Genomic DNA, 144179 nt, shown 5'->3' on the forward strand with positions numbered 1-144179 from the left:
CCTAGGACATATTTTAGATCTATGAGAAACTCATCCTTATACTCTGCTGAAGCACTATTGTGCAATGTGCCCTTAGAGAGCTTTGCAGGGGCCCATGGGCATTACAACCAGTCTTAACACAGGAAAAATAATCAGAGTGTCTACTGGAGCATTGGGAAGATAAAAGTGAAATTCCATTCTTTTTCTTTTTAAAGTTTATTTATTTTGAAAGAGAGAGAGAGAGCAAGCAAGCACAAGTGGGGTAGGGGCAGAGAGAGAGACAGAGAGAGAGAGGGAGGGAGAGAGAATCCCAGGCAGGCTCTGCACTGTCAGTGCAGAGCCCAATGTAGGGCTCGAAATCATGAACGGTGAGATCACGACCTGAACCAAAATCAAGAGTTGGATGTTTAACCGACTGAACCACCCAGGCACCCCAGATGCATAGATTCTTGAATTTAGGGTAAAGTTTTGTATCTGTTTTAGGGGATGGATGGTTTTCTGGTTTCTTGATCTCTGGATTCTACGGCTGTACCTGATGTAAAGGTCCAGGTCTAACTTCCTTGTATCCCTGGTTCTAGTCCAGTGCTTGGACAAAGAAAGGTGCTTAATATTAATGAAGAAATTGCTGTTTGAAGCAAACTTCTTTCCTCTGCCTAACTCTCTAGTAACTGAACTGAGTTACTTGTAGTATGTAGTAAAAGTGGCTTGAGCAACCTGGGTTAGTGAACATTACATTTCCAATTCATTTTCTTTAATGTATAGGATTATATTGATAGTCTTGTTCACTTATCATTTTCTATTAGACAGAAGGGAAAAAGTAATCTATGTGGCTAAGCAGAAGTCATTAAGCTATTGTCTATTGAAGATTTCAAGGTCATTTCCATTTTTATGTTCCCCAGTTATTATACCAATCCAGCAGGCACTCATCTCCTTTGCCTCTTCAGGTATGAAATGGCAGCTGCTATACAGACACAGCTTGGTCACTGTTCACACAGTGGAGCAGAAGTTAATCACCCTTTGAAAACAATTGGCTGACATTAGACCAGAGAGTTAATTAAAGGGAAGCTGTTGAGACAAGAATTATGCTTCTTTTTAAAAAGTTTGCCTGTATGACTAACAGGCAAAATCATTAAGAATAAGAACAGAAATTTAGATTCCTAAATTCTAATAAGTTCTATTTACCTAAATTTTAGATTGGCTTAATCTAAATTTACTTTGTTCCCCTCTGTTTTTAATGTACTCTGCTTGGAAAATGATATTACACTGTTCAATGTCATCTGTCTTTTCACAGTTGTAAGAGCACTTTTTTTTTTTTTTTAAGTTTTGGCTTCTCATGCCTCTTTAGAATGAATTTTGTCTTTCTCTCAAGGCCCACTATCCAAAGTCACTGGATAAAAGACGCTATAAAATCTTCTTTTCTCTGGGTTTTAAGTCTTTGTAATTTTAAATCCATTGACTAATTTAGTGTCATTGAGTTTTCAATCTTCAGAGGGACTTCTTTTCATTTAATGGTCTTGCTTTCATTGAGATAAAGATATCTATTTTTAAAACACCTTTAATGCCAAGTGAAATTGAAATTATTAATTGAATTGTTCTGTATTTCCCCGTACAAAGGATTTTCTGATCCTATACCCTGTTATTTGCGTGCATAGAAAGAACCAGAAAGGAGGTTAGTGGGAATGATCTACATTTTGGAATTAATGTATTCTTTTTGGAAACATAGCATCTATAATTTCAAGGTCAGCTTAGGGAGAAATAATACTTTAAGAACAGTACTCTTCCTGTGCACAAAGCTTCATATTTTCTCTTTACTGTTATATTACATTCGATTTTGGAGAGAACAGACTGGTGTAACATAATGTAACAGAACTTCATCTCTAGGACTTGACTTCCTGGATTCAAATCTCAACACCATACTTTACAGCCAAGTGGTTTTGCGTGAATTACTTAGTTCCAAGATACCTCTTTCCACATAGCTAACATGATAGTAGTAATAATTCCTATCTCATCAGATGTTGTGAGGTTGCAGTAAATTGTTTCAAATAATTAAGTATATTTCTTAGAAAAAGGCCTTGTCCAGAGTTAGAAATATTAATCATCATCATCATCATCATTCAAGAATCTAGATGGAAATACGACCACAATTATACTCCTGAACCTCTATTCCCTACAGATTTGGAATACATACTGTTGGTTGGTAACTCCAACATCAATGCCCCTTCTTTTCTAACAGAATGCTGCTAGCAAAGGACCCAGTCATGGGTATAAATCATGAGGCATAAGCCAGTTATGGCTTTTGCAGTTTTAGCCAATGAGAGGTAAGAACAAATTTGCTGGGGATTTTCTGGATTTTTCTGGGATTTTTTTTCCCCGTTAAGCAAAACTGCCCATTTATATGCTTCGTTTCTTTTCCTGCTTTAGGTACTATAATGACATGATGGCTCGTGGTGTGGCAGCCATCTTGTGACAATGAGGATACAAACTTGAGGCAAAATCCTGGACTTTGAGAGTGACAGAACAGGAGGAGAAGAGGAAACTTGGTCTTTGATGGCATTTTTGAAAATGGGATCACTTTAGGCTTGTTAACAATAAATATTCTTTTTTTAAAAATGATTTTAAGTAATCTGTATACCCAGCACGGTGCTCAAACTCACAACCCCGAGATTAAGAGTCCACACTCCACTGACAAAGCCAACCAGGTACTACTGTTAACAACACATATTCTTAAAGTTTAAGATACCACCCGTAACTTTTCTTTACTTGCAGATGAAAGTATCTTAACTAATAGTTCAGCCATGAATTCTTTTGGATGCAAGTGGCAGAAACCCAGCTCAAACCAGGGAACTTACTTAGGCAGTTTATGAAGTCAAATGAATTGCTGCAAGAACGATGGTTGTTCTAAGGAACTCAGAGATGGAAACTAGGGTCTTGAACAACCTTGTATACTTCCCTCTCCATTTCTCCTCTTTGCTTCCTTCTCTGTCAAGCTCATTGTTCCTCCTGCAGATGAACTTTTTTTTTTTGGTGGCATGGGTTTCTTTCTGGTCCATCTGTAAAAACAAAACAATAAAAACAGAGTCATCTCTCTCAGCTAGGAAAAGAATGGAAAAAAGCTAGGAAAGAATGCTAATTTCGTTCTTGGACCAATTGCTACAGCCAGGGAGGAAGGTTTTTATCAGCTCATTGCTTCGATTACGTCGTGAAGTCTTTCTGCTAGACTAATTGGGATAATGCACATATGACAGAGAATTACTGTGGCAAAGGCAGCCATCCTTTTATTTTCTAGTGTAAAAATTTCGTAGTTGTGAAAAATACTTTCCCCGAGGTCATTTGGGTCATGGTTTGAATTAGTTTTGATGTGTTTTTTTTTTTTTTTTTTTACTAGGGTCATTTCTAATTTCCCACTCATTTGACCTTCTGTGTATGTGACCAAAGAGAAACTTACAACCCAGAGGATTGTGGGAGAATGCTCCTGTGAAATTTGCTAATGTGTCTTACATTCTCATTTCACAGAGGCTACTGCATGGCGGGCTGTACTGCACGGGGATTTGAAAGGTACTACAGGGTCTATTGGGATTCCAAATGGGGTAACAGATTATGTATCGAAACTACTTGGACTTTTGCCTGAGACTTCTAATGTCAGTCCTAAGCCTCCTGTGAAGACCTCTCCCTCTTTATCTCAAGTGTTTTTAGGAGGTCTCTCATAAATGCTCATTGGAAACCACATGGCAGGAGCACGTGGGTGGCTCGGTCACGTACGTGACCGACTCTCGATTTTGGCTCAGGTCATGATCTCGTGGTTGTGAGATCACGCTCCACATTGGGCTCTGTGCTGAGCATGGAGCCTGCTTAAGATTCTCTCTCCCTCTGCCTCTGCCCCCTCCCCTGCTCGTGCTTATGTGCTCTCTCTCTCTCTCCCTCTCTCTCAAAAGGAAAGAAAAAAAGAAAAGAAAACCACGTGGTATTCCCTGAGCTCGGCTCCACAGAGGACGTGGCTGCTGGGCTCCACAGTGCCTGCTAAGTGTCATTGTCGTGGCTGGGCACTGCTGTCACACCTCAGATCTGCTGTTTCTCAGGTACTGCTGATCCCTGATCTGGGCTTGGCTGCCCTATTGGGCAGAGCACAGTGGTTTCTCCCTGCTCGCGGCAGCCCCTTGTTTGTCTGCCACCAAGCTGCCACTGCCACAGGTATGAGGAAGGCTCTGAGGTGGCCGAGCTACCCAGTGGCACATGGAAAAGTGTGGGGGATGCCTCTGCCCCTTTGTGTGCTACACTGTTAAAGGTGTTTCCAAACGTCAATATCTTACAGAGGTTTTAGTAAGCACCTGGCTCTTCTTCTTTTCGTGACCCCTCCCCTTTCCCTTTACTCTCATAACCGTGCTGCACAGCACCTAGAATTGCCTGAAGCTGTATCAGAGCCAGGCGTGTGATGTGCACCAGAATCATCGCCCCCCTTTCCTGGAAGAGGCCTCTGCTGTTTAGCCTAGCTTGTCCTCTTGACGTTTCTTTTTTCGTTTCTATTGTGGTGTTGTCTCCTGGGAGGTTATTCAGTTTGGAATGAAAATAGATTTCTGGCAGGCTTATTATCCACCCACCATTTCACCCTGAATGTGCAAACTTATCTAATCTGAGAAGTGGGTATCACTAGATTCTGTGGTTTTTAGAACTTTTGGTTTAAAAGATCAGCAAAATTTCAGAAAAAAATGGACTTATATAGGTGTTGCAGCTCTATTTTGCTTAGTATGGAATTAAAAAAGGTAATCCAAAATACCCTCACTACTACTATTTATCCATTATTTCATAAATGAAGGATAAAACTTACGAATGATAAAAAATGACAGTTTTAGAAAAACATAATTTGTTTCAAAAATATACAATTGAAAATACACCTACAGACACAAATACCCAGCAGTACCTAAACCTGACTGCACTTCACAATGTACGTATATTTACAGAGTTTTGGACTTAATCTCTAGAGATGTTGATTCAAGACTGGTGATCTATATATTTAAAAAGCTCCCCAGCTAGCCTGACCAGTACGTACGCTATTTTTCTCTTCTTTTCTCCCCCCCCCCCCCCCCCCCCCCCATGAAGTGGTGAAGAATCAACTGCAGATCAGCAGTGTCTATAGACTGGTTGTCGGGACACAGCTGGCTCAAATAAAATCTGGAGCCCTGGTTATCTGAGATTTCTCTGAGATAGCCATGTGCTTTCTTTCGTCACTGAAAGGAGAAGTACTAAATGGTGAAATGTTGCAGATAGGAAAATTATGTGACTTGATCCAGGTCAAGCCTGACAAGTGAGTGTCAAGTGATAATGAAGCACCCATCAGTCGGCACTGACTGCTAGAATGTCATGCTGGAAAGTGGCTAAGGATCAGCTCAAGCTCAGAAGAAATGACTGTCATGATTGATTAGCAGCGTCTCTTGTAGGGTAGGAGTATCGTAGCATACCTGACATGTACTTGCCATGTTTCGTCTGCCTCCTGGTAGATCTATTCATAATGTTGAGAAAATATTAGTGGTTTTAAGTGTTCTAGCATTCTATTCATTATAGTACAATAATAGTCTATTTGGAACCATACTAAATAATGCCTGAATGTCATCTCAAAAGTCTTTGTACATTAAGAAGTCATTTAATCCAGAATTGAATTACAATTATTGCATTTAAATTGAGGCCATACTGTTGTGTTACATCTGGATGGCTGCTAAGGCACCTTACTGTTTACTGAATGAACATTTATTGGCTGTTTGCTACATATCAATTCTAGGCAGTGAGTTAGGGGGAAAGTATGGAGAGAGTTCTTACTTGCAGGGACTTTATCTATAGGGGAAAGCAGATCTATAAGCAAATGATAACAATATAAAATATGTACAAGGGGTACCTGAGTGGCTCAGTTGGTTAAGAGTCTGATTTTGGCCCATGCCATGATCTCACAGTTCATGAGTTTAAGGCCTGCATCAGGCTCTATGCTGATAGCTTGGAGCCTGGAGCCTGCTTCAGATTGTGTGTCTCCCTCTCTTGAACTCTGTCTCTCTCTGTCTCTCAAAAATGAATAAACGTTAAAAAAAATTAAAAATAAATAAAAAATATGTACAAAACACTCCATAAACAGGTAAAGGAAAGATTAGCTAAATTTTATTTATTATTATTTTAAAAGTGTTTATTTATTTTGAGAGAGAGAGAGAGAGAGAGAGAGCTAGCACAAGCAGGGAAGGGGAAGAAAGAGAAGGAGAAAGAGAATCCCAAGCAGGCTTCATGCTATCAGTGCAGAGCCTGATGTGGGGCTCGATCCCACAAGCCATGAGATGATGACCTGAGCCAAAATCAAGAGTTGGACACTTAACCAAATGAGTCACCCAGATGCCCCAAGATTGCTAAATTTTAATTTAATTTAATTTAATTTAATTTAATTTAATTTAATTTTATTTATTTCTTTTTAAAAGTTTACTTTGAGAGACACAGAGATAGCACAAGCAGTGGAGGGGCAGAGAGAGGGAGAGAGAGAGAATCTTCGGTATAAGCTCAGCACGATCAGCACAGAGCCAGATGCAGAGCTTGAACTCATGACCTGTGAGATCATGACATCAGCCGAAACCAAGAGTCCGATGCTTAACCAACTGAAACATCCAGGTGCCCCAAGATCAGCTAAATTTTAAAATGAATAAAGAGAAATAGCATATTTCAATTAGTGGAAGAAGTTAGCAGAGTAACTTGTTTCAAACACTATGCTGTGGTAAGACCTAGAATGTGTTGCTGAGTCTGGTAATTGTGTCTTCGGGCTATAGATTTTTACAGCATCAGCTAGACATTATATTTACTTTGAAAAAAACATCAAATTTCATTTATAGTGTTTCATGGTATTTATCTTACATTTTACTAGCATATTTATCTAGAACCTTCCTCCCTCAGTAGATCGTAAGCTGATCTATACAAATAGGACATCTATAAAAATAAGAGGTTGAAGAATGGAGTGAATGTCCTGACAGTAATCCCGTATTTGTTAACTGTGTGACCTTGGGCAAGGAAGTTAAAAAAAATTCTTCATAGCTTCTCGTCTGCAAAATGAAAATAATAATAACTGTCACTGAGGTTGTTGTGAACATTAAACAAGGAAATATATAAAAGTTCTTAGCACAGTGCTTGGCACTTAGTAAGTGCTCAATAAATGTGAACTATTGCTATTATTATTATTATATGTCCTTGAGCTCTAAATCAATGCCTGTGTCACAGTGAGCACTTAGTAATTGTTTGTTGTTTGTGTTGAATTAAGGACCCTTCCTTTTCTGAGTTTCTTCTTCATCCTTCCATCCGTCCGTCCATCCATCCATCCATCCATCCATCCATCATCTCTCCATGCATTGAGATTATCTGCTATGTGTGCCTGACATCACCCAGGGCTCACTCCTGTTCCCTCCAAAGTGCTTACAGTCTTGTCTTCTGTGTCTATCATTTTGATAACTTTTTAATTTTTCTAACTCTCTAGTGTATTTCAGAGTTGAGTAAAAGCTTTACTAGAATAGCTTAATCCTGTTTCAATCAGTAGGAATGGGTGATGATGGTAAATTTACTGGAGAGACAAATGGCACACACAATGTCAATATAATATGAAGCGAGGTATCTCTGAAAAGGACAATGTGCTCTGTCACATCATACTATACTTTTCTTTATGACACTGAAGACAGTCTCAAGTTACTTTGCTTTGTAGTTTATTTCTTATCTAAACTTCTACTCTTGGGACTCCTGGGTGGCTCAGTCAGGTAAGCATTCGACTTCGGCTCAGGTCATGATCTCACAATATGTGAGTTCGAGCCCATGTGGGGCTCTGTGCTGACAGCTCAGAACCTGGAGCCTGCTTTGGATTCTGTGTCTCCCTCTCTCTCTGCACCTCCCCTGCTTGTGCTAGCCCTCCCCCCGCCACGCTCTCTCAAAAATTTTAAATCTCTATTCTTAAAAGAGAAAGTAACATTGTATCTGTAACATCTAGCTGAGTGATTTCTACCTAGTAAGTACTCAATATACTTTTGCTAAAGGAAAGCATAAGTAAACAAGTTGTGGAATTGACATGACTTTGTATTGTAGAGAGGGGTATGATTGGTCTGAAGTAATATGAAACAATGTTCCAGTTTAGACCTTTGCCTTTTGGTTTCTTTTAAGGCAAGAGTGTGTAGGCATTATTCAGTGTGTGTGTGTGTGTGTGTGTGTGTGTGTGTGTGTGTGATAAGATGGGGTGCAACTGTAACCTGGTGATCACTTCCCATTGAATGACTCTGGTATTCTGGAGAGGATGCACTTTTACAACTGGTAATATGGCTAGGTCAAATCTCATTTAAAAACTCTCAGTGTTTCTACAATATAATTCTGAGTTAAGTGAAAGTACCACATAAAGCATCAAGCTAAATCAAATTAATACCGTGTGTTCTTGGAGTCCTACATCTTATCCAGATGCATATGCCAATGATTTCAGCATTTGGTACACCTTATTGCCATATACTTTTAGTGCTGTTTGACTTCATTTACATTAATGTGTTAGATAAAACTTAAATAAAGGAGAAATGAAGAAGAATGCATTTTTCATATCAGACATTGTAGCACCACTATTTTTTACCCAGTCTTGGGAGTAAAAATTCTTACAGGAAAGATATCTAAGCTTTTCAAATTGTATCTATAAACAGAACTGGAGTCTCAAACAGCATTCATCTCTAAAGTCTGAGTTATAGCTTGCTTCATTGCTCCCTAAACACCAAATTTTCCACTATAGATGTAGGACATATGCTCTTTCAGCTTAGTATGCTGTAGAGCCCAAGTGTGGCACATTTTCGCTGGCAGCTCCTTGGGAAGAAAAAAATAGCATGGGGAACACGGAAATCTTACAGTGGGGGAGGTTCAAAATACAAATGTTGAAGTGCTAAGCTCTCAGAAACTAATAATTCCACTGATTTTTATTAGAAAGAGGATATATGAGCGTAGCAATGAATGGTAAATCAGCATTTCTGCCTCTTTACCAGCTTTTATGATCGGCATTAATGGTGGCAACTGTCACAGAGATTATGGCTGCTTTATTTCAAGGGAGTCTAAGAGGCAGAACGTAGTATGAGTATTTTATAAACATGTATTTTTAAAGTCAGCCATTTGGGTTTGCAGGGATGACAAACGATTCCTAGGAGGGCTTAAACAGGGAGAGGGATGGAGTGGAGGAGGGAAGAAGTGGGGAAAATAGTATCATTTATTTGATGTAGAAATTTGGATGTTAGTTATAGTACACATTTCTGTTAGCCATTTTATTCTAGCCTAAGTGGTGCCAAAATTATTTTATTGATCAGCTATCTTGGGATTGAAAAAGCCACATTCTGACCAGGGCCATGTGACTTTTACTTCCCATTACAAATCAGTATGGGCCTCTAGAGTGTAGTTGGTTTAACTACATTTGTGATTATTTTGTTGAAGATAAAATCCCCTATCTGTCACTTCCCAGACCTTCAAGCCCTTATGTGAGGTTTACAAAGTCATAGGGAGGAGATAATCTCTACCATCTTTCTTCTAGTGTGTTCTGTATGTTTGATAAAGGGAGCTAATGTATACGGCTATGGTACAAAACGTACCAAAAGCAAATTGTTCCTATTGAATAGCAATAGTACCATTTGCTAGAAAGGAAGCTTTCATTCAGTTTCTGACTTAAAAACATTTTGTAGATGGATCAGTTATATATATATATATATATATATATATATATATATATATATATATATGTATGTATATAGTCCAGCTCTATTCTCATTGCTTTGTTAGAACTGCAGCTACTGAAGCCATTATGATAATGTCTGGAAGTTTTAGTAAACTTGTTGCTACAGAGATGGGGGAAACACCCACTTAGAGGACCTGATTCTCAGGTTATATAGCTGTCTTTTATAGTAAACTCTTGATATTTCAAACTTCTTTTTTCCCCTTTACTCCCAAGTTGTTAAAATATTTCTCTTGCTCATTTATTCATTCATCAGCAAGTATTTATGTATCTTTTAATATGTGCCAGGGATTCTACTAGGTTTTGAGTATACAGTGATAAATGAGATGGAAATGTTTCTGTATCCAGAGAACTCAAATGTTGTTGACATAGGAGACAAGGAAGCTAATTGCTAGAGAAGCATATGACAGTGTCCCCTGATTCAGTCTATTGAGGTTAGAGAGGGCTTTCCAGATGAAGCAGCTTTTAAACTGACTGAAGGATGAGTAGGAGTTAAATCCCATGTCAAATGGTTTCATAAGACAATGTATATGAAACAACTTATAAGTTATGAAGTACTATGTGGAAATTATATTTTATTATTGGTCTTCTTGTGATCAGGTAATCTTAAAATATCAGGTACTTTAAAAATCTCAACACATTTTGATATATTATGGCAGCAGTATTGTTATTGGTGGTAGGAAGCATCTTGTATATAGTTGTTGTTTTCCAAATCCTGGTAAAATACATCATTTTCTAGAAGTATAACAACCATTAAAATACTTTGCCTACTTAAATTTAGGGACTTAGGCCTTTCCCATTGGGAGGGGCTGGAAGGATTAACAGCTTCTATCCCAGAGTGTACCCAAGTAGTTTTGACCACTACTTGGCTAATCCATGGGTAGATGGTTTTAGTGTGATAGGGATTCAGAAAAGCTGAGTTCTTATTCTTATGTAGGCAAATATTCTTAAATAGGCAAATAACCCAAGACAAAATGTAATTTCATTTGGTCTCCTTTCCTCATCTGTAAAATGATTACTTCTAAGAGATAATCTATGATAAACTTGCCACTGCGGTTTCTTTTTTTTAACATTTGTTTGTTTATTTGTTTGTTTATTTATTTATTTATTTATTTATTTATTTATTTATTTATTTATTTTACATCCAATTTAGTCAGCATATAGTGCAATAATGATTTCAGGAGTAGATTCCAGTGATTCATCCTCTATGTATAACACCCAGTGCTCATCCCAACAAGTGTCTTCCTTAATGCCCTTTACCCATGTAGCCCAACCCCCCACCCACAACCCCTCCAGCAAGCCTCAGTTTGTTCTCTGTATTTAAGAGTCTCTTATGTTTTGTCCCCCTCCTTGTTTTTAAATTTACTTAACTTCCCTTATGTTCATCTGTTTTGTATTTTAAATTCCTCATATAAGTGAAGTCATATGATATTTGTCTTTCTCTGACAGACTAATTTCACTTAGGATAATACCCTCTAGTTTCATCCACCTTGTTGGAAATGGCAAGATTTCATTCTTTTTGATTGCCAAGTAATACTCCATTGTATATGTATACCACATCTTCTTTATCCATTCATCCATCGATGGACATTTGGGATCTTTGCATACTTTGGATATTGTTGATAGCTGCTATAAACATTGGGGTGCATGTGTCCCTTTGAAACAGCACACCTGTATCCCTTGGATAAATGCCTAGTAGTGCAATTTCTGGGTTGTAGGGTAGTTCTATTTTTAATTTTTTGAGGAATCTCCATACTGTTTCCCAGAGTGGCTATACCAGTTTGCATTCCCACCAGCAGTGCAAAAGAGATCCTCTTTCTCCGCATCCTTGCCAACATCTGTTGTTGCCTGAGTTGTTAATTTTAGCCACTCTGAGTGGTTTGAGGTGGTTTGAGGTGGTTTGAGGTGGTGTGAGATGGTGGTCTCATTGTGATTTTAATTTGTATTTCCCTGATGATGTGTAATGTTGAACATTTCTTCATGTGTCTCTTAGCCATCTGGAGGTCTTTTTTGCAAAAGTGTCTGTTCACATCTTTTGCCCATTTCTTCTCTGGATTATTTGTTTTTTGGGTGTTGAGTTTGATAAGTTCTCTATAGATTTTGGATACTAACCCTTTATCTGATGTGTCATTTGCAAATATCTTCTCCCATTCTGTCAGTTGCCTTTTAGTTTTGCTGATTGTTTTCTTTGCTGTGCAGAAACTTTTTGTTTTGATGAGGTCCCAGTAGTTCATTTTTGCTTGTTTCCTTTGCCTCTGGAGACGTGTTGAGTAAGAAGTTGCTGCATCCAAGGTCAAAAAGATTTTTGCCTGAATTCTCCTCTAGGATTTTGATGGCTTCCTGTCTTACATTTAGGTCTTTCATCTTTTTTGAATTTATTTTTGTGTATGGTGTAAGAAAGTGGTCCAGGTTCATTTTTCTGCATGTCGCTGTCCAGTTTTCCCAGCGCCATTTGCCAAAAAGACTGTCTTTATTCCATTGGTTATTCTTTCCTAATTTGTCAAAAATTAGTTGGCCATACATTTGTGGGTCCATTTCTGGGTTCTGTATTCTGTTCCATTGATCTGAGTGTCTGTTTTTGTGTCTGTTTTGACAGAACTATACTGTCTTGATGATTATGGCTTTGTATACATCTTGAAGCCTGGGATTGTGATGTGTCCAGCTTGGTTTTCTTTTGTAGGATTACTTTGGCTATTTGGGGTCTTTTCTGGTTCCATACAAATTTTAGGATTGTTTGTTCTATCTCTGTTAAGAATTCTGGTGTTATTTTGGTAGGGATTGCATTGAATATGTAGATTGCTTTGGGTTGTATCAACATTTTAACAATATTTGTTCTTCCAATCCATGGGCATGGAATATTTTTCATATTGTTTGGTACGTCTCCTTCAATTTCTTTCATAAACTTTCTATAGTTTTCAGTGTATAGATTTTTCACCTCTTTGGTTAGATTTAGTCCTAGGTATTTTACAGTTTTTGGTGCAATTGTAGATGGGATTGATTCCTTGATTTCTCTTTCTGTTGCTTCATTATTGGTGGATAGGAATGCAACCAATTTGTGTGTATTGATTTTATATCCTACAACTTTGCTGAATTCATGGATCATTTCTAGAAGGTTTTTGGTGAAATCTTTTGGGTTTTCCATATAGAATATCATGTCATCTGTGAAGAGTGAAAGTTTGACTTCCTCCTTGCTGATTTAGATGCCTTTCATTTCTTTGTGTTGTCTGGTTGCTGAGGCTAGGACTTCCAATACTATGTTGAATAACAGTGGTGAGAATGGACATCCCTGTCGTGTTCCTGACCTTAGGGGGAAAGCTCTCAGTTTTTCTCCATTGAGGATGATATTAGCATTGGGTCATTCATATATGGCTTTTATGATCTCGAGGTATGTTCCTTCTATCCCTACTTTCTTGAGGGTTTTTATCAAGAAAGGATGTTGTATTTTGTCAAATGTTTTCTCTGTATCTATTGAGAGGATCATATGGTTCTTGTCCTTTCTTTTATTGATATGATGTATCATATTGATTGTTTTGTAAATATTGAACCAGCCCTGCATCCCAGGTATCAATCCCACTTAGTAGCAGTGAATAATTCTTTTAATGCATTGTTGGATCCAGTTAGCTAGTATATTGTTGAAGATTTTTGTATCCATGTTCATTAAGGATATTGGTCTGTAGTTCTCCTTTTTAGTGGGGTCTTTGTCTGGTTTCGGAATCAAGGAAATACTGGCTTTATGGAATGAGTTTGGAAGTTTCCTTCCATTTCTATTTTTTGGATCAGCTTCAAAAGAATAGGTGTCAACTCTTCTTTAAATGTTTGGTAGAATTCCCCTGGAAAGCCATCCAGCCCTGGACTCTTGTTTGTTGGGAGATTTTTGATTACTAATTCTATTTCATTACTGGTTCTGGGTCTGTTCAAACTTTCTATTTCTTCTTGTTTCAGTTTTAGTAGTTTATATGTTTCTAGAAATTTGTCCAATTCTTCCTGATTGCCCAATTTATAGGTGTATAATTGCTCATAATATTCTCTTATTATTGTTTGTATTTTTGCAGGGTTGGTTGTGATCTCTCCTTTTTCATTCTTGATTTTATTTATTTGGGTACTTTCCTTTTTCTTTTTGATCAAACTGGCTAGTGGCTTATCAATTTTGTTAATTCTTTCAAAGAACCAGCTCCTGGTTTCAATGATCTATTCTACTATTTTTTTCATTTCAATAACATTAATTTCTGCTGTAATCTTTATTATTTCCTGTCTTCTGCTGGTTTTGGGTTTTATTTGCTGTTCTTTTTCCAGTTCTTTAAGATGTAAGGTTAGGTTGTATATCTGAGACCTTTCTTCCTTCTTTAGGAAGGCCTGAATTGCTATATACTTCCCTCTTAAGACCACCTTTGCTGTTCCTAGAGATTTTGGGCTGTGGTATTAACATTTTCATTGGCTTCCATGTACTTTTTAATTTCCTCTTTAACTTCTTGGTTAGCCCATTCATTTTTCAGTATAATGTTCTTTAGTCTCCAAGTATTTGTTGTCTTTCCAAATTTTTTCTTGTGGTTGATTTTGAGTTTCATAACATTGTGGTCTGAAAATATACACGGTATAATCTTGATCTTTTTGTACTTGTTGAGGGCTGATTTGTGTCCCAGTATGTGGTCTGCTCTGGAGAATGTTCCATGTGCACTCAAGAAGAATGTGTATTCTGCCTCTTGGAATGAAATGTTCTGAATATATCTGTTAAGTCCATCCACTCCAGTGTGTCATTCAAAGCCATCATTTCCTTGTTGATTTTCTGTTTAGATCATGTCCATTGCTCTATGTGGGATGTTGAAGTCCCCTACTCTTATGGTATTATTATCAATGAATTTCTGTATGTTTATGATTAATTGATTTTTATATTTGGGTTTTTCATGTTTGGAGCAATGTTTACAATTGTTAGATCTTCTTGGTGGATAGACACCTCAGTTATGATATAATGCCCTTCTTCATGTCTTGTTACAGTCTTTATTTTAAAATCTAAATTATCTGCTGTAAGTATGGCTACTCTGGCTTTCTTTTGGCGACCACTAGCATAACAGATGTTCTCCATCCCCTTTCAATCTGATGGTGTCTTTAGGTCTAAAGTGCGTCTCGTGTAAACAGCATATAGGTGGATCTTGTTTTCTTACCCATTCTGTTACCCTATGTCTTTTGATTGAGTACTGAAAGATATGAATTTATTGCCATTGTGTTGCCTGTAAAGTTGGAGTTTCTTATGTGTTCTCTGGTCCTTTCTAGTCTTTGCTGCTTTTGGTCTTTTTGGGTTTTCATCTTTTCTTCCGTCATGGTCCCTCTTAAAATTTCTTGTGGGGCTGGTTTAGTGGTCATGAACTCTTTTAGTTTTTTTTTTTTTTTTTTCCTGGGAAGCCCTTTCTCTCTCCTTCTGTTTTGAATGACACCCTTGCTGGATAAAGAATTCATGGCTGCGTATTTTTCAGATTCAGCACATTGAGTACATACTGCCACTCCTTTCTGGCCTGGCAAGTGTCTGTGGATAGGTCTGCTGTGAACCTGATCTGTCTTCCCTTGTAGGTTAAGGACTTTTTTCCCTTGCTGCTTTCATGATTCTTTCCTTGCCTGAGTATTCTGTAATTTTGACTATAATATGCCTTGTTGATGGTCGGTTTTTGTTGAATCTAATGGGAGTTCTCTGTGCTTCCTGGATTTTGATGCCTGTGTCTTTCCCCAGGTTAGGAAAGTTTTCCACTATGATTTGTTCACATAAACCTTCTACCCCTTTTTCTCTCTCTTCATCTTCTGGGACCCCTATGATTCAGATGTTATCCCTTTTTAATGAGTCACTGAGTTCTCTAATTCTTATATAATGTTCTTTTGCCTTTGTTTCCCTCTTTTTTTTTGGCTTCATTATTCTCCATGTTTGTCCTCTGCATCACCAATTCACTGCTCTGCTTCATCCATCCTTACCACTGTGGCATCAATTCAAGATTGCATCTTAGTTATAGCATTTTTAATTTCATCCTGATTAGATTTTACTTCTTTTATCTCTGCAGAAAGGGATTCTAATCTGTTTTCAACCTCAGCTATTATTCTTATTATTGTGATTCTGAAATCTGGTTCAGACATCTTGCTTGTATCTGTGTTGAATAAGTCCTTGGCTGTCATTTCTTCTTGTTCTTTCTTTTAGGGTAAATTCCTTCATTTGATCATTTGGAAGGAAGAAAAAGAATTAATAAAATTAAAAAAAAAACAAAAAGTAAAAAAAAATTAAAAAGAACACAAAAAAATTAAATAAAGGATGCTAGATCCTAGGTGTGGTTTGGTCTGGTTCTTGAAAAAGGCTTGATAAAATAGAGAAAAAAGGGAAAGAAGAAAAAAAAGGGAAAAAAAGGGAAATGTTTGAAAGTTAAAAAGGGAATATAATAAAATAGAATAAAATGAAATTATGAAAGTAAAATATAATTTTAAAAGTTTACAAGAAAGTAAAGAATATAGTAGAAAAAGTAAAGAAAAATTGTTCTTATAGAAACAGAAAATAAAAATTAGTTTTTTTTCTCTTTTTGTATTCAAGAATAAGAAAAGAGAAGAAAAAGAAAAAAAATGAATACATGGACCAGCTAAGAGAATGAAATTGATTAAAAATACATCCATTTTTCCCTAGAAGTCAAACTATGAAACACTTTATAGTCCATAAACTAAGCAGGTGGAGACTGTGGTGTTCTTCTAGAGCGAAGTTGGATGGGGCTTGGTGTAGCAATTCTGTTCTCCACTAGATGGCGCTGCTTAGTTGACTGGAATGGATCTTTGTGGCATGTGTATGCATGTATGTGCATGTGCAGGAGGGGTCAAAATGGTGTCATCCACTTACACAGTCTCCAGTATCAGAACTCTGTACTCTTGCTGACTGGCAATCCAACACCGCTCTTTGTCTCTGGCTTCCATCCACTACCTGTGTCTACCCTGTCTGTGACCAAGCTGTCAGCCTGCCAGGCAGCACCTCCCTCCTGAGTTTTATCTCAGATGGGGCTGTGTTTCCAAACCCCTCACTTCTGAGGGCCGTGTAGCTCTGAGCACTCAGACCCTCTAGGGGAGGATCTCCCTGAGCAATGGCCGGGTACTGACTTGCCCCCAGGAATGTTCATGACACCATGCTGCTGCAGATGCCCAGAACTCTGGCCAGGCACCAGTCTGCTCCAGAAAAAGTTTGCATGATCATCTAGCAGCAGCATTTCAAGGATTATGGAAAATCACAACACACATCTGGTGACAGGCTTCCCCTTTAATGTTCTTGTTCCAACACCAGCAAATGTGGCTGTTCTCCAGGGTCCACTGGGACATTTGCCTGTGGGGAGGACACACAGCCTCTACAAAATGTCCTCCCAACAAGGGAACCGCCTCTTCCCATGTGGCCTGAGGGCCCCTCGGACCTCACTGTCTGCTCCTGGGGATTTGCCCTTCCCACAAGAGCTGAAGAGTTTCAGATGATGTGCTCCTGTTTATAGAGTCTTAATGGAGTTTAAGCCATCTCCTTTCTCCTTTCTCCCTTTCTTGTTCAGTCCTTTTTAAGTGTTTCCACTCTTTCTCTTTCTCTCCAGCTGCTTTCAGGGGGAATACTTTTCCTGTACTCTTTCCCTGCCTCTGTCCTCTCTCCACAAGCAAAAATAGCTCCCTGCCCTCTGCGGCTTCTCTCTCCCCTAGTTCACTTCTCTGTGCCACATACCTGCCAAATTCTGTGGTTCAAGTTGTGCAGATTGTTGTGTTTATCCTCAGATCAGTTTTCTAGGTGCTCAAGATGCTTTGGTCTGATCAAGCTGCATTTCAAGGACGAGAGATGCAAAAAAACCCTTCCATGCTGCTCCACCTTCTTGGCCCTTCTCCTAAGGTTTTTCAAAAAAAAAAAAAATCTTTTCAAAGAACCAGCTCAGTTTCATTGATCTTTTATATTGCCTTTTTAGTGTTAATTCTATTTCTGCTCTGATCTTTATTTCTTCTACTAACTTTGGTCTTCATTTGTTCTTCTTTTTCTAGTTCTTTTAGGTGTACAGTTAGATTGTTTATTTGAAAATGTTCTTGTTCTTTGAGGTAGACCTCTATTGCTATAATATTCCCTCTTAGAACTGCTTTTGCTGTACCCCATAGATTTTGGTATGTTGTATTTTCATTTCTATTTTTCTCAAGGTGTATTTTGATTTTTCCTTTGATTTTTTCATTGATCCATTAGTTGTTCAGTACATGTTGTTTAATCTCCACATATTTGTGGCTTTTCATTTCTTCTTGTAATTTCTAATTTCACACTATTGTAGTTGGAAAAGATGCTTGATATAATTTCAGTCTTCTTGAATTTAAGACTCATTTTTTGGCCTAACATGTGATCTATCCTGGACAGTATTCTATGTGCAAATGAGAAGAATGTGTATTCTGCTAGTTTTGGATAAAATGTTCTGTATATATCTACTAAGTCCATCTTTTAATGTGTTGTTTAAGGCAAATGTTTCCTTATTGATTTTCTGTTTGGATGATCTATTCATTGATGTAAATAGGTTTTTAATGTCTCCTACTATTATTGCTGTCAATTAGATCTGTTAATATTTATTTTATATTTTTAGGTGTTGCTATGCTGGGTGTGCAAATATTTACAAATGTTATATCTTCTTGTCTAATTCCCCTTATTATTATTAATTAATGCCCATCTTTGTCTTTTATTAGTGTCATTGTTTTAAAGTATTTTGTCTAGGTAAAGTTACCCCAGCTTTCTTTTGGTTTCCATTTGCCTGAAATATCTTTTTCCTTCCCTTCACTTTTAGTCACTTTGTGGTCTTCCAGCTTAAGTGAATCTCTTATAGGCAGATATAGGTGGGTTTTGTTTATTTAATCCATTCAGTCACTCTGTCTTCTGAATGGATCATTTAATCCATTTACATTTAAAGTAATTATTGATAGCTTCATACTTATTACTATTTTGTTAATTGTTTTCTGTAGATCCTCTCTGTTCCTTTCTTTTTCTCTTGATATCTTTGCTGTGGTTTGGTGACTTTCTATAGTGTTATGTTTAGATTTCTTTTGTGTTATCTTTTGTGTATCTGGTATAGGTTTTTGCTTTGTGGTTACCATGAGGGTCACAGATAAAAGCCTATATATAAGAGTCTATTTTAAGTTGATAATCTGAATTTGAAAACATTCTAAGACTCTGCATTTTTACCCCCCCCACCCCTGCAATGTTTTGTTTATGTCACATTTTATTTATTTTTTGACTACATTAATAAAAGAAAGGATGAGAACCATATGATCCTTTTAATAGATGCAGAAACAACATTTGACAAAGTAAAACTTCCATTCATGATAAAAACCCTCACTAAAGTAGGGTTAAGGGAACATACCTCAACAAAATAAAGGCTGTATACAAAAAACCCAGAACTAATATCATCCTCAGTGGGGAACAACTGAGAGCTTTTCCTCTACAGTCACGAACAAGAGAAGGATGTCCACTGTCACCACTGTTATTTAACATAGCGCTATAAGTCCTAGCCATAGTAGTCGGACGACAAACAGAAATAAAAGGCATCCAAATTGGTAAGGACAAAGTCAAACTTTCACTATTTGCAGATGACATTATACTCTATGTAGAAAACCTGACAGACTCCCCAAAAAAATGCTAGAGTGGTGCACGAATTCAGTAAAGTTGCAGGGTACAAAATCAACATACAGAAATCTGTTGCATTTGTGTACACCAATAATGAAGCAGCAGAAAGAGAAATCAAGGCATTGATCCCATTATAATTGCACCAAAACCCATAAGATACCTAGGAATAAACCTACCCAAAGAGGTAAATACTTGTATTCTGAGGTCACATTTTAAATCTTTTTATTTTGTGTATCCTTAGCTAATTATTATGGTTATATTTTATTTTTACTACTTTTGTCTTTTAACCTTCATACTAGCTTTATATGTGATTAGTCCACTACTTTTACTATACATATATATACATATATGTATATATATATATATATATATATATATATATATATATATATATACACACACACACACACACACATATGCATATATATGCACACACACCTTTATATATAGTATAAATAGTATAGTATATACCATACACACACACACACACACACACACACACACACGCACACACACCTTAATCAGCAAGGTTTTTCCTTCCATATGTTTTCTTTTTCTTTTTTTAATTAAAAAAATTTTTTTTAAACGTTTATTCATCTTTGAGAGACAGAGACAGAGCATGAGCGGGGAAGGGGCAGAGAGATGGAGACACAGACTTGAAAGCAGGCTCCAGGCTCCCAGCTGTCAGCACAGAGCCAGACGCGGGGCTTGAGCTCATGAACTGCGAGATCATGACCTGAGCCGAAGTTGGACGCTCAACCAACTGAGCCACCCAGGCATCCCCCATATGTTTTCTTATACTTCAACTTAAAGAAATCTCTTTAACATTTCTTGTAAGGCTAGTGGTGACAAACTCCTTTAGCTTTTACTTTTCTGTAAAACTCTTTATCTGTCCTTAAATTTTGAATAATAACCTTGGTTGTGTATTCATGGTTGAGTTTTTTCCTTTTCATACTTTGAATATATTATGGCACTCACTTCTGGACTGCAAAGTTTATGCTGAGAATTCTGCTCTTAGTCTTATGAGGGAGATCTCTTATATGTAACAAGTCGTTTTTCTCTTGCTGCTTTTAAGATTCTCTCTTTTATCTTTAACTTTAAAGATAACTTTAAAGTCTGGGTGGCTCAGTCAATTAAGCATGCTACTCTTGACTTCAGCTCAGGTAGTTATCCCAGGATTGTGGGATGGAGCCTGGCATTGGGTTCTCATAGCACGGAGCCTGCTTGGCATTCTCTCTCTTCCTCTCTCTCTGCCCCTTCCCTGTTCTCTCTCTCTCTCTCTCCTTTTCTCAAAATAAATAAATAAACATTAAAAAAAACCACCCATGCTGCATAGATAATAATAGATAGTTCTATTTATCTGCTTAATGGGATAAAAGCAAACACTTAAGGTCTTCAGCTCCAATCTTTTGCTCATTTCTTAAATCTTTTTTTTTTTAAGTTTATTTATTTGAGAGAGGGAGAGAGAGAGTATGAGTGGTGGAGGGCAAGATAGAGAATCCTAAGCAGGCTTCAGTGCTGCCAGCACAGAGCCTCATGTGGGGCTCTCTCTCAGGAACCATGAGATTATGACCTTAGCCAAAGTCAAGACTCCCATGCTTAACCAACTGAGCCACCCAGGTGCCACTCATTTCTTATTACAGGGATTTCATATTGATTTTTTCTTGTTGGATGACTAAACCTGATCATGGTAGCAATGGTAAGCCGCATTTACTCATCCCCACTGTGCTCAGCCTTGGAAGCTGATGAAATCTCAGCTGGTGGATCCACTGCTTTTGTCTCTTTGCCATCTTGTGGTTTAGAGTTTTCTGGGCATCTGCCTCTGTAATTGAAGTTGCTGTGGTACCCAGGTTGAGGTGGCTGGTGATTTTGGGTCTCATTTCTTTGATTTTTCCTTATCTTCTTCATTGTTGTCCTCTCTGGACTGTCTTTAAAATTTTTTTTTTGTTAATATTTATTTTTTGAGAGAAAGACAGAGCACGAGTGGGGGAGAGGCAGAGAGAGAGGGAGACACAGAATCCTAAGCAGGCTCCAGGCTCTGAGCTTCAGCACAGAGCCCGATATGGCGGTTCACACCCATGGGCTGTGAAATCATAACTTGAGCCGAAGTGGGATGCCCAACTGACTGATCCGCCCAGGTGCCCCTAGGCTGTCTTTGGCAGGGAGGACCCCTTGTGGAATCATGATCTATAGCCCCAGTAATATTCTGTCTCACTTTTTTTATCTTGTTCTGTTGCAGCCTGCTTGGATAGGGAGGTTGAGAATACTGTGGTCCATGCCCATAGGGCCTCTGCACAAGTGGAATCCAACCCACCATCTGTGGTAGGGCCTATGCTATGTGGCCTGGCCTTTGGGAGCACTCTCCAATCCCTTCTTCTTTTCCTACTCTCACTATTTTGGTAATTCTGTGGGTAACTGCATGAAGGACCCCTGTGACACGGATAGCGCCTATAATGGTTATGGTATGCTGCATTCTTAACTGCCTTGCAGTGGAACTCCACTGAGGCCTGTCACATTAGCTGCTTCTGAACCCTTTTCTCCTTTGACAACATCAAACTCCAGCGTCTCTGTCTCCTGCACTAGGAAGGTACTTCCTGGGTTCTTCTTTATGGTAAGCTGGTGTACATTGTCCTCTGTGTCATTCCAGTTGACGAAACCATATCTGTTTCTTCCATATCCGTTGAACCATTTTACTGTTCCCAAACCTTCCATTGCAGTGATCTTGGGGCTGCTGGCTAGTGTCCCCAATGAGGCCACTGCCCATCATACCGGGCTTGGTGTCAGCAGTGCTGAGGGCAAGGACTGCGGTTGGCTACTGGGTCTCAGCCTCCATGCTTACAGCTATGGTGATGGTGACTGGGGCCAGATTAGGTAGCTGGGCTCCTCCTGGGGTGTGATGATAACTAGGCCTGTGGAGGCAGTGGGACTGCTCAGGGCTCTCTGGGGTTCACTCTCTGTTCCTAGTTCTGATGGAACTCCATTTTAAATTAATTTTTGTGAGTGGTGTGAATTAGGGGTCCAATTTCATTGTTCTGCATGTGGTTCTCTAGTTCGCCCAGCAGTATGTATTGAAAAGACTATCTTTTCCTTATTGGGTGTTTTTGGCTTCCTTGGCAAATATTAGTTGGCAGTATATACTGGTATTTAATTCTGGGGTTTCTACTCTGTTCCATAGGTTGTGTCTATTTTTGTGCCAGTACTGTTTTGTTTTTGTTTTTGTTTTTGTTTTACCATGGCTTTGTAGTATAGCTTGAAATCCAGAAACATGGTACCTCTGTCTTCGCTCTTTTTTCTCAAAATTATTTTGCCTATTTTGGGTCTTTTGTGGATCCACACAAATTTTAGTGTTCTCTCTTCTGTTTCTGTGAAGAATGCTATTGGTATTTTGGTTGGGGTTATGCTGAATGTTGAAGGCTTTTGGTATTATGCCCATCTTAACAATATTAAGTCTTTTGATCCATGAACACAGGATATTTTTCCACTTTTTGTGTTGATTTCTTTTAGCTAAATTTTGTAGTTTTTGTTGTATATATCTTTTACTTCCTTGTGTTAAATTTATTCCTAAGAACTTTATTGTTTTTGATGGTGTTGTGAATGGGATGGTTGTATTTATTTGTTTTCAGATTCTTTATCATTAGTGTAAAAAAATGCAATTGATGTCTATATGTTGATTTTGTATCCTGGGATTTCAGTGAAATTGTTGGTGGATATTTTTATTGTTGCTAGTAATTAATTTTATAAATAATTTCACAATAAATAAATTTTGTATGTCATTTCATACTTTTCCAGTGTATATTTGGGATAAATCCCTAGAGGTAGAAATGTCAAGGGTAAAATCATGTTTTTGGGTAAATATGTTAACAGACTTTAAGTTTTAGAATGGTTTTATATTCACAACAATATTGAACAGAAGGTACAGAGATTTCTCCTAAACCCCCTGCCTCCACACATCCACAATTTGCCCTTTTATCAAAATCCCTGACCAGAGTGGTGCATTTGTTGCCAGTGACGAACCTACATTGGTACATTATTGTGACCCAAAGTCCATAGTTTACATTAGGGTACAGTCTAATTGGTGTTGTGCATTCTGTGGATTTGGACAAATGTATAATGACATGTATCCATAATTATAGTATACAGGGCATTTTCCCTGTCCTAATAATCTTCTGTGCTTTGCCTATTCATCCCATGCCCCCAGGCCCCTAGCGACCACTGATCTTTTTATTGTATCCATAGTTTTGCCTTTTCCAGAATGTCATATTATTGGAATCATATAATAGTACTTCTTTTACCTAGTAATATACACTTAATTTTATTTCATGTCTTTTCATGGCTTAACAGATCTTTCTTTTTAGTGCTAAATATTAATCCACTGTCTGGATGTATCACAGTTTATCCATTCACCTATTGAAGAACATCTTGATTGCCTCAAAGTTTTGGCAATCATTAATAAAGCTGCTACACACATTTTTAATGTAGATTTTTTGTGTAGACATACATTTCCAGCTCCTTTGAGTAAATATCAAAGAGTGAGATTGATGAGTTGTATGGTAAGAGTATGTTTACTTTAATAAGAAACTGCCAAAGTATCCTCCAAAGTGGCTGTAGCATTTTGCATTCCCACCAACAATGAATGAGAGTTCCTGTTGCTCCTCACCCTTGCCAACATTTGGTATTGTCAGTTTTTTCATTGTTAGATCAACTGATTTTGATAATTTCTACTAAGTGTGTAGTGGTATCTCAATTGTTTTAATTTGCATTTCCCCAATGACATCTGATGTGAAACTCTTTTTCATATGTTCATTTGCCATCTGTATATCTCACTTGGTGAGATGCCTGTTGAGGTCTTTGGCCCATTTTTTAATTGGGCTGTTTGTTTTCATATTGTTGAGTTTTAAGTATTCTTCGTATAGTTTGGGTAACAGTCCTTTATCATGTGTTTTCTGCAAATATTTTCTCTCAATTTGTGGCTTGTCTTTGCTTTCTTTTGATAGTATATTTCGCAGAGCAGAAAGTTAAAAATTTTTTTTTAAGTTTATTTATTTTGAGAGAGAGACAGAGAGAGAGAGAGTGAGAGAGAGAGAGAGACAGCAAGAACAGGGGAGGGGCAGAGAGAGAGAGAAAATCCCAAGTAGGCGCTAAGCTGTTAGTGCAGATCCCCACATGGGGCTCTATCTGATGAACCGTGAGATCATGACCTGAGCCGAAATCAAGAGTCAGACGCTTAGCCAACTGAGCCACCCAAGCGCCCCAGAAAGTTTTAATTTTAAGGAATTGCAACTTATTAATTATTTCTTTCATGGATCATGCCTTCACTGTTGTATTTAAAAAGTAATTACAGACATAAGGTCATCTAGATTTTCTCCAATGTGATTTTTTAGGAGTTTTGTAGTTTTGTGTTTTACATTCAGCTCTGTGATCCTTTTTGGGTTGATTTCTACAAGCGTGCAAAGTCTGTGTGTAGCTATTTCTTTTCCTTCTCCTTCTTCTTTTTGGTTTGGATATCCAGTTGTTCCAGCACCACTTATTTAAAAGACCATCTTTTCTTCATTGTATTGCCTTTGCTCCTTTGTCAAAGATCAGCTGGCTGTATTTATGGGGTCTATTTCTCAGCTCTCTATTCTGTTTCATTGATCTATTTGTCCGTTCTTTCACCAATACCACATAGTCTTATAGTAATCATGAAGTCACATAGTGTCAACCCTTTGACTTTGTTCTTTGCCTTTAATACTGTGTTGGCTATTCTGAGTCTTTTGCCTCTCCATTTAAACTTTAGAATCAGTTTGTTGATATCTACACAATAACTTGATGGAATTTAGGATTGTACTGAATCTGTAGTTGGAGTTGGGAAGAACTGACATTTTGACAATATTTGAATCTTTCTATTCATGAACATGAAATATGGTGTCCATTTATTTAGTTTTTTAATTTCATTCATCAGAGCTTTGCAGTTTTTCTCATATAGATCTTGTACATAATTTTGTTAGATTTATACCTAAGTATTTCAGTTTTTTGAAGGTGCTAATATAAATGACAATGCGTTTGTAATTTCAAATTCAACTTGTTTATAGTTCGTTGACCTTTTAGCTTTCTATTCTGAAAGCTTGCTATAATCACTTATTAATTCCCTATTTTTTCTATATATTGCCAAACTGTTATCTTAATGGCTGTTCCAGTTTGCATTTCCACTAGAAATTGAGAAACATTCCCATTCCTAACATTTTCCCTGACAGATTTATTGTCAAACTTAAATATTGCCAATCTGATAGGCAAGCAATATTTTGTCACAATAGTGGTATTTAGAATTTTTCTTACACCCAATGTGGGGCTTGAACCCACCACCCCCAAATCATTGCACGTTCCACTAACTGAGCCATCCAGGTGCCCTGTAAAATTTTAATTTATTTTTTACTTTAAATATATGATCCTTTTGAAATTTATCTTAGCGCATGGTGTGAGGTGCAGATCTAATTTTGTCTTTAGCCAAGAGGCTTTCCAGTTGTTCTAAAGCCAATTAAAAAGTTTGCCCGGTGGTGAAGTCTTTTTAATTTTCCCCCATACATTTAATTCCAAGTTTGGCAATTCATAGTTTTCTGGAGAGTAAAATTTTCTTTCTTGTTAAAGAAAAATAAAGTTGACAATTGATTTGTCAAAATACAAATCGTAATTCTCTATGTATTCCATTAAAGACTTTTCAATAAATGAAGATCAAATATAAAGTGGCTAATTTATTTTATATTTTTTTTACTTTTTATTTTTCTTAAGTTTATTTATTTTTGAGAGAGAGAGAGAGAGAGAGAGCAAGCAAGTGGGGGAGGGACAGAGAGAGGGAGAGAGAAAATCTCAAGCAGGCTCTGCAAGATCAGTGCTGATCCAGTTGTGGGAGTTGAACCCACAAACTGCGAGATCATGACCTGAGCCAAAGTCAGATACTTAACTGACTGAGCCACTCAGGTGTCCCTAAAGTAACAAGTTTTTAATAAGCAATTGGACATATTTCAAGCTAAAAAATTCCCCCAGAAAAAACCCAAGTTTTTTTTAAAATAACAATTTAATCCAGATATAATGTTGTTACTGATTATAGAGTCTCACAATGTGGTTTAAAGCAAAACTGTTTTCATCTACCCACTCTGAAAATCAGCATGACTACAGGAGATTAGAATCAAATAGATAGTCTGTATTTTCTGAGGGTACAATTATTGCCCGTATTGATGCTCTCCAGCTAAAGACTACTAGGAACACACCTGTCGTTGGACAATTTAGATTTCTGCTGTCCTTCACATGATGTCAACTTAGATGTCAATTTAGATGTCAACTGTCCTTCAGTTGAAGGAGGCCACACAACTGGTGCTGGGAAATCACAGGGCATCTCAGTAAGTGTTGGAAAGGACTTTTAAAATAGGATTTCAGTGTTGGTTAGGTGATTTGGGGGAAGATATAAGGAATTTTAAGTCTTTGTTCTGAGGCTTTTTTTTTCTGGATTGCATGCTGTCAGGAAGCAGGGCTTCTCCTGATTGGGTATTTAGAATATCTGACTTAGAAGGAGGGGAGACTAGAGGGAAGCTAAAATGAGCAGTATTCATTCATGTTACTCGAGATAGGGAGATGTTGAATTGAATTGTTTGGACAACATTTACATTTTTCTCTGTCTTCACACATGATTACAGAGTGGTCTGGTTTCTGTCTTTATGTTTGTAAATTTGAGTATGGTTGACACACAATGTTACATTAGTTTCATGCGTAGAGCATAGTGATTCACCATCTCTGTAGGTTACGCTGTGCTCACCACAAGTGTAACCACCATCCGTCACTACTGAGTACCATTGACTGTGTTCCCTATGCTGTACCTTTGATTCCCCTGACTTATTCATTCCATGGCTTGTTTCTTTCTTGATATCATAGTCAGAGAATGCTTTGTCCGATGTTGGTGTTCTGTGAGAAAGTGTTCAGGATAGTTTCCAGGTGTCAGGAGCTGCTTTTTTTTTTCTTATATGCTCCAAATAATGCAGAATTTTCCTTTTTAGTTCAATTTGTACACAATAACATATACCTGTATTAGTCAGGGTAACTAGTTCCAGCTGCTGTAGCAGATAATCCTCAAATCTCTGTTGCGTCATATTGGGCCAATCTTCAGGCTTCATCCATCTTGTGCACCACATGTAGCTATCCTCCACATATGGCTTCCAAATATGCCACAGGAGGAGAAGACAAAGTGGAGAGAGCACACCAGGTAATTAGATACCTCACTGCAGAAGTGACACGCTTCACTTATCCATTGGCCAGGATTAGTCAATCACTCCACATAGATTTAAGGGGTATAGTAGTTAGGGTTCTCCAGAGAAACAAAACAGCTGAGGGTGTGTGTGTGTGTGTGTGTGTGTGTGTGTGTGTGTAGAGACAGAGAATGAGAAAAAGAGAGAGAGAGAAAGAACAAACTTTATTTTAAGGAATTGGCTCACATTATAATAGAGGCTGGCAGGTCCAAAATCAACAGGGTAAGTCCAACAGGCAGGACAGCCAGGGAAGAGCTGAGGTTGCACTTGAAGTCTACAGGCTGTCTGCTGGCAGAATTCCTTCCTGTTCTGGGGAGGGCCGTCTTTTTTCTATTCAGGACTTCAGTTGATTGGATGAGGCCCACCCACACTACAGAGGGCAATCTGCTTAACTGTAAAGTCCAGTGATACAAATGTTAATCTCATCCAAAAAACACTTTCATAAAAACATCTAGAAAAAATGTTTGACCAAATATCTAGACACCAGGACCCAGCCAAACTGACACATAAAGTTAATCATCATAGGGAGGTATGTGATTTCCATCTGGATTTTCTGCCAAGCCACTTGGAATTGGCAATTTGTAGCATGAGTCTTTGGTTCCCAGCCAGTTTTCTTGCCAAACAGCCCTTTTACTAATATATATGTTTTCAATAAAAATGCATATTTTATAAACATATGTTTATTAACTCAAGGCATTTTCATCAATGCACAAACCTTACATTTATCTAGCACTTTACAATTTTATATTCTGTGTGATAGGTAGGATGTGTATTGTTATTCCCATTTGACAGATAAAAATCATGAAACTAAGGTGACTTATGCAAGGCTGCATCGTAAGGAAGTGAAAGGCCCAAGACCAGAAGTCCAATCCTCATTCTTTTTATCTGCCACAGACACATACATAATGAAACATACCAAGATAAAACAAATCAGTCTTGGAACTTTGGATTTATATCATCTGCTAGTAGGGAAAAATGTCTGTAACCTTGCATAGTTTTAAGAAATAAAAATAATTGACCTAATTTCAGTTTTTTAAAAAAATTGTTTAAAATTTTTAATGTTTATACATTTTTGAGAAACAGAGAGAGATTGAGCAGGGGAGGGTAGAGAGAGAGGAATCCGAAGCAGCCTCCAGGCTCTGAGCTGTCAGCACAGAGCCTGATGCGGGGGCTCGAACTCACAAACTGCGAGATCATGACCTGAGCCGAAGTGGGACGCTTAACTGACAGAGCCACCCAGGCGCCCCGACATAATTTCAGTTCTTATAGTGTAATGGCCATATCACGAAGGAGCAGGCTTTCTGTAGTATGTCACTGTGAGGAATGGTTAGTCCAAAAGGTGACAAGGTGGCATGGTGTTGTGTGTTAATTATATTTCGGTCTTTTAATAATAATTGAGCTCACTAGCACGAGATTTCTAAGAGGTGCACAGTTGTGAGCAAACTCAGTGGACCTGCCAGACTTTCTAAAATAAGTACTAGCCGATTGCCCACTTCTGAGTTTAAGAGCCAGTGGCAGAATTATGCGGATGATTCCTGTGTTGCTTCTAGGAGACTGCCAAGAATCATGCAGCCTGCAAAAATTAGTTTCAGGAAAACCACAGTCTTCATAGCAGTTTCAAGAATACGTATTATATACACGTTAAATACAACACAGTCTGAATTCATGGTGATCACCCTTTTTAATTCCTTTAAAGATGGCATATCCCTGGCATACAGGAAGGTAATGCCAGTGAATCAGAAACATGCCAGCAGGAGAGGATTTGGTTCAAAATAAGCCCCTGGGGAATTTTGGAGAAAATCACATTTAATCACGATGACAGCGATTTAAAATAGCCTCTTTTCATCGTACCAATCTTCTACCTCATATCCACCTTTTACTAACAAGTCCAAGGAGTAGGTCATTGACAAGAGACTTCTGTGACTTTAGTAGGAAACAGATGTGGAAGTACTAACCCTACTTTTTCTGGCACCCGAACGGACAGTCTACGGGAGGGAAGTGACATGGAGAAGCCATGGGGCTGACTATAAGAGTGAGCAGGTGCCAGCCGGGCAGAGCTGAGGGGAACGCCAGGCTCACTGGATGACTGCATGGGTATGAACTATAATACATCACAGAAATTCCCTAAATTGTTCTCTCTCTCCCCAGCCTTTTCTATTGATTCATGTTTGTTCTGTATTTATTTCTGCTGTTAAGAATGACACAGAAAAAAGGGGACTGTGGGTAGAATCAGTACTTGGGACTTAAAAAAAAACCTTAGCATTATTTTCTTGGCTGTCACGTTTCACTGATTCAGAACAACTGGTGATTTCTCTCTCTATAGCTTTAATTATGTTTGCTGTCAGAGACCTAAGCCGTAGGAAAGGACAGGACAGCAACTTTATTTTAAGCTGGATTGAGTATCACTAAATCTCCCCAGTTCCTATCAGCTTGAGAATTATAGTTCTTTTCTCTAGGAAATATTATATACTTAAGTTTTTTGAAGTTTAACTTTTGTGTTGTAAAGTAACCATTTTACTCTTAAAACATTAGTCAGAGTGGGGATAGAACTATAATAACTAGGTAATATTTTATAAATATATACCAAGAGGGTTTACTGTTATGGTAGTAAATCCCCAGATTAAAAACTTTTGAGCATCTGTAAGGAGTAAAATATATGTGTTAAACACTCTATTTACATGTAATATGCAACAGACTTTAAGCAACTTCTATTTAATACTCACAAGGGAATCCTTTCCTTATATATGGAAATCCATTGGACTTCAAAGTATCTACCCAAATAGATAATGTGTGATAAATACGTATTTAAAATGTCTAATTTCCTTCTCTGATGTAAGATTGAGATGAATATTCATATTTTCTTTTTTTAGGGATTTTAATACTAGTATTAGTATCTTTTTTTCTTTTTTTAAAGATTGAGATATAATTGACATACGACATTACATTAGTTTCAGGTATATGACATAATGATTTGAGGGCTTGATAAAATAGTTTCTCTTGTGGACAGGCCTCACTGAGATGAACAGAATACTTTGGGCCTATTACTTTTCCCCTCATCTGCCGGAGGTGAAGCACATTTTCTCCAGTTTTCAGTGTGAGATTCTGGTGGGGATCCTGGACAAAGGTTTACGGTATTTCATTCAAACTGAGGATGGCTTCCCACCCAGCACTCTGTCACAGCATTTATGGGGAGTGTGTCACTGGTTTTCCAAGTAGGGCCATAGGCACCTCCTTGAGCCCACTAACGAATACACTAGCTGTCTCTGCATAAGCCAGGACTCAAGTCTACAAATACACAAGGCCTTGAATACCTTTTTTATTTTTTTAATTTTTATTTATTTTTTAGAAAGAGAGAGAGAGAGGCACAGTGTGAGTGGGGGAGGGGCAGAGAGAGAGAGGGAGACACAGAATCCGAAGCAGGCTCCAGGCTTCCAGCTGTCAGCACAGAGCGCAATGGGGGCTCAGACTCAGGGACTGTGAGATCATGACCTGAGCCCAAGTTGGCTGCTTAACTGACTGAGCCACCCAGGCGCCCCAAGGCCCTGCGTACCTTACCTGAAATAAGAGCCCAAGACCCTATCCAGTTTATGCTGAGAGCCCCGCCTCCTTGTTTTAAGATAACCTCCTGAATTTTGCTTTTTTCTGATGGTAAGTTTGCACCCCAAAGTGAAAGTAGGATGTATGTTGCATATATGGTTGCTCAATGTGTATGTTCTGTTTTTCCTGTTGAACTCATGAATAGTCATATATTCCTGACCTTTTCATCAATTTGTATGTAATGTCAATCTCTATGATTATAAAAAATCTAGAAGGCAGATTTGGGAATGCTCTCCAGCCTTCTCATTAGGCTTCCCTTCTGATAATAAAACTTTTTGCTTCAAAACCAAACAGAAACCATAATGATTTGATATTTGTATATAATGCAAAATGATTACCACAAAATATGTAGCTAACATTCATCACCATACACAGTTACAGAATTTTTTCTCATAATGAGAACTTTTAAGATCTATTCTCTTAGCAACTTTTAAATATGTAATACTTTGAAATATGCAATACAGTATTATTAATTGTAGTCACCGTGCAGTGCATTACATTGCCATGATTTATTTATTTTATAACTGAAAGTTTGCACCTTTTGACTTCCTTTACCCATTTCACCTCCCAGCCCACCCTTCACCTCTGGCTATCACCATTTTGTTTTTTTATGTTCTCTGTATCTACGAGCTTGGTGTTTTTGTTTTTGTTTTTAGATTCCACATATAAGTGAGATTATATGGTATTTTCTTTTTCTGTCTGACTTATTTCACTTAGCATAATGTCTTCAAAGTGCATTAATGTCACAAATGGCAAGATTCCATTCTTCTTTATGGCTGAATAATATTCTAGTGTGTGTGTGTGTGTGTGTGTGTGTGTGTGTGTGTATCTCACATTTTCTTTATTCATCTGTCAGTGGATACTTAGTTCGTTTCCATGTCTTGGCTATTATAATGCTGCAGTGGACATAAGATACATGTATCTTTTCAAGTTAGTGTTTTCTTTGAATAAATACCCAGAATTGGGATTCCTGGATCATACGGTGGTTCTGTTTTCAGGTTTTTTGAGGAAGCTGTTGACTATCTGTATGTTTTTTTGGAAAAATGTCTGTTCAGGTCCTCTGCCCATTTTTTAAATGAGATTGTGGTTTGTTGTTGTTGTTGTTGTTTTTTGCTATTGAGTTGTATGAGTTTCTTTATATAATTTGGATAGTCACCCTTTCTCAGATATATGATTCATAAATATTTTATCTTATTTAGTAGGTTGACTTTTCATTTTGTTGATTGTTTCCTTTGTTGTGCAGATTTATGGATTTATTTATGTATTAATTAATTAATTCATTTATTTTTAGTTTGATGTAATCCCACTTGTTTATTTTTGCTTTTGGAATCAGCTACAAAAACTCATTGCCAAGACCAATATCTTCTGAAAAACAACTTCTGTGATCCAATTGGATGCCAGTGGGTATGCAGAATTGTGCATTCAATGTTGTTTTATAGCATTTTTCCTCTTTGGTGATTTTGTTTATTTGTAGGAGATTCTCATTCATTTTTCTATCATCTAATAAGAGGACTTATCACTCTTTTATGTACTACTTATGCCTGAAGAAGTGTTACTTGATGTTGTTGTTCAAAGAGAGTATCATACAAAAGAATTCTATAGCACATGACTTCACACAAAAGCGCTGTGGTATTTAGTTTGTAAAACATAAATCCCATTTTGTTAATGCAAAGGCTATGTTCAAAGAGGAGCAAGAAGCCAGTGTGGCTTGAATAGAAGTGGGAGAGGTTGAAATATATAAGGCATTTAGGTCATGATTAGGAGTTTGAATTTTCTTTTGCATAAGTTGAGAAGAAGAAAGACGTTGGCAGATTTTAAGCAAAGGAGTGAAACTATCTGATTTTTATTTTAAAATGTTCACTTTGGCTACTGTGTAGAAAATTGCCTGAAGCACAACAAAAGTGGAAGCAAGGAGAAGCAATAAGAGGTTCCTGGAATAGCCTGAGTTATGAAGGTGGCTCTGTGGTGATATGTGCTGTACTTGTGATATTTTTTAAAGGTTGAACTCTCAGGACTTACTGATGGATTAGATGTGGGTGCATAGGCATGAGAACAAACAAGATGACTCCTAGGTTTTGAGCTTGAGGAAATATATGGAGTGTGGTACTAATTATCAATTATAAAACTAGACTAAAAACTTAATTGACTTAAATTTATTAAAACATGCAAAATATCACATTAGTCATTCAGTACCATTACCTTTAAAAGTCAGAAAGGTATATAATGTATGCAACTAATTATCCCGCATTGACATGGAAAAGTATATCGTTAGAAATTTGAAGATAAAATATCTCATGGAGTTCTAAAAGACCGCCATGCTTTCTTATAACACTTCTGTTTGTGACACAGTTGTAGTAGATTCCTGGGTAGATGGCAATAGGATTGAGTCAAATTACATTACAGACTCTATTTCTATCCTCCACTAGCTTTATTTTCTTCTTTGTGGGATTTTTACATAATAAGGCAGGTAGGTTTCAAATAGGATTCTGTTAGGTTGAATCTTCCAGAAAGAGTCATAAAATGCTAAGTGAAGGCAACTTTCTATTGCATTTCAGTATTTCCTATCTGATATTGAACTTGACCAGAGATGGAAACAAATTTAGAGGCATTGTCAGGGTCCTTTGCCCCGTATTCTTAGATAGATCTTATATTCAAAGAACTGAAATAGAAGCGTATAGGTCTCTAATGTTTAGTTGCAGAATGAAGTAGATTTCTGCTCCGCTGAATTGGTAAATTTTTGTTTATGTCTTCCAATTTTACTTTTTATTGGAAGAAAGGTGGCACATAATATGGTTGGCACTATGTGTTCTCTTCTGGGCTTTCCCCAGATAATGAAGAACAACAAATAGTTTATCTGATTTTACATTGTGATAAAGATGATACGCATTGCCTTGTAGTCTAAACATTGATGTTCAGAGCTGTAATCACATCTGACTGGTAGGCAGACCAGTTGTCTTTGTCTTCAATCTCTCCTGTTGTATTGCTGTGAAGTGCTGTCACAATGACTGATAGGGGGATTGAAGCTGTAAATTCAGGAGAGTGATTCTGTTATACAAACAGAAATGGTATCTTTCTTGTAGAGCAATCCTTATGCGTAAGTAGAGCGGAAACCACCCACATGTGATTGGTTTCAGCTCTAAGGGGAGACGGCTTCAGTGTATTCCAAAAGCTCTCTCTTATTCCCTTGATGATGCCCAAAATGACAAAGATGAAACTATAGTCTTTAATTCAAGCTTAAGTAGGGATGTGGATAACTTAAATAGGTATTGTGTTAAGATCAAATGGCTGCCATGCGTTTTGAGATCATGGAGAAGAATACAAATTCATCAAACACTTGGAGCTGGGGAAATGGAATTGTTATCAGAGCAAAAGGAAAAAGGCATTGAAGAAGAAAAATTGCCTATATCACAATTTTGTCTTGGATTGACCCTATAATTTTTCTCCAAGTAGTAGGTTGCCCTATGAGTTTAGCTGTCTATATGCATCTGTGATTTTCTGTCATTGCTTTCTTTTAATTGTAACAAGTATCCAACAGAAAAACCATTAGAAATCTTTCCTGTCTCTTCAACTTAGTTGATTACTACTAATTTATCTGTTTCTGACATATTCTCTATTAAGGAGGAGTCTTTCTAAACATGTAAACTGTTACACCTTTGACAAAATATTTGATAAAATTGCTACCTGGCTAGTTCTGGCCATGTTTGCAAAGTTCTTGAACATTTCCATGGCAGAGTAAAAACACAGGATCACAGGATTTTAGAAAGTATATGAAATTCATTGAACTCTTTCTCCAGACTTACTCTACCACAGAGGCAGCTTGAACTGTTGAGACCAGTTGGTTGGGGGACATGTATTCTATTTTTTGCTATACAATTTCCATTTCTACATTTAACCTGTTTCATCTTATTTGAAAAATGGGAATAATATCAGCTACTCCTCAACTCAAAGCAAAGTTATAATCAAGTAGATTTTTAAAGTTTATGCAAAGGGGGCAGGGACTTTTAGAATGGCAGAATATGGATCTTGGTAGACTCTCTTCTTAAGAAACAACAATTTATTGATGAAAATGATAAAAAATTATGGCTTTAACTCCCTCTAGCTCCCAGTCTAGGGTTAAAGTTTCACTTCTGGAGGGACAGGTTGCCATTTCTCATCCCTCCCAGACAGAATTGGATGTCCCTTTTTCTACCTAGCCACTGCTCAAAGGGCAAGAGCTCCACTCCAATCTGATCCTAATAATCTTATGGAAATATAAGAGAACCTGAATAGCCAAAACAATTTTGAAAAGGAGTATGGGAGAATTCACAGTTGGTGATTTAAAAGCTTACCACAAGCCTATAGTATTCAAGACAGTGTGGTACTGGTATATGGACAGACATATAGATCAATGGTATAGCATTGAGAGTCCAGAAAGAAACTCGCATTTACAATCACTTGATTTTTGACCGGGGTGCTAAGACAGTCAGTCAAGAAAGAATAATGTTTCAGCAAATAGTACTGGGAAAATGAATATCCAAATCAGAAGAATGAAGTTAGATCCCTACCTCATACTATGTCCAAAAATAGTACAAAATGGATTATAAACTTAAATGTAAGAATTAATGCTTTAAAACTCTTAGAAGAAAAAAATCTTCATGATTTTGCTTTAGGCAATGTTTTCTTATATACAACAGCAAGAATATAAGCTACAAAAGAAAAAAAAAACAGGTAAATTGGATACATCAAAATTTAAAACTTTTCTGCTGAAATCGATGTATCAAAGAAGTGAAAAGATAATACACAAAATGAGAGAAAATTTTTGCACATCATATATCTGATAAAGCACTTGTATTTTATCTATCTATCTATATTATAATTCAATGATAAAAACACTCAATAACTCAATTTAAGAAAAATGACATAGAATTTGAATAGTCATTTCTTCAAAGAAGATTCATAACCAGTAAGCACTTGAAATGATGCTCAGCATCATTGATCATTACAGACCTGCAAATCAAAACTCCAGTGAGGTAATAATTCATATTCAATAGATAGATCTAATAAAAAAAGACAATTGCAAATATTAATAAGAACATGAGAAACTGGAAGTCTTTTATGTTGCTAGTTGGAATTTAAAAAGCTTGGCATTTCCTCAAAATATTAAGCACAGAGTTTTCATATGACCTAGCAGTTCTACTTTTAAGTATCTACCCAAGATAGATAAAAACATATATCTACACACACACACACACACACACACCTGTACACAAAAGCTCAGAACAACATTACTCAAAATAGCCAAAAGTAGAAATAAGCCAAATGTGCAGTCACCGGTGAATGGCAAAAGAAAATGTGGTAGAACCATGTAATGGAATATTACTCAGTAATAAAAAGAAATGAGGTACTGATCATGCTACAGAATAGATAAAACTTGAAAACATGCTAAGTGAAAAAGCCAGTCGCAAAGACCTCATGTTGTATGATCCTATTTATATAAACTGTCCACCACTGGTAAATCTACAGGGACTGAAAATGGGTAAGTGGTTGCCGAAGGCTGGGATGGAGTGGGGAGGAGGGGAATAAGGGCAAAGACATTTTTTGTTTTGTTTTTGAAGGAGACAAACTTGATCTAAAATTAGATTGTGATGTGGCTGCATAACCCTGTGACTACTGTAGTAAATAAATATCAAATGGTATACTTACAATGGACAAATTGTATGTTAATTATATCTCAAGAAAGCTTTTCAAACAAGTAAAAAGGTGAGCATTTAAAAACATTTATGTAAAAACACTTAAGCTTTTGAAATTGATGTACTTTTTGATAATTATGTTTTTCTTACAAGAAAAAAAGGCAAAGCCTTTGACTCCAAGAAATAATTTAAAGTCATTATACTATTTAACTTAAAGAAGTTAATTAGAACCTAACATGTTTCCTCCTTTGGCATATTTCATATTTTAATGAGAAAGTAAGTTCGTGGTAAATGTATGGAAGAAAATAAATCCATTTTTATTGTATACGAATTTTTATTTATTTAGTTAATTTATTATTATTTTTAATAGTTTATTTATTTTGAGAGAGAGACAGAGATAAAGCATGAGTTGGGAGGAGCAGAGAGAGAGAGAGAGAGAGAGAGAGAGAGAGAAAGAGAGGGAGAGGGAGAGAGAGAATCCCAAACAGGCTCTGCACTGTTAGATGTGGGATTTGAACCCATGACCCATAAGATCATGACCTGAGCCAAAGTCAGATGCTTAACTGAGCCACTCAGGCACCCCTGTATAGGAATTTTTAAAGATGCATCTACATCTGTGCAACTTGGTAGAAAACAGATTTTTCTCTTTACCTAAGACATTTCAGTGAAAAGATTTCATAAGAAAAATTTTTTTTGAGCAAGCGAGTAACTTTCATCCTATAAACAGCTTTATAATTTTCAGTACCAAGGCTATGTTTTTACAAAAGCTGAAATCGACTCAATGTTAAAAATGAAAATATAAATTATAATTCTTATATAATATGATGCTTGCTATTATTGAAATATGTTGGATTTGTAATTTTTTTAAATCTTACCCATCATTTCCATTCCAAGATCATTTGACCTATGGTTTTGTGTCAGCCACTGCGGCCAGGTAAAAGTGTCTTGAATATGAACTCAAGAGCAGGTTCTTTGCCAAGAAAGACCAAACGAAGACTTGAAAAGAGTGTATGATCTAGTTGAATACATTTTTAATAAAATCAAATAATTAAAGTAGTAGATATTAAAAATAAGAGAAAATATCACTTGAAGAAAGATGATCTGAAATAAACTCTTTAATCTGCAAATGTTTTTTTAAATAAATTTTAAAAAATTTTACTTTAAGTAGGCTCCACACTCAATGTGGGGCTCAAACTCACAACCCTGAGTCAGGCAACTCTACCAACTGAGCCAGCCAGGTGGCCCTCTGTAAATGCTTTTAATAACCACCAATTAACTCATTCTAACTTTGATGGCTTCTCAATCTGATGAGAACTCAGATTGAAATTTTGGCTATTGAAAGAAGAGTTAGTTTTAGGCCTGCTCAGACTTTCTTGTTTCCTAATTCTTTTGTGTTCTGCTGGTCAAAGTAGCCTTCAGAGTAACAGTTGGCAAACTTTTTTCTATAAAGGATCAGGTAGTTTTTTTTTTTTTCCTCTCTATTCTAAATTGCTCTTTGCTAGAAACTTAGATGTGTCTATTAGGGAGAAAGTTGATTCCTTTGAATATGAGACAGGAAGTTGGCCTCATGATGATGTTCATCCAGTCAGGAAAACTACCATCACTATATAAAAACAAACTGTTTTTTGGTGTTCACCAAGAGTAAGGGGAACTCTTCTATCAGGGTATTTCCTTTAGAATGTTTGTCACCCTGTTCTTCATTTTAGGTTATTAAGTGAACTTTAAAAACTTTAGCAATTATAATTTCTTACTTTTGCCCAGAATGTTTGTATTTTGTATTTATCTTTCAGGTCTTTAACAATTGATTTATACCTGGGTTGCCATATTTAGCAAATAGCAATATAGGATTATCAGTTAAATTTAAATTTTAGGTAAACAACAAATAATTTTTTGGGGTATTTTAAAGTTATTTATTTTTATTTGTTACATTAGTTTCAGGTGTAAAACTTAGTGATTTGGTGGGTTTATACATTATGCTATGCTCACCACAAGTATAACTATCATCTGTCCCATTACATTGTTATTACAATATGATTGACTGTATTCCTTATGCCCTGATTTTTATTTCTGTGACTTATTCATTTCATAACTGGAGGCCTGTATTTTCCTCTCCCTTTCACCTGTTTTGCCCAACCCCTTACCATCCTCCCCTCTGGCAACCATCACTTCTCTGTTTTATAGTTCTGATTCTGCTTTTTGTTTGTTTATTTTTTTAGATTCCATTTATGAGTGGAATCATATGGTATTTGTCTTTCTCAGTCTGACTTATTTTACTTAGTACAATACCCTCTAGGTCCAATCCATGTTGTCTGAAATGGCATAGTCTCAGCCTTTTTTATGACTGTGTAATATTCCATTGTATATATCTACCACATTTTCCTTATCCATTTGTCTATTGATGGACACTTAGGTTGCTCCCATATCTTGACTATTGTAAATAATGCTGCAATAAACATAAGGATACATATATCTTTCAGAGTTAGTGTTTTCATTTGCCCTGGGTAAATATCCAGTAGTAGAATTACTAGATCATGTGGTATTTCCATTTGTAATTTTTTTGAGAAATTTCCATATTGTTTTCCATAGTAGCTGTACTGATTTACATTTCCACCATCAGTGCATGAGGGTTTCTTTTTCTCTACTTCCTTGACAACACTTGTTGTTTCTTGTTTTCTTGATTTTAACCATTCTGACAGATGTGAGATGGTCTCATTGTGGTTTTTGACTTGCATTTCCCTGATGGTTAGTGATGTTGAGCATCTTTTCATGTGTCTGTTGGCCATTTGTGTGTCTTCTTTGGAAAAATGTTGACTCAGGTCCTCTGCCCATTTTTTAATCAGATTTCTTTTTTTGTTTTGTTTTTTGATGTCAAGTTGTATGTATTATCTATTTAGGATATTAACTCCTTATCAGATATATCATTTGCAAGTATCTTCTCCCATTCAGTAGATTGTCTTTTTGTTTTGTTGATGTTTTTGTTTGCTGTGCAAAAGCTTTTTATTTAGATGTAGTCCTAATAGTTTATTTTTGCCTTAGGGGCAAAATAGTTTTCCTTGCCTTAGGGGGTGTATCTAGAAAAACGTTGCTATGGCTGATGTCAGAGATTACCATCTGTATTCTCTCCTAAGATTTTTGTGGATTCAGGTGTCAAATTTAGTTCTTCAATCTACTCTCAGTTTATTTTTGTATATGGTGTTGAAAAGCACTTCAGTTTCATTCTTTTTTACATATAATTGTCCAGTTTTTACAGCACCATTTATTAAAAAGACTAATTTTCCCCATTGTATATTATCATCTCCTTTGTCAGAGATTAATTCGACATATATTTGTGGGTATATTTCCATGATCTCTACCCTGTTCTGTTGGTCCACGTGTCTATTTTTGTGCCATCATACTGTTTTGATAACTACAACTATACTACAACTGTATAGTATGTCTTGAAATACGGAATTGTTATACTTCCAGCTTTGTTCTTTTTTCTCAGGGTTTCTTTGACTATTTGGGATCTTCTCTGGTTCCATGCAAATTTTAGTATTTGTTCTAGTTTTGCAAAAAATGCTGTTGGTATATTGATAGCAATTGCATTGAATCTATAGATTGCTTTAGTTAATATGAATATTTTGATAATATTAATTCTTCCAATCTGTAAACATGGGACATCTTTTTATTTGTTTGAGTCATCTTCAATTTATTTCATCAGTGTTTTATAGTTTTCAGAGTAAAAGTCTTTCGCCTCTTTTGTTAAGTTTATTCTTAGGTATTTTATTACTTTTAGTGCAATTGTAAATGGTGTTTTTTAAATTTCTCTTTTTGTGACTTAGTTGTTAGCATGTAGAAACAGTACTGATTTCTGAGTTAATTTTGTATCCTGCCACTTTACTGAATTTGTTTGTTAGTTTTTTTTTTGTTGAATCTTTAGGATTTTCCTTGCATAGTGTCATGTCATCTACAAATAGTGACGGTTTAACTTCTTTACCAATATTGATACTTCTTGTTTCTTTTTCTTGTCTAATTGCTGTGGCTAACTAAGTTCATGCAGTGTTTGGGACATCAAGATAGAAGTCTGTTGCTCATCTGAAATTAAAATTTAACTGGGCATTCTACATTTTATATTGCAATGGTAGTTTATCTTCCATCCCAACACTTTCAAAACATTCAGAAAATAAGTTTTCAGTTACCATTATAGGGGTTTCATCATCATTATTAAAGTTTGCTCTAAATGTCCTTTCAACTACTTTTCATATATTTTACTAATGTAAAATATATCTCTTTTCATAATATATTTATTTTTCAAAATATATTTGATTTCATATTAGTTTCAGACTACTTACTGTAAACAAAGCAAATTATACATATTATTTACTGTCAAGGAGTTTAGCAACAATTTCTATGTAGATGTTTATTTTGTTTCTTGTTTCCTAGTTTTCCAAACTACCCAATCAACCAACCAAATGCTCTCTTACTTTATATGCACCAATGTGCTACAATCTCCTTTTTATCAACTTATTTACTTTTTTTCTAGTATTTTATTTTTTCCTACCTAGGCAATGATTTGCCCCTCATACCACCTGTATCTAGACAAAAGCAAGACACATAGTTTTAAAATTTTATTACCACTTAAAAAATTTTATCAAAATAGTACCTGTACATTATTTAACAAGTAAACCTAGTAGGCTAATATTTTTTAAAAAAAATTTAACATTTATTTATTTTTGAGAGACAGAGAGACAGAGCACAAGCAGAGGATGGGCAGAGAGAGAGAGAGAGAGAGGGAGACACAGAATCTGAAGCAGGCTCCAGGCTCCAACTGCTCAGCATAGAGCCTGATGCTGGGCTTGAACTCATGGACTGTGAAATCATGACCTGAGTCAAAGTTGGACACTTAACCGACTAAGCCACCCAGGCACTCCGAGAAGACTAGTATTTAATAATGGTCATGTGCCTTATTCTCTTCTCTCCTGGTTTCTACTACCTTTTGATAGCCATGCTCACATCTGTTTAGTTAATTATTCTGAGAAATGCCCTCTGTTTATATTGATATTTCTTGATTATTCGGTTTTACATATTATTTATTAGCCTTCTATTTCTCTCATTTATTCAATATAGTTACGTTACAATATTTGCTTATATCAACATTCAGTATTTACATTTTTATAATAACATAACCATTATTTACTGATGACTCAAAAAGTATTCTATAATTATATTTCTTGTTAATTTTTTGCTTTTCCTGGAGTTACTTTCTAATGTTGGAATTTATCTCATTTTCTATGTATTCTTTGGTAATTAATCTGCACTTTATTTATAAAGCCTTCTTCTACAGTTCTTTAAACACAGTTCATATTTTACCAGTTTCATTTTCATCTTGGAGACCTTTCCTTCTGCCTCTGTCTTCCCATTTCAGTTGGGTAGGCTGACCTCTGTTTGTTGCACAGATTCATCTTATGCACTTCCTTACCATCAACCTGAAAATTCCTTATGACTTAATGTGCTCTATTTTTTGTTTCTTGGATCATTTTGGTTTATTCCAGAAGTTTAATCTGTTTAGGTTGTATATGATATTCCTATGAGACACCTGCATGGAGCTGTGTAGTAAGCAGTTAGAGGGGGCTTAGGAGTGAGGTCTGTTCTCTAGGTAAGTATTTGTTAACCATTAACATATAATCTATGTAGATAGTAGAGGTCATTAATGTATAATGTGACCACCCAGAAAGAGTGTGTGGATTAAGAAATTTTGCATTCAGAATGAAATCTACATGTATATTGACAATTAAAGAACTGGAAGTAGAAGATGATTTTGTAAACTGGGCTGAGATAACACAGGCAGAAATATTAAAGGAAAATCAAGAAAGTGTGGGACAATTGAAGCCAAGAAAAAAAGTGGTCACCTGTATAAAAATACTGTTGGATGATGAAGTTTGTTGCATTTAACAGCACTCAAGACATGGATGAAAGTAATTTAGGTGGAATTATAAGAGATAATTTTAGTGGTTAGGTAATTATAAAGTAGGAAAGAATTGTGATCATAGTTAAATGCTAAGGAGGAGTTAGAAAAGGGAGAGTTTGGAGATACAAGGAGGAGGAGAGAAAAGCAACAGAGTAAATGACAAAGAAAAGGATGACTGATTATTAATGCTTATACTTTGTAGGTTTTTTGTTTGGGAACATGGTGGGGGTTCTTTTCTTATCATTTGTATGATAAAAATAAGAAAGGGTCAAGTTGAGATTTCAGGAGAATGGTGAACTTTCGTGAAGAATGAAAGAGTGAGTTAAAAAGAACATTAATATTTCTAAGCAGTAAAGGAGGATCCAGTTGATGTTGGTTTGTGATGTTTGTTGAGCACAAATTTATACTTGAATCAGTTTATCCAGTTATAGATATTTTCTAAGGTGAAGATACAGAGAAGACAGACATTTTTGTTAATTCAATGTAAAGTGTTTTGGGGTGGGGGCATAAGGAAGGAAAGGAAAACAAAGAAAGGACACTGAGAATATTTGCAAAATTATAAAAATTAGAATTACTAAGGACAAAAAAAAGCCCATAGGGTCAATAGTCACTATGATAAATAGATAAAAGATAAAAGATAAAGGTCAGTATCTTAGGAGTGCTGATGAGATTAAAGAATTGGTATCATAGGAAATGATTAAGTGAATGAACTTGGAGGGTAAGAGGCTGTGTTTAGAAAGTGAGATAAATGAATCCATTATCAGTGGAAACCCTGATCCAGGTGATGAAAATATGTGTGTACACTTATGGAATGTGAGGATGAAATGGTATTGAGATCACTGAAGTGGGACAGTGAAACAACTCATTGGATAAATTGGTGAATTGATGATACATATGAACACTGAAAGCATCCAGGTTGAATATAGGTCATGTAAGAGATGAAATTCCAGGGCTTGTGTCATCAAATGGCATGATTCTCAAATGAGTATGGTATATGAGGAGGAGGGAGGGGATGATAGATTTGGGATCTCAATTCTGAGGCATTTATGGATACATAAATGAACACACTGCTCATGAGAGAACTCAATAAGAGATGTTTTTATTCAAGAGTGTATTAGTCAGGATAGGCTAGGTTATGCTGCTGAAACACACAACATCTAGGTCTTAGGTTTTACATAACAAGAGTTTAGCACAGAAAACTCACTGTCAGGTTGAGTGACTCTCTAGGACAGCTGTGCTTCATGGGGTGGCTCAGTATTCCTGCATGTTTTCATGTTATGTAACCTGAACATCAAGATAAGCTTCCACAAATACCACACTAAAAGAAGAGAATAGAGAGAGTCACATACTGGCTTTTAAATGCTCATCCAAAGAAATGCAATGTCTCTTTGATTCACATTTCACTGGACCGCAAAAATTACATGGTCTATACCTAACTTCAAGGGGGTGCCCATACATAAACATTCAGGGAGGAGAAGAAAATAGGAAATGTTGATGATCATTAGTAATGTCTACTTCAAGTGGTAAACAAAGGTTTCAGTTAAAACCATGTAATAAAAGGAAAATTCATTCAAGGGGTGAAAGATTTTAGGAAGTTTGTTAATCATGGAATGCAAGTTCCGGGGTACATAGTAGATGGGATTGGAGAGGGGTAGTAAAAGACTGTTACAGAAGATAAGTACCCAGCAGAATCTGGATGAATGTATAGTGAATATAAATGGCTGGATGGGCTTATATTAGGGTATTGACTTAGGAATATAGTAATTATATAAGTAAGGAAGGATCAGCTGGCCATCACTTTGCCAAAGATCAAATGTTATGGCTTCTCAAATTTGTGCACTGAGGTTGGTTTGGGGACTTCAAGGGATGGACAGATCCATTCGAATATAATACACAGGGGTAAGGTGGGAAGTTTTCAATGTGGTTCACAAGAGTGATACAATTCGTAGCTCAGTAGTACTTTGTTCTCAGGATTTCCTCCATGCTTGTATTTCTATTCTGTATTTTATTTTTTTTTTATGTTTATTTTTGAGAGGGAGAGAGAGAGAGAGACAGAGTGTGAACGGGAAAGGGGTAGAGAGAGAGGGAGACACAGAATCCAAAGCAGGCTCCAGGTTCTGAGCTGTCAGCACAGAGCCTGATGTGGGGCTCAAACTCACAAACTGTGAGATCATGACCTGAGCTGAAGTAGGATGCTCAACTGACTGAGCCACCCAGGCGCCCCTATTCTGTATTTTCTAATTCTTTTCTTCATATATATATATATATATATATATATATATATATATATATATAAACTGGGGTGCCTGAGTGGCTCAGTTGGTTAAGCATCTGACTCTTGATTTTGGCTCAGATCATGATCCCAGGGTCATGGGATCAAGCCCCATGTAGGGCTCTGCACTGAGTGTGGAGCATGCTTGGGGTTCTCTCTCTCTCTTCCTCTGCCCCTCTCCCCATTTCAGATTAAAAAACATACTAATGTTCACTTATTTTAATTTATTATTTTCAAATTCAATCTTTTTCATCATTCTTATTCCTTAAATTCTATCATTCTCTATTTTAGTCTTTCCTTTATTGAGTTTCCTTGTATCATTTGGTCTTGCTTTCTAGAACTTATTTTCTCCCCTTCTCAGTGACCCTAGGGAAGTTTCATTTCTTGAATTCATGAAGAGTGAAATATTTTTGAAGTTTCACTTTGAGGAGATAAACAGACATGTGAAAATAAAAACTTGAAACCTATAGGTTGGCTAAACACTAGAGAATTAGAATCTAGTATTTAACTTTCTTTAATCAATGTGGCCTCAATTGTAAGCTTTTGGTTTGAAAATACATTCATAAGAAGTTTACACTTTAAGAAAAACATTTTGAGAAAAGAACAGTTATATGGGTCATGTGATCACTATATTGTCATCAAAGTCCTTGAGAACCAATATTGCCCTGAAATTCCAAAGATAATTGTATGTGGCCTACCCCACACTTAATTTAGTATCTCAGAATTTCTAAAGTGGTTTTCAACTGTGACAATGTGCCATTTTTAGACTGTCACATTGTTAAATGTTAAAATATAGAGTATATGAAAATCAAGTGGCTTCTAAACTGCACACATTTTCAATATGCTTTGATAAGAAATAATTTCATTGTTTTAAAATCCATTAGAATAATGGATGCAAATGACTTGTGACACTAATTTTTTTTCTATATCCACTTTAGTTCACTCTGTAACCCAGTTCAGTCACCCTAATGGTTTAACACATTACAAAGACTTGCTGATTGGGGAGAACACTGTGGTTAGCAGTAAACAGCAAAGCTGAAAGGGTCGCAAGACACATCTGTGAAGCACCTCGTGGAAGTAAAGAGCTGTTTCTAACTCAAGAGAACTGAAGTCTGTGAATTCAGAAAGTTTCCTGAATTATAAGGGAAAATGGTGGAAATTAAAGAGACAGAAATAGTTCAGTTGTTTTTTATATTTGAAACCAACTCAGTATAACTGTCTAATGGAAACAATTAGACTTGATATTTGATGTCTTGCCCTCTGATACCACATCAGATTGGTGGGAGGCTCTTGGAAAGGGTTAGATGGTGTGTAATACATAAACTTTCACCTTAGTGTCTCAAAGCATTTAGGAACTTGGATACTTGGAATTTAGGTCTAGCTCTGCCATTGACCAGTTCGGGGACCTTTTGGATCTTCACATAGCTCATATAATTCACCAGGGAACTATGTGATAATAGCTACAGTTTTCCCACCAATACTCTTTGAGCCATACCCCATGTGAAATGCACACAGAGCTGACCTTTCAGCTGGTCAGACTGATCTGAAAACATTTCTGGTCATTTTTCTTTCCTTTTCCCTTCCCTATTCTTCTTTCTTACTTTCTGCTTCCTTATCCTTTTATTCCTTTTCTCTTATACAAACACTTATGGAAGAGGTACTCTGTGGTAGGCATTGTGCTAGCCTGTAAATACTACATTGTTTCTGAAGAAAGACATACCATTGAACACTTATAACACTAGTTACTTTTACTTGAAAGGACTTTATAAGGTGGATGGAAGCCCCATTTCTCTTTCTGTCTTTTCCTCATATGCATGTGTCAGTGCACACTCACATGCACACACAAAAAGAGAATTAAAGGCCCAGCTATGCTGTTCCTACCATGCAATCCCATGTGATTTATGGGAGTATATGGTAATGAGAGAGTATTGCTCTCTCTGCAAGGTAACAGGATTTATGTAGGATTGGCTTCATATTTGGCACTTAAAAAAATGAGAATGGGAGGATCCTGGGAAGATGGTGGCGTAGGAGGACAATGGGTTCACCGCGCGTCCTACTGATCACTTAGATTCCACCTACACCTGCCTAAATAATCCAGAAAACCGCCAGAAGACTAGCAGAACAGAGTCTCCGGAGCCAAGCACAGACTAGAGGCCCATGGAAGAGGATAGGAAGGGCAGCGAGGCAGTAAGCGCTACACGGACTGGCGAGAGGGAGCCAGGGTGGAGGGGCAGCCCGCCAGCCAAGCAGAGCCCCCGAGTCTGGCTGGCAAAAGCAGAGGGGCCGGACAGAGTGTGTTCCGACAGCAAGCAGGACTTAGCATCTGGGAGGATCATAAGTTAACAGCTCTGCTCAGAGAGCAGGAAGGCTTGAGGACAAAGGGAGGGAGAGTTGTTGAGCCCCTGAAGACAGAGCTCAGCTTGGTGGGGAACAAAGGCGCTTTCCAGCGCCATCTCCCTCACCCATTCCCCAGCCAAAATCCCAAAGGGAACCACTTCCTGCCAGGGAACTTGCTTGCACCTCGCAAACACCCAACACTGTGCTTCTGCGGATCCATCCCTCCGGCGGGTCTGACTCCCTCCTGGTGCTGCAGGGCACCTCCCGAAGCCGATCTCTGAAGGAAAAGTGAGCTGAGCCTGCCCCTCCCACCCCTGTGCATGCTGCCAATCCACCCCAGCTAATACGCCAGATCCCCAGCACCACAAGCCTGGCAGTGTGCAAGCCACGCCACCCCGCAGTGAATCCCACCCCTAGGAGAGGGGAAGAGAAGGCACACACCAGTCTGACTGTGGCCCCAGCGGTGGGCTGGGGGCAGACATCAGGTCTGACTGTGGCCCCGCCCACCAACGCAAGTTGTTCAAGACAGCACAGGGGAAGTGCCCCACAGTTCCGCACCACTCCAGGGACTATCCAAAATGACGAAACGGAGGAATTCCCCTCAGAAAAACGTCCAGGAAATAACAACAGCTAACGAACTGATCAAAAATGATTTAAACAATATAACAGAAAGTGAATTTAGAATAATAGTCATAAAATGAATCGCTGGGCTTGAAGACAGTATAAAGAAAAGCAGAGAATCTCTTGCTACAGAGATCAAGGGACTAAGGAACAGCCAAGAGGAGCTAAAAAAGGCTATCAATGAGCTGCAAAATAAAATGGAGACAACTACGGCTCGGATTGAAGAGGCAGAGGAGAGAATCGGTGAACTAGAAGATAAAATTATGGAAAAAGAAGAAGCTGAGAAAAAGAGAGATAAAAAAATCCAGGAGCATGAGGGGAAAATTAGAGAACTAAGTGATGCACTAAAGAGAAATAATATACGCATAATTGGTATTTCAGAGGAGGAAGAGAGAGGGAAAGGTGCTGAAGGTGTACTTGAAGAAATAATAGCTGAGAACTTCCTGGATCTGGGGAAGGAAAAAGGCATTGAAATCCAAGAGGCACAGAGAACTCCCTTCAGACGTAACTTGAATCGATCTTCTGCACGACGTATAGTGAAACTGGCAAGATACAAGGATAAAGAGAAAATTCTGAAAGCAGCTAGAGATAAACGTGCTCTAACATATAAAGGGAGACCTATAAGACTCGTGACCGATCTCTCTTCTGAAACTTGGCAGGCCAGAAAGGAATGGCAAGAGATCTTCAATGTGATGAACAGAAAAAAATATGCAGCCGAGAATCCTTTATCCAGCGTCTGTCATTTAGAATAGAAGGAGAGATAAAGGTCTTCCCAAACAAACAAAAACTGAAGGAATTAGTCACCACTAAACCAGCCCTACAAAGATCCTAAGGGGGATCCTGTGAGACAAAGTACCAGAGACATCGCTACAAACATGAAACCTACGGACATTGCAATGACTCTAAACCCATATCTTTCTATAATAACACTGAATGTAAATGGGCTAAATGCGCCAACCAAAAGACATAGGGTATCAGAATGGGTAAAAAAACAAGACCCATCTATTTGCTGTCTACAGGAGACTCATTTGAAACCTGAGGACACCTTCAGATTGAGAGTGAGGGGATGGAGAACTATTTATCATGCCACTGGAAGTCAAAAGAAAGCTGGAGTAGCCATACTTCTATCAGACAAACTAGACTTTAAATTAAAGGCTGTAACAAGAGATGAAGAAGGGCATTATATAATAATCACAGGGTCTATCCATCAGGAAGAGCTAACAATTATAAATGTCTATGCGCCGAATACGGGAGCCCCCAAATATATAAAACAATTACTCACAAACATAAGCAGCCTTATTGATAAGAATGTGGTAATTGCAGGGGACTTTAAAACTCCACTTACAGAAATGGGTAGATCATCTAGACATATGGTCAATAAAGAAACAAGGGCCCTGAATGATACATTGGATCAGATGGACTTGACAGATATATTTAGAACTCTGCATCCCAAAGCAACAGAATAGACTTTCTTCTCGAGTGCACATGGAACATTCTCCAAGATAGATCACATACTGGGTCACAAAACAGCCCTTCATAAGTATACAAGAATTGAAATCATACCATGCATACTTTCAGAGCACAATGCTATGAAGCTTGAAATCAACCATAGGAAAAAGTCTGGAAAACCTCCAAAAGCATGGAGGTTAAAGAACACCCTACTAAAGAATGAATGGGTCAACCAGGCAATTAGAGAAGAAATTAAAAAATATATGGAAACAAACGAAAATGAAAATACAACAATCCAAACGCTTTGGGATGCAGCGAAGGCAGTCCTGAGAGGAAAATACATTGCAATCCAGGCCTATCTCCAGAAACAAGAAAAATCCCAAATACAAAATCTAACAGCACACCTAAAGGAAATAGAAGCAGAACAGGAAAGACAACCTAAATCCAGCAGAAGAAGAGAAATCATAAAGATCAGAGCAGAAATAAACAATATAGAATCTAAAAAAACTGTAGAGCAGATCAACGAAACCAAGAGTTGGTTTTTTGAAAAAATAAACAAAATTGACAAACCTCTAGCCAGGCTTCTCAAAAAGAAAAGGGAGATGACCCAAATAGATAAAATCATGAATGAAAATGGAATTATTACAACCAATCCCTCAGAGATACAAGCAATTATCAGGGAATACTATGAAAAATTATATGGCAACAACCTGGACAACCTGGAAGAAATGGACAAATTCCTAAACACCCACACCCTTCCAAAACTCAATCAGGAGGAAATAGAAAGCTTGAACAGACCCATAACCAGCAAAGAAATTGAATCAGTCATCAAAAATCTCCCAACAAATAAGAGTCCAGGAGCAGATGGCTTCCCGGAGGAGTTCTACCAGACGTTTAAAGCAGAGATAATACCTATCCTTCTCAAGCTATTCCAAGAAATAGAAAGGGAAGGAAAACTTCCAGACTCATTCTATGAAGCCAGTATTACTTTGATTCCTAAACCAGACAGAGACCCAGTAAAAAAAGAGAACTACAGGCCAATATCCCTGATGAATATGGATGCAAAAATCCTCAATAAGATACTAGCAAATCGAATTCAACAGCATATAAAAAGAATTATTCACCATGATCAAGTGGGATTCATTCCTGGGATGCAGGGCTGGTTCAACATTTGCAAATCAATCAATGTGATACATCACATTAATAAAAAAAAAAAAAAAGTAAGAACCATATGATCCTGTCAATCGATGCAGGAAAGGCTTTTGACAAAATTCAGCACCCTTTCTTAATAAACCCCTTGAGAAAGTTGGGATAGAGGGAATATACTTAAAGATCATAAAAGCCATTTATGAAAAGCCCACAGCTAACATCATACTCAATGAGGAAAAACGGAGAGTTTTTTCCCTGAGATCAGGAACATGACAGGGATGTCCACTCTCACCGCTGTTGTTTAACATACTGTTGGAAGTTCTAGCATCGACAATCAGACAACAAAAGGAAATCAAAGGCATCAAAATTGGCAAAGATGAAGTTAAGCTTTCACTTTTTGTAGATGACATGATATTATACATGGAAAATCCCATAGACTCCACCAGAAGTCTGCTAGAACTGATACATGAATTCAGCAAAGTTGCAGGATACAAAATCAATGTACAGAAATCAGTTGCATTCTTATACACTAATAATGAAGCAACAGAAAGACAAATAAAGAAACTGATCCCATTCACAATTACACCAAGAAGCATAAAATACCTAGGAATAAATCTAACCAAAGATGTAAAAGATCTGTACGCTGAAAACTATAGAAAGCTTATGAAGGAAATTGAAGAAGATATAAAGAAATGGAAAAACATTCCATGCTCATGGATTGGAAGAATAAATATTGTCAAACTGTCAATACTACCCAAAGCTATCTACACATTCAATGCAATCCCAATCAAAATTGCACCAGCATTCTTCTCAAAACTAGAACAAGCAATCCTAAAATTCATATGGAACCACAAAAGGCCCCGAATAGCCAAAGTAATTTTGAAGAAGACCAAAGCAGGAGGCATCACAATCCCAGACTTTAACCTCTACTACAAAGCTGTCATCATCAAGACAGCATGGTATTGGCACAAAAACAGACACATAGACCAATGGAATAGAATAGAAACCCCAGAACTAGACCCACAAACGTATGGCCAACTCATCTTTGACAAAGCAGGAAAGAACATCCAATGGAAAAAAGACAGTCTCTTTAACAAATGGTGCTGGGAGAACTGGACAGCAACATGCAGAAGATTGAAACTAGACCACTTTCTCACACCATTCACAAAAATAAACTCAAAATGGATAAAGGACCTGAATGTGAGACAGGAAACCATCAAAACCTTAGAGGAGAAAGCGGGAAAAGACCTCTCTGACCTCAGCCGTAGCAATCTCTTACTTGAGACATCCCCAAAGGCAAGGGAATTAAAAGCAAAAATGAACTACGGGGACCTTATGAAGATAAAAAGCTTCTGCACAGCAAAGGAAACAACCAACAAAACTAAAAGGCAACGAACGGAATGGGAAAAGATATTTGCAAATGACATATCGGACAAAGGGCTAGTATCCAAAATCTATAAAGAGCTCACCAAACTTCACACCCGAAAAACAAATAACCCAGTGAAGAAATGGGCAGAAAACATGAATAGACACTTCTCTAAAGAAGACATCTGGATGGCCAACAGGCACAAAAAATGCTCAACATCGATCCTCATCAGGGAAATACAAATCAAAACCACACTCAGATATCACCTCACGCCAGTCAGAGTGGCCAAAATGAACAAATCAGGAGACTATAGATGCTGGAGAGGATGTGGAGAAACGGGAACCCTCTTGCACTGTTGGTGGGAATGCAAATTGGTGCAGCCACTCTGGAAAACAGTGTGGAGGTTCCTCAGAAAATTAAAAATAGACCTACCCTATGACCCAGCAATAGCACTGCTAGGAATTTACCCAAGGGATAGAGGAGTACTGATGCATAGGGGCACTTGTACCCCAACGTTTATAGCAGCACTCTCAACAATAGCCAAATTATGGAAAGAGCCTAAATGTCCATCAGCTGATGAATGGATAAAGAAATTGTGGTTTATATACACAATGGAGTACTACATGGCAATGAGAAAGAACGAAATATGGCCCTTTGTAGCAACGTGGATGGAACTGGAGAGTGTGATGCTAAGTGAAATAAGCCATACAGAGAAAGACAGATACCATATGGTTTCACTCTTATGTGGATCCTGAGAAACTTAACAGAAACCCATGGGGGAGGGGAAGAAAAAAAAAAAAAAGAGGTTAGAGTGGGAGAGAGCCAAAGCATAAGAGACTGTTAAAAACTGAGAACAAACTGAGGGTTGATGGGGGTGGGAGGGAGGGGAGGGTGGGTGATGGGTATTGAGGAGGGCACCTTTTGGGATGAGCACTGGGTGTTGTATGGAAACCAATTTGACAATAAACTTCATATATTGAAAAAAAATGAGAACGTATATCATTAATCATCCTGTCTTCATCTGAACAGTCATTAAAAATGCGATCGGAGATGCCTGCACAATCCCTAGGTGCATAGTGTGCATGGTAACTCTACTTAAACACAATTACTCTGTGGCTTATATCTGTATACCATGCTGCTCTGCCAGCTGCTGCAGCACCCTGCTCAACTATGTGTAGCTTCATCATTAGTTTTGATGCCATGGGGGTTTTGCTATGATGTGTATCACATTTGTCCTGGTAAGCTTGTTAATACTCATAATCTTGTGCTTCTACGTTAGGTTCATTATGATTTGGAGGAGTTCGAGAAGCTTTTTGTGTTATTGATGGTGGATCCGGATCTCCTAAACCGGAAACATTGTCTTGGGTTTAGTTTGGGATATATTGATGTTACCAGATTCACTTTTTAACAAAAGCGTTTACTTAACACAAATTTTTAAATCATGATACCACTGGAAAGTGTTTTGCCCAGAAGCTTAGAATTTAGGGACAGTGTTTTGCATTGGGTTTTAATAAAAATTTTAGCTTCTATGGACAATTCCCTTAATGTGTTATGGTATGAAATACCTAACTGGCAGTTCATACTACTGTATTCAACTGTAATATTGTGCATGATTAATTGCACGTCATGCACTCTCTTTTGTGCACCTGGCCAAGTTCCTAGGTGAGTGGCTTCATGGTTTTGGATATTGTCCTTTGCCTGCTGACTTAGAAAATGGAGATGAAAAACAGCACAGAGTTTTCTTTTGAGCCCCAGGTGTCTGTCAGGGCCTGTCCCTCTCCAATGTGCTCTGGTCCTGCTGGAAGATCACTTAGGACATACAGATTTGGAAGGATGTAGTGGTGCTTACTGATTTCTCATGGCATGGACAGGAGCCAGGCAGAAGGACTGGCTTTGGTACAAAGCAATCCACAGCCTTGAGAACTTGCTAATAAACTGTGAATAATAATAAAAATGATCCTGATGATATCATTTCTTGAATGTTATTTCTATGTCCTTTACATGCATTAATTTATTTAACACACATATTACCACACATAAACCTTATGACAAATGTAGTATCTTCATGTCCATTTTGCAGATGAGGAAATTGAGACACTTGGAGTTTAAACAACTTGTCCATGGTCACAGTACAGTGAGTGGCTACATAGGAATTTGAGCTGAGGCAGTCTAGGAAAGCAGCAACAAGAGGCAACATTCTTCAGAGACACCCGAGTATCCCTTCTCTGCTCCTTGTCTCCTGCCTTCTCTTGTCCCACTGGCCTGAGTCATTTTGTGAGCTAGTGCCTGATTTGCCTGCTTCGTTTGTCATATGTTTTCCTCTTCCTTCCTTCTTGTGTTGTGTCGTATTTCCAGGTCTGGCCTCAGGGTTAGGACCCCCCACTCACCCATGAACACCTCTGTTTGAATTAGAAGAGATTCGTTTTTTTAAGTCCAATTTCTTTGACAATTTTATTATCCAATCTGCAGAGCCCTATGTGGGAGTAGCTGGTTGTGTGCACACACCCACTCCCTTACCCATTCATGCCCTTCTAACTTCCGTGTGTACCTGCCACTAGCACTGCACACATTCCTGACACCCCTCCTGCCACCTTCTTTGGAGGTCAGGAATTGAGTTCTGTGACCTTTAGGGCAGGTGAGGACTGGCCAGGACTTAGCCGTGTGTGTGTGTGTGTGTGTGTGTGTGTGTGTGTGTGTGTGTGGTGTGTGTTTGAGCATGTGTATGAGATCCTATGTGCAAACTTTAAGGGTCAGTGCTTATGTAGGAAGGTTTCTTTTCCTCTTTCCAAGACTCATTTGGAAGCCTCAGGATCTCTATTCCTTCTCTTCCACACTCATGCAAGTTAGCAAAAGTCTAACATGTAGGGAGGTAGTACTTTTGAATAGTGTACTACCTCAATGCCTATATGTCAAGCCCTGTACTGCCCTCCCTTTGAGAACATTCCCTAAGTGTAGCCTAGAAGATAAAGTCTGTGGCCTGGTGGTTAAATAGGCTTAAATTTTAGGTACTCCTTTGATTTTTAACTTATTTTTTATTTTATCCTTTAAAATTTTCTACTTTTGTATTTGTTACATAATAAATACTCATGGCAAGTGAGTGTACAAGAGCTTTTTGATTACTAATTCAATCTCTTTACTAGTTATTTCTCTGTTCAGATTTTCTATTTCTTCCTGTCTCAGTTTTGATAGTTTGTGTGTTTTTAGAAATGTATCCATTTCTTTGAGGATAAATTTTATGTAATTTGTTGGCATATAATTATAGCAGTCTCACCATCTTGTATAAGTTGCAATGTTACCTCTTTTACTTATAATTGTATTTATTTGAGTTTTCTTTTTTTTTCTTAGTCTAGCTAAAGGTTTGTCAATTTTTATCTTTCCAAAGGACATCTTAGTTTTGATAATCCTTTCTGTTGTTTGGGCTCTTTCATTTATTTCCACTCTGATCCACAGTATTTCCTTTCTTCTGCTAACTATGGGCTTAGTTTGCTCTTTTCTTGTTCCTTAAAGTGTAAAGTTAGGTTTTTTAATTTGAGAATTTTCTAATTTCTTAATATATGCATTTGTTTTTATAAACTTTTTCCAAGAATTGCTCTTGCTATATGCCACAATATTTGATGCACTCCGATTTTCATTTGTTTTGAGATAATGTTTTTATTTTCCTTTTCATTATGTTTTCTTTGATCCAGTGGTTGCTTAAAAGTGTGTTGTTTAGTTTCCACGTATTTGTAGATCTTCTCATTTTCCTCTTGTTAATTTCTAGTTTCATGCCATTGTGGTCAGAGAAGATAGTTGGTATGACTTCAATCTTCTTAAATTTGCTAAGAATTTTTTTTCTTTTTGCCTATTATATAATCTATCCTGGAGAATGTCCCCTGTACAATTGAGAAGAATGTGTATTCTGCTGCTGTGGATGGAATGTCCTGCATTAGGTCCATTTGTTCCAAAGTGTGGTTCAGTTCCACTGTTTTCTTTTTGATTTTATCTGGATGATCTATCCATTGCTGATAATGGGGATATTGAAGTTCCTACAACTATTTTATTGTTTTCTATTTCTCCCTTAAGATCTATTATTACTTGCTTAATATATTTTGGTGCTTGTGTGTTTGGAGTGTATATACTTATGATTGCTATATCTTCTTGATATAATGACCCCTTTATCATTATAAAATGACCTTCTTTGTGACTTATCACCCTTTTTGGCTTGAAGTCTATTTTGTCTGATATAAGTATGGCTAAGTCTACCTTCTTTTCATTTTTGTTTGCTTGGAAATCATCTTCCATCCTTTCATCTTGAGCCTTTATGTGTATTTAGAGCTGAAATGAGTCTCCTGTAGGCAGCATATAGTTGGGTCTATTTTTTTTTTTTAACCCATCTAGCTACCCTGCCTTTTGACTGGTGAGTAAAATCCACTTACATTTTGATTATTGATATGTAATGTTATGTACAATGATATGCACATTGATATGTAATGTACAGAGATAAAATGCACTGCTATTTTATCTTTGCTTTCAGGTTGTTTTGTCTCTCCATTGTTTCTTTTTCCTTCTGTTTCTGTCTATCTTTGTAAGTTGGTGATTGTCCATGGTGATTTGCTACTCCTCCCTCCTTTCTTATGTTTCCTGTGTCTGCTCTATAGTTTTGCATTGTGGTTACCATGGGGTTTGCATAAAACATCTCATAGATAAAATAGTATTTTTCTGTAGATAGCAATTTATCTTCATTTGCCTTTAAGGTTTTCATCCTTTTACTTTTCCCCTTTTATATTTTTGAGGTCAGATATTCTTTTTATGCTGTGATTGTGTTAGCAAATTATAGTAGGTAGCTATTTTTAATACTCTTTTCCTTTAATTTTATTCTATAGTTAAGAGTTTAATACACTATTCTAAAAAAGAGTCAGAGTATTCTAATTCTATCATCTTTTTTTTAATTTTAGAGAGAGAGAGAGAGAGAGCACATAAGTTGGGGAGAGAGGCAGAGGGAGAGAGAGAATCCTAAGCAGGCTCCATGATCAGTGTGTAGTCTGACAAGGGGCTCAATCCCATGACTCTGGGATTATGACCCAAGCCGAAATCAAGAGATGGACACTCAACTGACTGAGCCACCCAGGAACCCCCTGACTATTACCTTAATCACAAAATCAGAATTTTGTATACTTTTGTTTTTTTGTTTCAGCATGAAGAAGTGCTTTAAACATTCTTTGTAAGGCAGGTCTAGTGGTGGTGAACTCCTTCAGCTGTTGTTTGTCTGAGAAAGCCTTTATTTACCCTTCATGTCTAATTTTTTTTTAATGTTTAGTTTTGAGAGAGAGAGAGAGAGGGAGAGAGAATGCAAGTAGGGAAGGGGCAGAGAGAGAGAGGGAGACACAGAATCGGTAGCAGGCTACAGGCTCTGACCTGTCAGCATAGAGTCTGATGCAAGGCTTGAACCCATGAACCATGAGCCAAAGTCGAACGCTCAACTGACTGAGCCATCCAGGAGCCCCTACCCTTCATATCTAAAGATTGCTTTTGCTCAATAGAGTATTCATGACTAGCAGTTTTTATCTTTAAATATTCTGAGTATGTCATTCTACTCTCTCCTGTCCTATAGGGTTTCTGATGAGAAATCTGCCAATCTGCCAATAGCCTAATAGTGGCATACTGATTTGTTTGTAGATTGCTTTCTTCTCTTCTTTTTTTAAATCTCCCTGGCTGCCTTTAAGTTTTTTCTTTATAGTTGATTTTTGACAATTTTAATATAATGTGTCTTGGAGAGGTATTTTTGTGTTGGGATAATAAGGTGTTCTATTAGTTTCGTGGACTTGTATATCTGGTTCTTTCCCCAGGTTTGGGAAGTTATCACCTATTCTTTTAAAAAATAACCCTCTCTTCCCTCCTCCCTTGCTTCTCCTTCTGGAATACCCATTATTCTTATGTTGTCTTTTTAAACGAAGTCAGTTCTTGTAGAGTTTCTTCACTTCTTAAAAATCTTGGTTCTGCTCTCCCACCTGAATTACTTCTATATTTCTACCTTCCAGGTCACTCATTCTCTCTTCCATGTTATCTTCCCTATTTCCAATGCATCTGATGCACTCTCCATTTCATTTATTGAGTTATTCAGCTCCAGTATTTGTTTGGTTAAGTTTTAGAATTCCAGTCTGTTTGGTAAAGTACTCCTCCTGTTCACTGATTTTAGATCTATGAGCATTGTATTGACTTTCTGAGTTTCCTTGTAGCTCATTAGATTTATTCATAGCAACTATTTTAAATTATCAGTTGGATTGTAATATTCCATGACTTTGCATCCAGTTACTAGAAAATTTTCATTTTCTTTTTGCGATACCATATTCTGATGTTTCATGGTATTGATGAAAAGTGCCTCTGCCACTACATTTGAAGCAAGAAAGACCTTTATTATTTAGGCAAGATTTTTCTTTACTTTGATTCAGAATCAGTTTACCAGGTTGGTAATTAGAAGCCTTATTTTTGTTTTCCAGAAGGTGGCGATATAGCAGAAGGTTTTAGTTTCCCTGACAATGTGACTCACTGCTAAGATTGGATTAAAACAAACACACATACACACCACAAAGGGGCAAAGAGTGATGGCAGAGTTGGAACAGAGGTGTGCAAGGAGGCATATGCTTAGCACTTGAGGCTTTGGGTGTGCCTACTGCCTGCTACAGGTATCCTGAAGGTGCAGGAAGGGTCCCAGAGGTCTAGAGTTAGCCCTCTTGTCTCTAGAAGGAGACATCTATCTCCAGTAGAAGACTCTTGTTTTCAGCTTTTTTTGCTTTTTTCCTTTCCTTTCTCTCCTGGCATCACTGTGGCCTCTCCTCAGAGATAGCGACTGGTATCTCCAGCTACAGTATGTATGGCAGGGCAGATCCCCACTCATGGCCTTCACCTTCCAACCTCTTTGCAGAAAGATCATGCCTGCTTGCTGCCAGATGGGCTGTAGCCTTCTTTGCCATCACCACCTCTGTCACCACCTCCCTTGCTCTGCTGTTCCTCTGCTGTCCAACCCACCCACTTTTGGTGAACAGATGAATGGATCTTTGAGGTGTCCTGGTATGTTGTACAGAGGGACTTTTCTTTTTTCAGTTATGAACGTTGGATTAGTTGCACATCAAAGGGGAGAGAAAAAGGAATGACTCATGCTGCTTTGATGCTTATGTCACAATATGATACTGTCACCATCATTGTTATTGTCATAAATAGTTCAATTTACATAGCTGTTATCTTACATGTACCACACCATTTAATTTCCAAACTAACCCTGTGGCATAGGAGTTATCTTCATTTTACAGATGAGAAAATTGAGGCCCAGAGAGGTGCCATGAATCTCCCAAAGGTACACAGCTAATGAATAGTGGGGCAATGGCTGGCCCAGGTTCATTCAACACCAAAGCCTATGCTTTAAAATATTATATGCAGCTGCTTCCCAGCAGGGTTATTATAATAATGTACACAAATTGGTTAACTTCCATTTGAATTTTGTTTGCACAAATTTAAGGGAACTTGTTTTTTTTTTTTTGGCATTATTTGTCAATCTAAGAGATGGGATCGCTAGTTCTTCCATTTCCCTCAAAAGCAAGTCAATAGAATTATGGGATGAAGGCAGTCACAATGTATTGAGACATTATCAAGTAATTGTATAAGCTCTCTTACTATGACTAGTAACTCCTTATTTGAAACAACAAAGCAATTTTGCTTTGTTAGTAAACAAAAACCTCTTATTAGGAGGAAAAATTTAAACTTACAATGTCTTACTCATGACAGAATATCACTGTACCTGGATAACACATGTTAACTGCAACTGTAACCTCATAACAATCCCCCTTTCAAGTTCTCTTTTGCCCATTGTCTCTTCATAATATCATATCACCCTGCTCATCAACCTTCTTCCACTATAGCTCACATTTTACATATATGTGCTAGCAAAACTTTTAAATTTATTATTATTATACTGTATGAGTTATAAATCTTCTCCCAGACTCACTTTAGTATCAGCTTTGTCTTCTCTGAGTGTGTTCCTATCACCTTTTAATTTTACCTCCTATTCAGTTACTGTAGTTTTTCTCTACTAACCTAAGTTTGCTGCTTAATTACTCCATCCACTGATTTCCAAGCCACTCATGTCTGAAACTAAAACCCATTTACAACCCAGAAGTTCACTTATAATACAAAGTTACTGGAACTGTAATAAACAAAAGGATAAATCTAATTTAAAAAATTATTTATTTATTTTGAGAGAGAGAGTACATAAGTGAGGGAGGAGCAGAGAGAGAGATAGGGAGAGAGAGAGAATCCCAAGCAGGCTCCGTGCTGACCCCACGAACTGTGAGATCATGACCTGAGCTGAAACCAAGAGTCAGACGCTTAACTGACTAAGCCACCCAGGTGCCCCTGGATGAATCTCAATTTAATCTGATATTTATTGAGTATCATATGCAAAGTAGTGGGTGCTAAGTACTATCTGAGAAAGAATAAATAAATGAGCAGGGGGCTGAGGTCAGGCAAGGAAGTACTGACTTCAGTGATTAAGTTTTGCAAGAAGACATTAATCTTGAAGGTTGCCAGATGTTCCTAGAAGTGAGAATGTGGCTTGGATAATGTGACTAATAATTGCAAGGGATTCTCTTCTATGTTGCTAGGACTTAGAAAATTAGAACTAAAAGTATATGAAATAATCTCCAAAGGTGAAATTGTAAAGGATTATGACAGTTGGTGGACTCAAAAAGAGAGATGATGCAATGACTATAGCAAACAATAGAGGGAATAGAGGTGGAGAACTCATGGTCCACTATTCCCACTACTTTGTCTGGTGCAGGTGCTGTGTTCGGTAACAGGAGTCACCTGGTATGAAGGATATGGATTTGGGAGAAATGATCTTATCAGACAACTTGACCTGAATAACCAAATGGAGGTATACTGAGAAACTCTCATTTTATATTCCCGAAGTGATGCTTTCATGATTAATTATTTTTCTAGATATCTCTATGAGTCATACAAACAAATGTTTTCAGAACTAGTTAACCTGGGGTAAAAAAAGTGACTAATCAATTATAAGTATAAAATTGGGAGTTAGGGGTGAAATGCTGCTTTTACCATTCTTATTAGAGAAGACTTACATTAAGGTATGATCTCTATTTTGATAAAGCTGGTTGACGATTATTGTCCCCTGTGATATTGACATGCTTCACCCATAGTTTCCAGCTAAAGAATATTTGCCAATCTGAGGGTATTTACACTATGGTGTGGTTTCAAAAAAAATATTATTATTTTTTAAAATTTTCTACTCCACTTTTACCCTCGTATATTTTCTCCCTTTAAAGAACATGAAAAATGTACCAGTCTAATATTGCATCTTAGTTTTAGTATTGAAATTATAAAGCCAGTAGACTATTAGTTTAACAGTGCTTTGTCCCAAGTATCTTAGAAAATATTGATGTGTAATTTGTAAGAGCTTTCTAAGGCTAGCTGCAGGCTCTCCCCAGAAAAGTTTGAGAACTTGCTACAAAGGAAGAAACATTTCCCCTCATTGATTAACAAATACCAATTCCATTATAAATATACATGCGTGTTGACCTTTTAGTTTGTTTTCCAGAATACAAATTCAGTAGAGCCCCCATACTGTTGCACATGCTGTGAAGGTATTTTGGGGGCACTGAAACACAAGTGGGGACATCAATCTACCCACTGCATTTTGGAGCCCCTATATGAAGCCTTATTTCTTACTTCTTTGTGGTACTGGAACAGAGCTCGTGCTAATCAGTAGGCCTGGGGTTTAAAGATTTCTTCATACTGGAGCTCTGTAAGCTTAAATGAAGAGCAGATTAGAGTCTTACACAAATAAGATGAATACTGACTGGCTTATAAAGTCTTCCCCCTTTGATTTGAAAAACAAATATGCTTGCATTGTTAGACTGTATGTACATTGATATAGGCTTATATAATACAGCTGGTAAGCTAAGGAAACAAACAAAAACAAAAATGAAGCCCCAATTATTTTTTCCATAGATAGACAGAAAAGACTAATTCTCATTTGTGTGATTTTGAAGGACTGCCTTAAGTCTGGTACCACCAATCAAAACACAAATTGGGAGATTGAATAACACAGCACTTCCATTTAGAAAGGTATTTTAAGATTCCTTATACTGAAGTTTACTGTGTATGAATAGTTGCGGTATAATTATTGCTTCCACGTACATACTGACTTGCCAGAGTTAGACACTGTGCTATTGTCTTTATATTTTGTATATGTTATCTATAATTTCCACAAGAAAATTCTTATTTTCCTGATTTTAATAGAGGAATCAGAACCTAGAGAAGTAATATATACATTCCATGTTCAGATTCTAATTTCCCACATACTCTCAGTATAAGAGTTTCTTAGCCTCTTTGGGCTGTAATTTCTTCAACTCTAAAATATAGACAAAAGTCTTACCTACTTGTAGATTCATGTGGAAATGGAGATGAAATGAGTCAATGACATGAATAGACATACATAAAGCCCTTAATACAGTGCTTGGCACATAATAAGCATTATACAGTGCTTGTTATTATTATTATTATTATTATTATTATTATTATTATTATTAACAACACTATAATAGACTGTTATATATTTCCTGAATATCTATGAATTTTTCATGTTTTAATAATTGCTTTGCTTTAGGCACCTGAGATAGCAGAGAATAAAATGAAACTAAAAAATTCTTCTTCTCAAGAAGCTTCATCCTAATAGAGATGGACAGTTAATGAAGAATGTAAGTAAAATAATAGTATGTTATATGGTGAAAATGCAAAAGAAAAAAGCTGTGGAGGAGGACGGAATATGAAAGTTGGGGTTTATAATTTTAAGTATTGTGATCAGGGAAAATCTTTCTGAGAAGACAGTACCTGAAAAAGACTATATATACATAAAAAGGTGGAGGACTGAGTCATGTGGATATCTGGGGGAGGAACATTCCAGGACATGAGGGCAGCAAGTGTGAACACTCCGATGTGAAAGCGCACCTGGCAAGTCTGAGGGGGAGCAAGGTGCCCAGCAGGATGGAACATAGGGAGAGTGAGAGATTACAGGACAAAACAGTGAGCAGGGAGCAGATCCTATAGGGCTATGGAAGCTATTGTAGAAACATTGGTTGGTTTTTTTTTTTTTAAGTTTATGTGTTTATTTTGAGAGAGAGAGAGTGAGTGGGTGAGGGGCAGAGAGAGAGAGAGAGAGAGGGAGACAGAATCTCAAGTAGGCTCTGCACTGTCAGTACAGAACACATTGTGGGGCTCGAAGTCACAAACCATGAGATCATGACCTGAGCCAAAATCAAGAGTTGGATGTTTAACCAACTGAGCCTCCCAGAAATCTCAGAAACATTGTTTTTGTTTGTTTGTTTGTTTTTAGCTTTAAAAATGTTTTTATTTATTTTAGAGAGAGGGAGGGAGAGAGAGAGAGAGAGAGAGAGAGAGAGAGAGAGAGAGAGAGAAAATGCACATGGATTGGGGAGGGGCAGAGAGAGAGGGAGACACAGAATCCCAAGCAGGCTTGAGTCTCAGAGCTGTCAGCACAGAGACCGACGTGGGGCTCAAACCTGCCAACTGCAAGATCATGGCCTGAGCAGAAGTCGGATGCTTAACTGACTAAGCCACCCAGGCGCCCCCAGAAACACTGGTTCTTAATTTGACTGAGATATCGAAGACTTCCAGCAGAAGAGTGAAATGATCTGTCCAATTTATACATGTTTTCCTGGGATTCCTGTGGCTACAGTGTTGCGAATTCATGGAAAGAAACAGGGAGGGAAGCCAGGAGGCCTTTGCAAAAATGTAGGCAAAATGTAATGATGGCTTGGACCAGAATAATAGTGGTGGAGGTGGTGAAAAGTGGTATTACTCTGGATATATCTTGAAGACAGAGTTAATAAGATTTGGTGTTGGATGGGATAAAATATAAGAGTGTATATGTGTGAGAAGAAGAGTCAAGAGTGACTCCAAGGCATTGGCCTGAGCAACTGGAAGAAAGGAATTGCTCACCCCTGAGAAAGTGTGTGGTGGAAGGTTTGGGGAAAAGAACCAGTTTGGGAATTCAGTTGAGGTATTTTATGCTGGAGATGCTTATTAGACATGCATGTAGAGGCACGGAGTGGCAGTTTGAAGTGGAAAGGTAAGATGCAGGCTGGAGATTAAATTTGGGAGCCATCAGCATCGAGGGAATAATTAAAGCCTTGGATGGAATCACCAAGGAATAGGTGTAGGGGGAAAATAGGTGAGGTTTAGGGATCACCAAGTCCTGGGTTATTCCATTGTTAAGAGCTTGGTGAGCTGAGGAGAAACTACCTTAGAGAGTGAAAGGAGTGCCTGGTGAGTGATGAGAAAGTCAGGGGAGTGTGGGGTTTTGGAAACCATGACAAGGAGGAGTAAATGATCAAATATGTTAAATGCTTGGTGAAGTACGATGAGGATTGAAAATTGACTCTTGGATTTAGTAATGATGAAAATGTGTTGACAACCATAAGAAAAAGAGGCCTTTCCATGGAGTCGTGGAGGCAAAAACATTATTGGAAAGAATTTAAAAGAAAAAAGGGAGAGAGAAACAGGACACAAGTAGGCACAGGGACTTCTGTATAGGTATTTGCTGTAGCGGGAAGGAGAGAAAGTGGTCTGTGGTTGGCAGGGGAGGTGAAGTCCAGGGACAATTTTTGTGTATTTTAATGGGAGAAATAATACCATGCCTGTGTGTTGATAGAAGAGAGGTACCAGAAAAAGTAGCCTTCAAAATGCAATAGAGAGAAGAAATCAGCCATACCAATATTCTCAAGCAGGCAAGATCTGATGATACTCCTTGCTAAGTAGAACAGTTAAGCTTAGCCAGGGACATTGACGTTAGCTCACTGTAATGAGAGAAGAAAGAGAGATAGGTGGGAGGATATAGTAGTGAAACTTGTGAAACTCATCTGATTGTTTCCTTTTTCTCAGGGGAAAATAAGAAGATAGTTCAGGGAAGAAAAGTGACCAAAGAGTACAGGGTTTCCTGTGATGAAGACAAAGAATGTAATGAAAGGCATTTTGAAATTAGTCCCAAGACTAGATTGGACCATCAGTGTTGAGGCAGGACAAAAAAATGGCAGTCTTACCTGGAGTTGTAAAGTTTTGGTGCTTTAACTTGACACTAAGCAGTGAAGGTGTAAAAGATCAGGGGTGTTAGGCTTACTATTAGCACTTGGGGACCCCTCTGGACCCTGTAGATAAAAAGCTTGGGGAGGCCAGAGGGCGACCTTACTTTGAACATGAAGGTCTCTCTGTGCAAGCCTCCCTCTTGACCCCTGTTGGTGGAGGGAGCTCTCCCCCAGCCCATTGCTCCATAGTTCCTCAGCACTTGGTGTTAAAGGCAAAAGCTTTAGATCTGAATAAAACATAAAGGGATTTATGTAGTGAAGTAATGCTACAATAATAATATTGAATAGTCAGTGTCCAAGGACTAATAAAGTATGCAGATCCAGGGAGCTTATGTTTTGGATTAGTTTCTCATTTGTACTTATTTGATCCATAGCATGAGGTCAGTCCTTTTCTGTTTAAATTAAATTGATTTCTATCATTTAAACATTATCTAAGTAGGACAGAGAATTTTGAAAACTTAGGGAAATTATCCATCATTAATGAGGGACTTCAAGGTTTCCATTGAAAGTGGAAAGGTTTGATTTCGTGAGGTAAAGCAGTATTCAAAGATTTAATTACAAGTAACTATAAAATAATCGGACTGATTTTCTTATACTGGGCCAGTGTCACTTTTTTTAATAGGCAGAGATATTATATTGTATATTCATTTTTTAAAACAGCAAAGCTTTTTGTAGTCTCCATTTGAGAGTGGAACTAGCATCATTTGATTTTAAAAATGAAGTTTATCATTAAGTTCCCAAAGAAGAGGTAGTAATAATGATAGCATTTGTTACATGGGTACTGTGTCCCAGATATATTATCTTTTTTATTCTTTAAAATAATTGTGGGACATAGGCGCTATTAATTCCACTTATAGGAGAAAATTTAAGATCAGATGAGTAAATTGCTCAAAGTCAAACAGCTAGCAAATTGTAGAACAGTGACTTAACTCCACATCTGTCTGCTTTCAAAGTCTGTGCTAATATGGCATTCTTTCAACTCTTCTACCTTGAACTACTCACTCTGGACAAATCAGCCAGGACAGCTTTATGAGTAATCAGGGTAGATGATTGCTTAAGCTCAAAAAAATTAACTCTACTTCCTTTCAGTTCATCATTATAATTTCAATCTTTTGGGTCATAATGTGTTAGTCTTTGAGAGTCCATTTATGTTTAAAATGCTATTACTTGTGGGTCATTCATTCAGCCATTATCAACTCACATCTTTATTACTAGTCAACTATGCAGCATTAATTACCAGAGAGTTTGACTGCTGAAGAGTGAAAATATTCACCCAGGATAAGATCTGGAGGCTGGAGAGAATTCTGGGAGGAATGTGCCAAGAGGAGAGAAATATAAACTGATAGGGAGGTTGTAGGCCAGAAATTGATTGAGTTTCCTCTATCAGGTCACGGTAGAGAAATTTACAGCTTGAATGGTTCTTACAGATCAAGCACTTCAATACTCTTATTTTGTAGATTACAAAGCCTAGCCCCAAGATCACACAGCGGGAATAGAGGTAGAGGTAGGATTACAATCACAGATCAGAGTCCTTCCCATTATAAGGCTGCCATACTAGGTTGTTGTCAAGCTATAGCCTTTGAATCTTAATGCATTCACCCTCCTTCCCTATTTTGGAGTCTGAGTCATGTACCTCTCTTTCCTCATTTCCTTCAAGGTTTCTCTGACACATAAAGCACTGAATTGCTCTTTAGTTCCCAATTTCTCCTACTTCTGGGTGTCCCCAAATCCAAGGCCATTAATATATAAATTTTTACCCCAGGACCTGCTCAAAAGAGACTCATTTACTGCCACACAAACAGATCTAAAAAAAGGATGCAAAACTATGTTGCATGATCTTACTTGAAACAGTTCCCACTGTCAGTATTAGGGATCCTGTCAGCAGTAAGAAAATGCATAAGCAGCAATTCCAGAAATGCTCAGAGGCAATTAACTCATAATCAGTCACCTCAAATGATTGTCTTCCAATAAAAATTCAAAATCTTCTTTGTTCTCAATTTCTGGCAAGGTTTTGATTTTAGAGTATGAATGGAAAATGAATAGACAGTAGTAGGTGTTAAATATGCAGAGAATCTGCTTTTGCTTTAGAAGCTATACAGGGAAGCCTGTGAAATCTTTTTAACCAGGCAGCTTTAACTGTCCATATCCAAAAGAATCCCCTCAATACTCTAAATTCCTGCACATGATTCTATTAACTTCCAAACTTGATGTGTTGTCCAAATTCTACCAAATAATAGAATTGACTCCTACAACCAACCACCATTTATCTAATCATTTCTAAATCCTTCTGCATCTACTGTGGATACTCAGCAGTACAGAAATGAATAGATTTAATGTCCTTTGAGGTTATGTGGAATTTGAAACTATTGATGGGCATTTACCTAAGAGTTAGTCAATAGGTCATTTGTCTGGGAGAAGTTGTAACCAGACAGATATTGACCTTTGTATCTACCTCTGGTCCTCAACTTTGAGTCCAGCTCAAGTCAGACTGACCAAATTGATGATAGTCTAGCATCTCATTGCCATTTTATATAGGTGGTTGGCCTGTGCACAGAAGGAAAGGGGAAGTCTGGATGTGGACAACAGGGCTTAAAAATATGCTTGTAACTTGATCTGATCTCATTCTTGAAGACATTCTTGAATGTAGAGAAGAGAGAAGAAAGGTTTCTTCTTTGTCTCTAGGGAAAAATTCTGTTTATTTACTAATATTGGTGGAAAGGCTATTTCTTTACATGGCTGAAATAGTTATATAAATGTAGTTCTAGTTGTGGTCATAAGCCAGAGTGTTTCTGCTTACAGTGATTTCCTATTTCCTAGAAGAGTATTTATGTACGATGTGGTAGGCAGCTTGTGACACAGCTCTCAATGAACACTTCTCCCCGACTCTGTCTCCATAACTCTTTCAAGTAAGGGGCATGCCCTCATGAAATCCCCTCCCCTTGAGTGTGGTTGGTCCCTCATGACTTGCTTCTAATGAACAGAATGTGACAAAAGTGATGCATATCACATGTGTGATTAGATTACAACAGGTGATCTTGGTTTGATGAAGTAAACTACCATGTTGACCATGTGCAAAAACAGTAACAACAAAATAACAGTGAAGGAGGTCTCTGGCCAAAAGCTCATTAAAAACTGAGGTCTCAAACAAGCTGAAAGAAATTAGATCTTGCTAACAACCATCTGAGAGAGTAAGAGACCCTTCTCAGTTGAGCCTTTAGATGGCTGCAGCCTTGTGAGAAACTCAGAGCCAGACAACTCAGCTGTCACCCAGGTTCTTGAATCACAGGATTCTGTGTCTTTTCGAGCCACTAAGTTTTTGGGGTAACATTATCTAGTAATAGGTAAATAATGTGCATTGTGATTAGGACACTCTTATAGTCATAGACTTCTTCCGAAAAATGTGGAAAGTATAGTCTCTATCAAAACACACTTTAATTCTTCCATTCAACAAATATTTATGGAGAACCTATTATGTGCCAGCAGTTTTGGAGGCTGGGCTGAACCTGTGGACACAGACACAAATCCCTGTAGACTAGGCATGATCTATGTAATCCCAGCTGATAATACTAGTCATCAGTGTTTTTCTAGATAAATTAAATTTTTCATTATTCATCCACCAAACCTTTATTGGATGCTATTTCTAGGAAATCAATGATAAACTTACTATATCACATGAGAAATAAAAATCAGCACACAAATTACTATAAGACAAATATCATTATAAGCAAGAGGTCCTTAATCTGTTATGGCCCTCTGTTAGGTATTCCTGACTTTTGTGACTAAATAAATGCTATTTCTGCAAACAAAGGAAGGAAGGAAGGAAAGGGAAGGAAAGAAGGAAGGAAGGAAGGAAGGAAGGAAGGAAGGGAGAGAGGAAGAATGGGTATAATTATAGATAATTTGTAGGTGGAGGATGAGAAATTGAATGGATTCACTTCTCATTCTCTTAATTTTCTGAGAAATGAGGAAGGCAGGCAGGCGGGAAGGAAGGAAGGAAGGAAGGAAGGAAGGAAGGAAGGAAGGAAGGAAGGAAGATGTTATTTTTGAAAGATTAAGTAAAAGACGAAGAGTAGATTTAAGTTTAAAGAGGATGAGTTTACTTTTCAATTTGTTTGAATTTGGGGATATCCAGGTGGACATATCAAGAAGGAACTTACAAGTGAGTTTTGTGTTAGAAGCGTGCCTGGGTGGCTCAGATTAAGTGTCTGACTCCTGATTTTGGCTCAGGTCATGATCTCATGGTTTGTGGGTTCGAGCCCCATGTCGAGCTCTGTACTGACAGTGCGGAGCCTGTTTGGGATTCTCTGTCTTCCTCTCTCTGCCCCTCCCCTGCTCACACACTTTCTCTCTTTCAAAAATAAATAAACATTAAAAAAAAGAGTGAGTTTTGGATTGGGAATAAACATTTGGAAGTCATCAGCTTGTAAGTGGCAATTGAAACCATAGATTTAGGACTTGTCCAGGAAAATGTATAGAATGTAAAGGAGCACACATATTTAAGGAGGGAATTCATGGCTACAAGGAAGTGTTGAATAGGTAGGAAAATGGACAGGAAGGGTGTCTTTATAATATACCAGTGGAGAAGGGGATTTCATGAATGGGAAAATCTAGTGTTCAATCACATCAGAGACTATAAAATAAAGGCTAACAGATGTTCCTTTCGTATAAGAATAAGAAGAGATTGATGGCCTTAACTGAGAGTAGCTTCAATGGGGTGGTGAGGGCAGAAATGAGAATGGAGTGAGTTGAAGCACAGACATGTATGAAAAAGGAATTTGTAAGATGAAGCTCAGAAATGTTGGATGTAATAATTATATGTCTTTTCATTATATCGTGATGGAAGTTTTTCTTTTTATTTTCTGTTTGGATGAAAATATGTTCTTTTTTTAGTTGTAGAACTAAATGGAATATAACATAAATTTTATAATTTCATACAGTAAATCTCATGTCTTTTTGAAGTTTTATCTTTTTTCTGACAGTTGAAATACAATATTTTGGTTGGTGCTTGTGTGGGAACATTACAGTGAAGTTTAGGAATGTTATTTTGGCATACAAAGGATTTATGGGCTCTCATCTATTTCCCTGGTTCAGCACTTAATGATGAGTGATGGGAAGAAGAAGGGAAGTCAACACTGTTGCCTACTTTTGTCTGTGAAAAGATGGTGATTAATGAAGATGCAACTAGTGGAGATTAGGTCTGAATATGAGATGAATATGTATGTAGAATGAGGATAGAAGTAGATGAAAGTCAAAGTTTGAGAGTTTAGGGAAGAGAGGGACATTTGATTGAAAATCAAACACAATGGGTTAGCATAAGATCTGAAGGACTTATAGAAAGAGAGACACTTCTAAAACTGAAGGTAGTAGATAAGAATGGGTGTAATTATAGATAATTTGTAGGTGGAGGATGAAAAATGGAATGGTTTCATTTCTCATTCTCTTAATTTTCTGAGAAATGATGAGCTCTTGGGCAGTCTGAATCCATGCAATTTCTCAATTTTGCAGCTCAAGATTGCCTTTCTTGTTTAAAAAATTTTTTTCCAATTCAAGGAAAAAAGTTGCTAAACTTGGACCAATTTTAGGGGAGTACTTAGCTTGAGCCCATCCCCAAAGTACTTGTTTATAATAAAATAAGTTGAGTATTACACTAAGGAGAAGCTGGGAGATAGATTGCCAGATAAAATATAGGTAACCTACTTAAATTTGAGTTTTAGGTAATAAAATTTTTTTTTTGTAGTGTATAAAGTATATATGAATACTGCATGGGACCGACATAAAAATATTCATTATTTATCTGAAATCCAAATTTAACTTGTAGTCTTATATTTTTATTTTCTAAATCTGGAAATCCAACTTAGAATAAGAAGGGAAGCTCTTAAATACTATCTTGAGCATCCATATTCTTTCTTTTTCCTGTCTTTCTCAATTAAACACTCATTCACTCACTCATTAGGTTTTAGAAACAAAGTGGTGTAATCTCACCTTTAAAAAATAAATCTGGTTTCCTTTTTGAGTCATGCTTTTCCAGTTCTGTGAAGAGAGGGCACCATATCATGCCTGAGGGAGGAATGTGGTTGGGCAAGAGAAAGTGCAACTTTGTGAAGAAAACTCCTAGAGAAAGAACATGCAAAAAGATTGTGTGATGTGCATTTAAACTGATTTTCCTAATACCGCAATTCAACCCAGATGGTGACAGAGAAAATTCATGCCATTAGACTAAGGTGTGTTTTGTTTTGTCAGTGAATCTAATGGCCAAAGGAATTTAAAAATAATGCAAAATGTATTTAAAAATTATTAGAACAGAAGGAGAGCATGCTCTCAAACAAACAGGTACTGATGTATTTCTCAGAGGCTTAGAAAAATACTACACACGGCAAACAGCCTAGAGACTCTAAAGTCTTCTAGTTTGTTCTAATTTTTAGTATGTATCTTATAGCTGTTTTAAAAGGAGAAAGTGAACCTGACCCTTGAGTAGAGTTTACTGCTCATAGAGAGTGATGTGTCTAAAATAAGCCAATCTGAGTAATAGGAGGTGGTTTAGCTTTATGATGTTGACCTTATTTTTAAATTTTATTTAGTTCTTTGTTATACATCTATATCCATATCCACAATAAAAATAATGACTTTATATTTACAAAATGTTTCCAATTATGCTTGTTATTCTTGTCAACTGGAGAGTAAGAAGCATGAGTACATGAAGTTGAATCATTGAGCTCATTAGTATAGTTGCTTGGGAGTTTAGATATATGTTTTTAGTATTAGAGTTGTTTCTTTAAATATTAATTATATTTTAATTACTGTGCTGATATAAAATAAACTTTGCTTTAATTATGGTCCACTTAGCTTCTTCTAAGACTTCTCCCCTCCTCTATAAAATTACCAAGTGTATTTAAGAAACTCACACCAGCTTTTAAATCTCTGGGGTATTCTTCAGGTATGAAACAATGATTAAAAAATGAAAAGAAGGAAGAATAAATTATAAATTATTGGGATAAATTTTAAAAAATAAGTTGACTTTAGTCTTTTTATCCGTCTTTAACAAACCTGAATTCATCTCTCTGGACTGATTGAAATAAACACATCTAGAATAGAAAGTAGACAATTCTTAAGGCTCAAATAGAATTTGTGAAAGATTTCTGTGTTAATTATTGTAGATAGAATGTAATTGATTTAGCAATGGGGGAATGGTGGTAAAGAGAGGAAGTAAACCTATTCAAAATAGATTTTTAGAAACAAAATACCATTGAGTGATAAAGAATAACACTTAGGAATAGTATGTATAGGAACCATCTGTACTCATAGACGTATGACTCACTGTTCTACAACCAGTTGACATCTAATACCTAAATACAAAGTGTGGCACAAGAACAGACACTCAGATCAATGGAATAGAATAGAGAACCTGGAAATGGACCCAAAAACGTATGGCCAACTAATCTTTGACAAAGCAGGAAAGAATATCCAATGGAATAAAGACAGTCTCTTCAGCAAGTGGTGCTGGAAAAACTGGACAGCGACACGCAGAAGGATGAACCTGGACCACTTTCTTACACCATACACAAAAATAAACTCAAAGTGGATGAAAGACCTCAATGTAAGACAGGAAGCCTTCAAAATCCTCGAGGAGAAAGCAGGCAAAAACCTCTTTGATCTTGCCCACAGCAATTTCTTACTCAACACGTCTCTGGAGGCAAGGGAAACAAAAGCAAAAATGAACTACTGGGACCTCATCAAAATAGAAAGTTCTGTACAGTGAAGGAAACAATCAGCAAAACTAAAATACAACTGACAGAATGGGAGAAGATATTTCCAAATGACATATCAGATAAAGGGTTAGTATCCAAAATCTACAAAGAACTTCTCAAACTCAACACCCAAAAAACAGTCCAGTGAAGAAATGGGCAAAAGACATGAATAGACACTTCTCCAAAGAAGACATCCAGATGGCCAACCAGTACATGAAAAAATGCTCAACATCACTCATCATCAGGGAAATACAAATCAAAACCACACAGAGATATCACTGCACACCTGTCAGAATGGCTAACATTAACAACTCTGGCAACAACAGATGTTGGCGAGGATGCAGAGAAAGAGGATCTCTTTTGCATTGTTGGTGGGAATGCAAGCTGGCGCAGCCACTCTGGAAAACAGTATGGAGGTTTCTCAAAAAACTAAAAATAGAACTACCCTACGACCCAGCAATTACACTACTAGGCATTTATCCACAGGATACAGGTGTGCTGTTTCAAAGGGACACATGCACCCCCATGTTTATAGCAGCACTATCAACAATAGCCAAAGTATGGAAAGAGCCCAAATGTCCATTGATGGATGAATGGATAAAGAAGATGTGGTATATATATACAATGGAGTATTACTCAGCAATCAAAAAAAATGAAATCTTGCCATTTGCAACTATGTGGATGGAACTGGAGGGTATTATGCTAAGTGAAATTAGTCAGTCAGAGAAAGACAAAAATCATATGACTTCCCTCATATGAGGACTTTAAGAGACAAAACAGATGAACATAAGGGAAGGGAAACAAAAATAATATAAAAACAGGGAGGGGGACAAAACAAAAGAGACTCATAAATATGGAGAACAAACTGAGGGTTGCTGGAGGGGTTGTGGGAGGGGGGATGGCTAAATGGGTAAGGGGGATTAAGGAATCTACCGAAATCATTGTTGCACTATATACTAACTAATTTGGATGTAAATTTAAAAAAATAAAAAAATAACGTTAAATCAAAAAAAATAAATACAAAGTGGTAGTTGCATGTTGGGTGTGCTCTTTAGAGCTAACGGGGTGATTCTACATTACTAGAAATTAAGGGGGAGTGTTGTCTCTAGAATGAGGTTGTGAAGGTTGCTATCTGGTCTGTCAGCACCATTTACTGGTGGGGTGACACTCCTCACATCAGTGTAGGACAATAAGAGCAGTGAGCAGAGAAACTAGTGAATTAGTATATTTGTTGAAAATACACCTTTTAATTTTTACATGTTTGTGAACAGGAATAGATTTTGTGCTGAGAACTCTCCCACATCGTGCTGGTAGACACAGATTCCATGACTAAATAACAGAGGACTTTTACATTTGTGCAAGGTGAGAAAGAAATCTCTATCATTGTGTCTTACCAAAGAGAAAGGGGAGAGATAGTCATGTTTCTGTAAAAGTACACAGGGAACACTAGTAAATTGTGGTTAATAGTATAATCTTTTAGTACAGAAGGGAAGAAAATAGCAAACATTAAAAGATGGATTTTTGACCATCTGCATTTGCTATAAAGGTACTTACTTTTAATTACACATAGTTTTCTTAAAAAAAGAAAAGAAAACAACAACCACCTCTCCCTTCTTCCCTTCTGTCCCCTCCCCTGTCTCTTCTCCTCCCACTGCCCCCCCCCCCGCTCTGTTTTTGTTTTTTGAAAGTGGGGGTGAGAGAGGCATTGAGGCAGTAGTTGTCAAGATAAAACATACGAGAGGGCAGATATAAACTTCTTTTTCTCTATTTTATTTGACAGAAAAAAATAAAAGGTAGTAAAGGAAGGTAATAATTATTGACCCTCAGTATTAACTTTGTTCTCTTGGGTAAGCACATAATTAGGTTGTTCTTTAAAATGCATATTATGTAGTCGGCAGCCAACTCTGGTTTAGATCCGATAACTCCTTATGCAGGCAGCTTTTTAAATGCACATCATGTACCAAAGGAACTTTTCTGGTCTATTGGGTAAATATGTATTAAAGTAATTTTTAAAATACTTATGTACTCAATAGGCTGGAAGTGGTCAATGGTTTAATGAATAGTCATGCATTTTTAAACATGTATTATTATTTATGCACTGACCCAAGTGAGAAAGTCTTTTAAAAATGGCATATTCCTGATGACTGTGTAATTTTGCAGTAAAATCTTAAAAGTATTTCAGGAGAACAGAAGCCAATTTTAAAATTACATTATCTCATCATCCCTTCACCTCATTTTTCCTGGCTGCTCTTCCTCTTATGGGATGTATTATAATAGGCTCATTTATGGCCTCCCTGCTGGCCTAATTTCATTTTCATATTAAAGCTGATTTACATTAGAATTGCAATTTTAGTGCTGAATTTATCCTATGTTGACTCATAGTGTCTGGCACATAGTAGGCACTCCGTCAATATCTGTGGAATGAGTAGTTTTTATATTTTTGTGTCATTCCTGCAAGCAAACATGTCTTATGCCTGCTGTATGCTAGGCACAGTGTTGGGTATCAGTCAGCTTAGCACAAAGATAAGACATCTATGGGTCACAAATGGATTCAAGCCTGACTTCCAGCCTCATCACTTCTCAGCTGCCTCTCCTTTGGCAAAGGAGATACCCTTCTCTGGAACTCAACTACACAAAGGGGAACAACAGCTCCAATCTGGCAGATTTCTTATACAGCTCAGTTGAAACTTCATATGGAAGACACCAAGCATAGTACCAGGTACCTAGTGAGCTCTCAGTCAGCACTTTTTCTCTCTTGACCTGTTTTCCCAGCCAGAAATATGAGAAACATTCATTTCTAGACAGCAGAGGCTTCCAAACTATACAGTGCTCTCATCACATATATCAAGAAGAAAATTTTAATACCCATAACAAGCCTCATCCTCTGGTGTCAGGAACACATTCACTAATTCTTGAAGTTCCCTTTCCAGATGGGGACCTCATGTGGGCACTGACTTCTGTGCACCAAGACTTACCTGGGCATCCTCAAACCCTGCATGCTCATTTTATTCCTGCCTTCTGTGATGGCTCCACCCCAGTATTTGGGTTCTTTCCCTCCCATGTTCACAATCCTGCAGGATCAGAGGAAGGCAGTCCTCAAGGTCCCTTCTGAATTCCAGAAAGTTCCACAAAAAACCCTCCAAAAAGTCAGATTTTCTAAGAGCAAACAGGGGTAATGATATCTCCTGCAGCACAACACGGTAAATAGGGTCTTGAGAATAAGCATTATTAACATGCTCACTGAGCTGCCTCAAATCCTATTTGGAGGGAGTCATGGTATAAATAAATAAACATGCTCCCTGGATCTTTACAGTCTGAGCTTTAGTGAGCCACTTCAATCTCAGAAAGGCATTAAAATCGCTGGTACATAATTGGATTTGTTTTGCTATTGGGTGCAGCTCTCTAACTTTTCCCTTGTATGTCACATTCCCAAACAGGAGTCTCATCCTGATGGAAATGCTATCAATGATGTGACTCCTGGGATCACCTGAAGGGTAGAGAAGGAGAATCAGGGGATGCAAACTCTTTTGTTCCCTCTTATTCTCACTGCATACCTGTTTTTTCAGCAGATGCTGGGTAAATGGACAGTGCTCATCACTATTGTGTAGGCACAGGGTCTCTCTTCATTATGAAGTTGTTGATTCTTTATGGTATCCATGGTCTTGGATTAGAAGCCTTTGGCTTGTTAAAAGACTTAATTTGAAATGGAAATCTCATGTTATTTATTTTTTACCTATTGGAAGATTATATTTTAACATGTTTAATCTGAAGAAAATATATATATTTAATCTGGTATGCCGTTCTAAAAATCTGTTGCAAATGGTTATACATGATGGTTTAAATAAATTATAATAAAGTAGTTTTCTTTTCCTAGTAAAAATGGAGAGACAGAGAAGAGTTGGATGTCTTTCCAAATGACTATATGAAGGAAAAATCAGATGTATCTAGGGAAAGTTGATGTTATACTGGAGGGATCCATTTAGAGACAAATTTGGGTTCTGTCAAAACTTTGGGGTGTATACAAATATTGACACAAAGAGCGCAACCAAAATGGATTCAGGGAAGAAAGAATCCAGAGGCCCGAGAGGGAAATTATAGTTTTGAGGTCAGTTCTGAGCAGATTTATAGGGAAAGAGTGATTATAAGTTTGAAAGGAAACCTCTCAAGTTCGAGCTCTGGTTCTCCAAGTGAAGGAGCACAATTTCATTAGTGGAACTATAGTTCAATCTGGGGATAGCCAGGAGAACACAGTCTAACCTGTTTGTTAATAGAATAGCTTATCTCTTTCAGAGGAGCTGAGAGGACAGATATAAGCTAGATTAGGTAAAGAATGTATCACTGCAGCCATGGACACTGATGTACCAGAAACTTTGTCACTGTAACTTCTGAGCCTCTTGCTTCAGGATAAGAAAGGGGCTTTTACAGAGGGAGCATTGAAGAGTATGAGTTGAGGTGGTAAGATGAAGTTAGCATGCATGGCATGAATTGTTTAAAAATGGGGGCATGTAAAAGAGACCTAAGGAAAGTCCAGAAAAGATTGTTTTACAAGGAAGGCAGATGCATGCCAGAGGCAAGGATATTATACGATAAGCAGGTATGACCTAGATGCACTCAAAATCTATAATCTCAGATAAGAAAGGTGGTTCTGGAATCAAGACCAAGAGGTCACAGATGGGCCTAGGAGACCAAGATTCTTATGATAAATATGAACAAAATAGCAAAAATGTGGAGACATGTGTCTTTTAGTGGAATACTGATAGGCATACTTTAACACAACTTGCAGAGTGTTTAGGGAAAAGCAAAGACTAAATGCACAGTTGCTGAAGAATAAAGCATACCTTGAATACCCTGCTTGGACATTGCTGGAATCAGAATCTCTTGTCTCCTTTATATTCATTTAGAGCACCTATTCATTAGGCAGTACCTTCTCTCTTGGTTTCTGCCTGGCTGTGGGAGGGATCCAGTTACAATCTTAGATCTGATTTACTCCTCCCTTCCAATTAATGTAGTATTACCAAACCAAAATTTCTACCACTAACCACTTAAGAGGAGATTACCTTTGTAGCCAAGGAAAGAAATTGTACCAATAGGACTATTGTCTTCACATGGGTTGAGCGGACTGCTGTCCGTGTCTGAACCATCCTTCGCCTCTCACTGCTGCAGGCCTCAGGCCACAGGGATGCTTGAAGACAGGAAAATAAGGGCCTGGCCTGCTGGGGAAGAGAATTCCAGAATATTTGTCCCTGGGCTGGTCCCTCTAACAGTATTGTTTTTATAGTGTTCATAGTTTCTTAGGACTAAAAGACTGATACCCAAATAGCTTCTGGCTTACTTACTCTTTGGTAAGTCTGAGAATGTAAAACAAAGTTTTCTCTAATCACTAGAAGGCAAGGGGGCTGGTTGGCGAAGTCAACTATTAAATAAACCCTGGGATTGATGGTAGTTCCTGCCATCTTCAATGGCATGCTATTGCTGAAATTGAGAAGGCATAAACCAGCCCAACCCAAGGAAGATGTAGGGCAGTAATCTTTGTTCTTGATCTTTGCTTCTGTCCTTTATTTATTATCACTTAGGGCTGTGCCTCCATAATAGAAGAAAAAGAACAGGGTGAGCATGGTATCCTGTGGATTATAAGAGGTTACAGGTATCTTAGTGAGTGGATTTAGTAAGATCAAAAGTTGTAGAGCATGGGAGTGAGTGGTGAAATGGCAGTAACAGGCCTAGAACTTCCTTTAAAAAGAATGAATGGAATGGAAACAGAGGGAAGGTGTGACAAAGTCTTCTCCCACCTTTTTTTTGTTGTTGTTGTTAATGTGGGATCCTTTGTGTGTTTAAGGACAGAGTAGTCAGTACATAGGGTATGTATGAAGGTGTTAATGTGAAAGGGGAAAAGTAAGTCCTGACTGCTAGTCATTAGCACTGTGATAACAAGAAAGGTACTACTCTTACATAATTTTAGTTTTAATTTTTATAATAAAATTGGTGGTTAGTTTAGATCAGGGGTTCATCACAGTGGTAAACATCAGAATTCCCAAGGGGCTTTTTCATAATACTCTAAAAATTGAGGTTGGAACATGTATATGATTACAAAGCTTCCTGGATGATTTGGATATACAGTTTCTGTGGCTTAGAAGTCAAGGCACGGCTTAGCAGAGTCACTTCTAAGACTGAAGTCAAGGGGCCAATTGGTGAGATCTCATCTAAGGTTTGATTGGGGAAGGGTTTGCTTCCAAGCTCACATGATATTGGCAGTATTCATTTGTGTGTGTGTGTGTGTGTGTGTGTGTGTGTGTGTGTGTGTATTATTGGCTTGAGAACCTCAATTTCTTGATGACTGTTGATTAGGAGCTGCCCTCAGTTTCTTGCCATGTAGTTCTATCCCAATGATTTCTTCCTCAAAACCATCAATGAAGGGGGAGTCTCCTCACAAGATGGGCATTGCAGTGTTATGTAATATATTTATATGCTTGTAAACAAACATATCCCGACACCTTTGCTGTATTCACTTGGTTAGACATAAGTCACAGGTTCCACTTATATCATGGTGTAAATACCAGATGGTAGGAATCATAGGTGCCACCTTAGTCTAGTCTTTCCACTACACCTGTTATCTAAAATCTTGTTGGGGCACCTGGGTGGCTCAGTCGACTGAGCATCTGACTTCAGCTCAGGTCATGATCTTGCGATTCGTGATTTCAAGCCCTACATTGGGCTAGCTGCTGTCAGCCTGTCAACACAAAGCCTGCTTCAGATCCTCTGTCTCCCTCTCTCTGCCCCTGCCCAGTTGTGCACTCTCCCACCAAATAAATAAATATTAAAAAAATATATAAAATCTTTTCAATGCCTCCATTTTTAATTACTATAAATGACTGAGGGTTTTTCACTTTTTCATTCAACAAATACTTCATATGTCAGGCACGGTCCTTAGATACAGCTCTTGCCTTCAATCACAGATACATGAATAATTATAACGTAGTGAGAAGAAACTGTAAGAAACATGGGGAGAGCCTAGGTATGCCTGATGTTGACAGGGGTAGGTTTTTATCATCAAATTTGGGCATGACTCTAGGCGAGATTATTAAACGGATAGTTTGGTGCACCGTGAGTAGAAAAGCAGCATTTGTAAAAGCTGTCAATTGTCAGTGGGCCGAAGTTGAATCCTCATTTGCTTTTTTTACAGTAAGAGTTATAAGGATAGTATGGTAAGCTTAGAATGTTTGGACCAGAATGTTTGGAAAGCTCTTGCTATGCCTGTTTGGAAATCATTTGGAAATATGGACTAGAACCTAATACAACTAAATAAATTAATTGCTATTGAAAGAAACGTACTCAAAGGATACAATCAGGGCTGCTCAACCAATGAACCCATGTCATTGTCTGGAGGACAATTCCTGCTGTCAGTGCCAGAGCTCCGTCCGAGTCTTTCTTCTCTTGAGCACTTTTATTAGTGACGTGAATGAATATAGAGAAGGCACAGAAGCAGAGAGGACTAGAAATGATGACAGAAGCAAAATCCAAAATGGTAATGCAAGAACAGTAGATCAACTCTAATTTGATAGATATTTCTAGTAACAAATGCAATGTCCTTTTCTAAGAGCCAAAAGTTGGCACCAAGTATAAATTTGTGGAAAGCGAGTTGTTCATTTAGGAATTTTAGGTTACCTAGGTTAAACGTGAGCTATTTGTGTGATATAGATGCCGCAAAGAGCAGTACAAATAAAATATTAAAATACAGTCATTTAAGTATAGCATCTAAATTGAGTGAAAACTAGTTTTGATCTCCCAGGTTCTGAGATTTCATTTGAAGGATTTCATCTGTTCTGAGGATGCCTTTTAAGAGCAGATACAGACAAACCATAATGTGTTCAGATAGCAAGAACAGAGCTGGTGAGATGGATTGCAAATGTTGTAATATAGGAAAAGCTTAAAGAGATGAAGGTGTTGAGCCTGGAAAAGGGTGTGTCGGAAGTGAATCTAGTTGAAAAATTTGAAAGGCCATCTTGGGTGAAGTGAATTGGACTTATTTTTAATAGCTTCAATGGAAAGACATCAGACCAATTTCTGAAAGTCTCCATGAGACTGATTTTGGATGAATTTCTTGGATCCTGAAATATCTAAAGTTGGATAAGGTTGCTTTGGAAAATGTGTTCATTGTCATTGAGGGGGTTCAATAATATGCTGGACAGCTTGATAGGGTGTTATTGATTTGATTTAAGAATTAGATATATAATTAGGCACATGAGCTCCCATCACAAACCATAATTACAGTTCCATGTCACTATCTGTAGAGTTTTAAAACAGGTATACACATCTGTGTTCCACTCCAGCCACATTGTATAGTCAGAATTATTCTATATCTTATTTCTATAGAATTATTTCTATATGTTGAAGAAATTCCATACGTAAATTTGCAGATCAGTCAGAGTTGGCTGGAGAAGGATACAAAGGAGCATTAAAAAAGTGTTTCACACCTTTCTTTACTCTTGCCATAATTCTGAAATACAAATACCATTGACTATTTCATCCCTTTTGCCCCCCTTACTTTGGTGGTAAACATTGTCTAATCACGTGTTGATTCCAGTTCTCCCCTACAGAAGACAATAATGATACAGGCATTTAAACAAAGAGGCTTGGACTGAGAAGAAAAATATCAACTACTGAAATTGTCTAAGAGGAAGGAAAAAGGAATTCAGAAGCTTATGGATGAAGAAGGTATCTTGAGGACAGACCACTTTTCCCTATAAAGTGTTTCTCCAGAAAACACCTATTAGAACAACATGCTTAAGTAAAATAAAGTTGTGCTGATTTTCTGGGTTCTTCAATTAATCAACTAATACTACTGTTTGTTTTTAACTGGCTTCCCTGTGCCACTGGGACACAGAAATGATAATGTGCTTTATTTTCTCTAACTTATATCTTCTTTCTTCTTTCCTCTTCTGTAAAGATGACTTATAATCAATGAAAGTATTGATATGTGAAAGACTAGAGGAAAACAAAATTGTTAAAATAACCCATAAAGAATCAAAGCACTTTCAGAAATTTGAAAAATTAATAGAAATAGCTTTTTAATAGAAACAGTTAAAAGGGAATCTAGAAATCATTTCCAATAATTATGTGGATGTGTTTTCTTCTTAGAAGACTTCCTTGATGAAATAAGAACTCTGGTATAGGTATCTCATCTCCCTTTATCAGTGGAATCAAGTCATGACCAGCTATTTTGACTAGCACTGAGATAGTAGTTTTTGCTTTATAAATGAGAAAACTAAATGAAATAGGTCTTAATTTCCTCCAAATAAATCTTTAATCTTTATTCAAGTATCCAGCACCTATGTAAAACCTAATTAGACCATTTTGTCATTATCTAAAAATTTTTGGGGGTAGATGTGGGATATTGTTTCCTATTTCTGCTATTTGAAGAAAAAATTAACATGTTTGTGAATGAGAAAGCTTAACATTGTAAAGATGTTAGTTCTTCCAAAACTAATCTATAAGCATAGTGAAATTCTACTTAAAATTCTAATGTGATAGTTTTGAGAATTAAACAAAGTAACACTAAAATTTATGGAGGAGCAAATGTCAGTTGATAGTTAAGACCCTTCATACCCACCAAAGTAAAGAGAGAGGATTTACCTGATCAAATAATAATATTATTTTGCCAGATAGATAATCAGATTGTGTATATGTATAAATATACACATACACGTACATATACATATATGTATCAAACACTCATATGTATGTATATTGGCACATCCACAGTAGTGATGTAAGTAGAAAAATGATTACTTAACAAATACTATTGGGAAATAGACTTCATCCTTGCGCCTATAAAAAAATTAATGTCAAAATTGATTAAAGACCTGTGCATAAAAGGAAATATTTACAACCATTAGAACAAAATTCAGAATCTCATTATGACCTTGGGCCTGGGAGATATTTTTTAAATAAGAAACAAATGGATTGATCACAAATAGGGGAAAAGTAATAGATTTGATTATAGTAATATTAAAGACTTCTGTTTAACAATGGGAAGCAAATATAAACATTAAAAAACAACTGGAGAATATTTTTTTAAATATGTGAATGAAAGGGGATTAATAGTGTAAAGTGTAAAGAACCTGCAAGTCAAGAAGAAAACTGTCAGGCAACCCAGTATAAAAGTGAACAAAGTGGGGCATCTGGGTGGCTCAGTCGGTTAAGCGTCTGGCTTTGGCTCAGGTCATGATCTCAAGGTCTGTGGGCTTGAGCCCTGTGTCGGGCTCTGTGCTGACAGCTCAGAGCCTGGAGCCTGCTTCAGATTCTGTCTCCCTCTCTGTCCCTCCCCCACTCACACTCTAGTCTCTTTCTGTCAAAAAATAAATAAACATAAAAAAGTTTTTTTTAAAAAGTGAACAAAGTGTATGAATGGATAATTCACAGGGAGAAAACTTGAATGGCTAACATTATAATAGATGTGTAGTACAATACCATTTCGGTAAATTTAATTCTCAAGTTCAGGTTCTTGGAGTGGGGAAAGGAATAAGATGGGAAATTGTGGCTGTGGAGATGAAAGAAATGAAAACATAAAAAAAGAACGTTAATTGATTATTGAAAATAACATGACACAAATGATATTTTATAATCCTAAGAGTGCAAAAGTTCTCATAGGGCCTACTCTCTACAAGAATTTTGCAGATTCTAGACCCTCATTTTAAAGAGTTCTTTTTCTTTTTTTAAATTTTTAAAAATGTTTTATTTAATGTTTATTTATTGGAGAGAGAGACAGAGCGTGAGCAGGGGTGGGGGGCAGAGAGAGAGGGAGACACGGAATCCAAAGCAGGCTCCAGGCTCTGAGCTGTCAGCACAGAGCCTGACGCGGGGCTCAAACTCACAGACCATGAGATCATGACCTGAGCCGAAGTTGGACACTCAACCGACTGAGCCCCCAAAAGAGGAGTTCTTTTTCTTTTCCATAGCCTCCATGACCATGCAAGAGTACCCATGGTTTCAAAGCTCACAGCTGTTTTGAATCAAGGAAATAGAAGAATCTTATCCTACAGATGATCTTGGTGGACTTTATCTAGGTGAAAGGATATGTGTATGGAGGGTTTTGAAAAATTCCACATTAGCTCACACAGGAACAAGGAACAAAATTCAAGAACGGATAGTGACAATCAGGCCAATAACTGGCCTAAGAAATATGTTTTAAAACTTTGTAGCCTCTGAACAGAGGGTAGCCTATTATAAGGGTCACTGCCTCCCCTTGACAAAGACTTTTTCCTTGACCAAACATTTGGCATGCTCTTCTGAGCCTTTTTTTTTTTTTTTTTTTTTTTTTTGCTAGGTCTCATCCTTGGGCCCTCCCTTCAGTCTACTGAGTCCACTTTTAGGGTGAATGCCATTAAGTCAGTTTAGTGAGAACCTGCTCACCCTTGATCCCTGATTACCCTGGCCTGCCGTCAGCAATTATCCCGTTATGTCAGTTTAGTAGGATTCTCCCTACCCTACTTGTCTCCTCTTAGTAATTTTCCATCCATGGACACCCTCACTGGCTATAAATCCCCAGCTTTTTTGCTGTATTCAGAATTGAGCCTGATCTCTCTCCCCTATTTTGAGAGTCTTGACATCTATCACAATAGTCTTGAATAAAGGCTTCCTTGCCATTTTAACAAGTGTCAGAGCAATTTTTTCTTTAACGACCTGAAACAAGAAGATTTAATGGTAAATAGTAATCATGGGAAGGGAGGGTAGGGTGTCTTGGGAATGTAGAGGATAAGGTTTTATTGTTTACTGTATGCAAAGGATCTAACAAACTCCAGGCAAATGCCCCTCTTTAAAGGGTGCCAGTATGAAGCCATACATGCTACAGCTATAAGGAAATATAAATCACATCAAACACAGGTGTGGTTCTACCCCCTCTGACCTCTGGAGGAAGACATCTAGGCATGACTGGTGATGGAAAGCACTGTTTCCTCATTCCTTGTGCATCAGAAGCATATGCTGTCAGTAGTCTCTGATCACCATGATTTTGTCTCCATATGTACAATGATAGTAGCCTCTTAAAAGGAAGCAACTTTTGAGGCAGTTGTGAAGCCTGCCATTTCAGTAATCTCCAGAGGCATTCTTTGACTTTTCCTGTAGTGCTGTGGCATGTTGACAGGGAGTCTGAAAACAAAGAGATGACAGGGAGAGATTCTGCTTCTCATCATCCTCATCATCTCTGTGTCAGAATGTTTTGCCTCTCTAGGAGTTCCTTATTTTGAGCTTTACCAGTGGTGCAAAGGACTTTGGCTTTCCACAAAGGCTGTGCATCTTCTGGCCAGATGTATGCTCCTGTCTGTATTGCCCTCCTTCTGGAGGTGAAGAGGAAGGTAAGCACTTCTGCCTACTGAGCCTGTTTATGTGATTGATGCTGGGACTTCCAATTTTGAGGACAAATGATCCATTAGTAGAAATGGGCACACAGGAAACCTCAGTGCCAATAAGTTAAGTGCCCATCACTGTACTCAGTGAACAGTCTGCTGATCTCAATTGTAGGCAATTAACAGTGATTAGCAAGTGCGTGCTTGGTGGGTGGCACAATGAGATTCTTCTTACTGATGAGGCAAACTCACAAACAACCCAGAGAGGTATTGCTATGAAAATGCATCAAAAAAGCTCAATCACTGTGCAAGGGGGTCTGACCAAAGGAGGACTCTTGTGAATGTTTTAATTTCTCCTCTTAAACCTCTCATTAACTCTCAGACAATCCAGTAATATGGGGGGAGGGCTGGATATTCGTTTAGAATCAGATACTCTTTATGCATCCTGAGTTAGAGAAATTAGAACGAGAAGAAAATAAATCCCCACAAAATTGTGCAACCCTGGGGAGCACAGCTATTTCTTACTTCTCTTGTATTTCCTTCCAAACTAGCACAGTGCCGTGCACCTAGGAGAGCTCAGTAAATGTTGGTGAAAGTGAATTGAAATCAGGTCTCCTTGTCCTAGCTACTTATAATCATGTTAGCCTTTTCTCGTCTCTTCCATTATTTTACGTGTTGCTTTTTAAATTAGTTTTTTGCTACCCTTTTTTTCTCTTCTCCCCCTTTTTTAATCATTAAAACTATATTTTTAATGTGTTTTTGTGTTACATATATATTTGAGAGGTTCACAAAGTAGAAATTCAATATAAATTTTTATTTTCCTATTGACTTTTATTATAATTTCATAGTAGGAGTCTCATCAATATATTTGGACTCAAAGACATGGTGAAGAACAACAAATATCTGTTTCAAATAACTTTCTGCTAGTGGCAATTATCAGTGCCCACAATCAGTGGGCAATTATTCTCCCCTATAGCAGGAAAATAATCAAGTAGACAATTAATTTACATTTTCTTTAAACACCCATATATTAAAACACATTATACAATTTCCACTTCCTTGGGAGTTCTCACTGACTTTATGAGACTTGCGTTTCTAACTAACCACATGAGTTATACCAGGTATTCAGAGAAATTCACTAAGTGGAGGAAACTTAACACTGTTTTCAAAAATGTGAGCTATATTATTCCGCCATTAAGTGCAGAATGATCTATGAAGGCAAAGACTACTTCTACACATTCACTCTAAAATTCCCAGTGCCTAGCCCTAGCACAGTGCTTGACGAGTAGTAGAGTTGAAAGAATAAATTATTTAATTACTCAATACCAAAGCAAAACAAAGATATTACTTCATGAAAACCAAAATATATCCATTCTTATTATTCCTTCTTAAAACTTAAATAATTACCACTTTAAAGTCTTATTTAAGCCTATATACAGCTACATAGCAGAAAACAATACGTTATGCCACTGAAATCATCGATCATGCTTGAAGATGGAGAACTTTATTGCTTAAAACGTACCTTTGCTCAATGTGTAATTTGAATAAGTGATGATATGACCTGCAAGTAAACTATGCATCTTAATATTTAGGGCCAAGGTAAGAAAATGCCTTAACTAATGTTAACAAGAATCAATGCCTAATGGATGGAACTAATTGTAACCTGACTTTTGTTGCAATGTAGGTCAAATTATCCTTACTTTAATGAAACACAGTCTTGCCTGTATTCTAACTATAGTTTTACCAAGCAGTCCTCTGATTATGAATCCAGTTTTTTTTATTATTTTATTTATTTACTTAATTTTATTTATGTAATTTTATTTTTAACCACTTTAATGAGATATGACTGACATACAAAAATCTGTAGATAAAAACTGAGAATAAACTGAGGGTTGATGGGGGGTAGGAGGGAGGGGAGGGTCGGTGATGGGCACTGAGGAAGGCACCTGTGGGGATGAGCACTGGGTGTTGTATGGAAACCAATTTGACAATAAATTTCATATAAAGAAAAGGAAAAAAAAAGGAAAAAAAAAAACAAAAGCTGTAGATAGTGAATGTATACTACTCAATATTTTTAGAGATAAGTATATACCCATGAAACTATCATCACTATCAATGCCATAAACCTATCTGTCATGTCCAGTTTCCTCACACACCCCTTGGTTTTTGTTTCCTTTCATGGTAAGAGCACTTAACATAAGATCTATATACCCTCTTGGCAAATTCATAGCTATATAATACAATATTATTAATCATGTGCCCTGTGTTGTCCCATAGAACTCTAGAACTTACTTATTTTGCATAACTGACACTTTATACCCTTGGATCGTCACCTCCCCACATCCCTCTCTTTCCAGCCACTGACAACCACCATTCTACTTTCTGCTTCAATATGTTTGACTATTTTATTTTTGAGAGAGAGAGAGAGAGAGAGAGAGAGAGAGAGAGCGTGCAAGTGAGGGACGGGCAGAGGGAGAGGGAGAGAGAGAGAATCTTAAGCAGGCTCCATGCTCAGCGTGGAGCCCAATGTGGGGCTTGATCTCACAGCTGGAAGATTCTGACCTGAGCTGAAATCAAGAGTCTGACACTTAATTGACTGAGCCACCCAGGTGTCCCATGTGGTTGACTGTTCTAGATTTCACATGTAAGTGGGATCATGCAGTATTTGGCTTTCTGTGTCTGACTTATTTCACTGGCGCATAATGTCCATGCATGTTGTTGCCAGTGGTAGGATTTCCTCCTTTTTTTAAGGCTGAGAAGTATTTCATTGTATGTACATAGCACTTTTCTTTCTTCATGTGTTCATTCACGGACATTGGGTTGTTTCCATATCTTCCCTATTGTGACTAATTCTCCAATGAACATGGGTGTGCAGGTATTTATTTGAGATTCTGATTTCAATTCAGAATACATACTCAGAAGTGGGATTGCTGGATCAGATGGTGATTCTCTCTTTAACTTTTTGAGGAACCTCCATACTTTTTTCCATAGTAGCTCCACAGATTTACATTCTGATCAACAGTATACAAGTGTTTCTTTTTCTCCATATCCTTGCTAACATTTGCTAATCTGTGTTTTTTAGATAATAGTCATCATAACAGGTGTAATATCTCATTATGACTTTTGATTTGCATTTCTCTGATGATTAGTGACTTTGAGCACATTTTCATATACCTATTGACTGTTTGCAGTCAATTGTCTATTCGGGTCCTTTATCCATTTTTAAATTGGATTATTTGTGAGTGTTTTTTATTTGCAATTGAGTTGTATGAGTTCTTTATATATTTTGAATGTTGACCTCTTATTATATATGTGTGTATGATCTATTTCAATTTTTTTGAAAATCTTCTTAGTGAAAATGTAAATCTTAGCATTATGTTTTATATGTTATCCAATTTTGAACGTGCTTAGCATTAACCGGTTTTCTAGACATCAAATCATCCCTGAGTGAAATGATTACAATACAGGCTTTTGTTTTTGTTTTTGTTTTGTATGTGTGAAATTGAGGAATAAATGTACCAAGACACAACTAATTTATTATTCTGTCCCCAAATTATCCAGAATAGACTATCTTGCCTTTTACAAATTATCCATCTTAACCATACTCAGTAACCCTTGATCATCATTTAATACAAAATCATTCATGCCTAAACTATGTAAAAGTCTAGGTTTTCTCTGACTTCTGCAAAGCCCTGATTTTGAATAATCTGAGGCCAGATTAATGAGGATTAATTGTATGCCTTCCCTGATGTTCTTTTGACCTTTTCATGTGAATGAATCACGTTAGCCTTCAGCCCTTCTGACTGCTATTTATAGAAGTCTGCAAATATCTAGTAATGAGGTGATTGAAATTGAACAAAGAGGTTCCAGAGCTCATCTTATTGGGGACAATTAATATCTCCCATCATTATCACCTTAATAACATTTAAATATTAGATCAAAGATTTCTTTCTATGTGCTTTAGAGATGCCTATTTGATTGGTGGGCTTAATAAAAATGGTCAAGGATAACAAAGTACATTTTTACTTGCTCCAAACAGACTTTATATCAGGAAGCAATAACAAAACTATAACAAAGCAAAACAAATAAAACTTCATTATCATCAAAGATATGTAAGTTTTTTTTTTTTGAATTTGAAATTTAAAATGGGCACTTTGGGTAGCTTCTGTTGATGTTCCCTGACGGAGGACCCTTTTGAATCTGTTATTGAGCCAGGGGGTCAACACTTGTCTGAAGAGGTCCAAGAAGTCTAGTTTTATACTAACTCAAACTACAAAAGATCCTAGGGATTGGCCAATCTGGGGGCTTCCTAATAGGTTACTTTTTTAAACTAAGGAAAAGTTTTTTTCAGACCAAACTGTGACCCAGTGAATCTAAGCTGCAGGTAAGTTTTTGGCCTTGCTATAATTTGTTTCTGATGTTTCTGAAGTTGTTGCTGCCTGTAACAGCAACAATTCTTGCAACATGAATATGAATACCCATTAGGGAAGTAGATTTGTTTGGCCAATGTCTCTTGAATGTCATGGCTGGAAAAAACTAATCAAAACAGTCTCATTGATTTTTGCTTGCCCAAGCAAAAGAAGAATATTGTGAAATTTCATACTTTAATTTAAATGGAGTGCCCATCATATACAAGTTACCATGTACTCTGGAGGACACAGAGCACAAGTCCTTTTCCCCCCAAAACTCACAATCTATTATATATATATATAAGATATGGACAGATAATTACAATGGGAAGTGTTACCTTACATTTGTGTTCACCAGGAAATAACATAAAAAACAACCCAGTGAATTATGAGTGATTTTGAAAATACTTTCAATGTTTTCCTGGGGTTGAATATTGTAAGTATGGAGACCTTAACACATTAAGCTTTGTTTAAAAAATTGAACAGCTTCTCTTATATCTTAAATATCCATTTTGTTTTATTTTAACAAACCCAGATATTTAAGTAGAAATTTCATTATGAAACAGAATTTTCACTTATGATGAAATTTAGAGAGGTGGAGAATGGCCAATGAGCACTAATTGTTAAGTTATTATAATGAAATGAAGACAAATTGTTCTGACACTTTAAAATAATTATAAAGCTGACTCATTGCTGTACTGAAAAAGCTGAGCCTACATATTGCTCCGTCTTTTTGTTCTAATTAGATTTTATTTATTTCCAATATCTTTGTGAGAGACTGAGAACAGATCACAAAAAATGGTCCATTATGCACCTACAGCATTTGAACTTGTTAAAGACAAAGTAATTCTTGATATGGCAGAAATCCATATGACGCCCAGGCTTTCCTCAGTAAACTCATAAACAAATGGCAGCAATAACATCTTTAAATCACTTTCTCAAGTGCTTCTCAGCTGCGGCTTCGACGAATACACATTACACCACTGGATGTGTAATAACTGGGAAGAGTATTTCTAGGAGGAAGAACAGGCTCATCAAAATTCAATTCAGAAAAATGCAAAACAAAACAGAAAGAAAAAGAAAGTCCACAAACTCAAAAACAATCTATGAGGAATCAAATAAGAACTTTGGGGAAAGACTTTGTTGATTTTATTGTTGAATATGCTATAAACAAATATGACCAACATTCTGTACGCACTCTTTCTGGTCCTTGGTTTAGAATAGTAAATTGGCTTAGTGTCTATTGTTTCCTAGTATATTAACTGAAAGTCTTTAACTAAGACCCTTATTTGAAAGCGCTGGGTATTTACATGCTTAAAAAAAGCCTTGGACTGGAGAATAGTGAGATGGGTGAGTGGCAATATATTCAATAGCCGTATGGAATGGAGAAGGACCAGCCATAATACGAATATGGCGCTCTGGTGCATACCAGCTGGATGTCAGCTCTCATTGTCTGGTGTTTGTTAGATTTTGCCTTGAGGTGGCATTTCCTCAGGAGAATAAGAAAAGATTAGATTAATGGGAAGCAAATCAAACTGTCCTTTTGCACACAGAGGAGCAGTATGTCAGAGGCTCTGGTGATTGCATCGTTGCACGCATATAAAGGAACAGCTTGGAAATCATTTTAGTTGTTTAGCAAACACCTATTAAATAACTATATATTGTTAACCTGGGAGTCTATCTATTAAAGTTTTCCCGTTACATACTCCATTTTATTCAAAAGAAATGATGGAGGTGGAAAGAAATTTGAAGGTCATCTAATAAAGTCCTTTTATTTTACAAATGAAGAAACTGAGGCCCAGATTGATTAAGTAACAAATATTTCTTGAGCATCTACCATGGACTAAGCACTTTCTTAGGTGCTAGGGGTAGAGTGGGGAACTAATGAAACACGGGAAGAACCCGTCCTCTCACAGAGCCTATATTTAGGAGCAGAGAGAGGAAAAAACAGAAGGCAAGATTTCAGAGAGTGATGAGAGCCAAGAAGGAGAGGAAATAGTGGACATAAAGTGACTGTAGTTGGGGATTGGCCACTTGAGAGTTAGTGTTTAAGGAATTCTCCCTGAGGAGGTGACAAACTGAGACCCAAAAGAGGAGAAGCCATGCTTCCAAAGATATGAGGCAGAACACTTAAATCAGAGGGACAGCAAGGGTAGAGACTAGAGTTTGCCATGCAGGAGAAACAGAAATAAGGCCTGTGTCTCTGGAGTGTGAAGAAGTTGAAGAGATGGGAAGGGCCGGATCGCTGAGGCCTTTCAAGTAGTAGTGACTAGTTTGATTTTTAATTGTGGAAATTTGTTTATATTTATGCTCACATTTATTGCATACTATACACAGCATGTGTATGGACACATGCATGGTGTGAGAATAAAATCTACTGTATATTTCTGAAATACCATTCTGGCAGAGGGAAGATCACCTAGTAGGTTATTATGGTTGACCCTTGAACAACATGGGTTTGAACTGCCTGGGTCCCTTTATAGACAGATTTTTTATTTTCAGATAAATATAGTACAATACTATAAATGTATTTTTTCTTATGATTTTCTTAAGGCTTTCTTTACCTTAGTTTACTGTAAGAGCACATATAACAAACTAAATATGCGCTAATCAACCGTTTATGTTCTCAGTAAGGATTCCAGTTAAAGGGAGGCTATTAGGAGTTCAGTTTTGGGGGAGTCAAAAGTTATATACATGGACTTTCAACTGTGTGGGGACTGGTGCCCCTAACCCCTGCGTCGGTCAACTGTATGGCTAAGTGAAAGGTGATAATGATAGTGGGAGATGTGGATTTGGGAGAAGAGCATGGTTATCATATATTTTGAATATCAAGGTGAGTCAAAAGAGGGAAATTAGGTTACCTCCTAGTTTTTTGCTTGATTATCTAGGCTGATGGGGATGCTGGTAAGCTGAGATAGGTACACTGGGGAAAGAATAGATGTATTGGGGAAGACACTGACAATTCTCTTGTGGACACATGAACTATGAGATGCCTGTGAGATATGTCCATAGAGATTTTCAGTAGGCTATTGGGCTATTAGAGTGTAAGTCTGGAGCTGAATGAGGTCAGCACAGCAGAGAGAAATTTGGGAATCATCTGCGTGCTGAGGGTATCAGAAACCCTGGGGCAAGATAGGGTCTCTTAAGGAAGGAGAGCAGATGGAGTAGAAGACTGAAAGCTAAGTCCTGGGCCCCTCCAAAATTCAGATTTTGGAAAGAGGGAATAGACAGGAATAAAGGCTGAGGAACAACAGACACTGAGGTAGAAAGAAAAACAGGTGAGGTAATGTCAAGGAGGTCCACGGGCAGGCATTAAATCCTAGGTTACCTAACTTTTAGACAAGTCGTGTCTATAATGCCATGCTGCCCTTTTCCTAATTCTTATTTATGACTAATATTTTACTGCAAAATAAAAAGTGAGAAGCTGAGGCAATCAGTGTCTAAATCGAACTTAATCTCTTGCCCGGTGTTAATGCCTGATGTGCTTGTTTTTGCCTGATGAGACCGGGGTGTCTTTGCTCGGGACGCCCGGCAGCCTTGTATCTATCCGTACCTTGTAAATATGTCCATCCAGGCCCAAGATATCCACCTCATCATGCTTCATGGAGATCTGGATCTCCTCGGTGGGGTACAGGCCCTGTGACAGGTGCTGCAGGCGGTTGCGGCGGTAGGGTAGGTGAGGGTGTGACTTTGGTCATATTTTTGTCACATATTTGAAACTAGATTTCTTGAATTTGGAGTGCCTTCTGGTCTATTTTTGATGTGCCTATTAAGGCCTGGTGATGGTCAATCTGGTGATGTTTGGAACCAGGGTAAGATGTGATTTTTTTCCTTCTTCCTGTCCTTCCCACTGTAATTATCTCCTTAATAGTATTTCACAGGAGGCAGCAGCTTCGAGTTTTAGTCTTTCTGACATCCAAACCCCAAACCTCAGCTATAGCTTTATATATCTTTGCCCTTTACTTGTTGCATTGATTGCCAAATCTCACTGCTTCCCTTTATATTTGTAGCTTTTTTCTCTCCCTCTACTGCTGCCCAGCTCTCTACCTGAATGATTCTCTTCACTGAAACACTTTGCTTGTAAGCAGTCCATCTGTTCCATTCCTGCCTACTGCCAGTGTTCAAATGATTCTTTCTGAGGTTCTGGCATTTCCATTCTTACTCTTAAATCCCACAGCGGCTTCCCATTCCCTAAAGAATTAAGTTCACAGTCTTTGCCCTGTCAGGTGTTGGAGCTCTGAATGATTTCCTTTCTCTCGTCCCATTCAACATGTCTGACTTCTTTCACTTTTCCTAGGTTTTCAGAATTCTTTTGTTCACAATTATTTTGAATTTTCCTTTCATCAGGCCTATTTTTTTTTTTTAAAGAGCCACTGGAAATACAAGAAAAACAAGATGATTTTTGTCATCTCTTGCTGAAGTATAATCTGTTACGATATGTGTTTAATGTGTTAAATTTTATCTAATAAAGTTAATGTGCAGCACAGCTAGAATTATCTTACCTCATGGCTCCTCTTAGAACTTACTTAGTTCAAGCCAAAAAGGACCTGACAGAAAATGACCTAATGATGCCTTTCAGGAAAGTACAAATAAAAGCCTTGTACAAATGTGGGGCTCTGAAATGAGCCAATAGGGTGAATGGAAAAATGTTCTCTCTTACAAAGTGCCTATTTTTACTTTATTTACTTTGAACCCGGTTCCTGTTAGGCAGCATTAATATATAGGCAGTAGGGTGCTCAAAACGAAAAGAGGAACTGAGTTAGTAAGCACCGGTTGCCATGGGGGTAGAGACCTGTTTGTGTCACAGATCTTGGCAAAGATCAAGCCGGAGATCAAAGGCTTTGATAAAATATGACTGAGCTTAGCAGCTTGTCACCTCTTCCCACAGCCATGGGGAGTAGTTTGTGACGGTGACTGTCTGCTGCCTGAGGTGTGCCTCTGACAGGGAGTCGCATGAGAGCTGCTGGCTGGGCCTGAGGTCAGCCTGGGTGGTAATGATGATGATCTGGGCTGATAGAAGAGTTGAGGTGCCAGGTTCCAGCAGGAGTTAACAGATACCAGGGTATTAAAGCAGCCGAGCTCACTGTGATCTCAGACAGATGTGACAGCAGCTGGAGAAAGCTATAGGAGCAAAACAAGCAGCAGTGGCTTCAAAGAGAGCTGAAAGATTCCAGCTTTATGTTCCCTTTCCGACAGGAAAGGCGTGGGCCTACAGTTTTCTATCTCTGCCACTATTTTTAAAGGGCTTACCGTTTGCCGGCTCTGACTATTCCTTATGCTTATACACACCACCTAAACCCACCCCTGAAAGGTATGTGTTTCCATGGGCCTGGTATAGATAATAAATACTTGGCATTCACCATAAATATCTGCTGAAGGAAGGAAAGAAGGAAAATGGGAGGGAAATTTGGATGGAGGGTAGAACTTATGTGTAAATTTCCAGCTAAGTAGTACTCAGGAGACCAAGACTGGTGTAGTGAGTAGGTTGCAGGCAAAATGGGAACATCTGAGGAAGTAAACTGTTTCTTCATTTTCTCCACAATACCTGCCTGTGAAACTTCCACTGTTACATATTTATTCCCAAATGGCATAAACCTCTTCAGACTTCAAGAGTTTCTTATAAAAAATGTAAATAACTCTTGTGACGGAATGCACTTAACTGTATGTTTGGCTGAGAACTAGTTATGCGCAGGGCCATTTTGGAAAGGGACACAGATGGGATATCTGGGTAGGTATACTTCAGATTTCAAGAGGAGTGTCGATTTCAGTCCAACTCAGAAGAGTTAGGAGCAGCTACTCCCATTTTACAGTCTGGATACAGCTAGCATGGACAAAAAGAATCTGGTCTCACCTGCTGTCACTACAGAAAGAGACCTGTAACCTTATTTCAAATGCTACGTCTGATTCATTCCATAGAAGTATTTTTGTCCTAGAGCAAAGTGCAACCTATACAAGCAAAGGTACATATATATGCAAAGATATACATGAAAACGAGTTTCTGTGTGTGTGTGTAGTTGGGGAAAAAGTTCACCAATAACTCACAGAGCCCAGATACAGAGTTTCAGACACTGCCACATTACCATACTGTATTATTTACCCAGGAAGTAAACCTGGAGGGTCAGCACCTCCAATGACATGATGAACCACCAATCTCATTTATCAACCAATCAATATCAACCAATCTCATGTATTAGTCTTACTCTCACTTTTAAATAGCTATAGAAAACAGTTCAGATTTACAAAATGGGTGACAGAATCATATTCCACTTCTAGACACTAATGGGTCTCTAAAGCAGCATCAGGGAATCTGGTTGGATTTCACTGTCACTATTGTTTTCTAAAGGCAATTTGCGAGCCTGGTAAAGTGCAGAAATTAACGTGCAGTGAGTGTAAATTCAAGTTTCAAATAATTAGCCTCCTGTGGAGCAATTCTTCACCTTCAAAAAGTATTCCTGTACTCTCCCTGTTATTTTGACGAAGGCCAATTGGCCAAGACTTTGAATTGCTTGGAAAAATTCCTCCCGGAATGAAATGAAGAAACTGTGAGAAATGAGTAATTTGTATTCATTGTTTTGGTACATGTTTGTGACACAGTGCTTTGGGAAATATTCAAACCTATGCTAATTTGAGATTTTGGTTGCTCTGTGACCCTGCCGGTTATTTCCCACTGTTTTGCCATTATCATACTCGGCTGGCCCAGTCTGGGTTCTGTTTCGGAAACAAATGAGACTGGATTTTGCTCAACTTCTGCTTGAAGTTTTTCATTGTTTGTAATTGGTTAGATGACTTGGACTATGTTAAAAAAATAAATTTTTGAGCATATTTGATCAGTAATTTTGTAATTCAAGGGAGGTAAGTATCCCAATCAATTATTCAATATGGGCTTTGGTGCACGTCCTATCTAAGTATGAATCTCAGCTCTATCACTTGCTAGCTGTGGTTATTGGACAAGTAATTTAATCTTGCTACACCTCAGTTTTGTCATCTGTAAAATAGGGATGGTACCTCAAGAATCTGTGTTGAGCACAAAATGAAATAATGTACATAATATTCTTAGCTATTAACACTTTAAAACATATTAGGTGATGGGCTAGAACAGCTGTGTCTGGTAGAAATATAATACAAGGCACACATTTAAAATTTTCCAGTAACTGCATTAAAAAGTAAAAAAGAAATAGGTAAAATTAATTTTAATTATATATTTTATGGACTCCACTATGTCCAAACATCATTTCAACATGTAATCGATAAGAAAATTATTAAAGAGCTGTTTTACTTTTCCGTCCCTTATTACCAAGTCTTCACAATCCCATATGTGTTGTATACGTACAGCACATCTCAATTTGAATGGTAAATTTTCAACAGAGTAAAAAGTAGTCCTGGCAAAACAGTAAAGTCATATTTAATGAAAAACTATTTTGCTCTGCTTCAGTTTATAAATTAAAATGAATTAAAACTAAATAAGATCAAAAGTTCAGTTTCTAGTTGCACTAGGTGCATTTCAAGTGCCCAATAGCCACATGTGGCTGGTAGGTAATGGTATTGGACATCTCAGGGCTAGAAAGTAGGTGCCCAGAGCCTGTGGACCTCAGCCTTCACCTGTTTAGTTTCATTAAAAGCCTTAGCTGCTCACTTGTCTCTGCTCTACTTTTCCTACTCATGGAGAAAAGAAAAAACAACAAAAAACAGAAAACGAAAAAAGAAAGAAAGAAAAGAATTAAGTGGTTGCTCCTTGACAACCATCTGCGTCGACCAACTATTGGAAAAGATGGCAAGAGAAGTTGAATTTCATGGCAACGTTTGTTGTTTGGGCCAGATCTCCTGCCTTGAGAGTCTCTCCTTGGAAGGTGGAAGCAGGAACATTAGTAACGCAAGCAAGCTCAGTGATCATGGGTAACCCTGTAATATTAACTGTGGTGACAACACAGGTAGGGCCACGAAGAACGAAGTGAGTCCTGGAAGAAGCCCAGGTCAGAATGTTATTGTGATTAATTTCTTTTGCACTTGGGAGGCCAAGCTGAGCTGCAGTGGGTTGTGACCATGAAGCTGAGAGCCTTGACCATGAAGCTGAGAGCCTTTACAACGGTGTGGTGATCACAGCAGTAGCAGGGAGATCGATTCAGTTGTTTAACAGAGCCTTCTACCACCCAGTGATGAAGGAAATGCAAACACCCCAAAGCCACAGTCCCTGCTATCTTCCATTTATGGATAGTATAGGTGGGGAGATCAGACATAAGCAAGGGAAGATTTTAATTCCATATGGGATAAAAATGCACAACAGCATTAGAAACATGGTTAAAAAACCAAGAATACTATTAATTACTAAATTGATGGTATCAATAGTAAAGGATGTTGGAGTTCACATGTAAGGAGATTAAGACTGCGTTCATCTGAGAAGGCAGGCAAAGCCTGAGGATTTTTTTCTCTGAAGTCAGACTGAGCAAAAGCACTGGTGAAAGTACTTTGTATGCTGGTATGGAGAATTCAGAAGTGAATAGTTGGAGCTAAAAATGTGAATAGGTGTGTTCAAGATGCTTTTTTTTTTTTCTCCAGACAATGGACAATCCTTGAATTTACAAAGCATGAGTGATAGGATCAAAGAAAATTGATTTTAAAGGAACATAACTGTTATATACGTTGGTACAGGATTGCATGTTTTCCGAGTGATTGAATTTATAATTTATCAAAATCCTCATTAATAATTGTGTGATAAAGACAAGCAGGTGTAATTATCTCCATGTTTATATGAAAAAAATACTCAAGATAAAGTGGTTAAGCTAATTGTCCAAAGCCACAAGACTAGTGAGTGGTCACTAAGGACTAGAATTTGGGTATCCTCATATTCAGTCTAGGGCTATCTCCATTATATATCAGTATGTCTTTTAGAGGTAGAATTTCTTAATAAAGGTGACATCCCTGGGTAATTCCTGCATTCTTTGATCTATTAAAAGCAATTATTTGGAGTATCGTCAGACAATATTATCAATATGAAAATTTGGCCATTAGTGTTCTCCTTTCAGTTTTTCAGCCTCCCTCTAACCCTTCACTAAGCCCAAATTCCTAGTGTCTTCATTGTATAACCAGAATGGTTAAGATCTTCTGCTCCTGGGACAAAAACCTTGCTTCTTGACCATCTTGCCCACTTAAAATGTATCCGTCTCTTATTTTTTCTGGAAGTGCCCAACAGTTTGTAGCCAAGTGTAGTTACCAGGCAATGTACATTAACCTCTGATAACATTTTAATCAGCGAATTTGTTGCTTTTCCTTTATAATAATGCTTAGACTTGTTTATGTTTATGATCAGGACTTTATCATTTCAAGTCTTGGGGTATGAGTCAGTAGAAATACTTTTACCCCTCTCTTCTTTCTCAGGCTGGCCTCCTTTCTTTCTTGCATGTGCCCCATCTTACACTGCTTACTGAATTCTGGCCAAGTGCTAGCCTGTTCAAGCTCCATTCAAGAAGCTTTACACACATTTGTTTCTAACCCTGTAACGACCCGGCAAGTTAGCTGTGATCAGCTGGTATTTATCTGGGTTCAAAGCCCAGGCTTTCCCCCTATGTTAGATTGCTTAATGAAATTTCCAAATGGCAGCTGCTCCGGGATCTTGTCTGCCTGATTGTTTTAACTCAAAAGGCAACAACCCAGCTGTCAATTCCTACTAATTTCTAGGGCAATATTCAAAGCTGCCAAATCCTCATGTGATCTTATCTACTCTGGAAACTTTTTTTCTTCTCATGGGCAATATCCTTTAACGATAGATATGAAAAGTCTTTCAAGTCCAAAAACTCCTGCCCCAGTGTTCACTATGCTCTAACCTCATTGGTGCCGAACTGATATTGTCCATTTTTAAGCTAAATTCATTGATGTTGATGCTGGTTGACTAGTAATGTTTGCCACCCACTGAGGTCTAATCAGTGGTTTTGCTTTTACTCCAGGTTTAACACTGATGCTTCTTGTCAGTCCTCCTTTCCTTTTGCCTTCATTCCATTGGTGTGCATACAAATAGATGTGCAAAATGCTTGTTCTAGGGTTATAATTCTACCAAGCTAATCAAGAATAGATTGGCACCAGGGCACCCGGTGGCTCAGTTGGTTAAGTGTCAGACTTTGGCTCAGGTCATGATCCAGCGGTTCGTGGATTTGAGCCCCACATCAGGCTCTGTGCTGACAGCTCGGAGACCGGAGCCTGCTTTGGGTTGTGTGTGTGTCTCTCTCTGTCCCTCCCCGCTCATGCTCTGTCTCTCCCTCTCTCTCTCAAAAATAAATAAATAAATAAATAAACATTAAAATTCTTTTTTGATTTTGACAAATTCTTTTGATTCAGAAGTAGATGAAACTTGTTCCAGATATGTTTTGTTTGACTCACAAGGCATTATTTATGCATTTGAAAAATTAATCCAACACTACAGACATTTGACAAATACACAAAATACTAAGGATTTTTTGTTTTTCTTGAAAAAATGGCATGTTTGGCCACATTGAACTCACATTTCCAAACGATAACATTTGAATGGAATTGAATATTAACTATCCCCTTTGTCTGATCTATCTGGGCTTCTATTACTCATCCAATATATTATGCATTACAAATTGTATGCAGTCTCCTTCACTCATTATTATTTCTGTGACTTTCTTAGGTATGTGAGATTGTTACCTTTTCTCTAGACATTTATTTATGTAGCAAAAAGAATATTTTGCAGTTAGATAGATGGATATCCAAATCTAGGTTTTGCTCTTTATTAGCAGGACGCTTAGAAGTTGTCATACTTTTTGTAATCCAGCTAGGGTTCCTAACACAATATCTGGCACATAGAAAGTGTTTATTACTTGGTAAGTGGCTTTACTGCCTCTGCTACTATAAGTACTGTTACTATTACTGTTGCCACCATTATTACTATTGGAGTCCCATTTCCTAGATTATGAACAGAGGAGTCCTACTCTGATAATTCTCAGAGTTCTCTGTTTCCAAGAGACATCACCAGGTTAGTAACTCTTACGGGGTGCAGTAGAGGTGTTAGCCTGGTCGTCCTCGAACTTGTAGTTGATGCCCTGTGCTGATCTTTAAATGTTTGTCCTCAGAGAATAAGGTGGCGCCTGTCACTTGCCATCCACACTCTTTCATGTGATATTAGGATATGGTGAGAAGTTGTTTTTTCAACTATTTGAGATCTTTCGTTACCAACCTTATTTTCTATGAAGGAATTGCCTCTTGCTTGAAAAATCAGAACTTTTGTCATCCCGAATAAAAAGTTATCATGGTTTAACAGGGCTTTAGCTTTAGTTCCTTAATAAAAAGAGAGAGTATTAGTTGTAAAAATGTCTTTCTTAATAGGTCATAATGAGCAACGTGGACTTTGTTAGCAAAATTTCATTAGCGTAGTATTATTAGTTTTGTGAGAAGGGAATACTCCACTTACTTGAGTAATACCAGGGTTATATTTCCTGGAAATTTTGGGCTTTGTTATAAATGGCATTATTTGAAATAATTATCCATGCAAACAATATTGCAAATGAGAACTTGGTCCCAAGAGAAACTCATTTTTATTGTATCATAAAATAAAATTTTACTTTCTCATCACTGTGATAATTACCTCAAACCTCCAATTCAATCTTTTCTCCCTTTACTCAGAACTACCCCATATTTTCTCCAAGAAATTTCCAAAGTACACCTGCTTATGAACCCACACCCTGGCTTTCTTCATATCAGATTCAATGAATTCTCTTTGTTATTGCCTGTGACCAGCGTCTCTGCTTGGTCATGGGATTTCGTCACTCTTGCCTACTTAAGGCCTCTGCTCTGGTAGTTCTTCTCCCTTTCCATCTCCTCCCTTAATCAGTTTCTCTTCTCCTGAAGAATTCTCATTAGTACACAGACTTGCTATCGTCTTCCATTAAGGAAATCCTTCCTCGATCCATTGTCCTTCCCGTGACTGTCACATGCCTCTGATTTCTTCTAAAGCAAAAATCCTGAAGGAATTGTCTCTACTTACTTTCTTCACTTCCTAATTTCTAGTCATCTCTCTAGCCCATTCCAGTCAGTATTTTGTCTTCACTAAAAGTCCACTGAAACTGGACATAACTATTGACTGCCATCTTGTCAAGTCCAATGACCCATTCGCTGTCCTTTTCCTACATAAGGTCTCAGCAGACTATGACATGGTCAAATAAAGTTCTTCTATAGAAGGTATAGAATCACTCCACATTTTCTCTCTATGGTTCTGCCAGCCTTTTATCAGCCTCTTTGGTAATTCTCCTGTTACAGTCTCTAAATGTGCAGTGCCATAATTCAGCTATAGGTCTCTTCTTTTCCTAGACTCTCTCCTAGGTCATCTCATTCAGTTCTGTAGCTTTAAATTTCATGTCTCTGCTGGTGACTTCTGAACTATATGTCCATCTTTAGCTTTTCCTTTGGCTTGCTCTATATTCAACCTCTGCTTGAATGTCTAATAGGCATCTCGAATGTTATGTGTTAAATTGAACTCTTAATTTCCACCTTATCACTTCACCTCTCCATGTTGAATTACTTTGAGTAAATGGTACCACCATTCATGTATCCCAACATGTATACCTGCATCATTTTTATCCCCACAGTCCCTTCTCCACATAGAAGACAGAGTGATTTTCTTTTAAACATAAATTAGATCAAGTAAGTTTCTCTCTTAAAGCCCTTCTGTATCTTTACATTATATTCAGAATAACCTCTAAATTTCTTATTGCTCTGATAATATCTTATATGATCTGGCTCCTGTCTGTCTCTCCAGCCTCATCCTACCACTCTCTCACTTGATCATTCTATTTTAGCTATACTGGCCTTCTTGTTACTTAGACACTCTAAGCTGGTCCTTGCTTTGCTTTATAACATAGGCATTTTCTATGCCCTCCACGTGGAATATTTCCTCCACCTGAGCTTGCCTTATTGCTATCATTCAGGGCTCTGCTATGGACTGAATTGTATCTCTTCCAAATTCATATGTTAAAGCCCTAATCCTCAGTGTGGTGGTATATGGAGATGGGACTTTTGGAAGATAATTATGTTTAGATGAAGTCATGAAGGTGGACCCTTATGATAGGATTAGTGTCCTTATAAGAAGAAATACCAGAGAGCTTTCATGTACTCACTCTTTCTCTCTCCTCACCATATCAGGGCACAGTGAGAAGGTGCACATCCAGAAGCTAGCTACGTGCCAGAAGCTGACCACACTGGTGCCCTATTTGAATATCTAGCTTCCAAACCATGGAAAACTAAATTTTTGTTGTTTAAATCACATAGTCTATGGTATTTTGTTAGGATACTGTTTAGATGATGTTTAAAGAATGCATAGGATGATAATCCATATCAAGGTCACATTAAAAAATCTTATAATAATTTAGTTTTAATATTTCTGTTGGGTCCATTGTCAGCACTCAGGAGTCTATTAAAACTGAATCCTTTTTATGCCTGAGGGGCTTACGTTAGACATGCTGTGGAGGGTTGACTATGCTCCATGGCTGCACAATTAGTTAATTCATGGAGATTTTTAACACCACACCAAATCCTATAATGTCAGCTCTAAATCTTACCAAAAAGGACCAAGACATTGCAATATGAGAGCATAAATTTGATGAGTAAACACAGGATTTGTTCAATTGTTAATATTTCTGTGTGAATTATGGCAATATTTAGTGTTTCTGTATAGTTGTTCTAGAATTATGCACAAGCAGATCATCAATTTCTAATTAAATACCACACATAAGTTATCTTTTTAAGTTCAAGGTGATTGTGAAATTCATGTGTTTTTCAAGTATTTCATTAGTAGAATGGACAATGTTTTGAAGTTTGCATTTGATATTACTTATATTGCTCATGTACTAGTAAAACAAACATACATACTGAATTTTGAAACTTTTTTGTGTTGAGATTAGATATGGCATTTCCATTCAAACATTTTGCCTTTGGTTTTTCAAAGACCATTTCTGAAAGGGTTGCCCATTAATGGTGGTTTAAAATGAAACAAAACATCAACATTGCTCATTGGTTTCTCTGGTTTTCTTTTTCCTTATTTCATTTTTAGTTCTTTTCTATTTGTTTATTGTAGTGACCATTTTTTGTGGGGGGGCGATCTCCAATTTGCCAGCCTCCGCCAGAGGTCAGATGCAGGTTGCAGTTATATTTTCTGGATACTTACTAGGGACAGGAGGAGGCATGAGGAGACTCAGTGGTATTCCAATGGCCATGGAGATGGATCTGGGGATAAATGTCATTATCTTTGTTCTCCTAACACCACACTTATTGAACAAAATGTCTATTTTGAAAGGAATAGAGGAGACAGGAATTAAGCTATTAATTGAACTCCTTTTCTGGGACTTAGTTATGACTCTATGAGATTGCGTGTTACCTGTCTCCCACTTATAATTGTTAGGGCTCAGAAATGAAATTCAAGTAGCATCTCTGATAGTCCCAGAATTCCCTTAGTATTTTTAAAAAATGAGTTGCCTGTTTGGGGAGACAATTGCATAAATGAGATTTTGCAACTATGCACTCAATGTAAGAGAGTCAGGATTTGCACACTGGGCTGGCCATTTAGTAGCAGTATAACATTAGGCAAATCACTTTATTATTATGGACCTCTGTCTGCAAAATGAAAGTAACATCTGTCTCATTTATTTACTCCATCAACATTTGTTGGATGTTTACCTATGAAAAGATTAAGTTTGTGGTGGGGATTAAATAACCCAGGAATGTGTAAATGTCTAATGTAATGCCTGTCAGATGAAAAGTGATACATATTTTCGTGGCATTAGAATCGAAAAAGGACCAACATTTAACTAATAATTATATTTTTTAGAGTCTTATTCTGATTGAAAGTTAACTTGGAGTAGATAGTTTAGGGACTCTAGGAGTTCTGAGTACCAAAACTAAAAATACTCCCCTAACAGATGAATCAGCTACTGGGCCTTTGCTGAGATACTACATCTTCTGTTATAAAAATGTGTCTATTTTCTGTTCATTCTATATTTTAGTCACTATCTCCTTCAGAAACAGAGGCCTCCAACAAAGTTAAATTGTGGGCCATCTGGCTTCTGGATTGTGAAGAAAATCCTCTTTCTGAACTTCAACCCAATTCTGCTCTTTCTGCTTACTTTATAGTATTGTTTGATGTGCCGGCTGCAAGAGGGTAAAAACTGAAATCTCTTCATTGCTGCAAAAACGAAGGACAAATAGCTTCCTAAAGATATGCATAGGTTTCTTATAGTTTGCAAACGGTCAAATTTCAATTGGTTTAAAGGGCTGTCAGTGTCATGGTGAATGTTCAGTTGATTAGCTCCAGTGGCTGTTACTGAATGCTCAGTTGACCCTAAAAGGATGAGGAAAAGCTGATTCCTCGAATCGAGGCTCTGAAACTTTCTGTATCTGATTTTCAGCGCTCAGTCTATATGGTCGCTTTTCTTTGAGACTTAAGAGAATCTTAGACTCATGGCATGTACCAGATTGTTTTATTTATGATAATGTTTTAGTAATGCAGACACAATTGTTGTTTTGCTTCACATAGTTTTAAAGTGGTGAAATCCTGAGGCTTAAACAATAAACATAAAATAGGTCATAGAACAGACAGGTTTTCCCTGCTCTCTGAACACAGAGCTTTCATATGAAACCTCTCTCATAAGCCAAGATGGCAGAAAGTGAAGTAGCAATTCACACTAATTATATGGCAAATTTTTTGAGCCTTCTCAGAACCCCCCAAAATAACCTCTCTTAAGCTTTTGTGATACCTTAGGACACATCTTGCTAATGGACACACAAAAATAAAGATAAAGCCCAGATACTCACAGACACAGTTCAGAACAATGATGGCTGGATGCTGAGATGCTGAGCGTAGTTCCTGGAAAGGAGCCTAGTGAATGTGCATTGCTTCTGGAGGAGCTTGCTCCAAAACCAGTGATGGATGCTATTTCACTTTCTGCCTTTTTTCATAAAAGTGAAAATCCTCTTCTGATTTCATTCAGTCAGAGAAAACAGGTACAAATGTTAGGTCTTTCATAAAAAGTGAAGCGGCATAATGCGAAGTTTTGAAAAGTGCTGGGGTTACCTGTATTGGTTTATTTGTTGTCTCTCAAATCTTTTGTAATAATTCTCAAAAGCCTTCCTAAGTTATTACTGCATTTTACCCTTTGAATTCAAAGTTGGAATTTGGTCCAAAAACAATGGTCAACCAAGTGGATAAAAAGGAATTTATAGATCATCTGAAGATATGATACATCCACTTTCCCCATTATCTTGTTTATTAGTTGATTCCAACTGATTACTGCTCCCTGAACAATCTCATGCAATTACCAACTAGGAATATTTCGCAGTTTCATATACAGGCATTACCACAAATCTTCAAATTTTAACAATTGCTATTTTCTTTACAATTTTTTTTTAACATTTATTTATTTTTGAAAGAGAGCGTGAGCAGAGGAGGGGCAGAGAGGGGGAGACACAGAATCAGAAGCAGGCTCTAGGCTCTGAGCTGTCACCACAGAGCCCGATGTGGGGCTCGAACCCACAAGCTGTGAGATCTTGACCTGAGCTGAAGTTGGATGCTTAACCTACTGAGCCACCCAGGTGCCCCTAACAATTGCTCTTTTAATCACAGGATTGCATTGAGTGATAGGAAGTCTTGGCTATATTATTTTCTCCAAAGTAGTTTACTTGGTGATCCCAGGCTAGTCACTTTTACCCCGTTTTCCTTATTTGTGAACCAGGGTAATGCCACATGCCTACTCACAAGCATGTGGTGAGGATTAATTAGATAAATATCAGCAGAGCCCTCTGGGCTCTTTAGGATTGAGGTGTTTATCCATCCGAGGTATTATTATCATTATCATGCCATTCTACTTTGATCATAAATAAAACTCATGGTTGATAAAGACAGAAAAGGTTTTGTTGGCTTGCCAAATCCCACCCCACCACCTCTCAAACTAGCCGGGCAAGACTGAGTGAGTCCCTTGACAGAAGACATATAATGGATTAAACTGATACTTCACTTGATCATAGCCAAAAGGTTTGTGTTAATGAGCTTAATAGTATTTACTTGGTGGGTATCCAGAACAGCTGTCCTCTTTTGTTGCAGGTGCCAGAACCAAAGCCAAAGCAAGTCTGGATTTAGCAAATCCAATTACTTTTCAGGATTTGCTCCCTTCCAAGACAGCACTTATAATCACTCGTTGGTAATAGATACCCTGTTAAATTGATAGTGGATACCCATAACCAGATTCAGGGATCTATTTTCTTTCTTAAAAACACTATTCTAACTACACTGTTCTAACTATGTAATAAGGCTTATCTAGACATGTTTTACATTTAGAGTGAAAGTTTGGCTTTGATTATGATAACACCAAACAACTAATTCCAGATTCTCTTGATTTGATAACACCCCTACAAGAATTGCATTTTAATTGTTTCTGAGCTTCCAGATATTTCTTGATTGATTTTTTTTTGTCTGCAGGAGCAAAAGGGAATTCAGAGGACATCCTAATTAAAAATGAAAATGGATCATCACACAAGTAGCTTATTATGAGATGTAAAACTCCATGGAAAATGAATATAATCTTTCTCAAGCAGGGTAAGCAGTGTGTATGTTTTAATAATCCAGAACACCTGGACATTTCACATCCAAAATGAAGGCAGAAATGGAAGGTGAAAGTGACCTTGTAATAAGGAAGAATTCGCGTATGGAAGGAGGATGCCTGAATGAGCAGACTAACTGGTGACTGAAATTAGAAAGCCCTTCCAATCAGTGTGAGGCAGAGAAAGCATATATTGGTGGTATGACTGAAATGACATTGACGACCATAGCTCTCTGGCTGCACACACACAAGTGAGCTTGTGAGGGTGCCTTTCTTAAAGAATCTGTTTTTTCTATTCATTTTTTTTTTCAGAGAGAAAGGGCAATGAGAAAAGGTGTATTTGGTTTGAGAATGTGCAAACTCCATTTTAAGCCTTGTCTTAGCTAGTTTACATTTTCTGTCATTAGCCATTTTCTTTTCTTCTCTAGGTGACACAGCCTTGCTTTAGTGGATTAGTTAGACAAATGCTTCATCCATAAAATCATGTTAGTGTTCCTAGATAAAAATCCCTCTGCCCATTTGTGGCACAAGAGATATTTCAGTAATTGATTTGGTTAATTGCAGGTTTCCCAAGGTAACACATTTTCAGAACATTAGAAGACGTTCAGTATCTAACTATTGATGTTCCAAAGCTTTTGAATTAAAATAATATCATTTTCCTAGTCAGTTCTCTGACTCTTGAATTTTCTTTTTTCCTTATGCCTCTCCTTGCCATGGTATCTAGCTTTGCAATTTCCCACAGTTGTAAAGATCATATATCCCAGACTTTCAAAAACTGTCCCAATTTTTCCTGCAGGTTCACAAATCACTGAAATGTCCTAAGCATCCAAATAACATTTGCTATACTGCCTATCCCATCAGGAAGCTGTACAAAATTCCTGAGTCAGGTGTGTTCTGATTCCATTTATAAGGAAAATATAGTCTCTGTCCCTGTGTAAGGCATGAGCTTGAGAACTTAAGTCGATCCACCCACTTGTAGGTTGTGAATGCTTTACTTCAGCCAATAAGTATGTGTCCACCAACATAATAAATTTGGTGGTGTCTGGGTTGGTCAGTTGATTAAGTGTCCGACTTCGGCTAAAATCTGATCTCACAGGTTGTGGGTTTGAGTCCTTGAACAGGTTCTGTGCTGACAGTGTGGAGCCTGCTTGGAATGCTCTCTCTCTCTCCCTCTCTGCCCCTCCTCAACTTGCACTTTCTCTCTCTCTCTCTCTCAAAAGTAAATAAACTTAAAAAAAAAAGTTTGTATAGCACTATCTTCAATTAGGCCTTCAGTGTAGGCTCTCTTTCCTTTCTTGGCCACAGATTCAGTTCTGAGTTCCTAGAATAAAGACGTCAAGATGTGGGCTGAATGGCCCATGTCTTAACATAGTCATCTCAAAGATTTTTTTTTCCCTAAAAAAACCAGTAAGAAAAACTTGAAGGAGCATAAATGCCATTATGTACCTGACGAAGTCCAAATATCAAAAAGTCTGAGCCTGGAGGAAACTCTTTCTAAATGGAATTTGCTGAAAGAAGGTAGGAAAGGGTAGAAACTAGTGATGGTTTGGGGACAGGGACCTCCATCCTCTTATGTATTCCTCCTGCTTGACTTTGTTCTCTGCTTGGCAAACGGTATGTTATTTTTAGAAATCTAGGTAAAAAGAGGACACTCTGCTAACAGATTAAGAGCTTTCACCAATTTCGACCTTATATCTTAATAAGTATTTGTTGACTTGTTTCCATATATGACAATGATTGTATTCCTTTTTTTGAGAATTTGTGAAGAAGGATGCTTCCAAAATCATCATGTTCTAGCCATTTGATTATTGCTTTTGACATTTTTTAGTACCTGGAAACTGAGATTGGCAAATGAATATTGTTTTTTTTCCCGCATGGATTCTACTCTCCTAATCTTGACTAAACTAGAACTTTGGAACAGGAATAAGCAAAAACATTCAAGAATATAATATCTTCAAGAACATAATTATCTATCTATGTATCTATCTATCTATCATCTATCTATCTATCATCTATCATCATCTATCATCTGAGAGCACTAGCTAATTAGATTACCCTGGATTCCTATCTGATATTGTCTTCCATGATGGAGTGGATGGAGTGATTTTTCTATACATACTATGCCCCATTCCCTCCTGAATTATTTATGAAATTGATCCTAGCATATTCTTTTGTCATTTCTATCTCATCTGGTCTGCCATGTGCATTCACATTTCCCTGAGTATTTCTGCCTCTTTAATAGAAATTTAAAAGTCTAGCAGCATAGTTGGTGGTGGTAGAAAGCAGATTTAATTCCTGGCAAAGTATTTCTGGGTGCCATTAGTTCTGCCCAAGGTTGCATATTATTTTCTTATTGTATTGTTACTTCACGGTCTCTACACATATGCTCATAACTACATTAAAGATGAATTACCAAGAAAATAAGTCCACCTATTTGAGGACCCACATTCATTATAGTTTTATTCATAGATTCATTTTATGTTCTTGTGGTATTCAACATTCATCTCTCACATTTGAGAAATCCAAAGTTGGGGTGATTCAGGGATTAGTATAATTCCATGATTTCCAACTTAAAAAAAATAAATCCTCCTCTGTGGACTCTATCTCTCAGATGAACTGTCTTTATAAACTAATAATTAATTTGTAGTCCCTTATTTTTATCATTAATAAAATAGCAAACTTCCAAGCAGAACTTCTGATCAATCTTAATAACCAGATTGAATAGCAGTTTAATTTATTATGTTTTTGTCACATGTCAGGCACTGAGAATGTAAAGGTGAATAAAGCATATTCCTTCCTTCAAGGAGTTTATAATCTAGTGGGAAAGATATACATCAATGTACTCTGAGTTCATACAATGTAGTCCCAAAATAAACTCATTAGTTTTAAGATGTTCTATAGCCTTTTATTAGATAAATTTGATTTTCATTAAATTCTTGAAATTAGGTCAAAGCTCTTCATGTCTGTTTTTGAATGGGTTGTTACTAGCCACACGGTGATGAATTATCATTAGATGAAGTAGGTTTGCATTATGGGGAAAACACTGGAAAAGCAGTTTTTGTTTGTTTTTTACAGTATTTCATGCAGTGGTGATACAGTTGAAAATATTAGATTTGCTCCCAGTCTGTCGAATGTACCCAAACCACAGGAGGGAGAAACTACTGTTTTGCAAGAGGAATTCTAGAAGCAATCTCTTTTGTGAATGCTGGTTGGCATTTTTTACCTGGGCACAGCCTCAGAGGAGAGTATTCTCTAGTGAGCAATGCAGCAGAGATGAACAGTGAAAATCTGAGATTTATTACAGTCAGGTAGAATATAACTCTATGTGTTCTAGACTCCGATTTCTTTTACTGACTAATACCAGAAGTTTAGGGGGAAGAAGGGGGAAAGTTTCACTCCAAGGCCTCTGTTAATATACATGGCTTGTCTTTCTCCTTCACACAAACACACATAAGCACTCATATTTAAACACACACACATTTATACACAAAGCCTCCAGTGATTTGGACAGAGCTATTTATGGAAGTGGTAGGCTCTGGTTCCTAAATCCCACAGTAATTACTTTATTTCTTGAAGCATGAGATTTGATTACCCATATATTATTATTATGCATGCTGTGTAGTGTTTTTGACTGTCACTTCATGCAGCTCTTCTTAATAAGAAAGTCTCACAATTTAGCTAAGGAAGACCAATGTTTTGCATAGACAGGGCATATAATGGCAAGCTGTGCCAAAAAATCCATAGGGTTTTAGGAAGCCCTGAAGTAGAAGCATTTTCCAAGGGGAAGAAGTTTGGACATATGAAAAGATGAGTGAATTTGAGGAGGGGAACAGATAGCTACTAATTAAACAACACATATTAAATGTAGTTTCTATAGCTTAAGTGAAGGTTGAGTCCCAAATGAGGAGACGAAATGTAGGCTAATTAATTTCCTTTACATACGATGCAATAGCCAAGGCTAGGGCTAAGGCTAGTGGCTCGGTGAAAACCTTTTACCATTATGAACTCCTCCCCCACTATGAAATCTGTGTATTTTGGGAATATGATGGATAATGAAAATGACCAGAAAGCAAGGGGAAGGGACAGTTACAAATGGCATTAGAAAAATCTGATTTCCCATATGGGAAAAAAATAAATCTGATCCCTGTTTTACCAATCCAACAGTAAATCTGATGGATTGAAACTATTATGAAAGGCTAAGTATCACTTATAGGGAAACATAGGAAATATTTTGTAATTTAGGGGAAGGGAAAAATTTTTAAATGAGATTCTCAAAGCACAAGTTCTAAGATGGGAAATGGTCAGATATAGTTACATTGAAGTGAAATATTTTTGCTCAGTAAAGGATGCCATTGACCAAATAAAGTGATAAATTGCTCCTCAGGAGACAACATCTGAATTTTGTAAGATGAAGAAGGGCTCAATTTCTAGACTATAAAGTGAATTCTTTAGAAAACAATTCTTTAAAAAAATAAAATTCCTTTTTTAAAATTTATTTATTTATTTATTTAGAGAGATACAGAGACAGAGTGAGTGGGGAAGGGGCAAACAGAGAGGAAGAAGACAGAGAATCCCAAGCAGGCTTTGCACCATCAGCACAGAGCCTGACGCAGGGCTTGAACTCATGAAATCTGTGATCATGACCTGAGCCCAAACTGAGAGCGGGATGCCAAACCGCTGAGCCACCTAAGCACCCCTAAAAAATAAAATTCTTTTAAAAAGGCAGGGAATCAAATGGAAAAATAGGCAAAGGATAAGAATTAGCAATTTACATAAGGGAAAGCCTGATTTGCCACTGAGTATACAAAGTAGTAATCCAAGAAATGGAAATTAACACACTGAGATACAATTTTACATATACATTGGTTTAGTCATCATTAGAAGGAAGTATGCTGCCAAGGTTGGAGAGGATGTAGGAGACTACAATTTTTATTGTGCTATGCTTGAGAATGCAAATGGTGCATTTTTTTTTTTTCCTGGAAGCAGAGTGCCGGTCCTTAGTAAGATTAAGAATATGCATGTTTCAGGACCCCTTCACCCCCATGGATAAATGCCAGGAAATTTTTTCACAGGTCACTAAGGAAACTTGTATAGGAGTTTTGTGGTAGTGGGGAGATAAAGGTAGAGTAGGCATCTATCACTAGGAGATAAATGAGTAATCTGGTGGCTGCACAGTAAGGAAAATCTCATAACAACTGCAAACGGTGAACTAGGTGTACATGCAAATCTCGAACAAGATACGGACAAAACAAAGATAAGGAAGCAGAATAAGAGTCACAGAATAAGTGCATTTTTATAAATTAATACATGCCTTTTTGTGAGCACCTGGGTGTTGTAGGTGAGTGCTGAATCACTAAATTGTACACCTGAAACTAATATTACACTCTATGTTAACTAATTGGAATTTAAATAAAAATTTAAAAAAAGTTAATGCATGACATAGAAACCCATTTGTGATATTTTGATTTATAAAAAGAAATATATATTTAATCTTTGTCTTTGGCTCCTGGCCAGAGCTCCTAAAACCTTTGTAACTTCTTAAGTGATATAGGTGCTGGGAGTATCTTTTGTTCTAATATTTGGTATTGGCCCTTGTTCCCAAGACAAAGTTTCTAAATCTCTTGGAATTTCCTAGGTGTTGGGAGCATCTCTTTTTTCTAGCAAGGTTGCTCTTGGTGGGCTCCTGGAGAACTTTAGGATGGGGGCTGGTCATCAGGAAGACCAAGTCATGTTTAGAAGCTTGGAGCTTCAAGCCCCATCCCTCATCCTCTGGAGAGGAAAGAAAGGCTGGATATCGAATTAAGAATTAGTTGTGCCTATGTGATGAAGCCTCTATAGAAATCCCTGAACCACGGGGTTTGGAGAGCTTCCAGGGTGGTGAACACATCCACATGCTGGGAGGGTGTCGTACCCCAGCTCCCCAGGGACAGAAGCTCCTATGCTCAGAACCCTTCTGGCCGTTACAGCATATATCACTTTATATGGCTGTTCATCTGTATCCTTTATGACATCCTTTATTATGAACAAACTAGTAAACATAGTATGTATTCCCCTGAGTTTTAGGAGTCATCTTAACAAATGATCAGACTAGAAGAGGGCATCATGAGAACTTTAATTTATAGCCAGTTGTTTAGAAGTACAAGTGACAACCTGTGTCTTGCAACTGGCATCTGAAGTGGGAGTGCTCTTGTACGATCCTTGTGGGATCTGACATTAACTCTCTCTAGCTAGACAGTGTCAGAACTTAATTGAATCGGAGGGCACCCACCCGGTGTCAGAGAATTGGTTGGGGTGGGGCAAAAACCCACACATTTGGTGGCCAGAAGTATTGTGAGTAGTTGAAGAGAAATACGGGAGTTTTTTCCATGCATCATTTTGTAAGCAAACATGCTAGGTTAAGGACAGATGTTGAACACAGTAAACAGGTGCCTGAGGGGCAGGAGTGTGGGTGGTGGGGACAGGAGTGGAGAGCAAAGATGAATGGGGAAATATATCACAGAAACAAATAAAAGGAATTCTATGTTTCCTCCTGGCACTTCTCAAACAAAGATGGACTTTGAAGTATTGTGTCATTTTTTTAAAAAATTGGCATTCATCTTGGAAATAATGACGGAAGGAGCCGAAGATCCAGGTTAGAAAGCACGCTTTTGTTCTGACTCTGTTATAATCAGTAGAATGATCTTGGCTTTTGGATGCTCATATTTCTCAGCTCCAAAATAATGATCCTACTAATGCTCCCCAATCTTGAGGCCCATTAAATGAGTTCTAGCATGTAATACTTCTTTGTAAAGCGTAAAATGCTTTTCCAGTGTTAACCAATTTCATTTTCCTTGTAGCAAGTTTATTCACACAGAGAAGCTTTGTGTCTTTTTAATAAACCAAATTGAAAATGGAAAACTGAGCTTTCCTTTCACTCTCATGTGGCTCTTGATTCATCTTGGAGCAAGTATTGATCAGTCTTCTTTGTCCTGAAAGGGACAGTTTAGCGAGGTCGTAGTCGTTTAGAGCTAGCCTCAGGAGTCAGACTGTCTGGATTAGAGTCCAGCTCCCACTTGATCTGAGTGACCTGGGGCAAGTGACAAATTTTTATGTGTCCATTCTCTCATCTGTAAGGTGAGGGTAGTCACACTGACCTCAGGGCAGACCTGGGAGGAGTAAATAAGCTAAAGAATATAAAATACTTAGAATAGTCCCTGTCATATAGTCAGTGCTCAGCAAATGTCAGTTGCGATTGTTACTATTATTACTTAGGATAAACCTCAGGGACTGACCTTGGACACTCTACTTACATTTTTTTGCTAAAAATAATCCAAATTGTTTCTAGGAAATATCAAAGAAGACAAACAAGCAAAAAAGATAAAATTGATGAGGAAATGGTCCAGATATCTTCCAAAGTATAAAAGCATTTATGGCAGTTATGTTTTACTTACCAAAATGATCGATGCTCACACATTTTGGAGGTTGGATTCTAGTCTACTCAGTTGTTTCCAACAGTGGGAAACATTTAGTTCAGGGATCTCTCTTTCTTATTTCTTTTACTTCTGCTCTTCTTGTCTCTGGTTCAGAGTTGATTTAAATCGATGACCACATCATACCCCCTCAGATATTTCATTTTTAATATCCATATTTTTTAATGCTTTAAATAGAATAGCATTCCTTAGACTGTTCTGATTTAAAGAGTAATATGTTTATGGTGGGAGATTTGGAAATAAAAAAAGAAAAAGGATAAAATTGAAATCATTCATAGTCTATCTAAAGAATGATAGTTTACGTTTTAAACTAAAAACACTAAGTTTAACTTTACTTGGATTTGACAGAAGGAAAAAGATACTACAATGTAACTGAAGGGGATAACAACCTTTAATTACTTGAAAAGATATGTATTATCAGTTGCTAGAAGTTCCACTAAAGTTAAACTAAAATACTAAGAAAAAAATGAAAAGATTTTAGATAAAGTTTTATTGTTGTGGTGGTGTTTATTAAAATTTTTTAAGTTTATTTACTTATTTTGAGGGAGAGAGAGCACACACATGTGAGCGAGCATGAGTGGGGGAGGGGCAGAGAGGGAGGGAGGGAGAAAATCGCAAGCAGGCTTCCAGCTACATGCTAACAGCTTGAAGCCCGCTACTAGCATGAATCCTGCTACCAGCGTGGAGCCTGACTCAGGGCTTGAACTCACCAACCCGTGAGAACACGACCTAAGCCAAAACCAAGAGTTGGACGCTTAACTGACTGAGCCGCCCAGGCACCCCCGTTGTGGTGGTGGTTATTAGTGAGACTTGGAACTACGCATTTTTTAGCACAGACTGAAGTTTCCAGATAATAAAACTTAAGGTACTATCAGTTATTAATAAACATCAGATAATCCTTCGTTAATTTAAAAACAAGTTTAAAATTTAAGACTACTTTTAGGATCACTCTTTAAGGGAAATTAATATGAAAAGACTGATCTGTAAGCAAAATGTATGGTAAAATGACAAATCACTTTTAGGAAACATACAAAGAACTATACATTGTGAGTATCAGCTTGGTCTTATTTGTCTTTCTGAGTTACATGACTACGTGGCTTCATTATTTCTGAAAGTTCTTATAATCTTAGCTGCTCAAAATTATACCATGTATTACTTTGGATCATAACTTTTTAAGTTTATTTGTTGATAATTAAAAACTTTCTTTGTGAATTAAGAAGAGAAATACTTTCTCATTAAGGGCATGTTATAATTTATACACTCTTCCTCAAAAATTTGTATAGTAGTATCTAGTCTAATCTTGAAGGCAGTTTTCACAAAGTTCTCAGACTTCCTGCTCTGGTTGGAACCATTTTTTGCACTGACACAGTGTTCCTACAGAGATTTCTTTTTTAAATTGCATTTCTTAGGTGCTATGGACTGAATTGTGTCCTTCCCTGCCCCTCCACCCCACAACCAATTCGGATGTTGAAGCCCTGATTCCCAATGTTACTATTTTTGGATATAGAACCTTAGGAGATAAGTAAGGTTAAATTAGGTCTTCAAGGTGGGTTACTTATCAGATAGGATTAGTGTCCTTATAAGAAGGGACCATAGAAAGCTCATTCTTTCCGCAGTGTTCAAAGAAGTTACAGGGATATGGTGGCCATCTGTGAGCTAGGAAGAGTTCTCACTAGAAACTGACAACCCTGATCTCAGATTTCCAGCCTCCAGAGCTGTGAGAAAATAAATTTCTGTTGTTTAAGCCACCCAGTCTATAGTATTTTGTATGGCAGCCCAGGCTGACTGATGCATTAGGTGATTTCACCATTTCTTGGATCCTATGTTTGTCTTGTGGATTGCGTTTTTATTTTGCTGGACTTTGTCCAGGAATAAACCTTTTTAGAAGGAGTATGTGGATGGTGAACTTTCTGGGTCCTTGAATATCTGAAAGTATTATGTTGAACTAAGGTATAATGTACTGTATTTATCCATTTGTTTTTCCTTCTTTATATGTAAGGTCAAATTCTTTCACATTTTAAAATACAGAAATTGGCATACAAAATTTAATCAATAACAAAAGCTCGTAAATTGTGAAACAGAAGGTAGAAAAATAAATACAGCCAAGTTGATGCAGACCTTAGTGATGGTTGAAGTTATTTATTTGATGATCGCTTCAGTTACTTTTATGTAATAGTGTCATCATGTATTTCTACAGTAGCATACATTTGTACAAAAAATTGTCATTTAAAGTCATTGAGTTCTGCATTAGCCTTTGTATTGTCTACTTGAACACTTGTTGTGTGAGATAGTTAAATGTCTTTATCACTTTGCCTACCATTAGCTGGGATTATGTTATTTGCACCTAAATGAAGGCTATGTGATATACATCATGGATTTAACTGTATGATTTCAAACTATATTCTTCAACCATTGCAATGGAAGAGTGAGACATTGGCAGTTATGCCATCATGGTGACCCAGAGTTTTTTCTTAGCTCACAATTGCAATCTTGAGCATTATAACAAGCTTACAATTATATGATATTCACATTTAGTAATCTCAAGGTTTATTCTTTGGTAAAGCTTGCAGTTTTAATTTTTTCTTAATTGAATGGCATGTCACAGTTAGTTAAAAAGCTTCTCTTAAAAATCAACCAGTGAGTCCTGTTAAATAGATGTAATGGTTAGAATAGTAGTTCTTCATTTTACTTGAACTAATTACATAAAAACTTTTATTCACTAGAAATTCTTTCACATATTCTGAATTATGGCACATGCCAGGCATCTTATATCCTAAAATAGAACTACTTTTTATTTCAATGCTTCAGAAAATTTTGTACAATATTGTCCCATTTTATAAAACAGAGAATGACAAACTCCTCTTTTATAAGTATATGAGTATGTGTGTGTGTGTGTGTGTGTGTGTGTGTTAATATACATCCATGCTAGGAAATAACTGATCCATCAGCTTTACTTATTTATAGACCTTTTCTTTTGTATTTGTCCAGGGCGAAACTGCGGTTCACATCTCCATCCATCTCCCCTACATGAGAAGTAGAACTACTAGTTCAGAATTTCCATTGGTACAATTATTAATTACCCACAATTTGCTTTCACCTTCTGTACTTGATGACTCTGTGAGAAGTTAATCCAGAAGTCTGTTGGAAAGAATAGCTCTTATTTTTTTCAGATCTTTTATGTCTTTGGCCTACATTTTTCTGGGCTCTTATTTCTCCATCTAGCTAATGCCAGAAGCTCTGTCTCTCTCTTCCAGAAAGTTCTCATAACTACTTGCCTGGGTAATTATATTTTAAAGAGCATTTGAATTAATTTTGGTTATGTTTTCTGTCATTTCAGTGGGATTTTGGGAAGGAAAGGAAGCAAACACATTTACTCTTACCTCCTTCTTGTACTAGATGTCTTTCTTTCTTACATGATTCCCCCCATTTATTCAGTTAACAACTTTAGGGGCTCCACTAAGCCATTATATTTTTCTTGTTCCTCAGAACAAACAAAATTACCATCCATGAGGCCATCAGTTCTCCTATCACTTTTGTAGCATCTTAGTGGGGAAAAATATGTTTACTACTCACAAATTATACTTTTCACCTCTGACATTATAGAAAATTTGTTATTTGTTTCTTTTTTGGGAAATTAAAAAAAAAAGTTACTTCATTTAAGACAAGTACCCTATACTCTAATTTAGGTCCTATATATCCTAAATATATTCTTCAGAAGTAAACTTTACTTCTAATTTGGGCTGTAGAACACCATGATAAGAAGTCAAATACAGGAAAAGAAGTAAATAAAGATCCCTTTAAAGTAAATATGAAAACTCCTGGCTTAGAACTTTAAACACATCAAACTTTAAAGACATCAAGTTGAATAAACTTTTATGGATAATAAGGAAGTTAAAGTAATTCCTATTGTACCAGGACCTCTTTCAGAGATTGAATCAAAATGCCAATATTAAAATGCAAGGCAGACTCACTGTGCAAACTCTTGAGACCATGGCTATACAGGTTTTCAAGAGAACTGTAGTAACATTGGTGATTTATGGCTGGCTGAAATAATGCTGTTCCTGTCATGAGCCATTCTGGACAATCCCAGGAGACTAAAGCTTCCCTTTTCCCATCAATCATTACCGGGGTATTGAATGGGAGGCTAATGATGTTGTTGGCCTGTGGTTATATTCATGTCTCTTTTTTGGAGAACAATAATCTTCACATTTCTGCCTGTGGCCCTGGGCAGAGCTGGAAATGAGAATAAAATTTTCTATTTCCCATCCAAAGGATGGAAATGCTGCCCCAGAGTCTGCTCATGATGAAAGCTGAGACTACTGTTCATTCTCAATTGGTGCTCACCTCCTCACCAATAAATCCATAGTTTCCAAACTCCTGGTGGAAAGTTGAAAAATAGCACCTCATGTTACTATTGATCCCAAATTTGGGTTCCTTGACAATTAGATGATTAATTGAATAATTATTGCTGGCACTGATAATGTAATTACTACTGCCCAGACAAAGTCACCACAGTAACCTCAAAGCTGTGATTCATGATAAAGAACAGTGGTGTTTTCTGACTTAGAAAAGACCATGCTGATTTAGGCCCCGTGCTGAAAGAGCACTCAAGTGATGACAGGTTGAGTATGAGCAAGGCAGCCCAGTGACATCAAACTATTTACATTAGATATAGAGAAAAATAGGTCATCTAGTGTAGATATGTCATTGCCATACCTTATAGTCTTTTTCCTTTTTTTAAAAAATTCTGCAGTGTCTATCTTTTGTTCCCATCCAATATCATATTTTCCCACAGTCTTCACATCATTCAATATATTCATGTCCATGAATACTGTGTATTTTGTTTTTGCTGTTAAGTAGAATACTGCTATGAATTTACTCTTCTGATCCTATCCTTAGTATTTATGTAAATTGCCCAGAACTTTGGGCATTTCTACTTCTCATTTTCATTCCCTTTATTAACTGTGGGATATTGGGTAATTGCTTAACTTCTCTGAGTGTGATCGATACGTAGCATGTGAGGCAATTTTGAACATTCTACAAATTAAAGTTCTACAGATTCAATTAAAAAAACATCATTTCTGTTCTTTCTATCAACTTCTAGCACAATATCTTATGCATAAGAAACATACTGTGAGTTCATGAGATTAACTAAATGAAGACACAGCCTTTGCCCTCAATAAAAGGTTGATTGTTATAAATGTGTGACATCAGTTGGGAGCTACTATAGCCTTGTGTTACTTAGCTGAGAATGGTGACTTCAATTCTCCGATTCTATGGTCTGTAGAAATTCAGAGCCTCTATCAGTATGTCTGTTTATTCTTTGTGTAGAGAGGGCAATGAAAAACTTAGGCAGCCTGGAATTCTTCAGTTTTTTTTTCTTCTTACTTTGTTTTTGTTCTTCAGTGTATCGCTCCAAGGTGAAATCTAGCTCTTTAATTGATTTTTCAGTGCCAAAATATCACTCGAGCAAGTATTCATGAATACAATAGACTTTATTTGTGTTTCTCCGTTAAATTAAAAAAAAATCTTTTTGTATAAAATTTCCCACTCACATCTACTTTCCATGTGAATCTACCTTCTGTGTCCTTATTTTTATACAAATGCATATCATAAAATGTATGGTAATATGTAATATACTTTATGTTTGTAATATGTTTAATGTATATGTTATGTATTTAAAACATTCATACAGTGGCATTTTGATGTACTTCTCATTCTGTATCTGATATTTTTCACAAAACTTTAGTTTCTAAGATCTATGTTGATATATGTAATTTTAGCAATCATACCTAACACAACATTTTATTTATCTTTCAACTTGGATATTTAAAGATGCTTCCATTTATGAAACAAAACAAACAAGCAAAGGGGAAAAAGAGAGAGAGGCAAACCAAAAAACAGACTCTTGGTGATAGAGAACAAACTGATGGTTACCAGGGGACAGGTGGGTGGGGGGGATGCGTGAAATAGATGATGGGGATTAAGGAGTGCTGCCCTTGTCCTGATGAGCACCCAGTGATGTGTGGAAGTGTTGAATCACTACACTCTACACCTGAAGCTAATATTACACTGTGTGTTAACTGGAATTTAAATAAAAACTTAAAAAAAAGATGCCAAAAGTGGAGTAGGGCACAGGGTGTGCATGTACTTGGTTTCACTAGTCTATCAAACTCGTGTACCTCAAAATGATCCCAATAATTCATAACCCCACAGTCCTTTCTAACATTTCATGTTGTCTAAATTATCATATTTGTGAGTCACATTGGTGTAAAGTGGATATGATAACTATACATGGATGGATCTCTGCACACACATGGATCTGTTTCTAGATCTGGCTTCTTTCCTATTATTATAACACTGCCCTAATTACTATAGCCTTGTGAAATATCTTAATATCTTGTTGATTTAAGATCTGCTATTTTCTCTACTTATTCGGAATTATACAGTTATTTTTAGAACTTTCTTTTTTATTTTAAAATTTGCAAATTATGACTGCTACATCGCATGAGTCCAAGGGTCACCATTCATGTGGAATACAAACTATGACAATATGGTCCTGTGACAATATGGTAAATTCCTTTAAACTCTAAATGTTTTGACTGCATTTGCCACTGAATGTGAAGGCTAACTTGGCAGAAATAGACATATTTATTTTATTATAGGCTTCATGTAGTTATATATTTATATATAATCTATGAGGATACAAATTTTCCTTCATTTTCTTTTTCACTGCTGCAACCTAGATGAGAGTCTGACACAGCAGGAACTCAATAAATAATTGCTGAATGAATTTCTATTCATTCATTCATTCATTGATTCATGTGTATGGGATATCTCTCCACCTATTTTGGTCTATCTGGATGTATATTAAATGCCATTTAACGCCATTTACCTGTTTTCCAGAATGGCTTTGTAAAAGCTTTTGTTAGGTTAAATCCGACCCTTACAGATCTTATTGTTATTATGACTGGCATATTACTCTAAATAGTAACTATTGGCATAGAGTAACTTTGCTTTTTTTTTTTTTTGACGTTAAGTTTCTTATTGCTACATTGTTGTTAGTTGTAGAAGTTTATCCATTGATTCTCCTTTTTTTCTATATTCATGATCCTATCTTTTTGAAATGACATTTTGATCCTTTATTTGAATATTTAAGTCTCTTTTTATCTTGTTTGATTGTATTGGTCTCCATGAAGTATGCATGATGTTTGCAGTATGTTTTTCTAGGCACCTGAACACAGTTAAAGATTTCCTCTTTGTCTATTTTGCTAAGAGTTTTTAAAAAATAAATAAAATAAGTAAAAATAAGTAAAAGTTACATTTTATTGAATATTTTCATTTTTACATTATTTGAAATGACATATTATTCCCCTTCAATCATTTACTGTAACTAATAAGTTACCTAATTTTGGAGCATCTTTAAATTTGTAAAATTAGTATAATTTATAAAACAATATTATACAAAATACAAAAAATTTATAAAAACAATAGAACTTATAGTGTCTACAAAATACTGTTGGACTCATTTAGGTAATCCTTACATAGAAGTTTTATAAATATATTCACAAATGGAAATGATTTAAAACGTTAATTTTTAAATGTCTAATTTTGTCATATATGTTATACTGGTCTTATAAAAATTAGAGGCCACTTTGTCTCTATTTCTGTACTCTAGAAAAAAATTATAGAAGCTGCTAGGTTATTATGCGTTCCTTGAATGGTTAGTAAAAACTGCCTGGATAAACTATCTGGGTAGAGACTTTTGAAGAGGTGTTTTCATCTATCATCCTATTACCTTTTTTTAAAACAAATTTTTTTAGTCTTTATTTTTGAGAGAGAGAGAGAGAGAGAGACAGAGTGCAAGCAGGAGAGGAACAGAGAGAAAGAGACACAGAATCCGAAGCAGGCTCCAGGCTCTGAGCTGTCAGCACAGAGCATGATGGAGGGCTTGAACTCACAAACCATGAGATCATGACCTGAACCAAAGTCATACACTTAACAGACTGAGCCACCTAGGTGCCCCAATCATCCTATTACTTTTAATCGTTACTTACCTTGTCTAGTCCTTTTTCTTAGGAAATATTTCCTGGCCAATCTTGGCAATCAAAAGATTGATAATAATAATAAAAAAAATCTCTGCTTTATAAGCAGTGAGTTTCCCTCTTTCATTCTGAATCTTGCTTATTTATCAGTGTTTTCTTTTTTCTTCATGAATCTTACTAGAGAATTGCTTTATTAGTTGCCTTTTAAAAATAGATTTAGTTTTGTTAATCCTTTCTCTTCTTTTTCCATTTCATTGATTTTTGCTCTTATCTTAATTATTGGTTTCTTACATAGTTTTAAAAAGTATTATTGCAAAAAATCTTCCATTGCTTATTTTCTAATTTTTGAGTTGAATGCTCAACTAATTTTAGACATTTTATTCCCTGTTAGATGTTTTCATCTACATTTTACTTTATATATGTAACTTTGCTTTCAAAATTATGGTGTGCAGTCCTTTCATGATACTTTAAGTATTTCATAATATGAGCTATTTACTCTGACCCATTGATTTTGGGATGTAGGATAATGGGTTTTCAATTATATGGTATTTCATTTTCTTTTGCTATCCTTTTGATTTCTAATTGTTTTAAACTGTAGTAGCTATTGGAGGCCTTAACAGGCGAGGGTGACACAGTCTGTGGTAGGGGCAGGTCGCGTTTGGAAGGCACCATTCTCAGGTCTGCAGGAAGAGGAGAAGGAGGAGGAGCTTTGGAGACTGAGGTAGGCGGCCAAAGCCGTGACAGTACCGGGTATTACCAGATGAGCTTCCATTCAGGACCTTTGCCGGCCTGACGTTCCCGATTTCAGATTGGCACTGTGCATTCAGGTTTCTGTGGCCTTGGACCTTCGCAGACATGGGATTGGGGACCCAGGGTTCAGTGCCAGCAGCCTGGGTTACCATCCCGGTGCCTTTGGTCTCTGGAAGGTGAGAGGCTTGCGCTGCAAGTATGAGCAGTTCACTCCCCCATTCCGATTTCTGGTAGTCCTGCCCCTGAACTGCTTTTGGGCTAGAGCTTGGTCCCTTACACTTGACTGGGCCCATGGGGCAAGACACCACCGCATCGTGACTCTGATTAGGGCATTTGGGGAGGTGTCCATGAGGACTGGGGTTTGCTTGATAGGTGCCATGTGTTGAACTCCTCAACTATGAGTCTGTGATGAGAGACCTCTGGCACCTGTGGCACTCAGGTGTTTCTTATCCAGTCCCCACAGATCTTCTGAGATCCCGTGAGATTAGGCTTCCTCTGGGAAGAGTGGTGTCGGCAGCAGTGGCTGGGGCCCTCTCCTGCCATTCTCTAAGCTGCCTCTATTGCTCTGCTCATTTCAGCTTTTCCTCTCCTTGCCCTTCCATCTGGAATCACACTTACTGCCTCTCACACACCCAGAGCCACAATGCAGACCCCACTGGCTCCAACTACATCCTGTTTGCCTCCCAGGGAAACCTCACGCTCCACTCACCGGGACCAGACCTCAGCCCAACCTGCCTCCATTGCCTGTGGTTTGTGTGGATGTAGAGCAAGTGGGGTTGGGAGGGGACCATACACAGGGCTGCACGAAGGCGAGAAAGAGGAGAATGCTGACTGACCTTGGAAGGTGGCCGAAGCTTCCAGACCCCGGGTGTTATCAGGTAAGCTGCCATTCTGGTCCTCTGCTGGCCTGACACACCTTATCTGATGATTTCAGGATGGCATTGCACATCAGGTTTCTGCATGCAGCTTTGGATATCAGCATTTGGAGGATTGGGCCTCTAGGATTCACTGCAGTGGAACGTTTGTTAGAACTGATGAACCTACATTGACACGTTATTATCAACTAAGGTCCATAGTTTACATTAGGGTACATTCTTGGTGTTGTACCTTCCATGGGTGTGGACAGATGTGCCATGGCATGTATCTATGTAGTATCATAGAGAATGGTTTCACTACCTGGAAAATTATGCTGTGCCTAGTCTTCCCTTCACCCCTTAACTCCTGGCAGGTAATAACCTTTTTGCGGTGTCCATAGTTTTGCCTTTTCCAGAAATGTCATATAGTTGGATTCAGACAGTATGTAGCCTGTTCAGATTGTTTTTTCACTTATTAATTCCTCCATGTGTTCTTCAAAGGAGAGCTCATTTCCCTTTAGTGCTGAGTAGTATTCCACTGTGTGGATGCACCATAGTTTATCCATTCACCGAAGGACATCTTGGTTGCTTCTAAGTTTTGGCAGTTATGAATAAGTGGCTGCAAACATCAATGAGCAGGTTTTTGTGCGGATATAACTTTTCAAAATTTTCAGTGACTGCAAGGAACACAACTGCCATATCATGGTAAAAGTTATTTAGTTTTGTTAGAAACAACCTGTCCTCCAAATTGTGCCATTTTGTAACTCCCACCAGCAATGAATGAGAGTGTCTGTTATTCTGTTTCTTCACCAACTTTTAGGGTTGGTCAATATTCCAGATTTTGGCTGTTTTCTTGTTTTGATTTGGGTTTCCCTGTTGACATGTGATGTGGTTGGCCTTTTCACGTACTCATTGTTATCTGTCTATCTTCTTTGGTGGGGTATATGTTAAGGTCTTTGGCTCATTTTTAATTGGGTTATTTGTTTTCTTGTTGAGTTTTACAAGGTCTTTATATGTTTTGGGTAACAGTCCTTTGTCAGATGTGCTCTTTGCAAATATTTTCTGCCAGTCCATGGCTTGTCTTTTCATTCTTTTTACAGTGTCTTTCAAAGAGCAGAAGTTTTTAATTTTAATGAAGTCCAGCCAATCAGTGATTTCTTTCACGGATTATGCATGGACATCTAGGTTTCTCCTATTTGTCTTTTAAGAGTTTTATAGTTTTTTTATTTTTACATTTAGGCCTGTGATCTGTTTTTGAACTAATTTTTACGAAGAGTGTAGTGTCTGTGTCTAGATTCATTTTTTTTAATTAATGTTCATGTCTAGTTGTTCCTGCATCATTTATTTAAAAGCCAATTTTGGGGCGCCTGGGTGGCTCAGTCGGTTAAGCCTCCGACTTCAGCTCAGGTCACGATCTCATGGTCCGTGAGTTCGAGCCCCGCGTCGGGCTCTGGGCTGATGGCTCAGAGCCTGGAGCCTGCTTCCGATTCTGTGTCTCCCTCTCTCTCTGACCCTCCCCCGTTCATGCTCTGTCTCTCTCTGTCTCAAAAATAAATAAACGTTAAAAAAAAATTAAAAAAAAAAAAAAAAGCCAATTTTTTTCCCATTATATTTCTTTTGCTCCTTTGTCAAAGATCAGTTGACTGCATTTATGTGTGTCTATTTCTCAGTATTCTATTCTGTTCCACTGATCTGTTTGTGTGTTCTTGCACCAAAACCACACTGTCTTAATTACTGTAGGTTTATAGTAAATGCTGATGTCAGGTAGCCTCAGTCCTCTTTTTCTCCTTCAACACTGTGTTGACTATTCTGGGTTTTTGCCTCTCCTTGTAAACTTTAGACTTAGCTTGTCAATATTCACAAAATAACTTGCTGAGAGTTTGATTGGGATTTCATTGAATCCCAAGATGAAGTTGAAGAGAACTGATGTCTTGATAATATTGAGTCTTCCTATTTGTGAACATGGAATAGCTCTCCATGTATTTAATTCTTTGATTTTGTTTATCAGTTTTGTAGTTGCCCTCAGATACTGTACATATTTGGTTAGATTTATACCTAAGTATTTTTGTGGGTACTAATGTAAATGGTATTGTGTTTTTAATTTTTTTTAAAGTTTATTTTATTTTTGAGAGAGAGAGACAGAGAGAGAGAGAGAGAGAGAGAGAGAGAGAGAATGGGGGAGGGGCAGAGAGAGAGAGAGAAGGAGACACAGGGTCTGAAGCAGGCTCCAGGCTCTGAGCTGTCAGCACAGAGTCCAATGTGGGGCTTGAACTCATGAACCTCGAGATCATGACCTGAGCCAAAGTTGGCACTTAACCGCCTGAGCCACCCAGGCGCCCCTTGTGTTTTTATTTATTTTTATTTATTTATTTATTTTTTCAACGTTTTTTATTTATTTTTGGGACAGAGAGAGACAGAGCATGAACGGGGGAGGGGCAGAGAGAGAGGGAGACACAGAATCGGAAACAGGCTCCAGGCTCCGAGCCATCAGCCCAGAGCCTGACGCGGGGCTCGAACTCACGGACCGCGAGATCGTGACCTGGCTGAAGTCGGACGCCTAACCGACTGCGCCACCCAGGCGCCCCTGTGTTTTTAATTTCAAATTCCATTGGTCATTGCTGGCAAATAGGAAAGTGATTGACTTTTGTATATTAATGTTGTATCCTTCACTTCTTGCTGTAATCGCTTATTAGTTCCGATAGTTTCTTATTGATCTCGTCACATTTTCTACATATATTCTCATGTCATCTGTAGTGATAGTTGCAGAAAACAATGCTGGTTTTATTTCTTCTTTGCCAAGTTGTATATCTTTTATTTCCTTTTGTTGTTTTGTTGCATTAGTCAGAACTTTCAGTATGGTGTTGTAAAGGATTGATGAGAGAGGACATTTTTTGCCTTGTTCTTTATCTAGCGGGAAAGCTCTGATTTTCTCACCACTAAGTATGATGTTAGCTATAGGTTTTTGTGGATATTCTTTATCAAATTGAGGATTTCGCCTCTATTCCTAGTTCATATCATGAAAGTTTTTATCATGAGTGGGTATTGGATTTTGTCAAATGCTTTTTTTGCATCTATTTATATGGTGACATTTCTTTTTTAGCCTATTGATGTAATGAATGATAGTAATTAAATTTTGAATATTGAACCAGCCTTGTATACCTGAGACAAATCCCACTTGATCATGATGCATGATTCTTTTTATACATGTTGGACTCAATTTGCTAATATTTTGTTGGTAATTTTTGCATCTCTCTTTATGAGAGATATTGGTCTATAGATTTCTTTTCTGTCTTGTTTTAGTATTAGGTAATGCTTACCTCATCAGATTACTTTTTAACCTGATTCATGATGGATTTTTGAGTATATTCTATGTATGTGAAAAGAATGTACATTCTATGTTTACTGGACCTACTTTTTTTGATATATTCATTAGCTCAAAGTTGAAAATATAATTCTAACACCTAAAGCTAATGTAACATTGTGTCAACTATACTTCAACAAAAAATCATAAAGTTATGCTTCTAATCTTTTTTTTTTCTTTGCTTGATCTGTTAGTTTTTATTTTATTTTATTTTTTTAAAACTTTTTAATGTTTGGGGCTGGGTGGCTCAGTCGGTTAAGCGTCCGACTTCGGCTCAGGTCATGATCTCACGGCTCGTGAGTTCGAGCCCTGCGTCGGGCTCTGTGCTGACAGCTCAGAGCCTGGAGCCTGTTTCAGATTCTGTGTCTCCCTCTCTCTGACCCTCCCCCGTTCATCCTCTGTCTCTCTCTGTCTCAAAAGTAAAAATAAACATTAAAAAAATTAAACAACCTTTTAATGTTTATTTATTTTTGAGACAGAGAGATACCGAGCATGAATGGAGGAGGGTCAGAGAGAGAGGGAGACACAGAATCCGAAGCAGGCTCCAGGCTCTGAGCTGTCAGCACAGAGCCTCACGCAGGGCTCGAACTCACAGACCTCGAGATCATGACCTGAGCCGAAGTCGGACACTTAACCAACTGAGCCACCCAGGCATCCCAATCTGTTAGTTTCTAGATGAATGTGTTTGAATTTCTACTAAAACTAAAGATTAATTTATTCCTGGTATTTAAGTTTTTGCTTTGCATGTTTTGAGGCCCTATTATTGAGTGTCTGTATTTATGATTATTAAGTTATTAGTGTGTTTTTTCTTTTTCCAGGGTGAAATGCTCATCTTTATCTTTTATGGAATTTTTTACCTTAAATTATATTTTGGCTGGTACATGTTGCTTAACGTATATTTTAATCCATTTGTTTTCCATCTTTTTACATCTATTTCTTTGCTATTGAGATTTCTAGAATAACATTGTTGGATTTATTTGTAAAAAATTTATTTTGAAAGTTTTTATTTCATAAAAAGTGAGTTTAACTCAGGGCACTTGGGTAGCTCAGTCAGTTAACCATCTGACATCAACTCAGGTTATGATCTTATGGTTCCTGCATTCTAGCCATGTGTTGGGCTCTGTGCTGACAGCTCAGGGCCTGGAGCCTGTTTCAGATTCTGTGTCTCCCTCACTCTCTCTGACCCTTCCTGCTCACACTTTCTTTCTTTGTTTATCTCTCTCTCTCTGTCTCTCAAAAATAAGTAAAAATTAAAAAAAATGAAAAAAAGTGAGCTTAACTCTACTTATTATAATTAATGTAAGTCAGGACTTATTTCTAACACTTTATTTTGTATTCATACTTACCGTGCTTTCTTTCTTTCCCACTTTTGATTGGAGATAAAATTTCCTTTGTTCAGATTTGTTTTTATTTCCTGGATCCTTGGGTGGAAAGAGTGCATTCTCTTTTTTGTCTATTCATTACCACTATATTTAAGATCCATAGTTGTATTTATTTTTCCCCATCAATGAAAAGCAACAACCTCAATTCAGTTTCAGTTTTAATTCCATTCTTCTCTCCCCACTGCCCCAAACATGCTTCATCTTCATTCTGATTCTTAATCTGATGGGTTTGGTGCAGTGGCGGGGATCAATGACAAGTGCCTTCATTTACTTCTTAGAGTGGACAATCAAATTGACTTTGGTGAAGTTATTTTGAGTAGTGAGATTTTAGGAATGAGTAACAATTCATAATCCACAGACTGTTGTCCCCAGCTTGGTTTCTTTTCCCCTTCTTTTCTCTCCCTTTTCCCTTCTTACACTTCAGTCCTAGATATTCTCCAGAAGCTCCAGAGACTTCTCTTTCTGTTGTGCAGAGATGTATCCCCTTACTATTGAACTTTTACTTCAACTAATTATATTCAGTCTCTTGTGGAAGACTCTCTATTAATATTACAAATCGATGAATTTTTCCTAAAAAAAATTCCCTTTAAGAGGATATGTTGTACTACTTGGGGAAAAAATGGAACAGTGTTATTATTATTATTATTATTATTATTATTATTATTTTTATTTTTTTACATAAGATAATTCTTGTGTAATTAGGAGGAGTAAAATCGGAAAAGAAAGCCTATTTAAATATTTGTATTATGGATCAATGAAAATTTGGAAGGAGCAGAGTCCTTACAAACATCGCTAATGAGCTTTAGGACTTTTTTTTTTTTTTTTTTTTTAGCAGTGAGAAATTCTTCTCTGTGCAATTTGGTTCAACTAAAATCTATAGTGTAACAGATGATACATATTTGGTGTGTAAGGTTAATGTCTTGGCAGAGAAAAGACTCTTTAGGAGGTGAGTCCCCCCCCCCCCCCCAATCTCTGGCAGATTGCAATGAGCAATTTTTTGGAAGAAAAGAGTGGTTAAAGCAGAGGGAAGCAAAGCAACAATAGGTTTTTTTATTGATGGTTGCGGTGCTCAAGTAAGTAACTTATACTCTATATTTCTGCATTATAGGACTTGAAGACACTACTGAACTTGTCTCAAGATTTCCAAGTTTTCAACTGTTAGTAGGAAATGCTAGGATAATTACTTGCTGGTAAAGTGCTTTGAGATCCTTAAATAAAAGCTTTCAGTGTGTGAGTTTAGAGCTTTACTTTAAAGGGACAGAGAGAGAACCTTTTGGTGGTAGCTTTATCCATTTTTTTTTTCTGTATTATAATTTTTTTTTCAGACACATTAGGGTTCTTTTGTGGATTGCTTCTGTCTTTATGGAATTCTGGCTTTTAACTCGTACCCAGGCAGCTTTTGGAAACAAAATGATGACAAAAGCAACATGCAGTCACTTCTTTGTTGTGTGGGTTTTTTTCCTCCCCCTTTAGTCTTTTATCTTTATATGTTCCTTTTTGTCTGACATTTCTGCATTCATCACCCTATGTCTAGTTGCAATAAGGCTATTATAAGATGGATGGATGAGGAGATGGCAGGAATACAGACAATTCACGTTTTTCATTTCCTTTGTAGCTGAAGTTTTAATAGTTTTCTAAATCTATATTGATCTTCTTATCAAACCTCCCCCTTTTTAAAATTTTTTAATTTATTTTGGGGGAGAGCACAACCAGGGGAGGGGCAGACAGAGGAGGACAGAGGATCGGAAATAGACTCTGCACTGACAAGCTGACAGCAGCAAGCCTGATGTAGGGCTCGAACTCACAAACTGAGAGATCCTGACCTGAGCCGGAGTCAGATGCTCAACCGACTGAGCCACCCAGGTGCCCCCAGAACCCCCTTTTTAAAGCAGGTAGATAGTAGTCCTTCTTTCTATCTCATTCCCAAAATGTTTTCCATGATTCCTCTTTTTACAATATTAAATAAGTCTATTGCAAAGATACGGAGATATAGATTCACTTAAGATTCAGCGAACTGACAACTTAGTATGTGCTCAAAGGCTTCAGAACCCCCTTCTCTAGAAGTTAAGGTCACTGTACTCCTAGGCTTCCTTTTTCTAACTCAATGAGCAGAAGCCTGTGGAACAAGTATTCAAAGGGAGGTTTTCTGATGGGTGGTCTTGTCATTTCCAAATTGTGATCTTCCGGTTGAGTTGGAAATGGGGCTCAAATCAGAATTTTTAAATGAGTAAAATATTTCCTCCCTAGAAAGACAAAGTCAATTACATGAGAATCACCTTTGGTAGGTTGTACATTAATTTTTTTAAAACAGTCCTGTTGTTCACTCTGATTTCATTCAGAATTAATATAAAAAATGTTACAGCACAAAGACACTATAAAATAATTGAAAATGAATTTCCAAAAGTAGATGGTACACCACTTTTATTCTTTCCTAGGTGGACTGTTTTTTTATATTTGGAGGAGGCACTTACAGATTATTTGAGTACAACACAGTATGTGTAAGACAGTCACAATTATCTTTTCCCATAGCACCAAGATGTCCATAACCAACAGTGAAGGTTCAATCTATCGTTTGGCTATTGGTCACCTTTATGTCATATATATTTAGAAACATGTGACTTGAACTAATGCACATTTCAGGGTTATTCTATGTGTTTGTTCAGGTAGAATAAAATATCTGGATAGATAAACCTTTCACTGAAATACAGTTGGTATGGTTTAACTTGTTATAGAATTCTACCTTCCTTAGGCTTTGCAGTCCTTGCTGTTTTTGGCTTGCAGACCTAGTGTTGCCAATTCTCTCCACCCCTGATGGCAGTCTGTGCTTTAGGAAGTCCATGGCCAGACATAAGTGGAGGCTGTTATTCATCGTGCTGTAATAGGTCTGGTGTTTGTAGTGCATAAAGTTAATCCTGGGACCCTATAGTCTCTGATAGGAAGGCTTTTGTAATCTCCATTGTATTTTCCAAATTCACGTGGTTGGCTTTCTGCTTTGATTTTGTTATTTTTTCATTCACTTCTGGCAGGATGTCACTACGCTAGGTTAGGGCTGTGACACTGTATAGTTTTCTTTTGTCACCATTTCTTCATTTTCTGTGGTTTCTGGGTCCTATTGTTACTTGCTCAGCTCTAAATGTTGCCATTTCTTGAAAATTTCCTCTGCTTCCCACCCACTATATTGAATTATAGACCCCTGCAGATATTGAATTTGAGTTCACTGTACAGTTTGGATGCTATTTTGGATCTCTCCTGAAATCTAGTCTTCCATGCTTATCAATTGTTTTATATTGACACCATTCATCTGTAACTTCCTTTCCTTGCACCATCTTGTTACTGATACTCTGGTATTTTAGAGCTGAATCAATTAAAGCTAGGACATTTTTTTTTCTTTTTTTAATTTTTAATTTTTTAAATTTTATTTAAAGCCAAGTTAGTTAACATACAGTATAATGATGGTTTCAGGAATAGAATATAGTGATTCAGCTAATATACTTGATACATGCTACTGAATGCAAGAACAGATTTTCTTCTCTTGTGGTAGATGTTAGAGGTTAGATGTTTCAATAAAAGACGTTACTTTCACTTGTATCTAATTCAAGATCTTTTTAAAAAATCAAATCCTAAAAGGTTTATATATAGTTTTCCTTAACAAGAACTTTGAATAAATGAATTGGAAGTACTCTCTTGACAATCGTAGGGTTGTAATAATACTGACTCCATCTCTGGCCCTCAATCTTGTTCATGTTTGCTTGGTCACCTCTCTCGGGGCTCCGTGTTCCAGGGTCCTTGAAGATTATTATATGTACCTTAGAAATGCCTGCTAAGAATGGGACAAAGAAGGCTTGCTCTGGCCTCCCATGAATCTGTTAGAGATAATGTAGTGTTGCCCCTTCCTGATGCACAGGTGGTGCCACAGGATCTAATTAAAGATTAGCCATCTATTAGGTGCATGCAAGTCCTTTGAGGTGCATGTGGAAACCCTTGCCCTCACTACCATGCATGTCCTCTTTATAAAATGTGTGGACTAAGGTCTGGGCTTTGTGGAAAATAACTGCAGCTGCCATGGACTGTCCTCCAGCTGATACCAACCCCCACTCCTGTCACTTAGTTACCCTGAATAAAACTGGTCTCAAAATGGCTTCTCAGTTTGGGGAATACTTCAGTGTCTCTCCTCCACTTATAACAATATTATCTTTTCAGTTTCTGGTATCATTTTACCTCATTTTACTGGTTGTGTGTGTGTGCGTGTGTGTGTGTGTGATCCCAATGCTATCCTTGCTTGAAATTTTTTTTCCAGCTCTATAGAGGTATCATTGACAAATAAAATTGTAAGATATTTAAAGTGTACATATGGTAACTAGATATATATATATTGTGAAAGGAGTCCCACCATCTAGTTAATTAACTTACCCATCACCTCACATATTTATCTTTTTTTTTTTTTTGCTAAGAATATTTAAGTTCTACTTTCTTAGCAAATTTTGATTATATAATACAGTGTTATCAATTATAGTCACCATGTTTTATATTAGATTCCTAGATTATATTTATCTTATAGCTAAAATTTTGTACCCTTTAACCGACCTTTCTATTCCCTCCACCCCACAGTCCCTGGCAACCACTGTTTCTAAGACTTTGACACTTTTTTTTTTTTTTTTTAAGTTTCCACATGTAAGTGATGCCATGCAGTATTTGTCTTTCTCTGTCTGGCTTATTTCATTTAGCATAATGCCTCTAAGATCTATCCATATTGTCACAAATGGCAAGATTTCCTTCTTTCTCATGGTTGAAAGGTCTTTCATTATATATACTGCATCTCTTTTCTCCATTCACCCATTGATAGACACTTAGGTGGTTTCTATATCTTGTCTATTATAAATAATGCAGTGAACATGAGAATGTAGATCTATCTCTGAATTCTTATTTTAGTATTTTTAAAATATATATCTGGAAGTGGAATTGCTGGATCATATAGTAGTTCTGGTTTTAATGTTTTTGAGGAATCTCCATACTGTTTTCCACACTGGCTGCCCTAATTTGTGTTCCTCCCATGGTCCACAAGTATTCTCTTTTCTCTATATCCTCACTAACACTTGTTTTCTCTTGTCTTTTTGATGATAACCATTCAAATAAGTGTGAGGAGATAACTCATTATGTTTTTAGTTTGCACTTACCTGATGTTTAGTGATGTTGACCATCTTTTATATACCTGTCGTCTATTGCATATTGCATCTTGCATATTGCAAGATGCCTATTGCATCTTTTATATACCTGTCTTCTTTGGAAAAATGTCTGTTTTCAGTTCCTCTGCTCATATTGTACATACTTGAATATTTTAATAAACTTTTTACAGAGATAGAGCCCTTGAAGTAAAAATATCAAACCCCAGAAAGCTGTCATTACCTTACAAATGTTTCATCTTTTCCTGTTTACAAATTGATTATATGTTAATATTCCATGTGTATGTAAAAGTCTGATATATGACACAGTTGCCAGTAGGAGAAAGATTGTTTGATGGATGGTGTAGGGCAAACCTTCTCAATAAATGCAGAGAAATAAAGCTAAATGCCTACTTGGCACCCTAAATAAAGTCTTCCAGTTTGATTAAAGATCTAAATGTAGGAGGCAACTGGTGGCTCAGTAATTTGAGTGTCTGACTCCTGATTTCAAGTCAGCATGATCCCAGGCTTGTGGAATCTAGCCCAATGATGGTCTCCAGGCTTAGCAGGAAGCCCGCTTAAGATTCTTTCTCTGTCTTCCTCTGCCCCTCTCATCTCTCTCTCTTTCTCTCTCTCTCTTTCTCTCAAATAAATAAATAAATAAATAAAATAACTAAAAATAAAATATCTAAATGTGGAAGTAAAATTTATGATTGTATTTCTAAACTTTATTTTGTACCATTGTTTGTTTTGTTGGTTCCTGAGTAAGCATGATAATTGTTTTTATTATTATGGCATTTATTGTCTGCCTTGATATTTGGTAAAATGTTTCATCTATGTATTTTTCTTTTTCTAAGTTGAATTAGTTATTTAATAGCATTTATCCTTCCATATAAATTTAAGAATAGGTTTTCCAAATTCCTCCAAAGATCTGACTATAATACTGATCAAAATTGCAATGAATATGTGAACTAATCTGAGATAATTGACCTAATAAGTGTTAAGTCATTCTCTCTATGTATGTGGTATGTATCTGTAGATGATATGCTTTTTAAATCAAAGTGTAGGCTAATTTCATGTGTTTTAATAGAGTTTTGATTTATTTATTTATTTATTAAAAAATTTTTTTAATGTTTATTTATTTCTGAGACAGAGAGAGACAGAGCATGAGTGGGGGAGGGGCAGAGAGAGAGGGGGACACAGAATCCGAAGCAGGCTTCAGGCTCTGAGCTGTCAGCACAGAGCCTGACATGGGGCTTGAACTCACAGACTGCGAGATCATGACCTGAGCCAAAGCTGGACGCTCAACCGACTGAGCCACCCAGGCTCCCCTGATTGATTTAAAAGACTGTTACATAATTATTAGATTATTTAAATTTTATGTTGCTATTTTGGATGATATTTCAGATTGCACAAGATTTTCCAGTTAGCCGTTACTAGTATATAGGAATAGTATTATTTTTAGGTTGGATTTGCAGCTTGCAATATTATTGAGCATTCATATTAGTTTTAACAGTTGGCATACTTCAGTGTCTACATAAATGATGATAACATCTGCAAACAACAAAAGTTAAATTTATTTTCTTTTAATTCATAAAATTCTTTCACCCTTTTATTATAATAAAGAGTTGCCTAAGCCCTCGAATGTTATGTTAAATAGTAATGCTATTTGAGGACATATGGTATTTGCCTTATCTTAATGGGAAGGCATCTAAAGTTTTGTATTAAGAATATAAGTTGTTCTGATAAGAAAACAGTCAAAAGCAACAACAAAAAGGAAAACTGTAGATCCATATCTCTTTTGAATATAGATGAAACAATGCTCAACAAAATGCCAGCAAAAGAATCTGGGAATATAGGAAAAGTAATTATACACCAAGACCAGGTGGGATTTATCCCAGGAAAGCAAAGTTGGTTTAGCATCTGAATGTAATACATCATATCAGTAGATAAAGAATAAAAAAACAACAACTTGATAATTTTATTAAATGCAGAAAAAACATTTCTCAAAATCCAACACTATTTCAACAAGCTAGGCATATAAGAGAATTTCCTTAACCTGATAAAAGCTATCTGTGAAAAACCCACAGCTAAGATCATACAGAATGGTAAAAGACTGAATATCTTACCCCTAAGATAAGAAGCAAGACAAAGATGTATGCTCCTGCCACCTCTATGCAATATTGTTCTAGAGATTTTAGCAGAGAAATTTTAGACAACAAAATGAAATGACAGGCACTCAAATTAGAACAGAAGAAGTAAAATTTTCTCTAATCAAAGATGGCATGATATTGAATATAAGGAATTCATTAAAACTTTTAGTAGTAATAAATGAGTCCCCCAAGTTTAGAGGATTCAAGATCGATATACAAAAGTCAACTGTATTTCTATACACTAACAATGAACAATCCCAAAAGTGAAACTGAGAACATAATTTAATTAAAATAGCATATAATTTTCAGAGTACAGGTCTTTTAGCTCCTTGGTTAAGTTTATTGCTAGGTATTTTATTCTATTTAGTATAATTGTAAATGGATTTCTTAATTTTTCTTTTTTGCTACTTCATTATTAGTGTAGAGAAACACTAATAATTTTTTTCTTTAAAAATATCTGTTTTAATGTTTGTTTACTTTTGAGAGAGAGACAGAGCATGAGTGGTGAGGGGCAGAGAAGAGAGGGAGACACAGAATGTGAAGCAGGCTCCAGGCTCTGTCTGAGCTGTTAATCTAGAGCCTGACATGGGGCTCAAACTCATGAACCATGAGATCATGAACTGGGCCAAACTCAGATGCTTAACCAACTGAGCCACCCAGGTGCCCCAGAAACACTAACAACTTCTGGGTATTAATTTTGTATTGTGAAACTTTACTGAATTCATTTATTCTGATATATTTTTGATGGAGTCTTTAGTGTTTTTTATTTATAGTATCATGTCATCTGCAAATAGTGACAGTTTAACTTCTTTACCAGTATGGATCCTTCTTTTTTCTTTTACTTGTTTGATTGCTGTGGGTATGACTTCCAGTACTATGCGAAATAGAAATTGTGAGAATGAACACTTACTCTTACCTTGTTCTTTATCTCAGGGGAAATCCTTTCAGTTTTTCGCCATTGAATATGATGTTAGCTGTGGATTTTGTATATATGGCCTTTATTGTGTTTCTTCTAAACATGCTTTGTTGAGAGTTTTTATCATGAATGGATGTTGAATTTTGTTAAATTCTTTTTTCTGCATGTATTGAGATGATCATATGATTTTTATCCTTTATTTTGTTGATGTAGTATATCACGTTGATTGATTTGTGAATACTGATCTATCTTGCATCCCTGGAATAAATGCCACCTGATCTTGGTGAATGATTCTTTCAGTGTTTTGTTGAATGCAGTTTGATAATATTTTGTTGAGGACTTTTGCATCTATGTTTCTCAGCGATTTTTGCCTGTAGTGTTTTTTTTTTTTTTTTTTTTTTTTGTTTTGTTTTGTTTTTGTGATGTCTTTGGTTTTGGTGTCAGGGCAATGCTGGCCTTGTAGAAGGTATTTGGAAGCTCTCTTCCTCCTCCTCCTCTTTCTTCTTCTTCTTCTTCTTCTTCTTCTTCTTCTTCTTCTTCTTGGAATTGTTTGAGAATAGGTTTTTACAGCAAAAGGAATATGGTCAGTGCTAGTTAATAGTATTGTATGGTGACAGATGATAGCCACACTTGTGGTGAGCATAGATAACATATGGAGAAGTTGAATCACTATGTTGTATACCCAAAGCTAATGTAACATTGTGTGCCAACTACACTCAAATAGAAAAATTAAAAAAATAAAATAGCATCTAAAACAAACACTTATGGATAAACTTAAAAGAGGAAATGTTAAATTTATACTCTGAAGGTGATAAAACATTGCTGAAATAAATGCAAGAACATCTAAGTAAATGGAAATACATCTCATGTTTATAGAGGATTGATACTTTTAAGCTGAAAATACTCCCTAAATTGATCTACAGATTCAATGCAATTTCAGTCAGTATCCCAACTTTATTCTTTGTAGAGACTGACACACTGATCTTAAAATTCATTTTGAAATTCAAGGATCCAAGAGGCAAAATGATCTGGAAAAATGGAGCAAATTTGATGGACTTACATTACTAATTTCAAACCTTACTGCAAAACAACAGTAATCAACACAGTGTGGTAGTGGCATAAGGATAGACATTAAGATCAGTGGAATATAGAGTCCTTTACATTTAAGGTCAATTGATTTTCAATAGAGGTGCATAAACAATTCAAAGGAGAAAGAATAGTCTTTTCAACAAATCATCCTGGGACTAATGGCTATCCACATGCAAAAGAATGAAGTTGGACTCCTGCCTCATCCTGAATACAAAAATTAACTAAAACTGGATTACAGACTTAAGCATGAGAACTAAAATTATAAAACTCTTAGGAGAAAATTATATGTGTAAATCTTTGTGACTTTAGATTTGGCAATGGCTTCTAGATATAACATCAAAACTACAAGCAATATGACACAAAAATAGATAAATCGAGGTTTACTAAAATTAACATTAATGTGCATCAAAGAGCAACAAGACAGTGAAAAGATAAGTTATAGAATGGGAGGCAATATTTGCAAATCTTGTATCTGATAAGAGACTTGTCTCTAAAATATTCAAAGAACTCTTAGAACTCAAAATCAAAAAAACAAGTGACATAAAATTTAGGCAAAACATTTGCTTAGAAATTTCTCTGAAGAAGATATACAAATGACAAATAGATAAATGAAAAGATTCTTAATATCATTAACCATCAAGGATTTGGAAATCAAACCTATGTGAGATAACACTTCAAACCCACTAGGATGGCTACAATGGAAAAGAGATAATATGAAAGACATGGTCAGGATTTGGAGAAATTAAAACCCTCACACCCTGACTGGTGGGAATGTAAAATTGTGCTGTCACTTCGGAAAACCATGTTAATTCCTCAAAAAGTTAAACATAGTGGGGTGCCTGGGTGGCTCAGTGGGTTAACCATCTGATTTCGGCTCAGGTCATGTCATGTTCATGAGTTTGAGCCCTGTGTCGGGCTCTGTGCTAACAGCTCAGAGGAGCCTGCTTCAGATTCTGTCTCTCTCTCTGCTCTTCCCCAGCTCACACTCTGTCTCTTTCTTTCTCTCTCTCTCTCTCTCTCTCTCAAAAAAAGTTAAACATAGAGTTACCATTTGATCCAGAAACTCAACTCTGTGGCATTTATCCAAGCCAAATGGAAGCATATTTCCATACAACAACTTGAACATAAGTGTCCACAGCAGCATTTATCATCATCATCATCATCATCATCATCATCATCATCATCATCATCATCAAAATATGTAATTAAGTGTAAATTTATTATTTATAATAACCAAAATGTGGAACCAACCCAATGTCCGTCAACCAATGAACAGATAAACACAATGTGGTGAATCTATACAGTAGAATATTATTTGGCCATAAAAAGAAATAAAATACTGAACTATACTAAGGCATGGATGGACCTTGAAAATATTTTGCTAATCGAAAGAAGAATGTCACTTATGTGAAGATCACATACTATATGATTACATTGAGATAAATCTATAGACACAAAATTTAAATAATAGTTTAACTGCAATATAAAATTTTATGTTGAAATTTATTGTCTTTCAAAACTTTAACATGTTGCTCAAATGTCTTATTGACTGTTATTATTAAAAAGTTTAATCCATAATCATCTTTTATGAGTGATCTTTCTTTAAAAGCTTTTCAATTTTTTCTTCCTTTTTGATACTGTTACATTTCATATAATGTGTCTAAATATGGATATTTTTATTGTTTGAAAATTTGTTTAATAATCTCTTCTATCTGGTATTCCATTTTTCTTTTAAATTTTGTGTTTCACATCTTTAGTTCTTAGTCATTATTTATTCAAATATCAGTCATTTTATCTTCACTCTTGGGACTTCTCTTATATAAATGCTGAAAATTCTTTCATCCTTCACACCTCTCAACATTTCTATTTGTGTCACTTTCTTTCTTCCCAGTATCTTCTGAAAAGTTCCTCAATCTAATCTTTCAGCCATTAATTTGTTTTTGGACTTTATTGATTAGCTTTTTGTCCTCATTATTGAATTTATAGTTCATATATTACATATATATTTTTGAAAAATATTTCATTTGGGGACATATCAAACATACACAAATGTAGACAGAATAGGAAAATAGACCACCATGAATGTATCACTGGCTTAAAAAAATTATCATTTTATGGCTAACTTATTTTTATACTTGCTAATTTTTCTCTTTCCCTTTAAATTATTTTGAAGTAATCTAATAACCTCATAACATTTCATCTATAAATATTTTTGAATGTGTCACCAGAGATCTGAATTATTTATTCCTAAGCATAACCATAGACCATAATCTTTTCTGAAAAATTGACATTAATTCCTCAACATTATTAAATATCCAGTCAATATGTAAAATTGGTATTTACATCTAGTTATTTCTTTAATCTTTTATAGTTTAATCCTTTAGTTAATAATTTAATAATCTCTTAATATTTTATTTCTTTTGTATTTTATAGTTTATTTGGTAAAATTAGTTTTGAAATATGGAGCATATATGCAATTGTGTGACTTTTCTCTTTAATCTCTTTAAATCTATAGATCTCCCTTAATTTATTTACCAGAAAAAAAAATCACTTTTTTGTCTTGTATAATTTCCCACAGTCTGAATTTTGTTGGTTGCATCCCTGTGGTGTTCTTTAAAATTGTTTCTATGATGCCTGCATTTGCTAAAAATTAGTAGTGAGAAATAGAGGTTTGAACATATTTAGTTTAGAATTTTGGACAAAACTTCTCAATGATTGGCTCCTTCTACCAGAACCATAATGGCCTCTTTAGGTTTTGGATAATATCAGTCATTGATCGTCATTGTTTAGGTTCATTGTTTCATTAAGAGTTGGAGAATGATGATATTTTATTTCCTCATTTATTCTCATTTATTAGCTGAAATATTGTATGTTCTGGATTGAGTTGTACACCTCAAAAGACATGTTGAGTCCTAATCCCTGTACCTGTGAATGTGACCTTATTTGGAAGTAGCATCTTTGCATATGTAATCAAGATGAGTTCATTATGGGATGCCTGGGTGGTTCATTTGGTTGTGTCCCACTCTTGATTTTGGCTCAGGTCATGATCTCACAGTTGTGAGATCAAGCCCTGCATTGGCTTGGTGCTGGGCATGGAGCCTGCCTAAGATTCTCTCTCCTTTTCCCTCTGCCCCTCCCCTGCTTGTGCTCTCTTTCTTTAAAAAAAAAAAAAAAAAAAGAGTTCATTAGGATTGGCCCTTAATCTGATACGACTGGTGTTTTTATAAGAAAAGGAAAATTGGCTCTGGAGGGAATATGGCCTTACCAATATTTTGACTTTGGTTTTCTGGCCTCGAGAACTTATGTAGAGTAAGTTTTTTTATGTTTTTAGGCTTCCCAGTTTGCATAATTTTTTTTATGGTAACACTAGGAAACTAACAGTCTACAAAGAGAAACTTTCCCTCAATTCTTCAGCTTACCCTAAAGTTTTTAACATTGGAAAGGAAGAATATTTGCTTCATTTCTTTTCATTCATTTACCAGTTTTTTTTTAATTTTTAAAGTTTATTTTTGAGAGAAAGAGAGAGAGAGAGAACAAGCGAGCGAGAGCGCACAAGCTGGGGAGAGGCAGAGAGAAAGAGGGAGACACAGAATCTGAAGCAGACTCCAGGCTCTGAGCTGTCATCACAGAACCTGACATAGGGCTCGAACCCAAGAACTGCGAGATGGTGACCTGAGCCAAAGTTGGATGTTTAACCATCTGAGCCACCCATGTGCCCCCATTTACCAATTTTCTAAGTAATGATTTCAAAACCTGGCATCTTCCCAAAATGACGAGTGAGGTTATTTTCATTTTGCTTTGTTTTTTTTTTCTAAGTATCATTATGTTATGCATTATATGCAAATGCATTTAAATATATTTGATGTCTTTAAATGCATTGCAGTTTTTCTTGAAGTTCTTATTGCTCCATATTTGGCCAGTGGGAGCCTTTCGATTGGCTACTAAGTGCTTCTGGCTCACTCTCAGAAGTCTTTGGTAATTTCCTTGTTTAGTGACTGATATAATAAAATATTTCAGCTTTATTTCCTAGTTCAGATCTCAAATCATGTATTTCTTTAAGAAGCTGTAGTTTCTTCTAGTGAAAAATGGTATTTAGAGACCACAAATGGGCACCAAGGGAGCTTGTTGCTTCTGGGTTGGTCTTTATTGTACCTAAAAATACATATATTTTTAGAATAAATACATTATGAATTCATATTGATATTTCTAACTCGAATTCAAGACTAAAGGGTTTCTACTTAAGCTCATCCATTTACATTGATTTTCTCCTTTCCCATGCTTCTAATTCCAGTATCTCTATATAAATAACATACTACTACAACGGTTATAGATTCAAGTCTTAGTACTACCACCTAAAATATGATTATTGAAAATTTTTTATAGTTCTTTTTTGTCTTTATGATATATTGCTCTTAGGATGTAAAATCAAATTTCTTTGTGTAATTTTGCCTTAAAACTTTTAGATTGCTTTTTGATTAGTTTTTTTTTTTTTTTTTGTACGATTGTGTACATCATGTCAAAACCAAATGGGTATAACAAAGTATATTTAGGTCCACCTGCTATTCATAATCACTTCAAACCTACTTCTTCCCTCTCCTATAGTTAATTATTTTCCTACCTGTAATTCCACTTTGTTCTGTTTTTATAACTGTTTCCTGCTACTACAGACTGATCTTATTCTTCCTTAAATCTTTTATAATGCATTTATCCTCATTTTATGTTTTTTATATTTGTGTTATATTTACAGTTTAGATTGCTCAGTTTGTTTTCTGTCATTGTATCTAACCCTCTCCTGTGACATCCAGCCCCCATCTGCTCCAGACTTTGTTTTCCTCTTCATGCTGTGTCACAACAACCTTCTGTCTCCCCAGGGATACCTCAGGATCTTTGATTTTTTTTCAGATCTTCAGTGCTTTTCTTTTAGCTATGTGGTATATCCAGGGATTGGACTAGGGAAGAGAAGTAGTAACCCAACAGGTCTACCGCTAACAATTAGGAGCCCCAATTAGTTATTTTGAGTATTTTTTAATACAAAGGATGACCAGGAAAGCCTATTTGAATATTATCAACTCTTAATGGGGAATGGATTTTATTTATTTAGAAATAAATGACAGAAATTGCTTTCAGTTTTATGTGTGTCCAACTTTAGTATACACATGAATTGGAACAACCAGTTATATTCCCATTGAATTGTTGGCTTTGTTATTTTATTACTGTCTTATGTAAGGAATATATTTCTCTTTGCATTTTAATACTTTCTTGCATAATATATTTTCTTGCATTTTATTTTTATTTTTTTTTAAATTTTTTTTAATGTTTATTTATTTTTGAGACAGAGCATGAACAGGGGAGGGGCAGAGAGAAGGAGACACAGAATCTGAAACGGGCTCCAGGCTCTGAGCTGTCAGCACAGAGCCCGACGCAGGGCTCGAACCCACGGACCGCGAGATCATGACCTGAGCCGAAGTCGGATGCTTAACCGACTGAGCCACCCAGGCGCCCCTTTTCTTGCGTTTTAAAGTATGCTGTATGTTTTGATTATCAGCATAAAGTGGGGTTTGGAGCATGATGGACTTGAATTAAATTCCAACTCTGTACTAGCAAGATCTGTGACTCTGGGTCAGTTACAATAATACTTTTATAAGTATAGTACTTGATGCCTAAAGAATGTTCAATTAATTTTGGCTTTTATGATGATGATGACAGTAAGTGATGCCTATGATGACAAAGATGAC

The 144179-nt window shown here is 37.0% G+C and overlaps 1 long non-coding RNA gene and 1 pseudogene across 3 annotated transcripts; one reads left to right on the forward strand and one right to left on the reverse strand.

Annotated features, from left to right (window-relative positions):
- Window positions 1-21059: 21059 nt before the first annotated feature.
- LOC122218503 lies at window positions 21060-27466 on the reverse strand (annotated as a pseudogene).
- Window positions 27467-59286: 31820 nt separating this feature from the next.
- LOC122218188 lies at window positions 59287-81751 on the forward strand. 3 transcript variants are annotated; one of them, XR_006201929.1, is made up of 7 exons: window positions 59287-59359; window positions 60839-60934; window positions 62029-62145; window positions 62687-62777; window positions 71195-71401; window positions 74197-74287; window positions 81507-81751. It is a non-coding gene; the product is annotated as an uncharacterized LOC122218188 (long non-coding RNA). The 3 variants fall into 3 exon arrangements; XR_006201927.1 differs by lacking the exon at window positions 71195-71401; XR_006201928.1 differs by lacking the exon at window positions 71195-71401 and having other exon boundaries at window positions 62033-62145.
- Window positions 81752-144179: the final 62428 nt, after the last annotated feature.

Source organism: Panthera leo, chromosome B1 (genome assembly GCF_018350215.1).
Source record: "Panthera leo isolate Ple1 chromosome B1, P.leo_Ple1_pat1.1, whole genome shotgun sequence".
NCBI classification, from domain to species: Eukaryota; Metazoa; Chordata; class Mammalia; order Carnivora; family Felidae; genus Panthera; species Panthera leo.